At 43.7% G+C, this 144,179-nt stretch overlaps 1 protein-coding gene, 1 non-coding gene and 2 pseudogenes across 5 annotated transcripts; all 4 read left to right on the top strand.

The window, feature by feature from the left end:
* Nucleotides 1-12,173: 12,173 nt before the first annotated feature.
* On the top strand, nucleotides 12,174-12,280 carry LOC135277053 (U6 spliceosomal RNA). Its single transcript, XR_010344664.1, has one exon. It is a non-coding gene; the product is annotated as a U6 spliceosomal RNA (small nuclear RNA).
* A 1-nt stretch (nucleotide 12,281) lies between these two features.
* On the top strand, nucleotides 12,282-12,458 carry LOC110567721 (ATP synthase subunit ATP5MJ, mitochondrial-like; annotated as a pseudogene).
* A 29,014-nt stretch (nucleotides 12,459-41,472) lies between these two features.
* On the top strand, nucleotides 41,473-129,190 carry SAP130 (Sin3A associated protein 130). Of its 4 annotated transcripts, none has more exons than XM_012462312.2 (21): nucleotides 41,473-41,592; nucleotides 43,227-43,344; nucleotides 51,331-51,566; nucleotides 52,697-52,855; nucleotides 54,290-54,401; nucleotides 55,930-56,054; nucleotides 58,952-59,076; nucleotides 69,516-69,660; nucleotides 69,823-69,913; nucleotides 70,116-70,220; nucleotides 75,139-75,280; nucleotides 78,264-78,385; nucleotides 81,638-81,940; nucleotides 84,301-84,478; nucleotides 92,209-92,313; nucleotides 112,747-113,105; nucleotides 117,525-117,773; nucleotides 117,940-118,065; nucleotides 124,921-125,024; nucleotides 127,883-127,996; nucleotides 128,253-129,190. In XM_012462312.2, exons 2-21 carry the CDS (start codon nucleotides 43,233-43,235, stop codon nucleotides 128,409-128,411), a joined length of 3,171 nt encoding a protein of 1,056 aa, XP_012317735.1. In that variant the 5' UTR covers nucleotides 41,473-41,592; nucleotides 43,227-43,232; the 3' UTR covers nucleotides 128,412-129,190. The 4 variants fall into 4 exon arrangements, with proteins under 4 accessions (XP_012317735.1, XP_012317734.1, XP_012317733.1 ...); XM_012462311.2 differs by having other exon boundaries at nucleotides 69,513-69,660; nucleotides 84,304-84,478; XM_012462310.2 differs by having other exon boundaries at nucleotides 69,513-69,660.
* Nucleotides 100,121-101,303, top strand: LOC105724001 (bridging integrator 3-like; annotated as a pseudogene).
* Nucleotides 129,191-144,179: the final 14,989 nt, after the last annotated feature.

The following is a 144,179-nucleotide window of genomic DNA, read 5'->3' as shown; positions in this document are numbered from 1 at the left end:
AAGAAACAGCCCTGCCTTACGGAAGAATACCAATTATAAATGTAGAAGGGGCCAGGCGTGGTGGCTTACACCTATAATCCTAGCACTTTGGGAGGCCAAGATGGGTGGATCACCTAAGGTCAGGAGTTCAAGACCAGCCTGGCCAACATGGCAAAACCCTGTCTCTATTAAAAATACAAAAATTAGCCAGGTGTGGTGGTGCATGCCTGTCATCCCGGCTACTTGGGAGGCTGAGGCAGGAGAATTGCTTGAACTCAGGAGGTGGAGGTTGCAGTGAGCCAGGAAAAAAATGTAGAAAGAATAAGAGAAATGTAAAATAACCATCAGGCAAACAGTAAAGTAATAATTGTTCCAGGCAGGATTCACAATGCAGTGCTAAAATCAGTAGGCAAAACAGGATATTCCCATAAGCTCAAGTATCTCCCCCAAGACACTTGTTTCCCTAAGATAGTTCCTCAATTATAAAGTGGAAAAATCGTATTTTTTTTTAGAGACAGGGTCTCACTCTGTCACCCAGGCTAAAGTGCAATGGCACCTTGAACTCCTGGGCCCAAGAGATCCTCCCACCTCCATCTCCAGAGTAGCTGCACCACCATACCCAACTTTTCTTCTTTTTTTTGAGAGGGAGTCTCGCTCTATCACCTAGGCTGGAGTGCAGTGGTGCGATCTTGGCTTACTGCAACCTCCATCCTCTGGGTTCAAGTGATTCTCCTGCCTCAGCCTCCTGAATAACTGGGATTACAAGCATGTGCCACCACACACCACTAATTTTTATATTATTTAGTAGAGACAGAGTTTCACCATGTTGGTCAGGCTGGTCTCGAACTCCTGACCTTGTGATCTGCCTGCCTCGGCCTCCCAAAGTGCTGGGACTACAGGTGTGAGCCACTATACCCAACCAACTTTTGTTTTTTAGCGACAGGGGTCTTGCTATGTTGCACAGGCTGGTCTCGGACTGCTGGGCTTAAGTAATCCTCCCACCCAAGCCTCCCAAAGTGTTGAGATTACAGATGTAAGCCATTGTGCCTGGCAAAAAAAAAAAAAAAATAGTGATTTTTTACATTGGAAACACCCAACAGATACCATGTTACTGCAACCTCTGACTCCCTGGTTCAAGCAATTTTCCTGCCTCAGCCTTCCCAGTAGCTAAGATTGCAGGTATGTGCCACCATGCCCAGCTAATTTTTGTATTTTTAGTAGAGATGGGGTTTCACCATGTTGGCCAGGATGGTCTTGATCTCCTGACCTTGTGATTCACCTGCCTTACCCTCCCAAAGTTCTGGGATTACAGGCATGAGCCACCGTGCCCCACCTGCAGTTTAACTTTCAAATAAAAATGATAACAGCCCTTTCCCCAAACAAACCTCTTTCTTGCCTGGGGACCAGATGGTCTTTGTAGAACTAGCAAATTAGCCACAAGATTTGCAACTTCCTCAGGAGGCTGAGGTGAGAGGATCATTTGAGCCCAGGAGGTCAAGGCTGTAGTGAGCTGTGATTGTGCCACTGCACTCCAGCCTGGACAACAGAGTGAGACCCTGTCTCAAAAAAAAAAAAAAAGATTTGCAACGTTCTCAATTACTTCTGCAGAAAACATCACTATTCTAGAACCTAAGATTGGCCTTTGGGATGTCTTTTCAGGTTTTTCCATTTCTAAAGACCAATGGCTCTACCCAGACCCACCAACTACTGGTCCTGTGGCCGCACCCAGAAGTGGACTCTGAGCAGGAGGACCATTTTCCACACTCCTATGATTTCACCCCAAGCCAATCAGCAGCACCTATTCCCTAGTCACCTTCTCCTCCCCGCAAACTATAAAAAGAGCTCCAGTCTCCCATGGAGCCAGCTCTGTGTGAATTAAACTCTTTCTCTACTGCAATTCCCCTGTCTTGCTAAATCAGCTCTATCTGGGCAGCAGGCAAGGAGAACACACTGGGTGGTTGCAGAATCAGAGAGTAAAAGCAAGAAAAATGGTTGAACAGCAACAATTAGGAATATGCCACTAATCAAGGTTTACCCTGCAGAGAAATGCCATAGTATCAGGCAAGGTTAAAATTCCAAAGTTGACATGGATGGGTTTTGGAATATTTAAGGCAAGGTAAATTTGTTTTATTTATTTATTTTTGAAAGAGGGTCTAGCTCTGCCACCCAGGCTGGAGTGCAGTGGCATGATTATGGCTCGCTGTAGCCTCAACCTCCTGAAGCAATCCTCCTGCCTCAGCCACCTGAGTAGCTGGGATCACAGGTGTGCACCACCATGCCTGGCTATTTTTTTTTTTTTTTGGTAGAAATGAAGTCTCGTCATATTGCCCAGGTTTAAAAAAATGTAGTTTTTAGGCTGGGCATGGTGGCTCACACCTGTAATCCCAGCACTTTGTGGGGCCAGGGCAGGCCGAGGCAGGACCCTCTATATCACAGAGAGGGAGCCCAGAATTATACCCTGGATGTCTTTCTAAGATACATTCATGACTGAGGATGGGCGATAAACCTCATAAAAATCCAAAAGTTTGCCTAGTGTTGAAGTTTCTGGAGATTCTTTGACGCGGAGTATGTTGAGATATCCCCACTCAAATGAAAGGTGAGTTAATGCGTCTTGCATTCCTGCCACTTATGATGAGGCGCGGCATTTGGCGGGCCAGTGTGGATTCTGGAGGCAACGTTTTCAATTGAGTGTGTTTCCTGACCCATTTACTGACTAACCCATAACGTTTCGGTTTTGAATAAAGACTAGAGCACAAGGCAGCACTGCAGCTGACTCGGGTTTATTGCCAGCTGCTCTGCCACTTGCGCCTGATCCAGCAGATTCCACAGGTACCAGGGTATATCTGGCAGACGTGATGGAGCCTCTGAAAAAACCCAATCAAGAATGAAGGCTCAGACTTGTAGAGTTTGCTAGCAAAACCATGCCATCTTGGGAAGACAGCTAATCTTTTTTTGAGAAAGAGCTCGTGATTTATTCCTGAGCCCTGGTAGAGATCACAGAGAAACTTAGTTATCCTCTGACCTCAGTTGCTTATCATGATGTGAGTGTTATTGAATCCATGAAGCCAATAAGTTGATCATGCATATCAACAATTCAGCATCCAGTGGAAACTGTATATTTCAGATTATGCCTATGCGTGTTCCGAAGGCAGAAGGCAGGTGCATGAGCAAATGGCTTAGATTTCCTTGGTAGCTACTACTGCTGTACTGACACCTCCCTCTCAACCACACTATGAGTTCATGGGAAATTCCCTATTACCAATTGGTGGAGAAAGATTGGTTTCTTTCTCAGGCCTGGCTTATACACACTTCTTTTTATTCCCACCCATTCCAGTTACTTCTGCATGCTATAGTAGTAGGCTAGTACTGATTTTAAGGTATATTTGTTAATGCTAACCTTATAATTTGAGCTTTTTTTTTTTCTTTTTTTGAGACAGTCTTACTGTGTAGCCCAGGCTGCGATGCAATGGGGTGATCTTGGCCCACTGCAGCTTCCACCTCCTGGGCTCAAACAATTCTGCCTCAGCCCCCAAGTAGCTGGGACTACAAGTGTGTGCCACCATATCTGGCTAATGTTTTGTATTTTTATTTTTTTCATGGGGTGTGGACAAAGTCTTGTTCTGTCACCCGGGTTCTAGTGCAGTGGCGTGATCACAGCTCACTGCAATCTCCGCCTCTGAGTTCAAGCAATTCTTGTGCCTCAGCCTCCCAAGTAGCTGGGATTACAGATATATGCCACCATGCCCAGATAACTTATTTTTGTATTTTTAGTGGAGACGGGGTTTCACCATGTTGCCCAGGCTGGTCTTGAACTCCTGAGCTCAGGCAATCTGCCCACCTTGGCCTCCCAAAGTGTCAGGATTACAGGCGTGAGCCACCATGCCTAGCCTCAAATTGTTTTGTTTTTATTTATTTAGAGATGGCATCTCACTATGTTACCCAGGCTGGTCTTGAACTCATGGCCTCAAGTGATCCTCCAGCCTCAGCCTCCCAAGGAAACTGGGATTATAGCTTCAAGCCACTGAGCCCAGCTTTGTATTTTTGGTAGAGATGAGATTTCACTATGTTGCTCGGGCTGGTCTCAAACTCCTGGGTTCAAGCAGTCCTCCTGCTTCTGCCTCCCAAAGTGCTGGGATTACTGGCATGAGCCACTGAGCCTGGCCAGCTTTATTTTTAAGCTCTATTGGACTTGATAATTCAGTCTTTAGATGACTGTATATCAGAAGTGGACTGTAATTGAGCTAGAAAAGGAATGAACATCACCTAGAGAGAGATTAACAGCGATTAATAGGACTTGAGCTTTCTCCTTCTCAGGGAGAGAATGGCAGCATCTCTAATGGCACGACGGCTAGTAACAGGATGTTAGGCAGGACCTGGATGACGGGGTTACAGTTGTTTGTTGGCATATTAAATATAAGTAAATCAAAAATTCTCTATTGAGGGCAAGCACAGTGGCTCATGTCTATAATCCCAGCACTTTGGAAGGCCGAGCAGGAGGATCACTTGAGGCTAGGAGTTCGAGCCTGGCCAACACAGTGAAGCACCATCTCTGCTAAAAATACAATAATTAGCCAGGTGTGGTGGGCACACCTGTAGCCCCAGCTACTCAGGAGTCTGAGGCATGTGAATCCCTTGAGCCCAGGAGGCTGAGGTTGCAGTAAGCAGAGATTGCACCACTGAACTCCAGCCTGGGCAACAGAGTGAGACCCTGCCTCAAAAAAAAAAAATTATCTATTGGGTAACTGGGACTACAGTCACGTGCCACCAAGCCTGGCCAATTTTGTTTTTATTTTTTATAGAGATGAGGTCTCACTACATTGGTCAGCCTGGTCTTGAACTCTCGGACTCAAGAGATCCTCCTGCCTCGATCTCTGGAAGTACTGGGATTACAGGCATGAGCCACCACGCCCAGCCCATATGCTCAATTCAGTATTAGGTTGACATTATTTTCAATGGCGGATCAGAATGATGACTTAATTTAAAAAGATTAAGTTTCTTGCAGACTAGATTATGACATATAGCCGAAGATTTAACATAGACCTGAAGAAAGATGGTGAAGGTATGCCACTGTTCTTTCTAGGTGAAAACAAATAACACCTTACAGTTTTTCTTAATTGGTTTTTAGAAAAAAGGATTTGCAGCCGGGGATGGTGGCTCACCAATTGCTGAGTGCTCAATTCAGTATCCCAGCACTTTGGGAGGCTGAGGCAGGCAGATCACCTGAGGTCAGGAGTTCGAGACCAGCCTGACCAACATGGTGAAACCCTGTCTTCACTAAAAATACAAACAATGAGCCAGGCATGGTAGCTGGCACCTGTAACCCCAGCTACTTGGGAGGCTGAGGCATGAGAATCACTTGAACCCAGGAGGTGGAAATTGCAGTGAGCTGAGATTGCACCACTGCACTCCAGCCTGGGTGACAGAATGAGACCTTGTCTCCAATAAATAAATAAATAAAAATACAAAAATTAGCCGGGCACAGAGACACATGCCTGTAATCCCAGCTACTCAGGAGACTAAGGCAGGAGAATCTCTTGAACCCAGGACGTAGAGGTTGCAGTGATCCAAGATCGAGCCACTGCACTCTAGCCTGGGCAACAGAGCAAGACTCAGTCTCAAAAAAAAAAAAAAGAAAAAGAAAAAGAAAAAGGCATTTGCCAGGTCAATTGCTCTGAACCAGGTACTAAGGGGCATATTAATTTGCTCCAGTAAAGAGGTAACATTAGGCCCAGCACAGTGACTTATACCTATAAACTCAGTGCTTTGGGAAGCCAAGACAGGTGGGACCCTTGAGCCCAGGAGTTCAAGACCAGCCTAGGCAACATAGTGAGACCCTCATCTCCACAAAAAAAATAAAGTAAAAAATTAGTTGGGTTGGATAAGCAGCGGATGTGACAAAAGAAAAACTGATCAGGCCTGGTGGCTCACACCTGTAATGCCAGCACTTTGGAAGGCCTAGGCAGGCAGATCACCTGAGGTCAGGAGTTCGAGACCAGCCTGGCCAACAGGGTGAAACCCCATCTCTACTAAAAATAAAAAATTAGCCAGGCATAGTGGCTCATGCCCATAGTCCCAGCTATTAGGGAGGCTGAGGCGGAAGGATAGCTTGAACCCAGGAAGCGGAGGTTGCAGTGAGCTGAGATCCTGTCACTGCACTCCAGCCCGGGCAACAGAGTGATACTCTGTCTCGAAAAAGAAAAAAAATTACCTAGGCATAGTGACACACGCATGTAGTCGGCTACTCAGGAGGTTGAGGTGGGAGGATAGCTTGAGCCCAGGAGGTCGAAACTGCAGTGAGCCATGATTGTGCCACTGCACTCCAGCCTTGGTGACAGAGAGAGATCCTCAGCCTCCCAAAGTCCTGGCATTACAGGTTTAAGCCACCACACCAGGCCAGAGATCCGATCTTAAAAAAAAAAAAAAAAAAAGGCAACATTAGAAAATCAGATACAGGCAGGACGTGGTGACTCACGCTTGTAATCCCAGCACTTTGGAAGGCTGAGTCAGGCGGATCACCTGAGGTCAGGAGTTCGAGACCAGCCTGGCCAACAGGGTGAAACTCCGTCTGTACTAAAAATACAAAAATTAGCCAGGCGTGCTGACATGCGCCTGTAATCCCAGCTACTCGGGAGCCTGAGACAGGAGAATCACTTGAACCCAGGAGGCGGAGGTTGCAGTGAGCCAAGATTGCACCAATGCATTCCAGCCTGGGGTAGCAGAGCAAGACTCTGTCTCAAAAAAACAAAAAATCAGATACAATTGGAATTTAAGTTTACAATAATCCATTGTCCTCCTTCAAAATCACTTTTTTTCACAGAATAGGCAAATTAAGTGGGAATCACTAACTCCACATCTTTGTGCGCGTTTTCTTTTCTTTTTTTTTTTTTTTTGAGATGGATTTTCATTCTTCTTACCCAGGCTGGAGTGCAATGGTGCAATCCAGGCTCACTGCAACCTCCACTTCCCGGGTTCAAGTGATTCTCCTGCCTCAGCCTCCTGAGTGGCTGGGATTACAGGCACGTGCCACCATACCTGGCTAAGTTTTTTGTATTTTTAGTCAGATGGGGTTTTGCCAAGTGGTGAGATTATAGGAGTGAGCCACTGCACCCGGCCCTTTGTGTTATTTAATGGTGACATTCATCTCTGAAATTTCCCAAAAGATGCTATATTGTTTTTGAAGGGGTGTGGGAGCAATTTCAGGGCTTCCACTTGGCATTTCCCACCATAATAGCAGCTCTCATTCCATAGGTTAGAGAGCCAGTGTGGGTATTTTACCAGTTATTAAGTATAGAGAAAAAGTACAGAGTTCACAGACCACTAGACTTACCATGGGATGAACTTAGACAATAACTCCTTTATCATGACTCCAAAAGTCCCACTTTGACTAGTGTGGAGACACTGGTGACTCCATCTTGGACACTAATCTGCCATGTTGACTTCTGATCAACGCACATCCTGGGAATGCCTCCCGGATTTCCACTTTATTTACTGTCCTTAGTGTAAGAGCATGTCAACCTTGATGTTATCCAACAAATTACAGGCGATGACGCATATACTCTCCTTGGAAGGTTGCCTTCAACTGTCCTGCACATTTTTTTTTTTTTTTTGGAGACGGAGTCTCACTCTGTCACCCAGGCTGGAGTGCAGTGACATGATCTCGGCTCACTGCAACCTCCACCTCCTGGGTTCAAGCAATTCTCTTGCCTCAGCCTCCCAAGTAGCTGGGACTACAGGCACACGCCACCGTGTCCAGCTAATCTTTTTATTTTTTATTTTAGTAGAGACCAGTTTTCACCATGTTGACCAGGCTGGTCTTGAACTCCTGACTTCAGGTGATCCACCCACCCTTGGCCTCCCAAAGTGTTGGGATTACAGGCATGAGCCACCATGCCTGGCCTGGACTGTACATTTCTTTTCTTTTTTTTTTTTTTGGAGATGGAATCTCGCTCTGTTGCCCAGGCTGGAGTGCAGTGGCTTGATCTCGCCTCACTGCAACCTTCCAAGTAGCTGGGATTACAGGTGTTGGAAATAGATTTTAGGAAAACATGCTCAGTGCTGCAAAGAAAAATTAGCACTGAGACAAAGGATCTTTTAGCAATGCAATTTTTACTTCCTGGGCTGCATGCAGGAAGGGTATTCTCACTAGCCATCTTGCCACGAAAGTGCAAAGGGAAGACACACAAATGTATTCCTTACACATTTGGGGTCATCCTTACTGCTATGTCTGATCTCCATTGGCTAGAGACAAACCTCACAACCTAAACTAAAACCTGATTGGCTAAAAACTTAAAACTTTTCTAAACAGGTAAAAGCAATGGAGAACTGGGACGTGCCTGTGAGCACGTTCAGCACAGATACCTTGGTTAAAGTACAAGGACATAGAATGTACTATGTGCCTGTAAGCATGGCATGTCTAACAGCTACATAGGATAGGGCTTCACAAAGTTATTCGCACACTTATTCTTTAACAAGAAAGGAACTTTAAAAAGGAACTTTTCTACTTCCCACACAGGCATGCGCCACCATGCATGGCTAATTTTTGTATTTTTAGTAGAGACGGGATTTCACCATATTGGCCAGGGTGGTCTCGAACTCCTGACCTTTGGAAGGTTGAGGTCCTCCAAAGTGCTGGAATTACAGGCGTGAGCCACCATGACTGGCCTGGCCTGAACATTTATTTATTTATTTATTTATTATTTTTTGAGGCGGTATCTCGCTCTATCACCCAGGCTGGAGTGCAGTGGCTTGATCTCCACTCACTGCAACCTCCACCTCCTGGGTTCAAAGGATTCTTTTGTCTCAGCCTCCCAAGTAGCTGGGATTACAGGCACGCACCGCCACGTCTGGCTAATTATTGTATTTTTAGTAGAGATGGGGTTTCACCATATTGGCCAGGCTGGTTTCAAACTCTCGACTTTGTGATCTGCCCACTTCGGCCTCCCAAAGTGCTGGGATTACAGGCGTGAGCCACCGGGCCCGGTCTGTCTTGCACGTTTCCTGTAGAGCACATGTATCCTTTCCCTTAGGTCTGGAGAGTAACTGCAGAAATCTACCTGTCCTGCTGCCACCCACGCCTACACTTCTGCTCACGTGTTCCCCGATAAATCACCCTTGACCAACAAACTGGATTTGTCTTCCTTCTTGGCTTCTTGGCTCCTTCTGCATTTTGTGGGTCAATTTGCATACACAGCTGTTTCTTTTCTTTCTTTCTGAGACAGGTTCTTGTTCTGTCACCCAGGCTGAAGCATAATTGTACAATCACTGCTCACTGCAACTTCTCCCTCCCAGGCTCAAGTGATCTTCCTGCCTCAGCCTCCTGAGTAGCTGGGACTACAGGCACATGCCAGGTACTAATTTTTTTTTTTTTTTTTTTTTAGACAGAGTCTCGCTCTTTCGCCAGGCACCAGGCTGGAGTGCAGTGGCGCAATCTCAGCTCACCACAATCTCTGCCTCCCAGCTTCAAGCAATTCTCCTGCCTCGGCCTCCCAAGTAGCTGGGACTACAGGTGCGCACCACCACACCCAGCTAATCTTTGTATTTTAGTAGAGACAGGGTTTCACTGCCAGGTCCTAATTTTTTATTAGCCAGGTGCACCCAGCTGTTTTTTCTTTTTTTTTTTTTCAAGAGATGAGGTCTCATTATGTTGCCCAGACTGGTCTTGAACTTCTGGGCTCAAGCAGCCGTCCCACCTTGGCCTCCCACAATGCTGGAATGACAGGTGTGAGTCAACAGGCACAGCGCCTCTGGCCGTTTTAGAAAACAACTAGAATTCGGAGTTTTACAGTTCGGGAGGTCAGGAGTTTGAAATGGGTTGGCCGGTTGCATTATTTTCGGAGCCTCTAGGGCAGAGTCTGTTTTCTTGCTGTTTCCAGCTTCTAGAGGTTGTTTGCATCGCTTGGATCGCGGCCCCACATGCTCCAGTCTCTCCTTTGTCCTCACACGTCCTTCTCTCTCTCTAACCTTTCTGACTCCCTCGCATGAGGACCTCTGCAATCATGTTGGCTCCACATGGATAATCCAGGATAATCTCCTCATCTAAGATTCTTAGCTTAATGACATATGCCAAGCCACCTATTCCCAGTTTCTACTCAGGGATTAGGAAGTTGACTACATTTTGAGGAATATTATTCAGCCAACCACATACAGATTCCTCGGGAGATAGCATTAATTAAGAGTCAGCATCCAGGCTGGGTGTGGTGGCTCAGGCTCGTAATCCCAGCACTTTGGGAGGCCAAGGTGGGCAGATCACCTGAGGTCAGGAGTTTGAGACCAGCCTGGCCAACATGGTGAAACTCCATCTTTAAAAAAAAACAGAGAGAGAGAGAGAGAGAGACAGCATCCAGCAATCCCTGACGATTCTGGGTATTTTCCTTTCTACATCCACAGTCACTATAGTAAATGGCCACAGATCCCCCGTGGCAAGGCAAGGAGGAAGAGCGTCATTTGTCTGTGTGGCCATGCTGCAGGCTCGTTCCTCCCAGGCTTTTCTTCCCCTTTATTCGAGCAGCTGTAGGTCTATAAACTGGCTCAGGTGTGAGAATCGGATGAGGGATAATGACCCTACCACGCAATGGTTGAAATCAAGTCTGGGGACTCCATAATTATAACATCTGCACTTATTAGGCCAGCTGCGGTGGCTCACGCCTGTAATCTAAGCCTTCTAGGAGGCCAAGTTGGGAGGCTCGCTTGAGCTCAAGAGCTAGAGACCAGCCTGGGCAACACAGCAAAACCCTGTCTCTACCGAAAAAATAGAAAAATTCGCTGAGCGTGGCAGCACATGCCTATAGTTCCACATGCTCTGAGGGCTGAGGCGGGAGGATGGCTTGAGGCCCAGGAGGCAGAGGTTCCGAGATCATGCTACTGCACTCCAGCCTGGGTGACAGAGCGCGACTCTGTATGGGGCGGCAGGGAGAACATTTGTACTTATTAATATCAAGTAGGGCCAGGCATGGTGGCTTATACCTGTGATCCCAGCCCTTTGGGAGGCTGAGGCAGGAGTGTCACCTGAGGTCAGGAGTTCGAGACCAGCCTGGCCAACATGATGAAACCCCGTCTCTACTAAAAATACAAAAATTAGCCAGGTGTGGTGGCGCGCCCCTATAGTCCCAGCTACTTGGGAGGCTGAGACAGGAGAGTCGCTTGAACCCAGGAGGCAGATGTTGCAATGGGCCGAGATCAAGCCACTGCACTCCATACAGAGCAAGACTACGCCTCAAAAAAAACAATAATCAAGTAAGACTTTAGTGCAGTTCCCATATGTTTTATACCTAGGGACATCGCATCAGTGAGACGTTAGGGAGAGTATCTTGAGCAAAGCCATTCTGATTACTGTCCTTCTGTGCCTATTGTTCACTACCATAATGCTGACCCGATTTCTTTTTTTTTTTTTTTGTGGCTAGTCAAGTGAAACAGTGGGAGTGGAGAAGGAACAAAGAAATCTGTAACTGGCTGTGATCTACTGGCCGTAAACACCACTGCACTCAGACCAGCAAGAGGACCCTGTTTCTAACGGGGTTCGGCCTGTACTTGGCCTCTGACACTCTGGAAACTAACTAGTAGCAGTCAAAACCACAGTTGTCTTTGTGTGTGTGTGTGTGTGTGTGTGCGTGCGTGCGCGCGTGTGTGTTTGAGACAGGGTCTTGGTCTGTCACCCAGGCTGGAGTGCAGTGATCATAGTTCAATGCAGCCTCAAACTCTTGGGCTCAAGTGATCCTCCTATCTCAGCCTTCCAAGTAGATGGAACTACAGGCATGTGCCACCATGTCAAGCCAATTTTTTCTTTTTTTAGAGATGAGGTTTTGCTATGCTGCTCAGGCTGGTCTTGATCTTCTGAGCTCAAGCCATCCACTTACCTTGGCCTCCCAAAGTGCTGAAATCACAGGCATGAGCCACTGTGCCTGGCCGGGAGCTCCTTCTTTACACTGTCAGGTACCAGGGCTCTGCCTTTTGGAGTGATTTCAGCCACCAAGTCATCAATGGTAATGTGTTCCAGGCCTTTTTTAAAATTCCTTTTACAATTCCAGCCTCACTCAATTAATTTAGCTCTCAGCAACTCTCTGAGGTGTTTTCTTTCTGCAGTTTCTATCGGCTTTGGTTAATTGCTGCTCTCATCTCACACCCTTACCTTGCTAATCATACTCGTTGGCTGCCTGGAATTAGACCCTCATTCTAGTTACTTTTAAAGTATTGCTGGAGCGCTCGCTTCGGCGGCACATATACTAAAACTGGAACGATACAGAGAAGATTCGCACGGCCCCTGCGCAAGGATGACGTGCAAATTCGTGAAGCGTTCCATATTTTAGATGCTTCAAAGTATTATTAAAAATATGTGGATCCCCTTGAAGCCCTACTATACCTGAGTTTACCAGGAGATTTGGGTAGGAATGGGGCTGATGGGCTTCATTGTTTATAAACCCCAAACTGCCGATAAAAGAAATAAGGCTGCAAAAGCTGCAGCATCTGCTTGTGATCATCATTAACCAGCTTACTCGGAGACGTGTGAAGGAAAACGTCAGTCTGCCTGTAAATTTGAGCAAGCCGTGTTAGATGGGGTGCGTGGAACATCGCTGTACACTTGTATGAGTACTGTTTACTTCATGGCATGAATAAATGGATCTGTGAGATGCTCTGAAAAAAAAATAAAGTATTGTTGGAAACACATGCAGAACAGCATATATAATGTGCTACCATTTCTATAACAAAAGGGGACCATAGATAAATACACAGGTTTGCTTGTAAACACGTAGGCAGCCTTGGGAATGACACACAGGCACCGGTAAGGTCGGTTTCCTTCAGGGAGAAGTGAGAAAGCGGGAGACAGGAGTGAGGACTTTGCCATGTGCACACATTTATAATGTGTGAATGCATGGCCTAGTTTTTGTTTGTTTTTTTTTGGGACAGAGTCTCACTCTGTCACCCAGGCTGGAGTGCAGTGGTGTGATCTTGGCTCACCATGACCTCTGCCTCCCAAGGTTCAAGCGATTCTCCAGCCTCAGTCTCCCAAATAGCTGGGACTATAGGCACGGAATTATTTCTTTTAGTAGAGATCAGGTTTCACCATGTTGGCCAGACTGGTCTCAAATGCCTTACCTCAGGTGATCTGCCTGCCTTGGCCTCCCAAACTGTGCTGGGATTATAGGCATGAGCCACTATGCCCAGTCTTTTTTTTTTTTTTTTTTTAAAGATGGAGTCTCGCTCTGTCACCTAGGCTGGAGTGCAATGGCACAATCTTGGCTCACTGCAAACTCCATCCCCCAGGTTCAAGTGATTCTCCTTCCTTAGCCTTTCAAGTAACTGGGATTTCACCATGTTGGCCAGGCTGGTCTCGAACTCCTACCTCAGGTGATCCACCCGTTTGAGCCTACCAAAGTGCTGGGATTACAAGTGAGGGCCACTGTGCCCAGCCAAACTCTGGAGTCGTCATTAAGGGAGGGCGTGGGCACCGATGGTGAGGCCAGGTGAGCCTAAGCAGTCATGGATGAATGTTGCCAGTGGGCAGAGACTGGTGGAAAAACAGACCAGCCAGGGTAAATGAAGTAGGACGTGCTTGCACAAAGGATACCAAAGGACATCACTGCATTTAGGGATGCGGTCGAGACATGAGCCCGCTTCCTAGGACAGCTGTGATTTAAGCTCCTGGACCCCCATGCTGTGACAGCACGGAGCTGCTCCTCCTTCTCCTCCTCATTCTTGGAGATCCCTCTAGAGGCCAGAATGTGCCACTGACACGCGGGGAGTGCAGGGCCTGAGCTGCACAGGCTTGTCTCCGGGCTGACCTCTCCTACAAATGGGGTGTGTTGGTTGGAGATTTAAAAGTGATTCTTTGCCGCCACCCGAAGGTATCCTTCCGGTCTTATGGGAGGGTGGAATTCCTCCAAAAGTTGACCAGGTGCCAGAATGGGAGTGCTAAGGAAAACCGAGGGAGTGGCAAACCTAATTACTGTGAACTGGCAGACGGGCTTTGCAGGGATGCGCTGCGGGAGGTGGATATGTTCCATACGGCCACTGACGGGGTTAAGTGAGCAACAGAAGTGTGGGCCTCTTCAACCCAGAAGGCCACATGTGGCACTATAAATGCAGGTCATCAGCCAGGTGCCAAAATATGAAATGATGTGGTCAGGGAAGCCACAAAAGTAGGGCCAACCCCTCAGGAGGCAGAAACAGGTCCACGGGACGTGGAACTGCGGGAATTCCCATTCTGTACCGCTGACGCTATTAGCTGTTTTTCTTTTCTTTCTCTTTCTTTATTTCTTCTTCTTTTCTTTTTTTTTTTTTTTTTGTTTATTTGTTTGTTTGGAGACAGGGTCTCACTCTCACTCTATCCTGCAAGCTGGAGTGCAGTGGCGCAATCTTGGCTCACTACAACCTCTGCCTCCTGGATTCAAGCAATTCTCCTGCCTCAGCCTCCCAAGTAGCTGGGATTACATGCACTCACCACCACACCTGGCTGATTTTTTTGTGTACTTTTTTTTTGTTAGAGACAGGGCTTCACCATGTTGGCCAGGCTGGTTTCGAACTCCTGACTTCAAGTGATCTGCCCACGTTGGCCTCCCAAATTGTTCAGATTACAGGCGTGAGCCACTGCACCCGGCCTGATGCTACTAACTCTTTCTAAGGGCAATCAGCTTCTTGGATAGCCTTGTGGCCCTGGGTGGCTGACATACCTTCTGACTGGTGTATGGCAGTCCCGAAGTCACGGCACTGTGGGTCGTTGCCCGGACCAGGTGTCAGAGCAGGACCACCACCCTTGAGCTGCACTGCCGGAACAGAGGTGGTAAATGAAGAGGCAGCCTTAGAAAGACGAGAAGTCAATTTAGGACCAAAGAAGTCCTCGGTTAAAACAGACTGGTCAGAAGGAGAGCCCTGGTAGTCGCCAAACGGTTGGAGGCTGAAAGAAACAGGCAAGACAAGGCTCAGGGTGAAGCACAGAGGCACGTCCTGAGTCTCTAAGAATACAGCCGTAGAGATGCCCCTAACCTTTTATTTGGCAGCAAATAAATATATTTATTAATAAAAAGGTTATTTGCTGCCAAATAAATAAATATTTGACAGTCTAAAGAAGCCCAGTCATCTTTCTCAGGAAAATGTCCTTGGCCGGGCGCAGTGGCTTATGCCTGTAATCCCAGCACTTTGGGAGGCCAAGGCAGGTGGATCACAAGGTCAGGAGTTCGAGATCAGCCTGGCCAATATGGTGAAACCATGTCTCTATTAAAAATACAAAAATTAGCTGGATGTGGTGGCATGTGCCTATAGTCCTAGCTACTTGGGAAGTTGAGGCAGGAGAATTGCTTAAACCAGGGAGGCAGAGGTTGCAGTGAGCTGAGACTATACCACTGCACTCCAGCCTGGGTGATGGAGCAAGACTCTGTCTCGAAAAAAGAAAAGAAAAGAAAAGAAAAATGTCCTCAAGTGTGTAAGATAAAATACATAGGGCCCCAAAAAGAACAAATTACATACACAAATGGCTATCATAAAAACGTGTGAAAACAAATCTGGGCCAGGCACGGTAGCTCATGCCTATAATCCCAGCACTTTGGGAGGCCGAGGTGGTAGATCATCTGAGCCCAGGAGTTCAAGTTCAGTCTGGGCAACATGGTGAGTCCCTATCTCTAAAAAATTTTTTAAATTAGCCGAGCACAGTGGTTCACACCTGTAATCCCAGCACTTTGGGAGGCCAACACGGGAAGATCACCTGAGGTCAGGAGTTTGAGACCAGCCTGGCCAACATGGTGAAACCCCATCTCTATTAAAATACGAAACTAGCCAGGCGTGGTGGTGGAAACCTGTAATCCTACCTACCCGGGAGGCTGAGATAGGAAAATGACTTGAACCCAGGATGTAGAGGGGGCGGTGAGCTGAGATCACACCATTGCACTCCAGCCTGGGAGACGAGAGTAACACTCCATCTTAAAAATATATATATATAGCTGGATGTGGTGGTGCACACCTGTAGACCCAGCTACTTGGAAGGCTGAGGCAGGAGGATTGCTTGAGGGGCGGTGGGCGGGGGGGTTGGAGGTTGCAGTAAGCCAAGATTGCCTCACCGCATTCCAGCCTGGGTGGCAGAGAGAGCCCTTGTCTGAAATAGAAGGGAAGGGAAGGGGAGGGGAGGGGAGGGGAGCGGAGGGGAGGGGAGCGTGGTGGCAGACGCCTTCAATCTCAGCTGTTCAGGAGGCTGAGGCAGTAGAATTGCTTGAACCTGAGAAGCAGTGGTTGCAGTTAGCCGAGATTGTGCCACTGCACTGCACTCCAGCCCCGGCAACAGAGTGAGACTCCGTCTAAAAAAAAAAAAAAAAAACCGGAAAAGAAGGACAGAAAGAAAAGAGAGGAAAGGATAGGAAAAGGAGAGGAGAAAGGAAGTAAAAGAAATACAAGGCCGGGCGCAGTGGCTCACGCCTGTAATCCCAGCACTTTGGGAGGCCAAGGCGGGTGGATCACTAGGTCAAGAGATCGAGACCATCCTGGCCAACATGGTGAAACCCTGTCTCTACTAAAAAAACACAAAAAATTAGCCAGTGTGGTGACACATGCCTACAATCCCAGCTCCTCGGGAGGCTGAGGCAGGAGAATTGCTTGAACCAGGAGGCGGAGGTTGCGGTGAGCCGAGTTTGCACCGTTGCACTCCAGCCTGGGCAACAAGAGCGAAACTCCGTCTCAAAAAAAAAAAAAAAGAAATACAAATCTGTGCATAGTAACACCTGTGCTTCTTTATCAATGTATTAAGGAGCAACTTCTATCAGTAAATCTAATAACCAATATCCCTTCAATATAGGAATGGTTGTGATTTGTATTTTGACGTAGAGTTTGTGATTTGAAAATATATGTAATTTCTATTGATGAGAAAATTACAGGTACTGCTAATATTACCAGTATCTGTTCTTGTGTTTATAATGCAAGGAAATGGCAATTTTCAGAGACATTAATGAAAGTTAATATGTACACTTTTCCCATCCAAGTTCACAGAACCTCTAGATTCTGTCTCCAGACTCATCCACTTTAGAACAGGGCTCTAGAGTCTTTTACCTACAGAAGCCAACGCCATAGACGCCATTTCTTTTTCTTAGTCCTCTCCTGGGAAATGTGGGACCAGGGTTTCTCTAGGTTTGCCTTGTGGAAGGTTCTACCTCACCTGTCTTGCTTCAGAATGAGAGGCAAAACCTTTCCTTTCTTCTAGCTCAATATTTTTCAAACATTTTGACCTACACCCCATAATAAGAAGTGCACCTTGGCTGGGCGTGGTGGCTCATGCCTGTAATCCCAGCATTTTGGGAGGCTGAGGTGGGCAGATTATTTGGGTCAGGAGTTCAAGACCAGTCTGGCCAACATAGTGAAACCCTGTTACTGCTAAAAATACAGAAATTAGCCAGATGTGGTGGCACATGCTTGTAGTCCCAGCTACTTGCGAGGCTGAGGCAGAAGAATTGCTTGAACCCGGGAGCCAGAGCTTGCAGTGAGCCAAGATTGTGCCACTGCACTCCAGCCTGGGTGACACAGTGAGACTCTATCTCAAAAAAAAAAAAAAAAGAGAGAGAGAAAGAAGAAAAGAAATGCATTTTGTATTGACACCAGGTACACATACTCACAACTGAAACTGTAATTTCAGAAAAGAATATTCTGCGCCATGCAGCACATTAATTTGCTAGGGTTGTCATAACAACATACCCTAGACTAGTGGGCTTAGCAAAGATTTGTTTTCTCACAGTTCTACAGGGTGGAAGTTCAAGAGCAAGGTCTCAGCAGAGGTGGTTTCTTCTCCGGCCTCTCTCCCTGTGGTGGCCGCCTCCTCGCTGTGCGCTCACGTGATCTTTCCTCCATGCAGGTGCACGCTCCTGGAGTTGCTCTGTGTGCAAACTTCCTCTTCCTATAAAGACACCAGTCAGATTCAATCAGGGCCTGCCCCAGTGACCGCATTTTAACCTAATCACCTAAAAGCTCTGCCTCCAAATACGGATGTATTCTGACATCCTGGGGCTAGGACTTCAATGTATGAATTTAGGGGGAATATCATCCTGCCCATAATATAAGGTAAGGAGAAACAACTGTATTTACATAAAAATATTCTTTGCTTTTTTGTTTTGTTTTGTTTTTTTGAGATGGAGTCTTGCTGTTACCCAGGCTGGAGTGCCGCCGTGGCGTGATGTCGGCTCACTACACCCTCCGCCTCCCGGAATCAAGCAATTCTTCTGTCTCAGCCTTCAATATAGTTGGGGTTACAGGCACCCACCACCATGCCCGACTAATTTTTTTTTGTATTTTTAGTAGAGACGGGGTTTCACCATATTGGCCAGGCTGGTCTTGAACTCCTGACCTCAAGTGATCTGCTTGCCTTGGCCTCCCAAAGTGCTGGGATTACATACATGAGACACTGTGTCTGGCCAAAATATTTTTTTTTTTTTTTGAGACAGAGTCTCACTCTGTCGTCCAGGCTGGAGTGCAGTGGTGCAATGGCACAACCCCAGGCTGGGCTGCAGTGGCTCAATCTTGGGTCACTGCAATCTCCGCCTCACAGGTTTAAGCGATTCTCCTGCCTCAGCTTCTGGAGCAGTGGGGATTATAGGTGTATGCTACCACGCTTGGCTTATTTTTTGTATTTTAGTAGAGACGAGGTTTCACCTTGTTGCCCAGGCTGGTGTTGAACTCCTGAGCTCAGGCGATCTGCCCGCCTCAGCCTCCCGAAGTGCTAGGATTACAGACATGAGCTACCACACCTGGCCCAAAATATTCTTTAACTACAACAGTGTCTTAGTCCGTTTGGGCCACAATAACAGAATACCATAGACCGGGTGGCTTACAACAGACTTAAAAAAACAAAACAAAACAAAAAACAGGCAGGTTCTTGGCTGGGCCATCGCCTCTCACCTGTAATCCCAGCACTTTGGGAGGCCAAGGTGAGTGGATTGCTTGAGGTCGGGAGTTTGGAGTTGAAGACTAGTCTTGCCAACATGGCGAAATCCCATCTCTACAAAAATTACAAAAAAATTAGCTGGGCTGATGGCATGTGCCTGTAGTCCCAGCTACTCGGTAGGCTAAGGTGGGAGGGTCACTTGAATCTGGGATGTTGAGGCTGTGGTGAGCTGTGATGTTGCCACTGCATTCAAGCCTTGGCAATAGAGTGAGACCCTGTCTCAAAAAACAAAGAGACAGGCTTTCTCTACATTGCCTAGGCTGGAGTACAGTGGCTATTCATAGGCATGACCGTAACACACTGCCGCCTGGAGCTCCTGGACTCCTGTCCCAGCAGTAGCTGGGACTACAGGTGCACGCCACCACACATGGCTAACAACAGACATACAAAAATTAGCCCGGTGTGGTGGCACTTGCTTGTAGTCCCAGCTGCTTGGAAGGCTGAGGACTCAGTTCTGGCAGCTGGAAGTCCGGGATCACGGTGTCAGCAAATGCAGTGTCTTCTGAGGGTGCTGTTCCTGGTTCGCAAATGCCTCAAATGGTAGAGAGAGAGATGGATCATTTCTCTTACGACTCTTTTATAAGGGAACTAATCCCATAAAAAGGGCTCTGCACTCATGACCTCATTATCTCCCAAAGGCCCCCCGCCTCGAATCCCATCACGTTGGGGACATAGGAATGTGGGGAGACACACAGCCATTCAGTGCATACCAAACAGGCAAACAGATCCACTCTCTTCCATTCGGAAAAAAATTTTCTTGTATATTTGATAGTTATATAAAATATATATATTTTGTAGTTAATATTAGTGTACATATTACACATTTCCTATATATATTTTAATGACTGTGTCTGCTTCTTGATAAATTCGATGCAGCCTGAAGCACATGGGACACTACACTGTGCACAGGAGCCAGGACTCGCTTTTGGCTTCGATCAGGTCAGGGTTGACTTGGTATCTGGCACTGAAGGTCACAGGAAAGTGATAATAGTGACACTACAATCTTTCTCTTGATAGTTACATTTTTTTATCTTAATGTTTCATAATCATTCTTCAATGTAAATAAGAAATCAACTTGTTCTTCGGGCTCTGCATTTAATTCAATTATTCAATTATCAACACAGGAATACTTTATCTCAATATTTTTCTTTAATGTTTCAAATTTTTCTGTGGAACAGCCAGAGCAAAACTTGAAGTAAGACAGATAATGTGAGATGTAATAATACCTCCCGTTTTGTTTATTCAACCTATCTTCATTGTAACATTTTCTTCATATTGTAGCTAAGGCAATTATCTATTTTTTTTTAACTTACTGTAACAGAAATGTCCTTTGAGCTCTTAAATATCCTGAATGTGCCAAAATTGTGCTTCCCAGCCTGGTGTGGCGTGTCGCAATGGTGCACTCCTATGGTCCCAGATACTAGGGAGGCTGAGGCAGAAGAATCGCTTGAACCCAGCAGGCTGAGGCTGCAGTGACCCGAGACGGTGCTGGAGTGCAGTGGCGCCATCTCGGATAACTGCAGCCTGGGCAACAGAGTGACATACTGTCTCAAAAAAAAAAAAAAAAAGAGATCTCTCTAAAATATATGTATTTTTAAATTCAACGGTCTTCCTAATTGATAGGATCCATCTTTTGGCCCCTGATTGTTAGAGTTTCCCATGGTATACTTATTCCAATAGTGACTCAATTCAATAAGCTTCTCCATGGAAAAACTAGAGGTAGTTTTCCTGGCTTAGAATAAGTTTTTACCATGTAAATTAGGTGTTTCCTAAAGATGGCATCAAAGAGGCAGTCCTGATGATCCAACCTCCCACCTCAAGAAATTCATTCCCAGGAACAGGCTAAGATGGCAAAAGACTTGTTGCCGTAGAAGCTTAAGGATGTCGCTTGTGCACACAATACCTATAGTATCCCACAAATTTGTGGAGGGCCACCAGTCACTGACCCGTTAATCTATGACACCCAGTAGGTTCTCCTGGGCTTGGACTTCCCCAGGACTAACCAGGAAATAAGAGTTGAGATGACAAGGCCGGGCGCGGTGGCTCACACCTATAATCCGAGCACTTTGGGAGGCTGAGGCAGGTGGATCACGAGGTCAAGAGATCAAGACCATCCTGGCCAACATGGTGAAACCTCATCTCTACTAAAAAATACGAAAATTAGCTGGGCGTGGTGGCGCACGCCTGTAGCCCCAGCTACTCAGGAGGCTGAGGCAGGAGAATCGCTTGAACCCAGGGGGCGGAGATTATAGTGAGCCAAGATTGTGTCACTGCAGTCCAGCCTGGTGCCTGTCGACAGAGCAAGACTCTGTCTCAAAGAAAAAGAGTTGAGATGACAAAAGACCCTTACGGATTGGAACAAAGGGTGTGCTGGTTAAAATCTTACATGTCTTCAGGTTGTCAGCCATTTTTAGATTCGCCACCTGACATGCCCAAAAATTACACCTTTCAGATGGTGGAGAGCAGGAGAGAGTGCTCCCACTTGGTCACAAGTCAAATTCTCAAGGACCTAAAACAAGATGAGACTTTTGATCTTGGGGACCAAAAACAAAGGTTGTCTAAATAGATAGATGCTAGAGTGGTCAGAACAGCAAAACTGACCAGTGTGCAGAGCCAACTGGGACAATGGGCTTACAGGAGTTTTGGGCCCACTGAATACACAATTTATGTTTGGGAGGATAGAGGAATAGTCACCTATGCCTTCCTCTAGCTCAGTGAAATCTGCATTTTTATATAAGATAAACATAGGACAGAGAAAGCCATCAGATACGCATTTGTCTCAGGTGAGCAGAGGGATGACTTTGAGTTCTGTCCTTTGTCCCGTACTATGAAGATAAGCTATCAATTTACATTGCCGGTGTGAAATTCAACAAAACTTGGATAAAGATCTTGGGGCCTACAAGAAAGTTCCTTCTGGGCCAGTTGTGAGGGCGGTATATAGCTCTTCACTTTTGTAGCCGTCTTACTTAGGAACCAATTGGGAGGCAGGTTTGCATGACCCAGTTTTCAGCTTGACTTTTACCTTTGGCTTAGTAAGTTTGGGGGCCCAAGATTTATTTTCCTTCCACACATTAATCAACATTTTGGAGAGTGAAAAGAGAAAACACAGTGATTTTTACTGTCCTCTAAAACAGAGCTACAGATACAGAGGCCAGGGAGCCTAGCTGGTAAGAATTTCTCACCCTTTTGCTGGCTTGGTGGGTCCTGGGTTCCTTTGACTGTGGCCTCCAGAAGAGCGGAGCAGATTTGGTATCCTACGCACAGCACCAAAACCGAACAAGCAAAGGGAAAACTTGCCCCTCACCCTCTGAAGGTTCACTAAAAATCAACTGAAAAGAGGTAGATTGCTAGGAGAAAACATACACAGATTTATTAAAGTGACCAGGAGAGAATCACAGAGATTATCCCTTCCCCCCAGTAGGGTACAGAAGCTCACATACCCTTTCTCACAGGGGAAGGAGGACACGGCAATGCAGACAATTCTTTTGAAGGACAGTGAATGATGATTAGGGAGAATGAATGCACGAGGGAGATGAAAATTAACTTGCAAATGTTTCTATCTGGAATTTGAATGAGCCTCAGAGGTATGTATTATCGTGTGCAAAAGTCCATCAAGGTACAGGTTGGTGCGAAAGTAATTGCAGTTTTGGACCACGAATTTTAAATCATTATAACTTACGCTCAAACACATCTTTATGAATCAGAATAGGAACCATTATAATCAACACATTTTTGTCAATGAGAAATAAGTTGGTTTATTCTTGTAGCATCAAAATCCATACTTAAGGATTCCACAAGTTCTTGGAAAGCATTTTCTGCATCCTGGCTGGTTGCGGAAGCATTTTCCCTGCAAAAAGTTGTCGAGATGCTTGAAGAAGTGGTAGTCAGTTGGCAAGAGGTCGGGGGAATGTGGCAGATGAGACAAAACTTTGAAGCCCAATGTGTTCGACTTTTGAAGCGCTGGTTGTGTGCTGTGTGGTCGGGCATCGTCATGGAGAGTTGGCATCTTCTGTTGATCAGTGCGGGATGCAGGCATTGCAGTTCTCGGTGCACCTCATCAGTTTGCTGGGCGTATTTCTCAGACGTAATGGTTTCACTGGGATTCAGAAAGCTGTAATGAATCAAAAAATAATAGATCTTGGGCTGGGGTTGGATCATGGTGGATGGGAGGCAGGACTAGATTCAGCTCTGGACAGAGTAGCATGCAGAGGCTTGCATTGTGAATTTTAGATCCAGACCCACGGCAAGAACAGACCAGCGATTTTGAGAGGACCCAGAGGCCCTCTGAAGGAAGTGGACTGTTCCTGTAGGACCCAGGAGACACTTCAAATACTGTGAGTGCCCCAACCACGGAGGCTAGAAAGCAAGGCCCTCCTCTCCCAAACACACACCCTCACTGGAGAAGCTGAAGGTCTGTTTGCAGGAGACGTTCCCAACTTTATCTGGAGCTGAGTCAAGTTAGAGAGCCAAGCCGAGTGAAACACAGGGGTAGAGGAAGCAGCAGAAAGGCCCTGGGAGCTTGCTGGGTCCCCTAGCAGGCCATTCCTGCCTGGCGCCACAGGGATCCATCAGGAGGGTGGCCAGAGGAGCAGGGGGTAAAACTCCACAGGGAGAAGGAAATCTCTAGGTGAACTTTTTAACAATTTGAACTGGGCAAGAAGCCTCCTGGCCAGAACCGGGTAGGTAGGGCGTGAATCTGACTTGCAGACCACAGGTAGGGGAAGAACTAAAGCCCTTTTCTTTCGCAGCTGGGAGGTGGGAAGCCATGGGCAAGTTTTCAAGCCCACCTCACCCTCCACCTGGAAACAGACTTGGGGCTATTGCGGAGGGGTGGGGAGGCATGGTGGAAGTGAGACCTTTCGGTTTGCATGGGAGCTGGGTGAAGCCTGTAACTGCCGGCTTTCCCCCACTTCCCTGACTACTTGCATGGCTCAACAAAGGCAGTCACAATCCTTCTAGGTACCCAATTCCAGTGGCCTGGGAACCTCACCACCACCCCCTATAGCAGCTGCACCAAGACCCGCCCAAGGAGAGTCTGAGCTCAGACGTGCTTAGCCTTGCCCCCACCTGATGGTCCTTCCCTACCTACCCTGATGGCAGAAGACAAAGGGCATGTAATCTTGGGAGTTCTAGGGTCCTGCCTACCACAGGTCCCTCTCCACACTACTACAGCTGATGCTTTCTGGAAAGCACCACCTCCTGGCAGGAGGCCAAGCAGCACAAAAATAGAGCATTAAATCACCAAAGCAAGGACCCTTACAAGTCCACTGCACTCCCTGGCCACCTCCACCAGAACAGGTGCTGGTATCCATGACTGAGAGACCCATAGACCGTTCACATCATAGGATTCTGTGCAGACAACCCCAGTACCAGCCCAGAGCCAGGAAGACTTGCTGGGTGGCTAGACCCAGAAGAGAGACAACAATCACTGCAGTTCAGCTCATAGGAAGCCACATCCACAGGAAAAAGGGGCGAGTACTACATCAAGGGAACACCCTGTGGGGCAAAAGAATCTGAACAACAGCTTTCAGTCCGAGAACTTCCCTCTGATAGAGCCCACCCAAATGAGAAGGAACCAGAAAACCAACCCTGGTAATACGATAAAACGAGGTTCGTCAACACCCCCCCCAAAATCACACTAGTTCACCAGCTGTGCATTCAAACCAAGAAGATGTCCCCAAATTACCTGAAAAAGAATTCAGAAGGTTCGTTATTAAGCTAATCAGGGGCGACCAGAGAATGGCGAAGCCCAATGCAAGGAAATCTAAAAAATGACACAAGAAGTGAAGGGAGAGATATTCGATGAAATAGACAGCTTAAAGAAAAAACAATCAATCAAAAATTCAGGAACCTTTGGACACGCTTTTAGAAATGCAAATGCTCTGGAAAGTCTTAGCAACAGAATTGAACAAGTAGAAGAAAGAAATTCAGAGCTCAAAGACAAGGTCTCCGAATTAACCCAATCAAACAAAGACAAAGAAAAAAGAGTAAGAAAACATGAACAAAGCCTCCAAGAAGTCTGGGATTGTGTTAAATGACCAAACTTAAGAAAAGTTGGTGTTCTTGAGGAAGGAGACAATTCTGAAAGCTTGGAAAACATATTTGGGGGAATAATAGAGGGAAACTTCCTCTGCCTTGCTAGAGACCTAGACATCCAAATACAGGAAGCACAAAGAAGACCTGGGAAATTCATTACAAAAAGATCTTCGCCTAGGCACATTGTCATCAGGTTATCCAAAGTTGAGAAGAAGGAAAGAATCTTAAGAGCTATGAGACAGAAGCACCAGGTAAACTGTAAATGAAAACCTATCAGATTAACTGTAGATTTCTCAGCAGAAATCCTACAAGCTAGAAGGGGTTGGGGCCGTATCTTCAGCCTCCTCAAACAAAACAACTATCATCCAAGAATTTTGTATCCAGTGAAACTAAGCATCATATATGAAGGAAAGATACAGTTGTTTTCAGACAAACAAATACTGAGAGAATTCGCCATTACCAAGCCAGCACCATAAGAACTGCTAAAAAAAAAAAAGCTCTAAATCTTGAAACAAATCCTGGAAACACATCAAAACAGAATCTCTTTAAAGCATACATCACACAGGACCTATAAAACAAAAATATAAGTTAAAAAACAAAAACAAAAACAAAAAACAAAACAAAGTATGCAGGCAACAAAGAGCATGATAAATGCAATGGTATCTCACATTTCAATATTAACATTGAATGTAAATGGCCTAAATGCTTTGCTTAAATGATACAGATGGCCAGGCACAGTGGCTCACACCTGTAATCCCAGCACTTTGGGAGGCCGAGGTGGGTGGATCACCTGAGGTCGGGAGTTCGAGACTAGCCTGACAAACATGGTGAAATCCCACCTCTAAAAATAAATAAATAAATAAATAAATAAATATGCAATACAAAAGATAAATGAAATAAAAAGCTGGTTCTTTGAAAAGACAAATAAAATTGATAGACCAATAGTAAGATTAACCAAGAAAAGAAGAGAGAAAATCCAAATAACCTCACTAAGAAACGAAATAGGAGATATTACAACTGACACCACTGAAATACAAAAGATTATTCAAGGTTACTACAAACACCTTTATGACATAAACTAGAAAACCTAGAAGAGATGGAGAAATTCCTGGAAAAATGCAACCCTCCTGGCCAGGCGTGGTGGCTCATGCCTGTAATCCCAGTACTTTGGGAGGCTGAGGCAGGCGGATCACCTGAGGTCGGGAGTTCAAGACCAGCCTGACCAACATGGAGAATCCATGTCTCTACTAAAAATACAAAATTTGCCGGAAGAGGTGGCGCATGCCTGTAATCCCAGCTACTTGAGAGGCTGAGGCAGGAGAAACTCTTGAAACTGGGAGGCAGAGGTTGTGGTGAGCCGAGATTGTGCAATTGCACTCCAGGCTGGGCAACAAGAACAAAACTCTGTCTTAAAAAAACAAAACAAAGCAAAACAAAATACAACCCTCCTAGCTTAAACCAGGAAGAATTAGATACCCTGAACAGACCAATAACAAGCAGCAAGATTGAAACAGTAATTTAAAAATTACAACAAAAAAAGTCCAGGACCAGATGGATTCACAGCAGAATTCTGCCAGACATTCAAAGAGGAATTGGTACCAATCCTTTGGACACTATTACACAAGATAGAGAAAGAAGGAAGCCTCCCTAATTCATTCTATGAAGCCAAAACCAGGAAAGGACACAACCAATAAAAGAAAACTGAAGACCAATATCCTTGATGAACGTAGATGCTAAAATCCTTAACAAAAAACTAGCTAACCGAATCCAACAACATATCACAAAGATAATCCGCCATGATCAAGTGGGTTTCATGCCAGGGATGCAGGGATGGGTTAACATATTCAAGTCAATAAATGTGTTACAAAGCATTGGCAACAAAAGCCAAAATAGACAAATGGGACCTAATCAAACTCCACAGCTTCTGCACAGCAAAAGAAACAGTCAATAGAGTGAATCGGCAACCAACAGAATGGGAAAAAATTTTTGCAGCCTACCCATCTGACAAAGGGCTGATATCCAGAATTTACAACGAGCTAAAAAAGATTTACAAGAAAAAAACAAACAAGCCCATTCAAAAGTGGGCGAAGGACATGAACAGATACTTTACAAAAGAAGACATACATGAGGCCAACAAGCATATGAAAAAATGCTCATCATCACTGGCCATTAGAGAAATGCAAATCAAAACTACATTGAGATACCATCTCACACCAGTTAGAATGGCAATCATTAAAAAATCTGGAGACAACAGATGCTGGAGAGGATGTGGAGAAATAGGAACACTTTTACACTGTTGGTGGGAGTGTAAATTAGTTCAACCATTGTGGAAAACAGTGTGGCGATTCCTCAAGGACCTAGAAATAGAAATTCCATTTGACCCAGCAATCCCATTACTGGGCATATATCCAAAGGATTATAAATCGTTCTACTATAAGGACACATGCACACGAATGTTCATTGCAGCACAGTTTACAATAGCAAAGACCTGGAACCAACCCAAATGCCCATCGATGATAGACTGGACAGGAAAAATGTGGCACATATACACCATGGAATATTATGCAGCCATTAAAAACGAGGAGTTCGCGTCCTTTGTAGGGACATGGATGAACCTGGAAACCATCATTCTCAGCAAACTGACACAAGAACACAAAATCAAACACCACATGTTCTCACTCATAGGCGGGTGTTGAACAAGGAGAACACATGGACACAGGGAGGGGAGCACTATACATGGGGGTCTGTTGTGGGGGAGTGGGGGGGACAGCGGGGGGGTGGGGAATTGGGGAGGGATAGCATGGGGAGAAATGCCAGATATGGGTGAAGGAGAGGAAGGCAGCAAATCACACTGCCACGTATGCACCTAAGCAACAACCTTGCATGCTTTTCACATGTACCCCAAAACCTAAAATGCAATAAAAAAAAAAAATAAATAAATAAAAATAAAAAAAAATAAAAAAATAAAAAAATAAAAAAAAATAAATGTGTTACGCCACATCGACAGAATTGAAAACAAAAACCACATGATTGTCACAATAGATGCTGAAAAAGCACTCAACAAAATCAGCATCCCTGTATGATTAAAACCCTCAGCAAAATCGGCATACAAGGCACATACATTAATGTAATAAAGGCCATCTGTGACAAACCCACAGGCAACATAATACAGAATGGGGAAAAGTTGGAAGCATTCCCTCTGAGAACGGAAACAAGGCAAGGATGCCCACTCTCAGCACTCCTCTTCAACGTAGTACTGGAAGTCCTAGCCAGAGCAATCAGACAAGAGAAAGAAATAAAGGGCATCTAAATCAGTAGAGAGGAAGTCAAACTGTCCCTGTTTGCTGACAATACAATCGTTTACCTTGAAAACCCTAAGGAGTTCTCCAGAAAGCTCCTAGACTGAGAAAAGAATTCAGCAAAATTTCCAGATACTAGGGTAATGTACACAAATCAGTAGCTCTTCTGTACACCAACAGTGACCTGGTGGAGAATCAAATCAAGAACTCAGCCCTTTTTACCATAGCTGCAGCCAAATACTGAGAGCCAACTGGTCTTCCACAAAGCAAACAAAACAAAAAGTGGGGAAAAGACACCCTTTTCAACAAATGGTGCTGGGATGATTGGCTAGTTCCATGTAGGAGAATGAAACAGGATCCTCATCTCTCACCTTACACAAAAATCAACTGAAGATGGATTAAGGGCTTCAACATAAAACCTGAACTATAAAAATCCCAGAAGATAATATTGGAAAAACCCTTCTAGACATTGGCTTAGGCAAGGATTTCATGACCAAAAAACCAAAAGCAAATGCAATAAAAACAACAATACATAGCTGGTACCTAATTAAACTAAAGAGCTCTTATGGCAGTCAGGAGGACTGCATAAAAGGAGCAGTCAGGAGAGTGAGCAGACAGCCCGGAGAGTGGGGGAAAGTCTTCACAATCTGTAAGTCGGGAGAGTGAGCAGACAGCCCGGAGAGTGGGGGAAAGTCTTCACAATCTGTAAGTCAGGAGAGTGAGCAGACAGCCCGGAGACTGGGGGAAAGTCTTCACAATCTGTAAGTCGGGAGAGTGAGCAGACAGCCCGGAGAGTGGGGGAAAGTCTTCACAATCTGTAAGTCAGGAGAGTGAGCAGACAGCCCGGAGAGTGGGGGAAAGTCTTCACAATCTGTAAGTCGGGAGAGTGAGCAGACAGCCCGGAGAGTGGGGGAAAGTCTTCACAATCTGTAAGTCAGGAGAGTGAGCAGACAGCCCGGAGACTGGGGGAAAGTCTTCACAATCTGTAAGTCGGGAGAGTGAGCAGACAGCCCGGAGAGTGGGGGAAAGTCTTCACAATCTGTAAGTCGGGAGAGTGAGCAGACAGCCCGGAGAGTGGGGGAAAGTCTTCACAATCTGTAAGTCGGGAGAGTGAGCAGACAGCCCGGAGAGTGGGGGAAAGTCTTCACAATCTGTAAGTCGGGAGAGTGAGCAGACAGCCCGGAGAGTGGGGGAAAGTCTTCACAATCTGTAAGTCGGGAGAGTGAGCAGACAGCCCGGAGAGTGGGGGAAAGTCTTCACAATCTGTAAGTCGGGAGAGTGAGCAGACAGCCCGGAGAGTGGGGGAAAGTCTTCACAATCTGTAAGTCGGGAGAGTGAGCAGACAGCCCGGAGAGTGGGGGAAAGTCTTCACAATCTGTAAGTCAGGAGAGTGAGCAGACAGCCCGGAGACTGGGGGAAAGTCTTCACAATCTGTAAGTCGGGAGAGTGAGCAGACAGCCCGGAGAGTGGGGGAAAGTCTTCACAATCTGTAAGTCGGGAGAGTGAGCAGACAGCCCGGAGAGTGGGGGAAAGTCTTCACAATCTGTAAGTCGGGAGAGTGAGCAGACAGCCCGGAGAGTGGGGGAAAGTCTTCACAATCTGTAAGTCGGGAGAGTGAGCAGACAGCCCGGAGAGTGGGGGAAAGTCTTCACAATCTGTAAGTCGGGAGAGTGAGCAGACAGCCCGGAGAGTGGGGGAAAGTCTTCACAATCTGTAAGTCGGGAGAGTGAGCAGACAGCCCGGAGAGTGGGGGAAAGTCTTCACAATCTGTAAGTCGGGAGAGTGAGCAGACAGCCCGGAGACTGGGGGAAAGTCTTCACAATCTGTAAGTCGGGAGAGTGAGCAGACAGCCCGGAGAGTGGGGGAAAGTCTTCACAATCTGTAAGTCGGGAGAGTGAGCAGACAGCCCGGAGAGTGGGGGAAAGTCTTCACAATCTGTAAGTCAGGAGAGTGAGCAGACAGCCCGGAGAGTGGGGGAAAGTCTTCACAATCTGTAAGTCAGGAGAGTGAGCAGACAGCCCGGAGAGTGGGGGAAAGTCTTCACAATCTGTAAGTCGGGAGAGTGAGCAGACAGCCCGGAGAGTGGGGGAAAGTCTTCACAATCTGTAAGTCGGGAGAGTGAGCAGACAGCCCGGAGAGTGGGGGAAAGTCTTCACAATCTGTAAGTCGGGAGAGTGAGCAGACAGCCCGGAGAGTGGGGGAAAGTCTTCACAATCTGTAAGTCAGGAGAGTGAGCAGACAGCCCGGAGAGTGGGGGAAAGTCTTCACAATCTGTAAGTCGGGAGAGTGAGCAGACAGCCCGGAGAGTGGGGGAAAGTCTTCACAATCTGTAAGTCGGGAGAGTGAGCAGACAGCCCGGAGAGTGGGGGAAAGTCTTCACAATCTGTAAGTCGGGAGAGTGAGCAGACAGCCCGGAGAGTGGGGGAAAGTCTTCACAATCTGTAAGTCGGGAGAGTGAGCAGACAGCCCGGAGAGTGGGGGAAAGTCTTCACAATCTGTAAGTCGGGAGAGTGAGCAGACAGCCCGGAGAGTGGGGGAAAGTCTTCACAATCTGTAAGTCGGGAGAGTGAGCAGACAGCCCGGAGAGTGGGGGAAAGTCTTCACAATCTGTAAGTCGGGAGAGTGAGCAGACAGCCCGGAGAGTGGGGGAAAGTCTTCACAATCTGTAAGTCGGGAGAGTGAGCAGACAGCCCGGAGAGTGGGGGAAAGTCTTCACAATCTGTAAGTCGGGAGAGTGAGCAGACAGCCCGGAGACTGGGGGAAAGTCTTCACAATCTGTAAGTCGGGAGAGTGAGCAGACAGCCCGGAGAGTGGGGGAAAGTCTTCACAATCTGTAAGTCGGGAGAGTGAGCAGACAGCCCGGAGAGTGGGGGAAAGTCTTCACAATCTGTAAGTCGGGAGAGTGAGCAGACAGCCCGGAGAGTGGGGGAAAGTCTTCACAATCTGTAAGTCGGGAGAGTGAGCAGACAGCCCGGAGAGTGGGGGAAAGTCTTCACAATCTGTAAGTCGGGAGAGTGAGCAGACAGCCCGGAGACTGGGGGAAAGTCTTCACAATCTGTAAGTCGGGAGAGTGAGCAGACAGCCCGGAGAGTGGGGGAAAGTCTTCACAATCTGTAAGTCGGGAGAGTGAGCAGACAGCCCGGAGAGTGGGGGAAAGTCTTCACAATCTGTAAGTCGGGAGAGTGAGCAGACAGCCCGGAGAGTGGGGGAAAGTCTTCACAATCTGTAAGTCAGGAGAGTGAGCAGACAGCCCGGAGAGTGGGGGAAAGTCTTCACAATCTGTAAGTCAGGAGAGTGAGCAGACAGCCCGGAGAGTGGGGGAAAGTCTTCACAATCTGTAAGTCAGGAGAGTGAGCAGACAGCCCGGAGAGTGGGGGAAAGTCTTCACAATCTGTAAGTCAGGAGAGTGAGCAGACAGCCCGGAGAGTGGGGGAAAGTCTTCACAATCTGTAAGTCAGGAGAGTGAGCAGACAGCCCGGAGACTGGGGGAAAGTCTTCACAATCTGTAAGTCAGGAGAGTGAGCAGACAGCCTGGAGAGTGGGGGAAAGTCTTCACAATCTGTAAGTCAGGAGAGTGAGCAGACAGCCCGGAGAGTGGGGGAAAGTCTTCACAATCTGTAAGTCAGGAGAGTGAGCAGACAGCCCGGAGAATGGGGGAAAGTCTTCACAATCTGTAAGTCAGGAGAGTGAGCAGACAGCCCGGAGACTGGGGGAAAGTCTTCACAATCTATACATCTGACAGAGGACCAATATCCAGAATCTACAACAAACTTAAACAAATCAGTAAGAAAAAAACAAAGAGTCCCATCAAAAAGTGGGCTAAGGCCATTAATAGACAATTCTCAAAGGAAGGTATACAAATGGCAAACAAACATATGAAAAAATGCCCAACATCAGTAATGATCAGGGAAATGCAAATCAAAACCACAGTGTACTGCAACCTCACTCCTGCAAGAATGACCGTAATCGAAAAATAAAAATAAAAAAACAGTAGACGGCGTGGATGTGGCGGTCAGGGAAGACTTCTACACGGCTAGTGGGAATGTAAACTAGTACAGCTGCTATGGAAAACACTGTGGACGTTCCTTAAAGAACAAAAAGAAAAACTCCCATTTGATCCAACAATCCCACTACTGGATTATTATTCAAAAGTCATTATTCAAAAAAGATACTTGCACACTCACGTTTATAGCAGCACAATTCACAATTGAAAAAATGGTGGAACCAACCCAAATGCCCCTCAGTCAATGAGTGAATAAGGAACTGTGGTATATATATATATATATATATTATATATATATATATATATACACATGATGGAATACTACTCACCCGTCAAAAGGAGTGAATTGACAGCATTTGCAATGACCTGGATGAGACTGGAGACTATTATTCTAAGTGAAGCAACTTGGGAATGGCAAAGCAAACGTTGTATGTTCTCACTGATGTGTGAGAGCTAAGCTATGAAGACACAAAGGCTTAAGAATAGTACAATGGACGTTGGGGACTTGCAGGGAAGAGAGGGAAGGGGGCAGGGATAAAAGACAACATACATGGTGCACTGTATATTGCTCAGGTGATGGGTGTACCAGGATCTCACAAATCACCACCAAATAACCTACTCATGTAACCTAATACCACATGTACCCCAATAACTTACAGGAAAAAAACAATAGTAAGTGATAACTGAAAAAAAAAAAGATGTTGGCATAGATGCGTTGAACAGGGAACACTTCTACACTGCTGGTGGGAATGTAAACCAGTATAACCACTACAGAAAACTGTGGAAATTCCTTAAAGAACTAAAAGTAGAACTACCACTTGATCCAGCAATCCCACTACTGGGTATCTACCCAGAGGAAAAGAAGTCATTATATGAAAAAGACACCTGCGCATACATGTTTATAGCAGCACAATTTGCAATTGCAAAAATGTGGAACCAACCCAAACACCCATCAATCAATGAGTAGATGAAGAAACTGTGGTATATATAGCCAGGCATGGTGGCTCACGCCTGTAATCCTAGCACTTAAGGAGTCTGAGGCAAGCGGATCACTTGAGGTCAGGAGTTCGAGACCAGCCTGGCCAACATGGTGAAGCCTCATCTCTGCTAAAAATACAAGAAGATACATTTGCCATCTATCTCTAAGGGTGACCACCTATGTAGACTCCATCTACAAAGTAAGAACCTTGATTTCAACAATCCCCAGTCTTAACCTAAACCGTCCTTTCCATTGATTCCAGGTCTTTTTTTTTTTTTTTTTTTTTTTTTAAATAAAGATGGGGTTTCACCATCATGGCCAGACTGGTCTTGAACTCCTGACCTCAGGTGATCCACCCACCTCGGCCTCCCAAAGTGCTCGGATTACAGGCGTGAGCCACCGTGCCTGGCCAATTCCGGGTCTTTAGATAATCACTTTTTTGAGGGAGTGGGTGTTGGAGGGAACAGGGTCTCGCTCTGTTGCCCAGGTTGGAGTACAGTAGCATGATCATAGCTCACTGAAGCCTCAATCTCCTGGGCTCCAGTGTTCCTCCCCATTCAGCCTCCTGAGTAGCTAGGACGGTAGGCATGCACCACCATGCCTGGCTAATTTTTTCTTTTTTTAGAGACAGGGTTTCACCATGTTGCCCAGCCTGGTCTCAATCTCTTAGGCTTTAGGGATCCTCCCAACTTGGCTTCCCAAAGTACTGGAATTACAGGCATATGCCAACATGCCTGACTAGATAATAACTTAACTCTTTCAACCAATTGCCTATCAGAAAATCTTTCAATCTGACTGAACACAGTGGTTCACGCCTGTAATCTCAGCACTTTGGGAGGCTGAGGCAGGTAGAACACTTGAGCCTAGGAGTTCAAGACCAGCCTAGGGAAGGTGGCAAAACCTTGTCTCTACTAAAAATACAATAACAACAAAAAATTAGCCAGATATGGTTACATATGCCTGTAGTCTCAGCTACTAGAGAGGTTGACATGGGAGGATCGCCTGAGCCTAGGAGACTGAGGTTGCAGTGAGCCATCATTGCACCACTGCACTCCAGCCTGGGCCACAGAGTAAGACCCTGTCTCAACAACAACAAAAAGAAAATCTTTGAATCTACCTATGACCTGTAAGCACCCCTTCCCCTACTTCGAGTTTTTCTGCCTTTCCAGACTGAACCAATGTATATATCACTTGTATTGATTGATGTCATCTGTCTCCCTAAAACCTATACAAGCGAGCTGTAACCTAATCACACTGGGCACGTGTTCTCAGGACTGCTTGAGACTGTGCCTCAAGCCGTGGTTACTCATATTTTGCTCAGAATAAAACTGTTTAAATATTTTACAGAATTTGGCTTTTTTTCTGAGACCAAGTCTCGCTCTATCACACGGTCACCACCTCGGCTCACTGCAACTTCTGCTGTCCAGGTTCAAGGTATTCTTGTGCCTCAGCCTCTCAAGTAGCTGGGGCTAGAGGCACATGCCACAACACCTGGATAATTTTTGTATTTTTAGTAGGGACGGGTTTTCACTATGTCAGCCAGACTGGTCTCAAACGCCTGGCCTCAAGTGATCTGCCAGCCTCAGCCTCCCAAAGTGTCAGGATTACAGGTGTGAGCCACTGCACCCAGTGAAGTTTGGCTTTTTTGGTCAACATAGGTACTGAGGTATATAAAAATATTATGGTAAGAAAACAAGCCAGGCACGGTGGCTCACGCCTGTAATCTCAGCATTTCAGGAGGCAGAGGTGGGAAGATTGATTGAGCATAGGAGTTCGAGACCAGACTGGGCAACATATCAAGACAACATCTCTACAAAAATACAAAAATTAGTCAGGTGTGGTGGCACATGCCTATAGTCCCAGCCACTTGGAGCCTGAGGCAGGAGGATCACCTGAGCTCAGCAGTGAGCCATGATCATGTCACTGCACTCCAGCCTGGGTAACAGAGTGAGACCCTGAAAAAAAAAAAGAAAGAAGAAAAGAAAGAAAGAAAGAGAGAGGGAAGGAAGGAGGGAGGGAGGAAGGAAGGGAGGGAGGGAGGGAAGGAGGGAGGGAAGGAGGGAGGGAGGAAGGAAGGGAGGGAGGGAAGGAGGGAAGGAAGGGAGGGAGGGAAGGAGGGAGGGAGGAAGGAAGGGAGGGAGGGAGGGAAGGAGGGAGGGAGGAAGGGAGGAAGGAAAGAAAAAAGAAAAGAAAAGGCAAAGAAATAACAAAGTATACTCAAATACCAAAAAGCTGTACGGCCATCTCTAGAGCAATCTGCCCCAGCCTATTGTGAGAGGAGGTCAGGTTCCTGGGAGACATGTGTCAGGGCAGGGCAAATGGTCTGGCCGGCCACCTAGGCATTTCCTATTCCACATCCAAAGGAGGTTGCAGTGACCCCTGAGTCTGTTTTTGAATGGCCTTCCTCCTGAAGGGGCTGGACTGCAACTTATAGCTTTGCTGCCCCCAGGCTAGAAGCAGCTAGGCTACAGGGAGTATTAGGCAATCTGCCACAAAATGCCTTGAAGAAGGAGCAGGGGGCAGACCTGATGTAAGTATCTGAACCTGGGGAAAGTGTCCACAGGGCTTCTATAGGGCTGCAGGGCCTCTGCGTCTTGGAATGGGTTCACATTCCAACTGTCGTGAGGACAATAAGTTGGCCACGGGGCCACCAAGAGTCAAAAGGGACCAGGCTGACCAGCTGAGAAAGACCCTGCAATCTGAAAGGCATGGGTGTGAGACCCAGCCCTGCTGCCTGTCTGGGCTGTGCCAAGTCTCCGTGCTGACTGACGTACCACTCACAGTGTGGCTGGTCCTCAACGTGGTGAGCTCTAGTAGCCCAGCCTTTCCTGCCTTCCTGGAAATCCCCAACCCCAGTCCTCCTGCCGTGCCTCTCTAGGCTTATCCCGGGCTCGATCCAATCACATAACAGCTAATGGGGCTTCTCCTGTCTGGCCTTCTCAGGAAAAGCTTTGCTTTTCATTTGCAGGTTCAGTCGATCCTGATGTCTCTAGGTAGCTGACCTGTTCCACCTAACCTGGACCCATGAATCCTACCTCAGTATCAACCTACATGGCAGGGTCTTCAAACATGGCTTCCCAAGACATGAAGTCTTGATGTGACCTGGTAGCTCTGAGAGAGAGTGTTTGTCCCAGTGTCAGACAGCTAACTAGTAGCAGAGTTGGAAGAGAAACCGGGTCCTGAATTCCCATGGGTCAATCAGACATAGAGTGTAAATATAGCAATGCCCCCTGCAAAGGTGCTCACACTCTAACTTCTGGATGGAATCTGTGGAGGTGTTACCTTCCATGGCAAAAAGGTATCTGCAGATGTCATGAAGGGTATGGACCTTGAGACAGGAAGACAATTCTGCATGATCAAGGTGGGCCCAGTTCGATCGCCAGTTCCTAAAAGCAGAAAACTTTTCCTGGCTGGATAAGAGAGATGAGATGGAAGAAAAAGGCTGTCTACAAGGAAGGTTCTACCCAAGGTAGGAGGAATGCAATTAGCCAACCTTCTCAATTTTCTCCAGAATTTGAAAATGATATAGAAAGAAGAATAGAAGGAGCTAAAGCTGAAAAGCCTGAGTCTCATGAGAGCCATAAAAAAGCTAAGCCATGCATTGGTTGAAGCCATAAGATGGAGAAGTGCTGTGTAGAGTTTCCAGGGACAACCAGCAGTCAGCAGCAGCCAACTCCATTATAATTTCATGAAACTAGTCATATATGCAGTCTGTCCTTGACCAAAACACTGCTACGGACCACATGGCTGTATCACTTAACATAGTACAGGAAGTGCCATCACACCACCTCTGCCATTTGCCACTGGTTAGTGGAAAGTCACAGGTCTCCCCCACACTCAAGGCAAAAGAATGATCCCTTTGCCTTGGTTCCTACATAAGGGTAGGACACTAGGAAGGGATCACGGGGCACCATCCTGGAGTCTTCTGCCACACATGGCATAGGTGCTGCTTGGGTGGGGACAGTGGTACAGAATGTGATACCAAGAGGAGAAAGACTCTGAGTTTGCCCAGGGTAATAAACAGGTGGAGGTTATAAAAATGATCAATATGGACAAGTTCAAAAGAAACACATCATTTATATATAGCTCATTTAGTATGTGTAGCTTAGCTGGAGATAAGTAAGGGTATGCTTATGGTACATGAGTGACCTAGGAGAAACTAGGCTTTCCCTGACTAGGAGATTGAGTCAAGGGAAATATTTGGACAGAGGGCAACTGCAGAGAGTCAGTATCATTAGACTGCTCATGCAATGACTGAGTGAGAACCATCTGGATCCAGTGGTAAAGAGGTCCACCAAAGTGTAATGACCTGGCTGACTCTGGGCACACTGCCTATGTGTTAGCTCTTCTCCACAAGGAGCAGTACTGTTCAGTAAAAACTTGCAGGCTACTGCCACCAGTTTGCCCTTGAATTCTAAACACACACACACACACACACACATTTAAAAAAGAGAAAAAAATTCAACAAAGTGTTGAATCACCCAATGGGTTCTTCCTATCCACTGTACAGACAAAACTAATGCACTGAGACCTTGGCATTGCAGCAGAGAAAGTGTTTAATTGACAGGAGGTCGGCAACATGGAAGACTAGAGTTATCACTCAAATCAGTCTCCCCAAAGGCTCAGAGCTTAGGGTTTTATGGACAATTTGGTGAGCAGGGGGATAGGGAATGAGTACTATGATTGGTTGGGGATGAAATCATCGGGGTGTGGAAAACAGTCCTCATGTGCTGAGTCTGCCTCTGGGTGGGGCCACAGGACCAGTGGAGCCATGAGTCATGAGTTCAGGTAGGATCAGTCTGAAAGATATCTTAAAAAAAAAAAAAAAAAAAAAAAAAATCTTTGCAACAGTGATGTTATCTGTAGGAGCAATTGGGGAAGTCATAAATCTGAGATCTCTGGCCACATGACTCCTGAGCAGTAAGGGATTATAGAAACCGAATACATTTTAGGAGAGTTCAAGCCCCTCTCATAATCCTATTCTTGTGGCCTTTCATTGGACTTACAAAGGTGGTTTGGGTCCCCAAGCAAGGAGGGGGTTAGTTTTAGAGACAGACTATTATCATCCTTGCTTTCAAGTTAAACTATAAACTAAATTCTGAAACTTCGCTTACTCTACACCCAGGAATAGCCAAAGATAGCTTGGAGGTCAGAAGTAAGATGGAGTCAACTACAGTAGATATCTCTCACTGTCATGATTTTGCAAAAGTGGTTTCAATCACTTCACCAAATCTCACGGACCATTCGCTGACATCTGACTGACTTCCACAGGACACTCTATATGGAGAACCTGTCAGCTTTGTTGGCAAAAAACAGTAGGTATTTGCTTTTCTCTAGAAAACCACCCAGCGGATATGATGCCTACTGTATCTCTGCTTAATCCATTCAAAATATCATGGGTGAACAACATTATTTTTTTTTCTTTTCTTTTGAAACAGTCTTACTCTGTCACCCAGGCTGGAGTGCAGTAGTACCATCTTGGCTCAATGCAACCTCCGCCTCCCAGGTTCAAACGATTCAGCCTCAACCTCCCATGTAGCTGGGATTACAGGCATGCCCCACCATGTTGGGCTAATTTTTATATTTTTAACAGAGATGGGGTTTCACCATATTGGGCAGGCTGGTCATGAACTCCTGCCCTCAAGTGTTCTGCTTGGGATTACAAGTGTGAGCCACCATGTCTGGCCAATTTTCAAGAACCTCAAATACTAATAAGCTCCCGAAACTGGCATAGGGCTTGCATACTTGAGGAGTGTGGAAGTGTCTTCTGCACACCAAGCTCAGTTGATAGGAGTTAACCCTAGTGATAAAAGATGGGTGAAACACTTTTTTTCTTTAAGTGTCCACTATGTGAAGGACTAGAGACACAGATGAATAAAGCCATAGCTACTGTCCCAAGTAACTCAGGTAAACTCCGATTTCAATCATATAGTAGCACTCATGTGTTTGTGATTTATATTTAGCAAACATTTATTGAATGCTTCCTGGATCTAAAACCCTGTTGACAGGAGATATAAAGACGAATAATTTCTCTCTCCACCTACTGCAGGAGGAATATGGGCAGACACAGATCGGTGCTGTAAGGGAGGTACTAATGAAGTGCTATGGAAGTATTCTAGTTGGTGGGGAAAGGAGAGGAATTGCAGGAAGGCTTCTTGAAGAAAGGAAAGGATTTTCTTTCCAGTTAGGCATTATAGAATTGGTAGAACTCTTCTAGATGATTGCTGAGCATCCTAACCTATTAGAACGCACTTCAGGCCCGAGCAAAATGCTGGAAGCCAAACTGTGCAGATAACTAGTAGAAACTGTTGTTGAGAGAGTATCTAGTTTTTGGAGAGGTAGGAGACACTAAATTATTAAGGCCTTTGGATATTGGGCATAGGGATTTGGAATATATTCTGAAGATACGGAAACATCGTGGATGGGAAGGCTAGATCCAGATTAGTGATTTAGAAAAAGAATTCTGGAGGACATATTGGGTGTAGGAAGAGATTTCGGGGGACAGCAGCACTGCTGCAATTCAGATAAGAAATAATGACAGCTTGAGCCGCAGCTATGGAAGCAATTGGAAAGGAGGCAGAGGTGCATACCAATGTAGCATTCTTTCCGTCTTCAGCTTCATATACGTTGAAGCTGAAGACAGAAAGGATGGTGATGCCAGTAAGTAAGCCCAGGTATCAAGAGGAGTACATAGGTAAGGCAAATCAATAAAGGTGTTCAATACATTAACTTTGAGGGGCTTGTAAGACTTCCGTGTCAACTGGCCCATCAGGTGGAACTACAGGTATACAACTCAGAGAGGTCACCACATAGGTAACATTTTCTTCTTTCTCTCTCTCTTTTTTCCTTTTCTCTCTCTCTCCTCTCTCTCTCTCTTTCTCTCCCTCCCCCCTCCCTCCCCCCCTCCCCCCCTCCCTCCCCCCCTCTCCCCTCCCTCCCCCCTCTCCCCGTCCCCCCCTCCCTCCCCCTCCCCCTCCCTCCCTCCCCCCTCCCCCCTCCCCCTCCCTCCTCCCTCCCCCCTCCCCTCCCTCCCCCCTCCCTCCTCCCTCCCCCCTCCCCCCTCCCCCCTCCCTCCCTCCTTCCCTACGCACCCAGCACCCAGCGTAACATTTTCAACTGGTCAGTAAGCTAAACAAGATGAGATCTAAGCGAGGACCACTGTGTTTGAAGTTGAGTAGGTGTTGGCAACTTTTGGGGAGCAGTCTGAGAAGAGTGGCAACTCCAACAGGGAAAAGGACTGCCTAGGCAGAGAGGAGGCTGAAGTGTCACAGCTGTCACTTTTTAGAAGTTTAAGAATGAAGGCAGGAAGGTGAAAAAGGAAAGTGGCTAGAAGGGGAGGAGTATCTGAGATTCATCCCTGGGCTACAGCCAGGAGCTACTCTCTTCAATCCAAGCAGTTGTCTTACACAACTGTGCATGACAGGAAGAGGAGGTTTGAGCCCCGTTTATTTCATAACTAATCACAAAGCTCCAGGCCTAAATGGCCATCTGGTAAGGGAAGAGGGGGCCTTAATCTCTCATCAAACGCAAATGTGGCCTCAAATATGGCTAAGACTTCTACAGGTGCATAAACTCCAACCCTGAACCCCAAACAAAATGACAAAATAAAACTGCCCCTTTCAAGTCCTTTATAATGCAGAAAGCGCGCGCAGGTGCGCCCGGGCCGCCCGGAGCCCTGCGTCCCGCCGGCCTGTTTGTTTCCACAGAGCTGCTTCCACAGAGCCGCGCCCGCGCCGCGCCTGGCAGCTCCCGCCACGCGTAGGCTGTGCGGATCCCGGCCCCCGGTGAAGACACCGAGTCCCACTCGCGGCGGAGGGAGGCGGGCACCGTCACGACACCCGGGCGGCCCGCGGCCCGCTCGGCCGCCGCAGTTGGCCTCCATTACCCTTTCCCGCGCCGCGCCGCCCCTCCCTGTGGGGAAAATGAAACCCAATGCCCTCAGGTTGAGGCACAGGGTGGCATCCACTGTCTTCTCACTCGGCCAAGAAAAAAGACAGAACTGACTTCAGACGGCAAAGGGGTGTGTTGCCCTGGCCGGGTCGCCTGCGGCCCCGCCCCGGCGCTCTCCACCTCCTTCGCGGCCCGCCCTCCTGGCCCCGTGACTACATTTCCCAGAGGACGCCGCGGCCCGGAGGGGCGGGCCGGGCCACTCTCCCGCTCACGACCACCAGCGATTGGCTGACTCGATAGGGGGCGGGGCCTGCGCCAGCCAGTAGATGGGAGGCTCGTTACGGCGGCGGAAGCAGCGGCGCTGGAGTGAGGGGTGGGGGGCAGAGTGCTAGCGCCCCGGCGGCGGCTGCGGGTCCGGAGCCTGAGGACGTCGGCCCCGCAGACAGAGAGCGCGCGGGAGCGAGCTCGAGGCGGTGCGGCGGCCACTCGGTGCAGCACCCAGGTAATGGCGGGACAGGCGCCCGGGAGTGAAGGGGAGGAGACGAGGGGGCGGGGCGGCCGAGCCGGGCTGCAGCGTCCGTCCCGTTGCGCGTCCCCGGGGAAGGGCAGAGGATCTTCGTTTCCTGCGGCTCGGACCCCGGCTCTTTCGCAAGCTGTGCACGGCGGTTGGGCCGGCGACAGGGGCTGGGTGTCTTGTGGCGAGGAAGGGAGAGGCACCGGGAGGGGTGGGCTGACCCGGGCGTGGGGGCGTGGCGTACGTGGGCCTTGGCGGGGAAGCAGAGCGACCAGGGGAGCGCGGGCGGGCGGGCGGCCCAAGGAGTTTGGCTCCTGAAGCAGTTTAAAGTGACTCTCCACATCCGGGCCCTGCGCCCGCCGCTTTCAGACCCCGGCCGAGGCGGGGCCTCCCCGCTCCCCGCCCCCCTCGCCGGGGGCTCCTGTCTTCCTCTGCCATTGGCTCAGCCTCGAGGGGTTTGGGCTGCCCTGGCTAGGCTCGCGCCTGATTGGCTGGCGGTCGGCGGGAGGGTGGGGCGGGCTCAGAACGAGCAGGTCGCTGTGGATTGGTCCTGAGCCTCCAGTGACGCGCCGGGCGTGAGGCCAATGGGCGGGCGGGGGAGGCAGGGGCAGGTTCGGGGGAAGAGGACTGCGAGCCGAGCGGCGGCCGGGTGGTGGGGTGAGTGGGGCCAGCGGGGCTGGACAGCGGCGGGCCCGGGCGTCGCCGCCGCGATCCCTCCCGACGCTCCCCGAGCGCAGCGTCGCCGCCGAGATGGGCCCTCCGCGGCACCCCCAGGCCGGCGAGATAGAAGCGGGCGGTGCGGGCGGCGGGCGGCGGCTACAGGTAAAGAGGCACGGTGCTCCTCTTGTCGTGGGGCTACCCAGATCGCTCGTCCGATCCCCCACCCCGGACACGGGGCTCTCACACTCTGAGGTGTCTGGAAACCGGCGTCCTCTGATCTCAGCGGGGGCTTCGCGGTGGGGTGGGGTTGCGGGCGAGTCAAGGGAGATCGGCGGAGCTTGGCTCCTGAGGCAAAAGTGGGGGGCGATTTTAGAGAAGATGGAGAAGATTTCGGGTCCTCTGGCTCTGTGGGGCGGGGGGAGGTCTATGAAAGATAAAGAAAAGGAAATCCGTAAATGGAGGCCTTTGAAGAAAAGCATTGGAGAATTCCTTTTGCATCAGGTCTGGATGTTAGATACCCGATCCTTTCTTAGGGCTGAGTATCTCCCTCCGAATGTTCCTATGACATACTAATCACGGTTCTGTTCACCTTGATGGGAGGCTTGAGTGTTTCAGAGACATGCCATTTTCCATAAAACTTTACAGAGAAATACACATATATTGTGGTAATACCTGTCCTGTGACTATTGTACAGGATTCAATGGTGATTTATTTAGCATATCAATCCACAAGTATTTATGGAGGGTCATAGTACCCGCCAGCGCCGTATAAACGATGTAGTTAAAAAAACTTAGGTAGTTTAGATAATGTCTGCATTTGTATTGATCTCAAGTTTTAAAATAAATGATGCAGAATTTGCTTTTCCAGGGGACTATCTCGTAGATACTAAAGATGCTTTAAGTTCTCAATATTGATTCAGATCTCAGAGTCTTGTAATAACCGTATAACTGTTTGTACTACAGGTGGAAATGAGTTCTCAACAGTTTCCTCGGTTAGGAGCCCCTTCCACTGGGCTGAGCCAGGCCCCGTCTCAGATTGCAAACAGTGGTTCTGCTGGATTGATAAACCCAGCTGCTACAGGTGAGATGTGTAATGTTCTAATGTATTTCTTCCTGCTTTAAGAATATTGCCATTTTTGTCACTTAAAAATTAACAGATTCTTTCTAGGATTTTAGTAAATTCTTGTTTATTGAATTTGAAGAAAGGGTATATTGCTATTCTGATTTAAACAAGGCTTTTTTTCTTCCTGTTTTAACCACTTCGTTCTAGAAGTACATGTACTAGAGTACACATGCAACTTATAGTAAAGCATGCCTGTAAGAACTATTTTTGAAGTGGATTAATGTATTCTTATTTAATTAATGTCTAGGGGTATAGCATTAGTGCTGTGAGGGAGCCCAGAGGTGTTTAAGGAACAGAACTTGCCTTTTACGAGTTTATTATCTAGGAAAAGAAATGGAAAACAAAGGATATATGGTTTTCCTATGGTATCTGTGGTGGATTGGTTCCAGGACCCACCTCAGATACCAGATTCCACAAGGCTCAACTCTGATGTAAAATGGTGTAATGTTTGCATATTACCTATACCTATCCTCCAGTATACTTTAAATCATCTCTAGATTTCTTGTTATACCCACTACAACACAAATTCTATATAAATAGTTGTTATACTGTATTGCTAAGGGAATAATGACAAGGGGAAAAGTCTGCATGTGTTTAGTACAGATGCAACCATGTTTTTTTTTCTCCCTGAATATTTTTTCTCCCCGAATCCAAAGTTGGTCGAATCCACATCAGGGAGCTCATGGATATAGTGGGCTGGTTGTGTCTACATAGATACAACTTAGTTTTTAGTCTTACGCCCTTTGAGTGGTATAAATCAGTGGTTCTCAGTGGCAGTGGTGTTTGGGAGGTGATTTTTCCTCCAGGGAATACTTGGCAATACCTAAAGATAGTTTGGTTGTCACAACTAGAATGCTGTTGGCATCTGATAGCTAGAGGCCAGGGATACTGCTAAACATCCTGCAAGGTAATGGGAAGCCCCCACAACAGAGAAGTATCCAGTCCAGGCAGCAGTGCTGCAGTTGAGGAATTTCTTCATATACTCTTTTTCTCTATGTATTAAGTAAAAATATGACATTGCAAAGTTAAACAAACTCTTTTCTATTCCTTTTTCTTCACCACTCGATTCTGGTGTTTCTTTTGGTAAATGATACTACTGTCTACTCAAACCAGTAGCTGAGGCTTTTTTTTTTTTTTGCAACAAGGTCTCTGTCACTCAAATGAGAGTACAGTGCCATAATCACAGCTCACTGCAGCCTCAATCCAGCTAGTTTTATTTTATTTTTAATTTTTTTTGAGACAGAGTGTCACTCTGTGGTCCAGGCTGGAGTGCAGTGGCATAATCTCAGCTCCCTGCAACCTCTGCCTCCCAGGTTTAAGCGATTCTCATGCCTCAGCCTCCAAGTAGCTGGGATTGCAAACATGCACCACCATGCCCAGCTAATTTTTTTTTTTTTGTATTTTTAGTAGAGACAGGGTTTCACCATGTTGGCTAGACTCATCTGGAACTCCTGACCTCGAGTGATCCGCCCTCTTTGGCCTTACAAAGTGCTGGGATTGCAGGCATGAGCCGCCGCACCCAGCCGCATGTTTAGCTAATTTTAAATTTTTTTTGTAAAGTGAGGATCTCACCATGTTGCTCAAGCTAGTCTCAAACTCCTGGACTCAAGCAATCCTGCCTTCTCAGCCTCCCAAAGTGTTAGGATCACAGATGTGAGCCACTGTGCTGGACAGAGGCATCTTTAATTGCTCTGTGTTTTCTTATGAACGGTGGTCCTTGTCTAATGTTTCAGCCTCATTTCCTATTATTTTGCCTTTCTCCCGCCAACTTAGGTTTTTTTTCCAATGGAGGTGGGGTCTTGCTATGTTGACCACACTTCTCTTGAACTCCTGGCCTCAGGGAATACTCCTACCTAGACCCCAAAATTCTGGGGTTACAGGCGTGAGCCACTTGTGTGGCTACCAACTTAGTTTCTGTTAGAAATTTATTTAAGTTCTCTTTAGACTTGAAATGATTTTAAGGTACTTTATGACTCCTGCTCGATGGTATCTACTCATATTTCTAAATAAATGATTAAAAAGTTCCCCATTTCATGATATTGGGACTTTGCACATTCTTTTCCTTTTGCCATAGTCTTCCTTCTTCCTTTCCTTATACTGACTCATTTGGCTAATCCCTGCTTCTTTCAAGTTTCAACTTAGATGTTACTTTCTCTAGAAGAAAATGACTCTCTAGAATAACAGAAGACTCTATCTTCCACAACAACTTAGGTGGAGGATCTAGAAATCGAACCAGACATATATAGCCAATTGATTTTTTATAAAAGTGCGTAAGTAATTCAGTAGGGAAATGAGTCTTTTCAGTAAGTAGTGATGGAAGACCACAACATCATTATGGGGGAATATAAAGGCTGGGCGCGCTGGCTTGTGCCTGTTATCCTAGGATAGCACCTTGGGAGGCCGAGGCAGGTGGATCACTTTGAGCTCAGGAGTTTGAGATTAGCCTGGGCAACATGGCAAAACCCCGTTTCTACAGAAAATACAAAAATTAGCCAGGGCCAGGCTAATTTCACAGTGGCTCATGCCTGTAATCCCAGCACTTTGGGAAGCAGAGGCAGGTAGATCACCTGAAGCCAGGAGTTTGAGACCAGCCTAGCCAACTTGGTGAAACCTCATCTCTACCAAAAATACAAAAATTAGCTGGGCATGGTGGTGGGTGTCTGTAATCCCAGCTACTTAGGAGGCCGAGGCAGTACAATCACTTGGGAGGCAGAGGTTGCAGTGAGCCGAGATTGTGCCACTGCACTTCAGCCTGGGCAACAGAGCTGAGACTTCGTCTCAACAACAAAAATATTAGCCGGGTGTGATGGCTTATGCCTATAGTACCAACCACTTGAGAGGCTGAAGTGGGAGGATCACTTGAGCCTGGGAAGCGGAGGTTGCAGTGACCTGAGATTGTACCACTGCACCCCAGCCTGGGTGACAGAGTGAGATCTTGTCTCCAGGAAAAAAATAAGAACTCATAACTCAGTAAAAAGACAAACCACCTGATTTTTTTTAAAACAAGAAAATATTTGAGTAGAGCTAGATGAGTGCCAAAGAAGCGCATGAAAAGATGTTCACCATTATTAATCCTCAGGGCAGTGCAAGTTAAAACCACTGTGAGAAACTACTGCACATCGAGTAGAAAGCCTAAATTACAAAGACTGAGAATACCAATTGTTAGTATGCTTGTGGGACAAATAGAACTCATACTTTATTGTTAGGAATACAAAATGGCCTAGCCACTTCAAGAAACAATTTGGCAATATCTTATTAAATATACACTTACCACATCACTGAGCAATCTCATTCCACAGGTATTTATCAAAGGTAAATGAAAATGTATGTTTATACAAGGACTTTACTCACATGTTCATAGAAGCTTTATTAATAATAGCCAAAACGGGGGAGAAGTCCAAATGTGTATCAGCTGGTGACTGGATAAGTAAATTGTAGTGTATCTATCCATGCAGTGGAATGCTACTTGGAAAAAAAAAAATGATCAGACTACCAATACTCACAACATTATGGATAAACCTTAGAAATATTACACTAAGGAGAGAATCCAGATACACAGGACTATAGACGATGTAATTCTATGATATGAAATTACAGAAAAGACTACGCCATAGTGACAGAAAGCACATGAGTGGTTTCTGGGGAATAGAGGTGGGAGGGAGGGAATTGACTACAAAGGGGTGTGAATGAACTTGTTGGAGTAACAGGAAATGATCTGTGTCATGATTGTGTTATACCACTATATACTTTTGTGAACATTTATCTAATGTTATACAAAGAGTTAGCGAATTTTATATGTAAATTGTACCTCAGTAAAGCTAATTGATTAAAATGGACGAAAGATAAACACGTGCTTCACTAAAGAAGATATATATGAATGGGCTGTGATCACATAAAAAGATGTTGAACATTACTAGTCATCACGGAGATGCTAAATAAAACTACAGTGAGACACGCACCACAACCCACTAGAATGGCTGTATATCAAACATGAGTAAGGAAGAGGAGCAGGTAGAACTCTTGTATACTGCTAATGGGAACAGACAGTGCTACAACTGCTTCGGAAAGTACTTTGGCACAGTTAAAGATGTACTTACCATTTTACCCAACCATTCTGCTCTTTGGTGTTACTGAGGATGTTCATAAAAATATTACTGAACTTTTCTTGTAAAACGTGATGTTACTCTATGTAATTTATTCCTCAGTAAAGAGGTTTTTATTTTTGAGACGGGATTTCGCTCTTGTTACCCAGGCTGAAGTGCAATGGCGCGATCTCAGCTCACTGCAACCTCCCCGACACCCCCACAGCCCCAGGTTCAAGTGATTCTCCTGCCTTAGCCTCCCTAATAGCTGGGATTACAGGTGCCTCCCACCACGCCCAACTAATTTTTTGTATCTTTAGTAGAGATGGGGTTTCACTATGTTGGTCAAGCTGGTCTCAAACTCCTGACCTCAGGTGAGGCAGCCACCTCAGCCTCCCAAAGTGCTGGGATTACAGGTGTGAGCCACCACGCCCGGCGATAAAGAGGTTTTAATCACCTGGGAGCAAAGTTAATATATAGCAGAAAAGAAAATGTACATCAGTCTTTTCATCCAGCACTTGTACTTTTAGAAATTTTTTTCCTGAAGAGATCACTAGACAAGGTTGTTGCTAAAAGCAAAAATTTGGAAATAACCTAAAAGACCATTAATGATACAGTGATTTTTAAAAGCTGTAGTATATCTATACAATAGAATCTCATTTTACCTTTTTTTTCTTTTTTTGAGAGGAGAGTCTTGCTCTTTCGCCCAGGCTGGAGTGCTATGGCACAATCTCGGCTCGCTGTAACCTCTGCCTCCCAAGTTCAAGCGATTCTTCCGCCTCAGCCGTCCGAGTAGGTGGGATTATAGGCACCAGCCATCATGCCTGGCTAATTTTTGTATTTTTGTAGAGACAGGGTTTCACCATGTTGGCCAGGCTAGGCTTGAACTCCTGCCCTCAGGTGATCTGCCTGCCTCAGCCTCCCAAAGTGCTGGAATAATAGGCGTGAGCCACTGCGCCTGGCTCCATTTTACCTTTAAAGAATGATGCAGTATTCTCTACTCGGTAGTTCCACTCCTAGGCATATATTGAGTAGAAGTCGTATATAGGTTCACCAAAAGACGTGTACAAGAATATTATTAGCATTATTCAAAATAGGAAAAAAATGAAAACTATTTAAAGTGTCTCTTAAGAGTAAAATGGATAATTTGTACATCACTCACATGTCGTACTATATACAGCATCGAGAATGAAAGAGCTACAGCTGTGTACACTAATGTGGATGAATTTCATACCTGTCAGTGAAAGAGGCAAAGCACAATTGAGTGTATTTGTTATGAGTCTGTTTATATAAAGTTCAAAAACAGACAGTACTTATCTATAGTGTTACAAGTTAGGAGATTGGTTTCCTTGGGTGGACAGTAACTAGAATAGGGCCAAACTGAGGTTCCCTGGGGGACTAATAATGTTTTCTGTCTTGAGCTGGGTGCTATTTACTTAGGTATATTCAGTTTATGAAATTCCAACTTTCATACGAAAGTGCACAACTAACATTTGTGTACTTACCTTTATGAAGATCATACTTTAAGGAAAAAAATTCAAATGAGTAAAAACCCACCCAAAATTTAAAAGAGGCAGGAACTGTTGCCAGAACTTTTAAGTGTTGGTGCCCTTGTGGGGTAAGCTTGGGGGCAACTTTACTTTCTTTATGGTATTTCAAATAATTTAAATTCTCTGCATAAGTAAATGCTCAGAAAAAAAGAATGTTAATATTATTTTGGAAAAATTATAGAAAAGTATGAGTTAATATTTTCACAAGCTCTTCCTTTATTATTTTATTATTCTCTGATTTTTTTACACTTAATTTTTTTTTTTTTTTATTTTGACACAGAGTCTTGCTTTTGTCCCCCAGGCTGGAGTGCAGTGGCAAGATCTCCCCACCTCCGCCTCCTGGGCTCAAGCAATTCTCATGCCTCAGCTTCCCGAGTATCTGGGATTACAGGTGTGCACCACCACACCTGGCTATTTTTTGTATTCTTAGTAGAGACAACATGGTTTCTCCATGTTACCCAGGCTGGCCTTGAACTCCTAGCCTCAATTGATCTCCCTGCCTTGGCCTGCCAAAGTGCTGGGATTACAGGTGTGAGCCACCGTACCCAGCTTCCCCTTAATTTTTAAATACTTAAGTATTTTAAATACTTAAGTATTTAAAAATTACTTAAGTATTTAAAAATTACTTAATTTAATTTTTAAATAAACCAGGTGCAGTGGCTCACACCTGTATTCACAGCACTTTGGGAGGCCAGAGGTGGGAGGAACACTTGATCTCAGGAGTTCAAGACCATACTGGGCAACATAGTAAAACTCCTGTCTTCATAAAAAAAATTAAATATTAGCCAGGCGTGGTGGCATGTGCCTGCAGTCTTAGCTGCCTGGGCAGCTGAAGCAGAGGACCACTTGAGTCCAGGAGTTTGAGGCTGTAGTGAGCTGATATTCTACCACTGTGTTCCAGCCTGGAAGACAGAGCACGACCCTGTCTCAAAAAAATAATTAAAAAGAAAAAATTTAAAATTTTTAAATAGATATGTCTTCTGGTAATCCAAAACTCCAAAAGAAAAAGAGCATACAGTGAAAAATATCTCTCCTCTTTCCCTCAGTTTTGAAAATTACATGTTCTTAAAGTTAGGAATTGTACTCAAAATATATATATTTTTTCTTTTTTTGAGACAGAGTCTCGCTCTGTTGCCCAGACTGGAGTACAGTGGCACAATCTCAGCTCACTGCAACCTCCATCTCTCCCAGGTTCAAGCGATTCTCCTGCATCCGCTTCCTGTGTAGCTTAGATTACAGGTGTGTACCACCACATCCGACTAATTTTTTTGTATTTTTAGTAGAGACAGCGTTTCACCATGTTGGTCAGGCTGGTCTGGAACTCCTGACCTCAAATGATCCGCCCGCCTTGGCTTCCTGAAGTTCTAGGATTACAAGTGTGAGCTGCCGTGCCCAGCCCTCTACCACCTTTTCTTTTTTTTTTTTTTGAAACAGAGTCTCACTGTTTCACCCAAGCTGGAGTGCAGGTAGCACAATCATGGCTTGGTTCACTGCAGCCTTGACCTCCCAAGGTTAAGTGATCTTTCTCCCTATGCCTCCAAAGTAGCTGGAATTACAGGTACGTGCCACCATGCCCATTTAATTTTTGAATATTTTACAGAGACGGAGTCTTGCTGTATTACCAAGGCTGGTCTTGAACTCGCGAGTTCAAGGGATCTGCCTGCCTTGGCCTCTCAAAGTGTTAGGATTGTAGGTGCAAGCCACTGCACCAGCCATACATTTAAAAATTTTTTTTTAGACCGAGTCTTCCTCTGTTGCCCAGGCTAGAGTACAGTGACGCAATCTTGGCTCACTGCAACCTCCGCCTTTTGAGCTCAGGCGATCCTCCCACCTCAGCCTCCTAAGTAGCTGGGATTACAAAAAAAGTGGGTTTTTGTGTTTTTTTTTTGTTTTTTTTTTGTTTTTTTGTATTTTTCGTAGAGATGGGGTTTTGTCATGTTGGCCAGCATAAAATATCTTTTTAATGTCAGGCTTCTATAACATTTTAAGAAGATGTTTTAAATGAAATCGTCATATCCTGTATTGTGCTTTTAACTATTTCAGCTCATTTTAGATAACTTTCAGTTAGTTTATTTGTAAGAGTGTGAAAGCTACAATATCCAGAATAAATTCTATATTACACAATTGTGGCTCTTGTGTCTATAGTCCATCAGGAGAATCCAGTACCCAAATTGGCCTTGTTAAGAAAACATCACAAGGAAATGGTCACTTTGTCAATCCTGAGATTTAACTTTAGGTGCCACTCTTGTCTGTGCTGCTGTCTTACATTGGGAGACTGTGACATACTGTCTCACTCTTAATGTCTTTACTAGTCAATGATGAATCTGGTCGAGATTCTGAAGTCAGTGCCAGGGAGCACATGAGTTCCAGCAGCTCCCTTCAGTCCCGGGAGGAGAAGCAAGAGCCTGTTGTGGTAAGGCCCTATCCACAGGTGCAGATGTTGTCCACACACCATGCTGTCGCATCAGCCACACCTGTTGCAGTGACAGCCCCGCCAGCACACCTGACGCCAGCAGTGCCACTTCCATTTTCGGAGGGACTCATGAAGGTAATGGAGAGGGTTAAAACTTCACACTGAACCAGAGTTAAAGACTGGCTAATGTTTGTAACAATTTGCACAAAATCTTAGGCTGTATCTTAGGATCATATTTCATTTTTTCTTTAGGGCCTATGAGTTCAGCTGTTCTTTGTAACCTAGACCTGATTTTCTGCAGTTCCTCTTCTTGTGCTGCTGAACAGTTGGCATCCCAGGATCTTTGCTGTTACCATTTTGCTATTGATACTATTCAACATACTGGCATGTTAAGTTAGATACAATCTTGGAGAAGGACCTTCTTTTTTTTTTAAGCCAGTCAGATTCAGCAGTGGGGGCTTAATGACTCTAATGTTTTTCGTTTTGTTTTTGAGACGGAGTCTTTCTCTGTCATCCAGGCTAGAGTGCAGTGATGTGATCTCGGCTCACTGTAACCTCCACCGCCTGGGTTCAAGTAGTTCTCCTGCCTCAGCCTCCCAAGTAGCTGGGATTGCAGGTAGGCGCCACCGCGCCCAGCTAATTTTTATATTTTTAGTAGAGACAGGGTTTCACCATGTTGGCCAGGCTGGTCTTGAACTCCTGGCCTCAAGTGATCTTCCCGCCTTGGCCTCCCAGAGTGCTGGGATTACAGGCGTGAGCCACTGTGTCCAGACGACACTAATGTTAATAAGTTATGATAACCCAGTACCATGGGGTCAACTGGAGTGGCACTCTTCTTTAAGGTTTGTTTTAATAACGGGTTAGTTTGGGGGTTTCTGAGAATTGCCTGTGCATTACCTTGGGGTTATGTTTCAGTTACTGGGAGTTTTGTTTAATCCACCCAAACTTGGGAGGCAGCATCATGTAGAAGAAAGGGTGTGGGCCGTGAGCCATGCAGCTCTGGGCTTTATTCCCAGTTCTACTTCTTAACTGTGTGCATGGCTTTGAATGAGTTAGTTAGCCTTGCTTTGTATGTTTCTTCATTTGTGAAATAGAAATGCTAGTACTTCAATGGAAGCACTGTGATGCGAATAGATAAAATGTATAAAGCTTGTAGCGTCTTTCCTGCCACTCTCCAGATTGGATTTGTGTACTCTTAATCGTGGATTGAAATGCATTACCAGTATGAGGCCATTTATATGTTTTGTGTGGTTTTCTCTTTGCAGCCACCCACGAAGCCCACCATGCCTAGCCGTCCCATTGCTCCTGCTCCACCTTCTACCCTGTCACTTCCCCCCAAGGTTCCAGGACAGGTTACCGTTACCATGGAGAGTAGCATCCCTCAAGCTTCAGCCATTCCTGTGGCAACAATCAGTGGACAACAGGTTTTTCTTCCTTTTAATTTGCTGATTTTCAAACTGAAATGCCAAACTGTTGATCATGATTTATTGAATGCTAGCAGTACATTAGGCACAGTAATAAAAAATTAAACAGTCACCAGTACCTGCAAGGGAAAATAGTAGGTTTGAGAGAGAAGGATAACTGTAGGGAGTAGAAGCCAGTATCCATAATCATCATTTAGCCAGAATTTATTTAGCAGCTACTATATGCTCGGCTCGACCCTCAGTGTGATATGTAAATCTAGGTAAAATAGTCTATGTCCTTGAGGAGTCTGGAGTCCGGTTTGTGTTTGGTTTTAGTGTCAAGAACAGCCTCCTGGGGGTAGTGGTGGGCAGTGCTTCTCTGTGGTTTCTCTGAGGAGCACAAATGTGCATCTCATGGGATACTGGTAGGTTACCTCAAGGCAGATCTCCAGTTGCAAACTTTTTTTTTTGAGACAGTCTCTCTCTATCACCCAGGCCGGAGTGCAATGGCACAATCTCGGCTCACTATAACCTCTACCTCCTGTGTTCAAGCAATTCCCTCGCCTCAGCCTCCCGAGTAGCTGGGATTACAGGTGTGCATCACTATGCCTGGCTAATTTTTGTATTTTAGTAGAGACAGGGTCTCCAACTCCTGACCTCAGGTGATCCACCTGCCTCGGCCTCTCAAGTGCTGGGATTATAGGCGTGAGCCACCGGACCCAGCCTTAGTTGCAAACATTTATTTTGAAGTCTCCTGTTTTAAGGTTTTTTTGTGAAATTTTGCAATCCTACTGTGCTGTGTACTTTTTATTAAATATTTTAAATTCCTTACCTGGGAAAAAAACTAAATCTAAAAACTTTCCCTTCACATTTTCAAGAAAAATTTATGTCCCAAAGAGGTGTACTGTGTTTTTTCCTTTTGTCATACTGCTGAGTACCGTCAGAAGTACTAGAACCCTTAGCTGAGAAGCACTGACCACTGTGGTTTGGGAGAATTTAAGGGACATTTCAGGGTTGAGCTGAAGAACTGGTAGGGGAGCACCTGTTGGATGCTAGCTGACATTTACTTAGCAACCACAAAGCTTAAAGAACGGATGGGTGCAGCAGTACGTAAAGGAAATAGTGAGAATGGGAAAAAATAAGCATTTGTCCAGGATAGAGAAAACAAGTGTGAAAGCTAATATTGCAGATGAGAGTTTCTAAAAGTAGGTATCAAAGTATGTTACCTGTTATTATTTGGGCCCGCAGCAGTTGTGGGGTCCTCATACTTCTCACATGCCTGTCATACAGTATAGCTTATAAAAGTAGCTCAAGCTAAATGTCCTTAGCCCTTTCCCTTGGGATACTCACTATCTAAAAGGAACAACCTGACCCACATTTGGAGGCAAGTGACCTCCTAGAGGCAATGGCTAAGACCAAACATGTGAAAATAACATTCTATCCTCTTTATTTCAGGGACATCCCAGTAACCTGCATCACATCATGACTACAAATGTACAGATGTCTATCATCCGCAGCAATGCTCCTGGGCCCCCTCTTCACATTGGAGCTTCTCATTTACCTCGAGGTAAAGGCTGTGGGTTTTGTTCAAACTCTCGAAATGCAGTAGCAGATATTTATTTGGTAAAATATATAACACAGAACGTATCTAGAGTCAGCTTGTTAAAGTTGCAGGACAATAGTCTGCAGAACCTGAACCAAGTAAATCTCTTTTATTTCAAAAGAAAAAAAGACTGGGCACTGTGGTTCATGCCTATAAACCCAACACTTTGGGAGGCTTAGGTGAGAGGTTCACTTGAGTCTGGAGTTTGAGACCAGCCTGGGCAACATGGCAAAACCCTGTCTCGACAAAAATATAAAAAATTAGCCAGGTGTGGTGGCATGCATCTGTAATCCCAGCTACTCAGGAGGCTTAGATGGGAGGATGGCTTGAGCCCCAAAGGCAGAGGTTGAAATGAGTTGGGATTGTGCCGCTGCACTGCAGCCTGGGTGACAGAGCAAGAACCTGTCTCAAGAAAAAGAAAAAAGCATTGCAAGACAGTAGAAATAAACTTGGAGCAATACATGTTTTTAGCATGGTATAATATGTGCTTATTATAGTTGCTTTACAGGTGTGTATACTTACGCAATTAAGATGTTTAATATGGTCTAAAATTGTCCTTTACATTGAGGAACTCCCCAAGCTATGGTAATCTCAACATAGTTTTTATTATTATTAGACTGCTCATAGTCCTCATTTTTAATAGTCACAAATATTAATACTGAATATTTTTAAAGTTCAATGATGATCTTTACTCAGTTTTTTCACTTATATAGCAATAAGATGATGATGATAATAATAATTTTTTGAGACAGGTCTTACTGTGTTACCCAAGCTGGTCTCAAACCTCTCAGGCACAAGTGATCTTACCCCTTTAGCCTCCTGAGTGGCTAGGACTACAAGTGTGAGCCACCATATTGGCTAAGATTAATTTATTTTTACCCTTAAGTTCTGTAAGGTAATAAATGAGTTTTGACTAGAAATTATTACCTTTTATTGGAGAGTGTAAAACAATTGGAGATTGTTGGCAAAATCAAGTTAGCAAACACAAGACCAGGTTTGCTTGGTTATATCATAACTCAGTGGTTCTCCAAATGTGGTTCACAGGCCCTTATGGGGGTCTACAGGGTCAAAACTGCAGGGTAGGATTAGGGTTAAGGTTAGAGTTCATAATGTGTCCCTTTCTCAATGTTGACATCTGTTCTAATGGAACAAACACAGTGGTAGGCGAAGTGCTCAAGCCCTTGTCAGAGCTGAGGCAGTGGCATCACACTGCTGTTTGCTGTGTGCTTTACCACTGTGTGCACTTGCAGTAACACAACAGAAACAGAAAGCCGCAGCTACTTTAACTTAAGATTGTCTTTGATGAGGCAATATAAATTGTTACTAAATCTCCTGAATACACATTTTCTTCATTTTCTCTGTGATTAAATGGGAAGTATACATGCCATACTTCAGCTCAGTACGGAAATGCTATCTGAATTTTAGGAATTATGTTGATGATTTTCCTGGGGAATATAACTAGAATAAATATAATAAATATTTTTTTTTTCAGGTGCAGCTGCTGCTGCCGTGATGTCCAGTTCTAAAGTAACCACAGTCCTGAGGCCGACCTCGCAGCTGCCAAATGCTGCTACCGCTCAGCCAGCAGTACAGCACATCATTCACCAACCAATCCAGGCATGTCAGAGCCTGGGGTGCATTAAGGGCCTCATTGGAATGATTCACTCTGCCAGGCACTGGGCACATCTTGACCTCAGGGACTTTCTATCTAGTTGCCAAGACATAGGGAAATTTGAAAGATGCATAGTGTCATGTGGCAGGCTGTAAGAACACAGAAGAGAGGTGGTGGGAAGGCCTCGTGTTGGAAAGGCTGTGCTAATGAGGATGCAGAGAGTGAAGAGGAAGTGAAGGGGAAAATGAACAGTGGCAAGGAAGGGAGTGATGGTTGTAGACAGCAAGTAGTAAAGGCCAGCTAGGATTGAGGGATTTTAATTTGGATAGCAGGGGTCTGTGGATTCCTGAAAGTTATGCATATATGTATGTTTGTTTCAAGAAAATAGTCCATGCCTTTCAGCTTTTTTTTAAGGAAATCTATGGCATCATTACTATTGAAGTGTAATGTATTTGCAGGAAATATAGTATCTGTAAATTGGGTTCTCTAGGATATGGAATATAAACTCTATACTGTATATAATACAGTAGCGAGAGCCACTGTGTTTTTTTTGAGACAGAGTCTCACTCTTGCCCAGGCTGAAGTGCAGTGGTGTGATACCAGCTCACTGCAACCTCTGCCTCCCGGGTTCAAGTGATTCTCCTGCTTTAGCCTCCCAAGTATTTGGGATTACAGGCTTGTGCCACTATGCCCAGCTAATTTTTGTATTTGTAGTAGAGACAGGGTTTTATCATGTTGGCCAGGCTGGTCTTGAACTTGTAACCTCAAGTCATCTGCCTGCCTCGGCCTCCTAAAGTGCTGGCATTACCGGTGTGAGCCACCATGGCTGGCCAAAGATCGTTTTTGTTTTTTTTTTTTTAACACAATGGCTCCGTGTATCATTGAAGTAATTGTTGTTGAATGATGAGATTAGGCCAGTGCAGTGGCTCACGCTTACAGTTCCAGCACTTTGGGAGGCTGAGGCAGATAGATTGCCTAGGCTTAAGAGTTCAAAACCACCCTGGGCAACATGGTGAAACCCCATCTCCACTAAAATGCAAAAACATTGGCCAGGCGTGATGGCGTGCGCCTGTAATCCCAGCTACTCAGGAGGCTGAGGTGGGAGAACCGCTTGAGCCCAAGAGGCAGAGGTTGCATTGAGCCAAGATTGTGCCACTGCACTCCAGCTTGGGGGAAAGAGTGAGACTCCGTCTCACACAATAGTAATAATAATCTAGCTGAATCACATACAGGAGGTCTGTCCCCTTAAGCACTTTCAGGGGACAGACAGATGTCTGAAACAACTGGATTTAAGATAATAAGGAAGAGTATTGATTATGACACTAGGTAGTATGTGTTTAGCCTACAGCTTTCAGGATAAAGTAAAAGACCTTGCTGGCCAAGAAAACACAGAGGAGTACTAGGCCTCCAGTAGTATACATGATATATATGAAGGGATACAGGAGGACGAGAACCAAAAGGGACCTCCTGAGTGAGGAAGCTGGTGCAGTAGCGCTGTTGTGAGACACGCAGCTGCACATGGTAGGAGCAGCAGGTAAAAGGGCTACAGATGAAAAGCAAGGATGAGGAATGGGTAGAGCTTGGTTTAGACGCAAGTTTCAAGGTTAAGAGTGAGGGAAGAATCATAACTCAGGTGATTTGAAGAATAACGGTGGATAAGTGGATGAAGCCCATGTGGAGCTTATTTTTCAGAGGAACATTCCACACGTAAATGTGATAAGGGCACTCTGTCCACATGAAAACATACAGAAAGCATGTGGGCACCCTGAACTGTTACCCAGAAAAGAATACTGTTACCCTGAGTTGGCCTTATACTCACAAACTTAGATGGCCTGAGAGATAGTAGGCCCTCTGTGGAAGGCGCTGGGTTGGATGGCAGTGTGAAACGTTTACACCAAGACCAACAACAGACCTGTGGCAACTCTAGATTGAAGGGTGAGATCCCGGTGGTACCAATAGCAGGGCAGAATTTTGACTCCAATCATATTTGCACAGGAGAGACTCGTGTACTGTTCAGTCAAAATGGGTTTTATTTTTTCAAAACACTTTTTAAAGTTATCTTAATAAGGGATATTTTTGATGATTCAGTTTTTTTTTTTTTTGAGATGGAGTTTTGCTCTTGTTGCCCAATGGCACGATCTCAGCTCACCGCTACCTCTGCCTCCTGGGTCAGCAATTCTCTCACCTCAGCCTCCTAAGTAGCTGGGATTAGAGGCATGCACCACCACGCCCAGCTAATATTTTGTATTTTTAGTAGAGATAGGGTTTCTCCATGTTGATCAGGCTGGTCACAAACTCCTGACCTCAGGCAATCCGCCCACCTCAGCCTCCCAAAGTGCTGGGATTACAGGCTTGAGCCACCATGCCCAGCCGGTCTTTTTTTTTTTTTTTAATTTAAATTTTTATTTTTATTTTTTGAGACAGAGTTTTCCTCTTGTTGCCCAAGCTGGAGTGCAATGGTGTGATCTCGGCTCACTGCAACCTCCGCCTTCCGGGTTCCAGCGATTTTCCTGCCTCAGCCTCCCAAGTAGCTGGGATCACGGGATTACAGGCACACACCACCATGCCTAGCTGATTTGTTTTTGTTGTTTTTAGTAGAAATGGGGTTTCACCATGTTAGCCAGGCTGGTCTCGAATTCCTGACCTCAGGTGATCCACCCGCCTCGGCCTCCCAAAGTGCTGGGATTATAGACGTGAGCCACCACGCCCAGCCTGTCTCTTGGGTCTTATAACAACCTGTCTGAAAAGAGAATTCCTTAATTGGAATGGTGAGAATTTATTTTTACTTGAACAGAAACATACTTATGTGTAGGCTCAAGTTTCAAATTACGCATTTAGTATTTGGCTTCCTATATTTCATTTTATTTTTGTTTTAAATGAACTGTTTTTTCTCTTTTGGTAGTCTCGGCCACCTGTGACCACCTCCAATGCCATCCCTCCTGCTGTGGTAGCGACTGTCTCAGCCACCAGAGCTCAGTCTCCAGTCATCACTACGACAGCAGCACATGCTACTGAGTCAGCACTTAGGTATACACGGGAGTATGATGTTTCAGCCTTCCTGCCATCCTCCTCCTTCACTCTTTTTTCCTTTATTCATTCATTTATGTGAATATTTATTGAGTGGCTTTTTTTTAAATGAGTTATATAGTGCTTTAAATCCTGGGGCTAAAGCTGTGAACAAAGAAATTCCTGCCCACACAGAGTTTGTGTTTTTAAGGGCTGGAGACGCAATAAATATGTGACTGTTTAGATGGTGAAAAATGCTTTGGAAAAAAATAAGGATAAAGGGAGTAATAGGGTGGGTGGTGCAGGGGATTTACCATTTCATATAATGTGGTCGAAGAGGGCTTTGTTGATAATACATTTGAGCAGAAAATAAGTGAGCTATATGGTTATCTGAGAGAATAGCAGTCTAGGCAGTGGGAACAGTAATTGCAAAGCCTCTGAGACAGAATTGTGTTTGCCATTTACAAGGAGCAGCAATTAGGCCAAGGCGGCAAGAGTTTAGGGGAAGTAGCAGGGTGTCCAGATCACATAGGCCCTTAGGAACCACGCTAAGAACATGGACTCGACTGGGGCATGATGGGAAACCTTAGCAGAGTTTTCAGCAGAGCAACATGATGATCTGCAGTTTCAGTTGGCTCAGCCTGGTTGCTAAGTAGAATAGGCTGTGGAGAGGTGAGGCAGAGATGTAGAAGGCCGGCATCTAGGAGAGATGAAGATGGATGTAGAAAGACATGGTTAGATCCTGGGTAAACTAATATTATTTTTTGGAGATAGGGTCTCGCTCTGTCACCCAGGCTGGAGTGCAGTGGCACAGTCATGACTCACTGCAGCTTCAAGCTCTCAGGCTCAAGTGATCCTTTTGCTTCAGCCTCCCAAGTAGCTGGAACTCCAATTGTGTGCCACCACGCCTAACTGATTTTTTTATTTTTTTGTAGAGACAGGCTCTCACTTTGTTGCCCAGGTTGGCTGCGAACTTCTGGACTCAAGCGATCCTCCTGTCTCCCTAAGTGCTGGGATTATAGGCATGAACTGCCACGCCTGGCCCTGGGTAGATTTTGAAGGATAGAGTCAAGGAGATTTCTGGCTGGTCCGATGATAGTGGGTTATCAGAACTTATTAACATTAGTGTCACTAAAGTTGGTATACAACCCCCCCCACTCCTAAATTTGACTGGCTTTAAAAAAAAAATGATTTCTGAGGAATCACTGGGGCATGGGGTGGAGGGTCTGAGGTGGTGTGAGAGGAGAAGTGGAGTCAGGATTATTTGCCAGTGCTAGTTGGTTTATATATCTAACAGGGTAGAGGAGAGTGGGAGGTTTGGGAGAGGAGTTTTATACTTTGATTTTAGGCATTTTAAGGTTGTGATGGCAAGATATAGTTGCTCATGCCTGTAATCTCAGCACTTTGGGAGGCTAAGGCAGGAGGATCACTTGAGTCCAGGAGTTTGAAACCAGCCTGGGCAACATAGGAAAATCCCATCTCTATAAAAAATAAAAAAGTAGCCAGACATGGTGGTGTGTACCTCTAGTCCCAGCTACACGGGAGACTGAGGTGGGAGGATCGCTTGAGCCCCAGAGGCTGAGACTACAGTGAGCTGTGATTGTGTCACTGCATTCCAGCTGGGGTGACAGAGTGAGACCTCATCTCCACCCCTGCCCCCCCGCCCAAAAAAGGAAAAGGATTTAGGCTGGTTGCAGTAGCTCATGCCTGTAACCCCAGTGTTTTTGGAAACCAGCGTGGGAAGATCGCTTGAGGCCAAGAGTTCAAGACCAGCCTCGGTAACATACCAAGATCCCATTTCTTAAAAAAAAAAAAAAAAAAGATAAGTGTGGTGGCATGTACCTATAGCTCTAGGTACTTGGAGCTGAAATGGGAGGATCATTTGAGCCCAGGAGTTTGAGATCACTATGAGGTATGATTGTGCCACTACTTTCTAGCCTGGGCAACGGGGCGAGATCCTGTCTCTAAAAAAAACAAAAAGAAACCATGATTTGCAGAGCCATACAGGGATAAAGTCTGGTTGATGAGGGATGATCTTAAAGGCTTTTTGTGAGTGACACAATCAGGGATGACATCATGGTGTTTTTCCTTATGATCTTTAAGTCATATTATGGGGAAGTTGGGGAGGGCAGTTGATTCTTGCCATTGGTATATGGAGGGAAGGGAGCCTTTGGCAGTAGCACAAACAAGAAGGGATTCACTGATTTAAAGCAAGAATAGTGGGCATGGAGAAAGGAACTGTTAGAAGCTAGCGGGGCACCACTAGGACCTGACTGTCAGCTGGAAGTAGTGCAGAATGGAAGGAAGAAAGAGGAATCGGAGATGCCTCTTTGGTTTCCTCCTTATTTGTCCTAGTAAATGAAAAGGAAAACAAGGGAGGGAAAGCAGGTTTTAGAAAAGCTTGAGCTTTGAGATGCTGAGTTTATCTGTGGAACAACCAAGTGGCTGTTGTCAGTGTGTGCTTGAAGAGACGTCTGTGCTGGAGATCATGAGTTTAGGAGTGATCAGTGCATGGGCCACGATGAAAGCCTCCGGTGTCTCTCCAAGGGTACTAGAGAGTGAGAAGAGGACCTAGAACAGAACTCTGAAGAAAATTATGTTTAAATGAACCAGTGCCTGGAACTTACCTTTAGCTATTAGCTCCATTATCTATTTGTGTGACATTAAGCAGGTTTTCAACTCCCCTGATCCTTTGTTCTCTCTTCCATAAATGGGATAGTTTACTCTGTGGCAGTTATTAATAAATACGTTGCCTGAGGTACAAAGAGACAAAACTACCCACATAAAATCGACTGCTTGTTGTTGCTCATTTTAACTTTATAAAAGTTAATATATTCAGATGGTATGAGGAAATTCACAAGGTGTAAATGGGTATAATCATCTCTATATATGGGGTCTTGGCTCCAGGAACCCCTGCAGATGCTGAAATCCAAGGATGCTCAAGTTCCTTCATATAAAGTAGCATAGTATTTGCATATAACCTACGCACCTCCTCCCATGTACTCTAAATCATCTCTGGCTTACTTACGGTGCCTAGTACGATGCCTACACGTCACTTCATTCATGTGGATTCAGTGTAGTACTTGGTGCTCAGCTAATTCAAGTTTTGCTTTTTGGAATTTGGGGGAATTGTTTTCCCCCTTGAATATTTTCAATCCATGCTTCACTGAATCCACAGATGTGGCACCTATGGACACTGAGGGACAACTGTATGATGGAAACTAGGGGTAGGCTTTTTATTTTTAATCATAGTGTCAAAGTATCTTTTCCATTGTGTTGAATGTTTTAATAAAAAACTGGATATTGAATTTTGTTGAATGCATTTTTAGCATGCACTCATATAACACTAGCAATATACTACAAGTAGTGAATTAAACAGACGAAAACCCTAATCAGATGATTTTTCTCTTTATATCTACAATTACAATAAATTCCTAACGTCTAACTTTTTTGAACTCTGCAGATAGAAATTTTCAGCAGACCAATTTCCATAGAAGAAATAGAAAAAAATTTTAAGCACTATCTCTCACAAAAGCACCAGGTCCAGCTGGTTTCATAGAATTCTTTTTTGAGATAAGGCTGGAGTGCAGTGGCTCGATCATGGCTGCAGCCTCGACCTTCCAGGCCCAAGTGATCCTCCTACCTCAACCTCCCAAAGCTGGGACTACAGGCACATGCCACCATGCCTGGCTAATGTTAAAAGAGGTTGCGGTGAGCCGAGATCGCGCCATTGCACTCCAGTCTGGGTAACAAGAGCGAAACTCCGTCTAAAAAATAAAAATAAATAAAATGTTTTGTAGAGACAGCGCCTCCCTCTTGCCCAGGCTGTTGTCAAACTCCTGGGCTCAAGCAATCCACCTGCCTCAGCCTCCTAAAGTGCTGGGATTATAGGTGTGAGCCACCATACCCAGCCTTGTTTTCATAGAATTCTACCAAACTTTCAAAGGGGCCAGATAAACCAGTGATAATGAAATTGGTTCAAGGTATAGAAAAAAAGTAAAATTCCAGAAAAATCTAAGTAATATCTTAATTTTTCTGCTGTAAATACATTTAATCTGTCAGTTCTTTGACCCTTTCTTTTCAGTCATTACTTGGTTAAATGAAGTTTATTTTCTATTACTTTCTTCAAAAAAGGTGTATCTTAAAGCACCAACATTTTGAAAATTTACTGCTGAGAATCATTTCCCATTTAAGGTTAGGCAATAGTTTGGCTGATTGAGTGTTTTTGTTGTTTCTATATTCTTTCCATGATTAGTCGATGGGTAGTTTTTCCCTGTCTTCTAGATCTGGATGTTACTGCACAGAGCCTGATTTTTTTTTTTAACCCCTTACAAAGGCCTTGGTCTTTTTGTCTCATTGCCTGATTATTTTTCATTGAATTTCAGCAAATTTAATAGCATGTATTTTGTAATGACCATTATTTTTGGTTTTGTTCTAAACATGGTGTGCCTTTTCAATCTGGAGCATAAAACTGTATTTATTGGCCAGGCCCAGTGGCTCATGCATATAATCCCAGCATTCTGGGAGGCTGAGGCAGGTGGATCACTTGAGGTCAGGAGTTTGAGACCAGCCTGGCCAACATGTTGAAACCCCATCTGTCAGCTGGGAGCAGGGCCGGATGCCTGTAATCCCAGCTATTCGGGAGGCTGAGGTGGGAGAATCACTTGAACCCGGGAGGTGGAGGTTGCAGTGAGCTGAGATCGCACCACTGCACTCCAGCTTGGGTGACAGAGTGAGACTCCATCTGTAAACAAAAACAAAAACACTATATTTATAAACATATTTATGAACAGTTTTTGTTATATCTTTTTTTTTTTTTTTTTTGAGACCAAGTCTTGCTCTGTCACCCAGGCTGGAGTGTAGTGGTGCGATCTCCACTCACTGCAACATCCGCCGCCTGCCACCCCCTTGCCCCGTCCTGCCATTTCCACCCTCCACCATTCAAGCGATCAAGCGATTCTCCCACCACAGCCTTCCAAGTAGCTGGGATTACAGGCACACACTACTACCCCCAGCTAATTTTTGTATGTTTAGTGGAGATAGGGTTTTGCCATGTTGGCCAGGTTGGTCTTGAAATCCTGACCTCAAGGTGATCTGCCTGCCCCAGCTGCCCAAAGTGTTTGGATTACAGGCATGAGCCACCATGCCTGTCCAGTTACATGTTTATGTATTCATTCTATTCCATTTTATGAGAGGAGCACCTAATTATGTGTTGAATCTTTTTGCACTATTATGTAATTTTTTTAACTGTCCCCTTTAATGTTGCTTTCATAGTCTTCTCCATCCTTGACTGATTTTCAGCATTGTCTCTCATGTTCCACTTCTAATTTTGCCTTCATTCCTGAAACTGCTGAGCAGTTGTCTTCTGTTTCTCTCTCGAGCCCTGCCCATATATTTTGTCTTCTTCTGTTATTCTCTCATCATTTCCAGTGAGCTCTTAACGTCTTTGCTTTGTGTTTTCATTTCATAGAAGCAGTTACTTCATTAAGTTTTTAAGTTCATGGTACAGTGTTCATCTGCCTAGTGAAAGCACTTCTAGTGTGTTTCCACCTTTTGTGTTTTAGCATCTTTCAATAGATCCTGTGTTGGTTCCTTTCTGAGTATTCATCTTTGATTGGATTGACTTTATTCTGGATCCCCTGTTTGTAATTGGTTCTTGTAGCCTGGACTAAATACCGAGTTTGGAGAAATTTTCCAAATGACTCAGTGTCCTGAGTTTGAATTTTGTTGGCCATTACTTTACTCCTGTCAGTGAAAATAGACCACTTAAAATGGCAAAGCCTCTCTTCCCTGGGTCCCCCTCACACTGTTCCCCACAGATGGGGCTTATCTCTATTTGTGTGATTCCTAGTTTAACCCTAGATCGATCCTTTGCTTTTTAACTCTTGAAACTGGTCCAGATACTGCTTCACTGCCAGCTCCACTGCCACTGTTACACAAACGATTTTGGTTTTCTCTGTCAATGTGTGTTCCTCATTTTGGAGCATTATACTTCATTGCTGGATTTTATCCCTAAAATTGTAGCCCCAGAAATTCTCTCTTCAGTCTGGGCATGGTAGCTCATGTCTGTAATTCTAGCACTTTGGGAGGCTGGGGCAGGAGGATTGTCTGAGCCCAGGAGTTCAAGAGCAGCCTGAGCAACACAGTGAGAACTTAGTGATACTCTTATCTCGCTCTCTCTCTTTTTTTTTTTTTAAAGTGGGGGAAAGAAAGAAATCCTCCCTTCCTTGGCTCCTGAGTTCCTGTTTGGTTATCCCTACCTTTGGCAGTTCTGCTGTCCTGTGGTTTGAGGTTTCAGATGTCTCCTAATTTTGCAAAAGGAGGGTACTGTATTTCTCTTTTTTGTTTTCCTTGCTATTTCCTTACTATTCTCTGAGAGGAAAAGGAAGAAATGCTACACTGGCAGTCTCTGCCTACAATACCATTGTCCTCCAAATAAGTCAGTCATGCAAGGACCCATCTGAACACTGGAGGATAATCACAAGCCCGGTTATAATTTAACCCCCATATTTTCTGTAGATATCACATCACTGAATTGGTGCTCTATCCGTGGAGTTGCCTTTCAGGTTATTAACAAAAAAAAAAACTGATCTGTGGGAGAAGCACACAGTTGAGTATCCCTAAACCAAAATCCATAATACGCCAAAATCTGAAACCTTTTGAGGACTGACATGACACTGAAAGGAAATGTTCACTGAAGCATTTCTGATTTTTGGATTAGGGATGCTGAGCCAGTAAGTATATAATTCTGAAATCTGAAACACTTCTCGTCCCAAATATTTTAGATAAAGTATACTCAACCTGTAATATGGTGATTAAGACAACAGAATAGGGAGCACTTTCTGAATGACCTTACTTAATCCCTCTGTTTTTGGTGTGTGTGGGTGGGTTCCTATGGAACTATAGACGTTAAATATTCAGAGTGGGTTTTTTTTGTTGTTGTCTTTTGTTTTTGACACAAGGTCTCACTTTGTCACCCAGGCTGAATCACATCTTGACGCACACCTATAGTCCCAGATACTCAGGAGGCTGAGGTGGGAGGACAGCTTGAACGCCAGAGGTCAAGGTTGCAGTGGCGCAATCACAGCTCATCCTTGACTTCTGGGGTTCAAGCTGTCCTCCCACCTCTGCAACCTTGACCTCTGGGGATCAAGCTGTCCTCCCACCTCAGCCTCCTGAGTATCTGGGACTATAGGTGTGCACCAGGATGGCTGCTTAATTGTTTTACTTTTCATAGAGACTGGGCCTTGCCATGTTGCTCAGGCTGGTCTCAAATTCCTGGGCTCAAGCAGTCCTCCTGCCTCAGCTCCCAGAGTGCTAGGGTTTATGGGCATGACCCACTGTACCCAGCCTCAAAATGTTGTTTCTTTTTTTTCTTTGAGATAGAGTCTTGCTCCGTCACCCAGGCTGGAGTGCAGTGGCATGATCTCAGCTCACTGCAATTTCCACCTCCTGGATTCAAGCGATTCTCCTGCTTTAGCCTCCCAAGTAGCTGGGATTACAGGTGTGCACCACCACGCCTGGCTTATTTTCTTTATTTTTGGTAGAGATGGGGTTTCACCATGTTGGCCAGGCTGGTCTTGAACTCCTGACCTCAGGCAGTCTGCCCACCTTGGCCTCCCAAAGTGTTGGGATTACAGGTGCGAGCCACCACGCCTGGCCCAAAATGTTTTAATCAAAGTCTCTTTCTTTTTCTCACAGTGCTCCAAATTGGGCTAATGAGACCCCCTTTGAGCTGGCTCAAGTGTCTTTTTTTTTTTTTTTTTTTTTTTTAACAGGGTGTCATCTGTCACCCAGGCTGGAATGCAGTGGCACAATCTCAGCTCACTGTAACCTCTCCCTCCTGGTCTCTCAAGGGATCCTCCTGCTTCGACCTCCCAAGTAGCTGAGACCACAGGTGTGTGCTACCATGCCCAGCTAATTTTTGTATTTTTAGTGGAGGTGGAATTTCACCATGTTGCCCAGGCCAGCCTTGAACTCCTGAACTCAAGCAATCTGCCTACCTTGGCCTCCCAAAGTGCTGGGATTAGAGGCATGAGCCATTACACCAGGCCTGGCCCAAGTTTCCTTTTGATGACTCCCGTTAGCCTTTTAGTACTTTACTTTCTGATACATGATGTCTCAGGCTTTCTCCTGTTTTTACTAGTTTTCAAATCAGCCAGTTCTCCTTGGTTCTTTTTAGTGGAGAGTAGTATTTATAACCCAAGTTCTGGGTGTTAGAGGTGTTCATTGTTTCTGGTGTGTCATTGCTTTTGGGCTTTTTCTGGGGACAGAGGTACTCAATACAGTAAAGATAGTCATGTCTTTCTGCTAATATTTTGCTCTTTGTTTATATTTATTCATTTATTTTTTGAGACAGAGTCTTGCTCTGTTGCCCAGGCTGGAGTGCAGTGGTGCAGGCTCAGCTTACTGCAACCTCTGCCTCCCAGGTTCAAGCGATTCTGTTCCCTCAGCATCCAGAGTAGATGGAACTACAGATGTGTACCACAGCACCCACCTAATTTTGTACTTTTAGTAGAGATGGGGTTTCACTATGTTGGCCAGGCTGGTCTTGAACTCCTGGCCTCAGGTGATCCGCCCACCTCAGCTTCCCAAAATGCTGGGATTACAGACATGAGCCACCACCTGTTTTAGAATCTTACATTAATTAAAAATTTTTGGCCGGGCGCAGTGGCTCACACCTGTAATCCCAACACCTTGGGAAGCCAAGGCAGTTGGATCACACGATCAAGAGATCGAGACCATCCTGGCCAACATGGTGAAACCCCGTCTTTACTAAAAATACAAAAGTTAGCTGGGTGTGGTGGCACGTGCCTGTAGTCCCAGCTACTTGGGAGGCCGAGGCAGGAGAATCCTGGAGAACCGCTTGAACCTGGGAGGTGGAGGTTGCAGTGAGCTGAGATCACACCACTGCACTCCAGCCTGGCAACAGAGTGAGACTCTGTCTCAAAAAAAACAAAAAAAAAAATTTTTTTTCACTCCTCCACTGGTAATGGATACATATTGGTATTTACAAATGAAATGTAACATTACACTTTTTTTTGTTTTTTGCTTTCTAAGATTTTACACTCATTCATTACTTTATGAAGGGGATGCAGTCTGAGAAATGAATAGGTAGTAGTTTTGACATGCAAACATCATAGAGTATACTTAACACAAACCTAGATGGTGTCGCCTACTACACACCGAGGCTATGGTGCTAAAATTATTGCTCCTAGTATGTGAACCTATACAGCCGTTACTGTACGGAATACCGTACACAGTTGTAACACTGTGGCATTTGTATATCTACATACAGAAAAGGTGCAGTAAAAATATAGTATAAAGTATTTTTTTTTTTTAAAAAGAAGCACCTGTATCATTTGTCTGTCATAAATTAACCTCTTGCTTTTTGTAGATTACTGCTAACAATAAGAATACTAAGTAACTAACTTCACAGCTCTTTTTGTCCTTGGGCTAGATCCCACTAATCAGAGTGGCAATGTGTTTGACTGTCACTTGAAGTGATTTTTTTGCATTTTATTTTATTGGAGGCAGAGTCTCACCCTGCGGCCCAGGCTGGACTGCAGTGGTGCAATCACAGCTCACTTTAGCCTCGGCCTCCCGGGCTCAAGCGGTCCTCCTGCTGGGATTACCAGTGTGAGCTGCCGCATGTGGCCTTCCCTCTGATTTGAATAGCCAACTTTGTTATATTGTCAAATTCTCTTGCCAGTGTTGCTATTTCAGTAGGTTGCTACCAATTAATTTGGCATCCTCTTGATTTCCCTTCCAATCCTGAGGCAGTCATAACTGTAACTTTTTATCATTTCAAGAGTGTTCTTACATTTGGTAAGGAATGATATAAAATTGGGAGGAAGGTCTGTGCTTCAAGGGTCATAGTTTAAGCTGCTGTTAATCAAAATTGTCTGTGATCTTTCTTGAGGAAATTTGTCAAAAACTTACAGCATAAAAATTTATAGTATATTTTCAGATTTATCCACAGAGTTAAGTGCAATTATTTTATTTTACTTTTTTATGTAGACAGGGTCTTACTCTCTTCCCCCAGGCTGGAGTGCAGTGGCACAGTCATAGCTCACTATAACCTTGACTTCCTGGGCACAAGCCCTTGATGCCCCCAAAAGCACTGTGACTATAGGTGTGAGCCACCACACCTGACCTGAGGTGCAATTATTATAATGATATTAATTTAAGTTTGTTATGGAGTATTGATTAACTATATCAAGGATACTGAGAACAACTCGTGGGTTAATTTATTCTGTTTGTGATACAAATTGATGCCTTTTAAAACGAGACAAACTCAGTGAGCCTTTCGCGTCATTGGTGTGGTTAAAGACCAAGTCTTGGTTTAACTCTGAACTTTATAGACCTATGAAAAAGTATAACTTGTATTACTGTAACTGAGCAAAAAATCGTAAATGACCTTGTCTGTCTGCATTGTGTCTTTGTTATCTTTTCAGTAGGCCAACTTTGTCTATCCAGCATCCACCATCTGCAGCAATTAGTATTCAGCGTCCCGCCCAGTCACGAGATGTCACAACAAGAATCACACTACCATCTCACCCTGCATTAGGGACTCCAAAACAGCAGCTTCATACCATGGCTCAGGTAAAACCACGGTGGAGAACCACCTGTGTACTACTTTGTTGGATAAAACCAAAAATGTGCAAAATGTGCAGAGGGCCTGGCAATACTGAAGGCATTGATTGTGTTTAGCCTGGATGCAGTGGATAACGTTCTTATAACTGTGTTGTGGGGTTTCCCTCACAGAAAACGATCTTCAGTACTGGCACACCAGTGGCTGCAGCCACAGTAGCACCTATTTTGGCAACCAACACCATTCCTTCAGCGACTACAGCTGGTAAGTCCATAACCCTGCTCTTCCTTCTATCAGGAAAAAAGGAGGCAAGAGTGGTAGGTTAATTTTTTATTTTTCACCTTCATTCAGAGAAAAACAATGGGCTAGAAAAATTCTCTTAACTTTTTCCAAGAGTTTTCCCAGGTTTTTGAGAATCTGTAACGTGCGCAGAGAAGTTATTGTGAAAGAATTTCCTTTATTTCAGGATCTGTGTCACACACGCAAGCTCCCACAAGTACCATTGTTACCATGACAGTACCCTCCCATTCCTCCCATGCGACTGCTGTGACCACCTCAAACATCCCAGTCGGTAAGTGGCATGCTGCCTTCAGACAGAAGCTTACTGGGAGTGGTGTAGCTCCTCTGACTCGGCCTTCATGTTGATGGCTAGTATTGATATTTACAATTGTTGATTTTCAAAGCAACATTGAATATGACTTCTAATATTATGTATCATACAGACTTGGCATTGATGGTAGGGGGAAAAGAGGGTAACAATTCTTGAGTACTCAAACTTTAACTGTAGTTTTGACTTCCTTTCTTATCAAACTGTACCTTTTATAAAAGATAAGCAGTACTGACATAGTTGGACAAGAACAACAAGAAAAGCAAAGATCTGGAATGAGGAAAACTTGTATACGTTGACAGATTGTTCAGGGAAGGTTTTTGAGTGACACAACAGTGGGAAGAACACTAAGGCTCAAGTGTGTTCCCCAGGTTTTCATCTGAGTGCTGCCCCCCAGTACTTCACGACCATCCTGGAATTTCTTCTAGGCTTTCTTTATTCTAAGTATATGTATACTTTGGATTTTAAAATAATTCCTGGAAAGTTTCTGGCAGTCCAACTTCAGTCATCAAGCTCAGGGATTTGCACACTTTCTAGAAACGTCTTAGGCTTTGCAGACCACGCAGACCACATAGGTGTGTGTCATCACCACTGTTCAACTCTGTCATGCAAGTAGCTGTGGACAGAATATAAATAGATGGGTGCAACTGTGTACCAATGAGACTCTGCTTATGGATGGAGAAATTTGATTTCTTCTTTTTTTAAGAGACAGGGTCTTGCTCTGTCATCCAGACTTGAGTATAATGGCATAGTCATAGCTTACTGTAACTGAGACTCAAGCTATCCTCCCGCCTCAGCTTCCCCATTAGCTGGGGCTGTAGGTACATGCCACCACACCTGGCTAATTTTTTAAAATTTTTTGTAGGCCAGCCATGGTGGCTCACACCTGTTATCCCAGCACTTTGGGAGGCCAAGACGGGGATCACTTGAGTCAGGAGTTCGAGACCAGTCTGACCAACATGGTGAAACCCTATCTCTACTAAAAAAAAAAAAATACAAAATAAAACTGGCCAGGTATGGCTGCATATATACCTTTGTATTGCCAGCTACTTGGGAGGCTGAGGCAGGAGAATCACTTGAATCTGAGAGGTGGAGGTCACAGTGAGCGAGATCGTGCCACTGCACTCCAGCCTGGGTAACAGTGAGACTTGGTCTCAAAAAAAAATGTGTGTATGTGTGTGTGTGTGTAGACAAGGTCTTGCTGTGTTGCCCAAACTACTCTCAAACTGCTGGTTTCAAGGAGTCCTTCCACCCTTAGCCTCTCAGAGTGCTGGGATTATAGGCATGAGCCACCGATTCTGGCCTGAATTTCATATTGTTTTTATGAGTCACAATACAGTCTTTTGATCTTTTTGCCCTCAGCCATTTAAAAGTGTTAACTCATTCTTTGCTCATGAGACAGCAGGCTGGATTGACCTGTAGACCGTAGGTTGCCGACACCTATGCAGGGGCCTGTTATCTCACTGCCATAGCATCCAAAGCAGGGACTCTGGCCTCCTAGGAAGAACACAGCTTTCATTAGCCCACCAGCTATAGGCTTCATTAATCATTTCTAGTATTGCTTCTGCCTTGCTTTTATAGCGAAGAGCATGTCATCTTACTGTTCTCTACTCTCAAAAGATATAGGACAGCTGCCATATTTTTAACATAGTGTCCACTTGGAGATAAGACTGTTTTTTTGTGAAGAGGACACCCTGACATACTGGTGACTGGACATAATGTGTGGATTCCTGTCCCTTGAGCAAACTTTGAAGCCTCATTTCTGGAATACTGGTAGTACCCAGGAAGTCCCTATTCCTGTTCTAGGTGACCAGCGTACACCAGCCTTAAATAGGTGCTCAGCTTCACTGAAGTCTTCTAGCACAGAGGGTGCTGCTACTGTGTCTTTCCTGCATTGCTGCTCACTATGACTTGCCATTAGAGACCAAATTTTTCCCATAACCTTCTGAATTTAATTTATATTTGTGAAAAGAAGTTTGTTTTATATGTATTTAGCATTAACACACTTTTGTTGAAAAGGTAGTGAATTGTCCATATTGCCATTTCAGCCCATTTCCTTACTCTGCCTGTGTCATCAGCTCTCCTGAGTGCTATCACAGCAGAGCCACACCCAGACACTTAAAGTTTGTCAAGTCAGGAGCCTCATTTGGATATTTGTATCTATTTTTTTTTTTTAATTGCATTTTAGGTTTTGGGGTACATGTGAAAAACATGCAAGGTTGTTGCATAGGTGCATACGTGGCTGTGATTTGCTGCCTTCCTCCCCTTCACCTATATCTGGCATTTCTCCCCATGCTATCCCTCCCCAACTCCCCACCCCCCCGCTGTCCCCCCCACTCCCCCACAACAGACCCCAGTGTATAGTGCTCCCCTCCCTGTGTCCATGTGTTCTCATTGTTCAACACACGCCTATGAGTGAGAACATGTTGTGTTTGATTTTGTGTTCTTGTGTCAGTTTGCTGAGAATGATGGTCTGTGATAGAAAGTCAGACCAATAAAGAGGGGCCATTGTGGCCCAGAGGTACTGTCTAGCTTCCTCTTGACCCTTAACCATGAAGAAGTTTTTAGAGATTGGTTCTTGTGAATGTCCCTCTATCTTCCTAAGATATCCCACCTTGGAAGTAGACTCACTAAAAAGTACTAGCAGACATACATGCTTGTATTCCTACATTCCATGGGGTTTATGCTGTCATTTTGTTTTTTTTCTTTTATGCTAACCCCAATATTTCTGTATTATAATAGGATCTCTCTTAAGAAAAGTAGCTCAGTTGAGAAGGGAAACCTGATACAACCCTAGATACCTGATTTTCAAGTTGGGAAGCAGAACATATATATCAGAATCACCTAAATGGCTCTTTCCAAGTGAGCTTTCCCTCTCCAGGTGATGTTAAATCTGAATTCAGCTATTAGGAATATGTTGGCTCAGAGAAAAAGAGCCTGATAAATCACAAGTATAAGGTTTTTGTCTCTATTCCAATAGAATACCAGTCTTATTTTCTCCATGTTCTGGTCAACATGTGACCATGTTCTCAGAATTATAGAAAGCAAAATCTGATGATCACATTATTCAGAAAATAGGGATAAGTTTTGGAGATAGAATTATGACAGACTTAATGTTTTCTGCACTGTATGTCCCTTGGTTTTTATTTGATTATTGAGAATGTATGGGGTTTTGTTTTTGTTTTTGTTTTCGTTTTTGTTTTTTTTTTGAGACGAAGTCTTGCTCTGTGTCTCAGGCTGGAGTACAGTGGTGTGATCTCAGCTCACCGCAACCTCCGCCTCCCAGGTTCAAGCGATTCTCCTGCCTCACCCTCCTGAGTAGCTGAGATCACAGTTGTGCACCACCATGCCCGGCTGATTTTTGTCTTTTTAATAGAGACAGGGTTTCACCATGTTGGCCAGGCTGGTCTTGAACTCCTGACCTCAGGTGATCTACCAGCCTCGGCCTCCCAAAGTGTGGGGATTACAGGCATGAGCCACTGCACCCGGCCTGTATGGCATTTTAAATTAGAAAACAAGTAGATTTAAACTGATGGCCAAGGGGTGGGGTGTGTCTGACCACCAACAATTGGTTAGCTACCCTGTCATATGGCAGCTTTATTCCTATTGGAAGCATCATTTTCTCCTGCCTTTTATGGGCCTCAGTGAAAAAGCAAGGCTTAGTTGCTCCCTACTCACCACCCTTATTGCTTACTTCACTGATGGAAAACCTATCATGCCAGCTTCTCTCTGCGTTGGCCAATAGATGCAATCTTCAGTGGTCAGATGGGCATCTCTGCTATCATCCTGCAAAAACTCCAGCTGCTTCCCATAGGAGCTGGCTGGGCATCACAGTGGGTCTGTGCAGCTTACCTTTGATGTTAAATGCTCTGAATTTAGGGTAATATATTGGTATCCTCCTAGTCTAGTCTCTGTTGTTAATGTGCCTCTCACTGGTGTAACGTGGGTTTTTACACAGATGGAAGCTGTCCCTCTGTATTTCTGGTAAGATAGAAAAAAGTAAGAAAGAAAAGATCACAGCTTTTCTTTCTGAAGTCCTAGGCATACTGTTAATAAATAGGTCTATAAAGAATAGTGTTAAGTGTATTCTAGTTCAGCTATACCTTCCATACAAAATTGGATTGCAAATTTTAAAGGAGTACACATTTGGAGCCTCAGATTGAATTTGAAAACTCTGTAATCATTGATTTTGATTTTGCTCTAAAGTATTACATAAAATCGCAGGACATTCAAAGGACCTTAGAAATTATTAAGTGATCTAAAGAAGGCTTCTTTATAGGTAAAGAAACAGACTTGGGAATTAAATTGGTCTTCTCATTGCTAATTAGCTATGTTTTATAATTATCTGTGGACCTAGAGTAGAATCTAAGTTTTTTTCCATTTTTTAACCCAAAATTTTGTTTGTTTATTAACTTTGAAACAGAATCTCAGTCTGTGACTGAGGCTGGAGTATAGTGGTACAGTCAAGGCTCACTATAGCCTTGAACTCCTGAACTCAAGTGATCTTCCCACCTCAGCCTCCCACAGTGCTAAGATTATAGGTGTGAACCACCGTGCCTGGCCTATTTACTTTTTAAACAATTTACTCCTTTTAAAAACAGGTCATTAAAAATCCAGATGAGGAGAAAAGAGCCTGGTCACTGCTATCTTTGTATAAGTATTAATGTTGAACCTTGCTTTAATAACTATAGGAATATATCAGTGAATGATAGGGTTGAAATAATTCTGTTGAACTTTATGTGCTTATTTTTCATTTTTTGTTTTGATTAAAAATCCAGGCTTATTTTGTTTCCTTTCATAAGATTGCTGCTAGCCAAGAATGTTTTGGTATGCCAAAAAAGAAGTGTAGAGTGGTCATGGAATTGGCTTTTACTGTTTGCAGCCAAGGTGGTGCCCCAGCAGATCACACACACTTCTCCTCGGATCCAGCCTGACTACCCTGCCGAAAGGAGCAGCCTGATTCCCATCTCCGGACATCGGGCCTCTCCCAATCCTGTGGCCATGGAAACACGAAGTGACAACAGGTAGGAGGCCGTGTGTTGGTTATTCTGCCTCACTGTGTCATTAATCATCCTGCTTTATCAGCATAAAACAAATAACCCACAGATATGGCCTGTATTTATTACTCATGTTTTCAGATTTTCCCCCGAAAATTACACTTCATATAATTCCTTTTTTATGTGTGATTTTTTTCAAACCAGTCTCGGTGGATGTTCTAGTATTCATATTTTTGGTTTTGTGTGTTTAATATTTTTTGGCCATTTTGAGAGCAAAGGTTGCAGCATTGTGACCATTTATCCATAAGTACCTCGATTTGTAGCACAGAAGAGTAAAAACATTCTCTGACATCACCTCGGTACAGCTATCTGAAAGGAGTCCGAGCTCTCCCTTCTCTTTTATTCATGGATGTTTTTGAAGAGTGTGGAGAGGCCGGGTGTTTTGGGGAATTTGATGCTGTCACATTGTTTCCTCATGGTTACATTCAGGTTATACCAGGTAAGCAGTGTGTTCTTCCCATTCCATCAGAGAGCCATGCTGTCTGTTTTTCCTGTATTGATTATGTTAACATTGTTTACTTAGTGAAGGTGATGTTTGCTGGTTTTTTCTACTGGAAAAGCATGTTTTTCTCCTTTGTAAACAATCAATCTGTATGGAAAAATCTGAGTATAAATATCCTGTTCTCCAGTAAATATTCATTCAATAGTTGCAGACCTATTATTAATTTCTGGCTGAATCGAAAGTTACAAAATAGTGAGTTTTTCTGTCTAATGCATTGTCTACGTGTGTTAGCTGGTATTCTGATGTAAAGAAACTCTCATATCCACCCCTGTTTATTTATTATGTTGAGTATTTTATTGTTTTTTAATTGGCTCAGTCTTGTAGATTTGCTTTTATTCATTATTAGAATCCATTGCTGTCATCTATTTTGGTACTCAGATGATCTCAGTTGGTCCTTGGGGGCTCTTTCTGTCTACTTCTGTGGATTTTGCCACATCCCCTCCATTCTAGCCTTTCCTTATTTTCCATCATGAGATATTCCAGATTCCTATTGAACTTTATCCATCTGGGCCCTGAAGTCTGCTGTTCCTCCAAGGAGCCCTTTTGTCATTTACAAACCAAGATCTGGGTATTAACCCTGCTTGTTGCCATGATTTGTCATTCTAGGCCATTTGAGCAGGCAGAGGTAGGAAGTAAATAATATTTTAAGAACATTTGAGTTCATGCTGATACCTCTAATTCAACTCCATAGCTTCCCCCATTCCATGTTTGTATCTGCCTCTCCCATAAAGCACCCTATACAGTGTATACAAAGTAATTTCAAAATCAGATTATTGTTAAGTGTTCTAATTTGATCATTTGTGTCTAGGAATGCTTACAGATTTTAATACATTGATATTATGTCCATCTACCTTGTTGAATACTTCTGTTAGCTCTATAAATGTTTATAGATTCTCTAAATGTTTATAAATTGTCTATGTACATGTTTATTTTGCCTACAAGTAAGGACAGTTTTGGGGGAAGACAAAGGGGTCTTAACATTTTCATTTGTTTCTTTGTTTTGTTTTTGAGACAGGGTCTTGCTCTGTTGCCCAGGCTAGAGTGCAGTGGCACCATCATAACTCAGTGCAGCCTTGACTGACTTCTGGGCTCAAATGATTCTCCCACCCCAGCCTCTCGAGTAGCTGGGACTACAGGCACATGCCATCATGCCTGGCTAAGTTTTTTAAATTTTTTTGTAGAGATGAGGTCTCACTCTGTTGCCCAGGCTATAGTGCAATGGTGCAGTCTCAGCTCACTGCATTCTCTGCCTCCCAGATTCAAGCAATTCTTGTGCCTCTGCCTCCTGAATAACAGGGATTACAGGTGTGTGCCACCATAGCTGGCTAGTTTTTGTATTTGTCATAGAGACAGGGTTTCACCATGTTGGCCAGACTGGTCTTGAACTTCTGACCTTAAGTGATCTGCCTGCCTCAGCCTCCCAAAGTGCTCAGGCTGGTCTTAAACTCCTGGGCTCCAGTGATTTGCCCACCTCAGTCTCCCAAACTGCTGGGATTACAGGCATGAGCCACTGTACCTGGCCTACTTCATATTTTCTTAGGTATTTATATCATGAATAGCTATTGAATGCTATCAAATATTTTTATCTTTTATATTTTAAATTATTGTTTTTAAATTTATCAAAAACGTGAATAGACATTCTCATGTTGAAGCATTTCTCTTTGTGTGATAAACTTTATTCAATCGTGATGTATTTAACTTGTATATGGTTCTTAATTCAGTTTTATATAGGATTTTTTTTGTCGTTGTGAATTAGATTTGTTTATACTCTTTCTTTTATCATATTCTCCTGTTCTAATATTAGTATCAAGGCTATATGAAGCTGAAAAAATAAACTAGGAACCAGGTACAGTGGCACATGCCTGTGGTCCCAGAATTTAGGCAGCTGAGGCTGGAGGCTTGATTGAGCCTAGGAGTTCAAGGTTGTAGTGTGCCATGATTGCACTGGTGAATAACCACTACACTCCAGCCTGGGCACATAGTAATACCCCGTCTCTAAAATAATAAAAATAAGTTGGATCTCATTTCTTCTTTTCATTGTTTCCAAAGCAGTTCGAATGAAATTGGGATTATTAGTTTTATGTATTTTTAATAAAATTGGCCAGTAAATCAATCTGAGTTTAGTGTAGTTTATGAGGAGTTGAGCAGAGAAGATTTGATTATTGAGTTTTTGTGAATTGTTTTTCAGACTTATTCTCAAAAATCACCCAGAGAATATTATCTATGTTTTTACATTTATTGATATAGGTATTTATAGTATCCACTTTTTTTTTTTTTAATTTTGCATTCTTGGTGTGTGTCCTGTGATGTAAGAGTTGTTTGGGACACCATTTAGGTGAAGCTCATTTGACAGTTCTGAAGGATAGAAAGAGGATCTGGGGGATAGGATCATTTGAAGGTAAAGAAGAAAATGACCATTTTGTTTGCTATCATCTGTTCTATCTCTAGACCGTCTGTTCCTGTTCAATTCCAATACTTTTTGCCAACTTATCCCCCTTCTGCATACCCACTGGCGGCACACACCTACACCCCAATCACCAGTTCTGTGTCCACTATCCGACAGTATCCAGGTATGAGCCCTGCTTTTAAGATGCCTTTTCACATTTTAATTTTTGCCAACAATGACGTAGAAATTGATTACGATTATTTCTATATGAGAATAATTATTTCAGCTTCTGCTTTCAGATTCAGTTAAAATGTGAAGCTTTAAGATCTTAAATCATCATCTTTATGGTCTATAAAAGGTTGTTACTCATTAGCGATATTTGCATAGTACTATGCCACCCTGAGGATAATCATGTTAACAATTTTTGTTATGCCTTAAAATGATAGTAGTTACAATGAATAGAGTAGTACTTTTATAGACTTTCCATTATTTTATGTAAATATTGGTTGTATTTTTTTTTAATTTATAAAGGTTTATTTATAAAAACTTTTAGGTTCAATGACACTTGTGCAGGTTTGTTATATAGATAAATTGCATATCACAGAGATTTGGTATACCGGCTATATATATATTTTTAGTCTAGTTATGCTCTCTTCTCACCATCATGATGTGTAAACAGTGTTCTTTTTGCTAATCCAGGAAAAACAATCCTTAAATGTCAGAGTCTGTGAAATCTTTTCCTGTGAGACCCTCAAGTCACTCTGGGCATCAGAAAGCCTATTGCCAGCCAGGTGCAGTGGCTCATGCCTATGATCCCAGCACTTTGGGAGGCTGAGGCAGGCGGATCACTTGAGGTTAGGAGTTCAAGACCAGCCTGGTCAACATGGTGAAACCCCCACTCTACTAAAAAAAAAAAAGAAAAAAAAGAAAAAATTAGCCAGGCGTGGTGGTGGGCACCTGTAGTCCCACTACTCAGGAAGCTGAAGCAGGAGAATCGGTTGAACCTGGGAGGTAGAGGCTGCTTTAAGCTGCAATCGTGACACTACACTCCAGTCTAGGTGACAGAGTGAGACTGTCTCAATAAAAAAAAACCTTATTGACTGGGGCTGGGCACCATGGCTGATGCTCCCAGCACTTTGGGAGGCCATGGTGGGCAGATCACTTGAGCCCAGAAGTTCAAGACTATCCTAGGCAATATAGGGAGACCCCATCTCTAGAAAAAGTTAAAAAGTTAGCTGGGCATGGCTGAGGTGGGAGGATTGAGCCATGATGGCACTACTGCACTCTAGCCTAGGTAACAAGGTGAGAGCCTATCTTTAAAAAAAAAAAAAGAAAGAAAGAAAAAGGATTATTGTTGCCTGGATTGTGTGCATTGCCCTCCTGCTACACGGCGCTGTATGGCAGCTACCAGCACGTGTGGCCACAGAGCACTTGAAGTAGGTTAAGCGTACATGTAAAACTCAATTGTTAATTTCATTTAATTTCGAGAAATTTCAAATATATTTGGACAACTTAGCAATGTAAAACTACTTTTTCAGTTGTAGGCTTTATGAAATCAAAATACAGATTAAGCATTTCTGATAAAAATTCAGTATCTGAATTTAGATGTACTCAAAGAGTAAAATATACCCTAGATTTTGAAGACATAGTATGGAAAAGAGAATGTAAAATATCTTGTTAAGAATTTTTAGGCTAGGTACTGTGGCTCATGCCTGTAATCCTAACACTTTGGGAGGCTGAGGAGGAAGGATCACTTGAGCCCAGGAGTTTGACATCAAGCTAGATGAGACCTAATCTCTACCAAAAATAAAAAATTGGCCAGGCATGGTGGTGCATGCCTATCGTCCCAGCTGCTTGGGAGGCTGAGACAGAAGGATTGCTTGACCCCACGAGGTTGAGGATACAGTAAGCCATGTCGTTTATGCCACTGCACTCCAGTCTAGGCAAGAAAGTGAGACCCTTGTCTCAGAAAAAAAAAGTTTATTAATAACACATTGAAATGGTAATATTTTCAATATATTAAATAAAATATGTGCTCACAATTAATTTGACCTGTTTCTTTTTTCTTTTTTTTTTTTTTTTGAGATGGAGTTTCACTCTGTTGCCCAGGCTGGAGTGCAGTTGTATGGTCTTGGCTCACTGCAACCTCCACCTCCCAGCTTTAAGCAATTCTTTTGTTTCAGTGTCCCAAGTAGCCGGGACTGCAGGTGCGTGCCACCACATTCAGCTAATTTTTGTATTTTTAGTAGAGATGGAGTTTCACCCTGTTGACCAGGCTGGTTTTGAACTACTGCTCTCAAATGATCGCCTGCCTTGGACCCCGAAAGTGCTGGGATTACAGTCATGAGCCACTGCACCTTTTTTTTTTGAGACAGTCTTTCTCTGTCGCCCAGGCTGGGGTGCAGTAGTGTGATCATAGCTCACTGCCTCAAATTCCTGAGTTCAAGGGATCTTCACATCTCAACCTCCTGAGTAGCTGGAACCACAGGCACATGCTATGATGCTAGGCTAATTCTTTAATTTTTTATAGAGATGGGGTCTTGCCATGTTGCCTAGGCTGGTCTCGAACTCCTGGGTTTAAGCATTCCTCATACCTCAGTGTCCCAAAGTGTTGGGATCACAGGCACGAAACACCACATCGGGCTCTTTTTACTTTTTTATTGTAGCCACTGGAAAATTTAAAGTTGCATAAGTGACCTAATATGCCATTGAACAGTCCTGGTCTAAAATTTCAAACATTGTAGGATATTTGATTATTTACGGAAAAGGTATCTTACAAGTATAAGGTATTTAAATAGCTTTGAAAACAAGTTCCTACTTTTTTGGATTGTTTTGATGACTAAGCAAAAAGTTCTCTTTATTTTCTTTCCACAGATAGTGAGAAATTCCTCCTTTTTTGTTGCTTTTTGTGAATGCTCTTGTCTCTTTTTGTTTGTTTGTTTGTTTGTTTTGATATATACAGTAGATGGGGTATTTGCCTTGTAGAACACAGGACACTTACTTGTTCTTTTTCTGGCAGATACATGCCATTTGACATTCATACTACCATATTTCAGAACTGCCTGTTATAGTGGCCCTATCAATGAAAGCAGAGGTTCTTGACCTGGGACCTCAGGGTTTATTTCTGACGTTTTATATTAATTATTTAGCATGGTTGCCTGGCTAATATTTGCAATTCAATAGCTGATTGCCTTTTTTCTTGTTTTAATCATATTTCTAATAATCTGTAGAAAGACAACATCATATTGGTAGGAAGTGAAAGGAAATAGCTATCCCAAGTATATCAAGTTTCAAGTAACAGTGTTGTTTTTTCAAACCACGGATTTAGATATTATACAGTAGAATAAATCTGTTTTTATTTTGGTGTTTCTCACTTTATGTAGACTGCTTGGAATGAGGCTAACCTTCTTATAGTCACCTTTTGCATCATTTTTAGTTTCAGCTCAGGCTCCAAACTCTGCCATCACAGCTCAGACTGGTGTGGGGGTAGCGTCTACGGTCCACCTAAACCCCATGCAGTTGATGACAGTAGATGCATCGCATGCTCGACATATTCAAGGGATCCAGCCAGCGCCCATCAGTACCCAGGGCATCCAGCCAGCCCCCATCGGGACCCCAGGGATACAGCCTGCACCACTTGGCACACAGGGAATTCACTCAGCAACCCCAATCAACACACAAGGGCTTCAGCCTGCACCAATGGGTACTCAGCAGCCTCAGCCTGAAGGAAAGACTTCAGGTAATTTTAAATTTTTGCATAGCAGATGGTTTAGAAGAAAGAGATACATTTGAATTTAAATCCTTTTTCTGCCACTAGCTTTGTGGTCTTGTAATTTCTCTAGGCCTTCATTTTTTCTGTGTATTAATAATATGAGTTGCTTAGAACTTACAGTTTCAGGGTCACTGTAAATGTTAGAAATAATATAGATGAATAGCCTAGTATTCATTTGCACATAGTGAGAAGTGTTATCTTTATTAAAAGCTCCTAGGTGAGGGAAAAAAATTCACCTTGTAAGTAGCGTTATTGAAAATTTTCTTCAGAGTTGTACATAAAGCTATAAAATCTTATGCTGTTGTTAGCTAATATTATGAATGCTTAAAAAGAAACACTAGTGGACTAGCATTTTGAAAAATGGAATAAGTCACTGTATTTAGATTTTTTTGAGACAGAGTCTTACTCTGTCACCCAGGCTAGAGTGCAGTGGTGTGATCTTGGCTCACTGCACTCAAGTGATCCTCCTGGACTCAAGTGACCCTCCCACCTCAACCACCCGAATAACTGGGACTGTAGGTGCAAGCTACCACGCCTGGTTAATTTTTGTATTTTAAATAGAGACAGAGTTTTGCCATATTGCCCAGGCTGATCTCAAACTCCTGGGCTCAAGCAATCTACACACCTTGGCCACCCAAAGTGCTGGGATTACAAGCATGAGCCATCACACCAGCCAGGTTATTTTTCTTTTTTCAGCTGAATTTAAAATTCCATGTACTTGGATTATTATTAATTAGCCATTTCTCTGATATAGTTTTAAAAAGATGGCTGTTTCTCAGCCAAGGTGCTGATCTTTTTTTAGACAAGGTCTCACTTGCTCTGTTGCCCAGCTGGAGTACAGTGGTACAGTCATGGCTCACTGTAGCCTTGACCTTTGGGGCTCAAGCAGTCCTTACGCCTCAGGCGCCCACATAACAAGGACTACAAGTACATGCCACCATTCCTGGCTAATTATTTTATATTTTTTGTAGAAACAGGATATTGCTTGTTGCCCAGGCTGGTCTCAAACTCCAGAGCTCAAGCTATCCTATCTTCCAGTCTCATCCTCCCAAAGTGCTGTGATTACAGGCATGAGCCACTGCGCTGGGCTGGAGCTATGAATTTTAATTGTTCTGTAGACCTTGAATTGAACTATTTAATCAAAATCTCTCAGATGTTTTATTTTGACATGACTGATAGAGATGTAGTTTACCCATAATGACCCACCTGATAGAATGGTGTGCTACATCTAAGGGCCGCTAGAAAACTCATGGTATTAAGTTGACTCCTATGAAATCGCCATATGTGTAGGTCAAAAACTGTCAAACATGGATATTTTTTTATTATGATCTCATGCTCACCAGTATCGATGCTAATAAGTGTATAGTTAAAATATCTGTTAGTTGAATGTATTTCTAAAGATAGATTGGGGATGGCACCATTATTAGGGGTTGAGAGATACTGATATTTTACAAAAACTGAATGAGTTTATTTCTTGAAATATACTTTAGAGCATACTGTCAGGCTAGTAGATGATGTTTTCTGTTTGTGGCTCTTTTACTAAGCCTTTCCTGTTAGTTTTCTTATCTCTAAAATGGGGATTACAATGATGATAAGAATATGAGTAAAGAATGTAAAGTAATTAGTAGAGTGAGAGACTGTACTTAAGCTGTATACTTTGTTCACCTTATCTCATTTATTAGTAATTAGGAAATGATTATAGAGCAAAGAAAAAATAATGGTATGGTCCAGGTACAGTGGCTCACACCAGTAATCCCAGCACTTTGGGAGGCTGAAATGGGTGGATCACTTGAGGTCAGAAATTTGAGACCAGCCTGGCCAACATGGTGAAACCCCATCTCTACTGAAAATACAAAAATTATCCAGGTGTGGTGGTGCACGCCTGTAATCCCAGCTACTCGGTTGGTTAAGGCAGGAGAATTGCTTGAACCTGGGAGGCAGAGGTTGCAGTGAGCTGAGATGATTGTACCACTGCACTCCAGCCTGGGTAACAGAGCAAGACTCTCTAAAAAATAAAAGGAGAAAAAATAATGGTGTGGATCACACCACTGCACTTTATTAGCCTGGGCAAAAGAGCAAGACTCTGTCTCAAAAAAGAAAAAATAATAGTATGGATCATGTATCAGTAGACTTGGCAACTATTCCCACTTGGCTATCTGCTCTTTGTCAGATGAAGTGCTCCTGTCCCTTATCAATTTGAAATTGGACAGTTAGAACATGGATACCCAATTCTAGTAGTCTCATCATTTGTACCTATTTTTTCTGCAGCATTTGTTTCTGCTGTTTCCCTCTTTTCAATGTTCTTTCCTGTTGCCTCTCTCCTCTAGCAGTGGTGCTGGCAGATGGAGCCACAATTGTGGCCAACCCCATTAGCAATCCATTCAGCGCTGCTCCAGCAGCAACAACCGTGGTGCAGACCCACAGCCAGAGCGCTAGCACCAGCGCTCCCGCCCAGGGCTCATCGCCACGGCCAAGCATACTCCGGAAGAAACCTGCCACAGATGGGTGAGTAGACCTAGTAGTGCCAAATGACACCTCTGCTTCTGGATATAATTGGTATACATCATAGGCACTCATATCTAATGCTAGTATCAAACTCATCTCTCACTTTCTAGGACAGGATTATTCAGTAGAGCCTTACCCAGCTTAGACTGCCAGATCTTACAAATCCTGGAGTCAGTGGGGTGTTAGTTTGTAAGCATCTGTTGCATACTGTTTAAATTCTCTCTAGTTCTGGAAGTTCAATCATAGAACCTTTAAAATAGCTTATAATTAACTCTTGGGCTTGTGTAGGTAGTTACATTAACTCATACATATACTTCATTCAGCATGAATCATTGCTGTTTAAATGGGAAAAGTTCCCTTGTCCCCCTCAAAGGGCATGCAACAGTGGGAGTGTCTTGCTTCTTCATTGCCCTGCTGCTCAAACCTCTAGGGTGAGCATATAGACGGGCAGGCTTTGGGGCTCCAACCCCACAGCAGTATCTAGGGTGAATGTTTACGTAGAAGCCCCAGTGGGTGTGTGTTACAGAGTGCTCTTTTAGTTTAGCCGTCCATAGGCCGCTTGCATTAACCAGTTCAATTAGACCCCTGCCTTACGGCAAGGACAGAGGACTTTCTGTGTCCCAGCGTTCTTGCCATGGTTTACTGGAAGAATGGGATCACACGTGGGCTTGGAGAATGAGTGCAAGGTTTTATTGAGTAAAAGTAGCTCTAGCAGATGGGGGAGCCAGAAGGGAGATGATTTTTCCCTGGAGTTGGGCCAGGCGGCCCAGGCTCTCCTCCAACTGCCCTGGCCAAACTCTGCGTCATTCTGCCAGCTGGTGGCCTGCCAGTTAGTGGCCTGCCGGTTGGTGGCATGCCGGTGTGTGTCATATGCTTTTGCACCGGCATGCTCCCCTCGATGTCCTCTTGCCATTCAGCTACTTGTGTCTTCTTTTGCCAATGTGTTCCTCTTGATGTCCAGCCACTTGTGTGCCTGCCTGCAAGGGTCTTAGAGGTTTTTATAGGCACAGGATGGGGGTGTGGCAGGCCAGGGTGGTCTTGGAAAATGCAACATTTGGGCGGGAAAACAAAAATGCCTATCCTTACCTAGATCCTTGGGCACAGGCCAAGGGTCGAGCCCTCACCAGGGACCCGCCCCTCCCTTCCCAGCACTTCCTGCTCCTCTTCCTTGTCACTGTGGGCAAGCAATTTCTGAAGTGCAGTAAGGCTCATATTTAGTAGCAGATAGTGTTTTGTGTTGCATGTAAGCTTCTCAGTTGGTGGATCATAGGCTGGAAGGTATGTGTTGTGCTGTTCAGCTTAACCATTCTGAAGGTGAAAGATGAACGGTCATGTTTCAGAGAGCGGAGTTTCTGTGGCTCAGCTGAGCTAATAGCATCAATATCAAAATACTAAAGCAAGTACAAACTTAGATTACTGGGACTAGGGTCTGTGCAGGGTTTTCATTTGCACTGAGCTGCACATAGACCAGAGTCCCTATCTATCTTTGCTTATTAGGAATACTTGGTATTTTTTAAAGTATAAGTCAGTCTGTGACAAAGTTACCTTATTAGTAAAAACACAAGGCAAAGCCTGTGGTTAAGATTACAGATGGATTATACATATCTAAATTTCTCACTCTCATAACCCTATATAACTTTTTTTCAAAAGAGTTGTGAACACACAAGGATGGGGAAAACGGGAGAGGACAGAGTAGCAACTGAGTACTGAAGCTGGGAAGCAGACTATCTTGCAATGGTGTCCTGGCTGTGAGAACGCTAAATATGAAGCTTGCATAGGGGAAAGTTGGGAGCCATCCTCGTTTAAAATTTTTGGAAAATCTTCAAAAGAACCAACAACAGGCAGATCCTGGGGGTGAGGGAAGGGGCTATCTCTTCTAAGGAGGATCAGTTAAAACCTTTGTGTTTGAGAAGTATTAAAGTTAGAGCCCAGAATCCCATTTTCTACCTACGCCATGTGGTGTACTGTTCCTTCCTGCCTTTAGCAGGAGCCTGCAAGTTCAAACTCTGCAGGTGGTCCACTAGGATCACCCAGCACTGTGGAGGTCATGAGAATTTTACCAGAAAGAGATTGTGACTGACCATGTGTGTATGGAACCCTGAACACTTCCCAGTCCACTCCCTGCTTTTAGCTGATAGAACTCTGGCAGATGAACTTGATTCTAGATAGAAAATGAGAAGAGGACTCTACTTTCCTCTGGGGAGTCTATCCAGCCCAAGGGGAAGCTCTAAAGATACTGACACTAGGGCTTCCCTAAGGACAGGATTAGATTACCCTACAGTGAACCTCATGCCCTTCCAAAGCTCAGAGCTCCCAACCAGCATTTCAGTCCCTCCCCTGCACCCCCACTCTTAATCATGAACATATAACCAGTGATAGGCAGATATCTGAGGGGACCTCTAATGATGAAAGACAGAAACCACAATAAATACATGCCCAGTGCACCTTGGAAGATGTAAAAGCTAGGCAGGGAGAATAAAACACAAAACAAATGAACAAGGTAAGCAAGAACTATCCGTGATGCCTTCAGAAAGACTAAAGAAAAAGTTGCATTCATGTAACAGTAACACAGTGCTATGTAAAAAGAACATGCAGAGGAGAAAAGAACTGGTCCTGAAATGAGACAGCAGAAATTGAAGTAGAAGAATTGGAAGATAAAGTTGAAGAAATATCAAACATGGAACAAAAAGACAAGAAAATTAGAGAAAAGGACTGGAGAAAATTTAAAATGACAAGAAAAAGAACCAGTTCAGGAAATCGAGCCTCCAGGTAATGGGTTTCAGCAAGAGAGATCAGGGAAAATGAGTAAGGATCATTACAAAGTAATGAAAATTACCAAAACTGAAAGAAATGAGTTTCCTAATTACAGAAGTGCTCTGCACAATATTCAATGGATACAGTTAAACTCAGGCCAGTATTTTGAAATTTTACAACACTGGAGACAAAAAGATGTTCCTGCTTCTCCCATACTTCCTCCCAAAGACCCTTGTACTATGCCCTCTGTAATTCACAGTCATCATGTGACACTGCAGTCCCCACCCCAGTGCCCTTGTCTTTACTTTATCCACACCTTCTTGCTTTAAACCTGGCTCTTCCTCAGGGACTCAACTTGTCCTGCAGAAGTGGTCCCTGCCTCTCTTCCACATCCCTACTGTGATTCAGCCTGGAGGTAGGCTAGATGTCCTTGTCATGCCTCAGCTGCCATTTTCAGATCATTTCTCCTCAAAAGTACTTGATTTGTATTTAAATTTCATAAAATTTACAGTTGAAACAGTAGATTTTTAAATAGCCAAGTTATTCCAGATAATAAAACATTTCTCAATAACTGGATCGAGTATCCATTGTAAAATTCAAATTAATTAAAATGAAATGACATTAAATATTTTGTTCCCGAGTTGCGTTTCATGTGCTCGGTAGCACCATATGGCTTTGAGCAGGGCAGATCCAGAGGCTCAGAGAGTCAAGTTAGATTTTGTGGGTGTATCTGTATGCCTTTTGGAAGGACATGATGCCTGGCACTTTTTAGTGATGGTAGCCCCCTGTCTTCACCTTTAAGGATCAGAAATGATCTTCCAGCTCCCTGGCCCATCAGGTGCTTGAACACTTCTCCTGCCTCCACCCTCCCGACTAGTGTGGGCATTTAGCGCATAAGCTCAGTAAGCCTTCCTAACCTTGTCTCTGTGCTCCCATGCCCCTAGCCCACCTTCTTTGTTCCCAGCTCCCTCCCAGCGGAACTCCAGCTCCAGAGGGGACCCCCAGCAGCCTGCAGTCCATTGATCCACCTTTTCATGTTCCTCACTTCCTCTCATGGTCTCTTTCTCTGTTCTTCCTGATTCAGAGTCTGTGGTCACTTGCAGTCATTTCCTTACCCCCCTTCCCCACTTCGCTTTGTCAAAATCAGACTTAAATCCAACTTTCTGCTTCGTTTGTGCTGGCACGTGTACAGCAGATTGTGGCAGGGAAAGCCACCTTGCCAGCTGGTCTTGCTTAGCCTCACAGACGCACTAGGATCTTACAGCAGACCATCAGAGTATCCTCTCCTACACCCCTCCAGATAACCGTTTTACGTTTCCTTTTCTCAAAACTCCCAGGCCTCTTCTATCTTCACTGTTAGTCAACAGACTTGCTCCTTTTTTGAGAAAAAGAAAACAATCAAAAGACAACTTCCACAGTCTGCAGCTATCACATCTAGAATACTTACAGTGGCAGTACCCTGTGTCCTGCCTCCTGTCTGTTCCTCTAGACAAGCTCTCTGGGCTCCTCTCCAAAGCCTTGTCTCCTTTCTTTCCTATTCAGGAATGATGCTCTAGTTCTTCCTCCCCCTCAAAGCTTCAGCTTTTTCTTGTTAGTAGATCATTCACATAAACAGTATAAAAACACGCTGTCATTTCTTCTGTCTACAATATCCTTCTGCTCAGCTCACTTTGCTCTACCATCTACCACCCTAAATTTTTTTTTCTCTAATTTGTAAAAACAAATTGTGTTTGCTGTGTCCAGGTCTTCTGTCAGTCTCCTTTTCAGCATTTTTATTGAAGTATATAAAAAATGTCACAGATGTGGATGTATAGTCTCAAAATAAGATAAACAGTAGCCAACCACAATATAGGTCAAGAAACAATGTTACCTACATCTTTTCCCAAAGGTAGTTAACCAGTGGATAGATAGAATCATATATTATGCATTTTTTGTGTGTGAGTCTGACTTTCATAACTTGGTTTTATGTAATTCATCTGCGTTATTGCATGTGATTGTACTTTTTTTTTTTTTTTTTTTTTTGAAATGGGGTCTCATTCTGCCCAGGTTGGAGTATAGTGGCATGCTCACAGATTACTGCAGCATTTACCTCCCCAGGCTCAGGTGATCCTCCCACCTCAGTTTTTGTATTTTTAATAGAGATGGGATTTCACCATGTTGCCTTAGCTGGTCTTGAACTCCTGAGCTCAAGCATTCCTCCCAGTTCAGCCTCCCAAAGTGCTAGAATTACAGACGTGAGCACCTGGCCTTGATTATAATTTTTTTATTGCTGTGTAAAATACCATATATAACAGTACCATGGTTTGTTTATCCGTGTTTTGGGTTGCTTCCATGTTTTGCCTGTAATGGTATCGTGAACATTTTTGTACATGACTTTTGATTCATGCATGAGTACATTTCTGTTAAATACTGAGGGATTTGCTATGTCATAGGGTGTGCTTATTTTAAACTTTCTTAGGTTTGGTTTTCTGCGTGGTTTTACCCATATACACTCTCACCAGGAGTAATTGTTTCACCAGGAGTAATCATTATTTCGTCCTCACCAACACCTCAGCACTTGTTCTGGGCAGTCTGTGAGTTTGGTCATTCTGTTGGTTTATAGTGATGTTTCTCATTAGGTTCTATCTTTTTTTAAATATGTTTTTGGTTTGGTTAATTTTTGGCCAGTGTGGGCGGCAAGTAGGGTGGCAGTAGCGCAGTTGATCTTCCTTTCTAACTTTTATCCTTATTTTTAAACATGAGAAAATTTTGTGGCCGGGTGCAGTGGCTCAACCTGTAATGTCAGCACTTTGGGAGGCCGAGGCGGAGTGATCATCTGAGGTTAGGAGATCGAGACTGGCCTGGCCAACATGGTGAAACCCCGTCTTTACTAAAAACACAAAAATTAGCTAGGGTGTGGTGTCAGGTTCCTGTAATCCCAGCTACTTGGGAGACAGGTGGGAGAATCACTTGAGCTGGGATCGTGCCACTGCACTCTAGCCAGGGCAACAGAGTGAGACTCTGTCTCAAAAAAAGAAAAAATTTGAATATTTGCCTGTCACCAAACTTCAGTTCTCAGCTTATTAGCTCTTGGCCAATTTTGCTTCACCTATATGCTTAGCTACCCACTCCTATCATATTTTGAAGCAATTCCTAGATACCATGTCATTTCATTTGTATGTATTTCAGCATGTTCCTATGGAGAGATACATAACATTAAAAAACCAGTAAACTCTTAATATCAAATAGCCAGTCATTGTTTAGGTTTCCAGTGGTCTGAAATGTCACACAATTTGTTTTTTTTTTGTTTTTGAGACAGTCTCTCGCTGTTCGTGGACTGGAGTGCAGTGGCGTAATCTTGCCTCACTGCAACCTCCGCCTCCCCGGTTCAAGCAATTCTCTTGCCTCAGCCTCCCGAGTAGCTGGGATTATAGGTGTGAGCCACCACACCCGGCCATTTTCTTATAATATTTAAAATAATATTTATTTGAAAAAATTATTTATTTGATTTATTGGATATTACTTATTCTGATAAGATGCATACATTGTAATTAGTTAATATGACTTTTAAAGTCATTTTATTATCGAGATTTCCTCTCTCTCTTTTCCTGCAGCTTATTTGTTGAAGAAACTTGGTCTTCTGGACCACACTCCCTCTGGATTTTGTCAATGGCATCCCAATGTATTCATTTCCTAGGGCTTCTATGAGAAACTACCATAAATCTTCTGGCTTAAGGCAACAGACATGTATTATCTTATAGTTCCAGTAGCTAGAAATCTGAAATGAAGACGTCATCAGGGTCGGTTCCTCCTGGAGGTTCTCAGGAGACTCTCCTCGTGCTGGCTGCCAGTGGCTGCTGTTGACCCTTGTGTTCCTTGGCTTGCAGGCACAGCACCCCAATCTCTGCCTCTGTCACCACATGGACTTGCCCTGGTACCTGTGTCTCAAATCTCCCTTCCCTTTCTGTTACTAGGATACTTGTCACTGGATCTTAAACTCTACATCCAGAGCTCTACATCCAAATGTAATCAAGGATCTCTTATTTTGAGATCCTTAATTACATTTGCAAAGGCTGTTTTTTCAAGTGAGGTTGCGTTCACAATGACTGAAGATTGGGACTTACATATATCTTCTTAAAGAACTTAGTTCAACTGACTGCATGTAATTTCACTTGTTCTATCCTCCACATTTTCTTTAAGTTGTTGCTTGACTCTAAAGGTTTGGTCTGATTTTTCTATCTTTTTATTGCTTCTGTGGCAAGACTACTTCATAATTTGGTGATTGAGTCTCCTACCAGAAGACACATGATGTCCGATGTTCACCCTTTGTGAGATGTTAGTGACTCTGATGATCAGTACCCAGATCCATTAGTGATTAAGTGTTGCAAAGTGGTATATTCTTGTCTAGTTATTTTCTCTCAAACCCACTCTCAACTGCTGTTTGTTCCTACCACCCTACCAAAACTGAACATGTCAAGATTGCTCATATCTTCATAGTGCTAACCTGATGGTTAATTCTCTGTCAGAGCCTTACATGGCCTCTCTGCTGCACAACACAATAGATCTCCGACTCTTCTTGGATTAGGTTTTTTCACTTGGCTTCCAAGTCTTTATAAACACCACAGTTGTAATAATGATTGTGAACACTTAATATGGGTTTTATTGTTAATAACATTAAGTAGAAAGGACATGTGGCATGCTAGAAGCTGTGGCTAAAAGAGTCCTAATGGCTTCTTCCTGGAGGGAGCCTAACAGGAAATGAGCAGGAATGAGGAAGGGACCTGCTCTTTTTTTTTTTTTTTTAAGATTTTTGGTACTATTTGGCTTTTTTTGGTAATGTATCTGTGGTATCTGAGAAAATAAAAATCCATTTTAAAAATACTTACGGTAGAGCTTTTATTTCGTCCTAGGTTTGTCTGGCAAATGTATATCTTGTATTTTTTATCCTTTAATGCCCTTGGACTGCCATTTTCCAGGTTTTCTCTTGTCTCTTTCAGAATGGCAGTTCGGAAAACCCTCATTCCTCCCCAGCCTCCTGATGTTGCTAGTCCTCGAGTGGAAAGCTCTATGCGGAGTACATCCGGATCACCTAGGCCTGCAGGGTGAGCACCCAAGTGTTCTTACCACTCTTGCTTTTAACCACACATCGCTGCAGTCGGGAGAGTCTAATAAGCGTGAGTGACTTACTGTTGCTGTGTTATGTTGCCCAGGCTAGAGTGCAGTGGCTATTCTCAGCCGCCATCAGAGAAAATCAGAACACCGACAGCTTCAAACTCCTGGGCTTGAGTGATTTGCCTCAACCTCTTGAGTAGCTGGGATTATAGGTGTGTGCCACCACTCCCAACTTACATGGACTTTGTAGTGGCATGATCTGAACGTGTTTTTCAACCTCCCTGATTCCCATTGCCTGATTTATAAAGTGGGTATTCTTATAACATCTACCTCATAGAAGTTTTGTGTATTTAAACAAAATGATACATTTAAAACACTTTGTGTATGCCTTACAGCAAACACTCAGTTGCTATGGCATTCAAAAATGACATCGTGAAGGTATTTATTTTTGTTTTTTCTGTTTTTGAGACAAAATCTTGCTCTGTTGCCCAGCCTGGAGTGCAGTGGCATGATCTCAGCTCACTGCAACCTCTGCCTTTCATGTTCAAGTGATTGTCCTGCCTCAACCTCCAGAGTAGCTGGGATTACAGGCATGTGCCACCATGCCCCTTTGTTTTGGTTGTTTGTTTGTTTGTTTGTTTGTTTTGTATTTTTAGTAGGGACAGAATTTTGCCATGTTGGCCAGGCTGGTCTCAAACTCCTGACCTCAGGTGATTTGCCTGCCTAAGCCTCCCAAAGTGCTAGGATTACAAGCATAAGCCACCATGCCTGGCCTTATGACAATATTTAATGCCTGCTTTTTCTTTGTTCTTTCTCTTCTTAATTCTACAAGTAATATTATATTGGAAAAAGTAATTAGATAATATAAAAATACTTAATGTATAAAGTGAAAATTATTGTCTCATTGTCCACCCACGTTGCCAATCCCATTTCCTAAAATAAGGTTGACTGGTGACAGTTCTGGGGTTTTGTTTGTTTTTTCCTGTAGACTTCCTCTGTGGTCAAGATAACAGTTCTGATAAGTATCTTTACATGTCGATTGATAGATTTTGTTTGTTTTTTTGTTTTTTGAGAAGGAGTCTCACTCTTTTGCCAGGCTGGAGTGCAGTGACATAATCTCAGCTCACTGCAACCTCCACCTCTGGGTTCAAGCGATTCTCCTGCCTCAGCCTCCTGAGTAGCTGGGACTACAGGGCATGCAACCACGCCAGCTAATTTGTATATTTTTAGTAGAGACGGTTTCACTATGTTGGCCAGGATGGTGTCAACCTCTTGACCTCTTGATTCTCCTGGCTCAGCCTCCTAGAGTGTTGGGATTATAGGCGTGAGCCACCTCGCTTGGCCCCAATTGATAGATTCTTAAAAGAGATCTTACTGATTATATTGTTTTATGTTTTGCACTTATTACTTATATCAGTAAGAGTTTACCATGTTAGTATATTTAGATCTACTTCTTTATAAAACTGCATTTGAGAAAAAAAAATTATGAATGCCTTGTTTGTGCCAGGTATTATTTTAGGATGTGGGGATATAGAGTAGTCACAAAAATAGATGTAGTGTATCCGTTCCCTTCCAGTTTACTTTCTAGTGGATATGAAGAAATAATAAATGTAGGAAGAAAGAGAGACAGTGTAAAGGGAATAAAAAGTAATGAGAGGAAGAGTTGATGATTTACAGAAAAAGACTTCTCTGAGAAGAGCATGAAGGAATAAGCCATTTGCTCCTTGATGCTGGAATGTGTCAGGCAGAGGAAAGAAGAACCAAGCCTTTCATAAGGGAACTTAGACTTGTCACTTTGCACATTAGTGCAGTAACATAAAAATGACCATATAAAATGAAGCTGCAAAATGATCTTGGTAGTCAATGGAAAGGTTACAGTTATTCTGCGACTCTTAAAAACTTTTGTGAAAATCCTAAAAACTTTCTTTCTGTAGGTTGTAATATATGGGAAAATGAAAAAAATAATGAAACGAATATTTACTTAATACAGTATCATTTAAAGCATTAGAGACACAAGAGTGGTTGGAAGAGTGCTTGCCTTTTTCTCATTGTCTAACTTAAAGTACAGAGGGAGAATTCCTCTAAGCCTTGACAAATTGTCACACTCTAAGTTGAGGTCTACTTCCACGGTTTTACCCTCTGCCCTTCAGTGTTGTGGAACATCTCCAAGACTTCGTTAAATGTGAAGGTTTTTTTTGCCAGTGTGACTTTCGAGACCTCTTCATCCTTTTCCTCAAAACCACTAGGCCTTCACTTCTTCTTGTACTCTGGGTACACACTTCATAGCACCATCTCTCTCTGTGATGGCAGTTTGCTGATTCACTCAACACTATTCATAGGCATATTGACTTCTGAAGTGCTGAAACCAGCCTTCACTGGCAGTAATTCGTTTCCCTAATTACCATTTTCTTTCAGTGTGGCAACCAACACTTCAGCTTTGAATGATTGTAATCTTTTTTTGGTTATTACTATCTTCAATCCAAAATAGAAATAAACAATAAACACTATTTGTGTCGTAAGTGGCTTTCCTGGTGCAGTTTCAACTGAAAGATGATGTTAAAGCTACTTGACCTTCCTTTTTCTATTCGCTGGACTTTTTCAGTGTGGTCCGTTCCACAGCTTTTTACAAGTCTAGGTCTTAGTCTTTCTTGTCTTTGCTGGACCGTTTTGAAATCTTCAAATCACAAACTATTTCACTTCTGGCTTTACCCCTTTTTGGTCTTTTGTTGCATTTCGTCTTCATTGCCTCATTCTCAGTCTTCCATTTTCTTAAAATTTCACATTGGTTTATCACTAGGAAGCCAGAGCAACACAACTACATGCTTCGTTGTCTTCATGATCTGTTTATGCAGATGATGTTCAGTGACTGATCATTACCAGATTTCAAAAGAAGTGATGTGATTAGTTACCGATCATGATGTGCATCTGTTAGTTACATGGTGATATGGGGACTGTAGAGCTAGCTGCATGACCATGGGGATAATTCTGAGAGATGCATCAGTAGGCAATTGCATTGTTGTATGAACATCATAAGAGTGTCCTTGTACAAACCTAGATGGGATGGCCTACTGCATACCTAGACTATATGGTACAATCTATTGCTCCTAGGCTAAAAACTTGTACAGGACTTTACTGAATACTGTAGGCAGTGGTAACACAGTGGTTCATATTTGTGTATCTAAACATAGAAAAGAAACTGTTAAAATACAATATTATAATCTTATAGGACCACTGTTGCGTGTGTGGTCACTTGTTCACTGAAGCATCCTTGTGTACTGTATGACTCTTTCTGATTTTTACATGTGTGAGCTTCATGCTCAGTGAGGACTGCCTTATATTAGGAATCACAGGACCAGCAAGGAAGACTAGCCCAGAACAAGAGGGGAGCATTGTACAAGATGGCTTAGAGATGACCTGGAGAGCTGGATTATTAGGTCTTCTATTCAGAAACCTTTGGATTTTATTCTAAGACGGAGGGCATTGGAGGTTAAGGCATAGGAGTGACATGATATGACTTATTTTAAAAGAATTATTCTGGCTACTGTGCTGAGAATAAATTGCAGCAGGGCAAGGGTGGAAGCAGGAAGACCAAGTGAGAGCTGATAAAACCTTTAAGTGACTTAAAGCTGCATGGGGGGTGTGGGGGTGTGTTTTTGTTTGTTTGTTTTTAATGAAATAGAGTCTCACTCTGTCACCCAGGCAAGAATGCAGTGGGGTGATCTCAGCTCACTGCAACCTCAACCTCCCAGGCTTAAGCAGTCCTCCTGCCTCAGCCTCCTAAGTAGCTAGGACTACTTAGGAGCCACCATACCCAGCTCATTTTTGTATTTTTTTGTTGAGATAGGGTTTCACCATGTTGCCCAGGCTGTTGTGGAACTCCTAGGCTCAAGCGGTATTCCCACCTCAGTCTCACAAAGTGCTGGTATTACAGGCATGAGCAGCACACCTTGCCCATACGTCTTAACAAGTGTTTGGATTCTGGATATGATTTGAAGGTACAGCTAACAAAATTTTCTGATTGAATGGAGAGAAAGAGAGAACTCAAGGCTAGCTCCCATGTTTTACCTGAGCATTCTAAAATGAGGAAAGCTATGAGAATAGCAGGGAACAAATCAGGTTAGTTTCAGTCATTTTACTTTTGCAACATCTAGGTGGTTAGACACCCAAGTGGAGATGTCAAATAGATAGAAAATTCTAAAGTAATACAACTCTAGAATTGAAGATAGAAGTCCATGCTGGTGATAGAGATTTGGGAATCGTAAGCAGATATATGTTCTTGAGAGTCATGAGAGTAGAAGTTAGTATAAATAGAGAACAGAAGTGGTGCAAAGGCCATGCTTGAGGACATAGCATCTTTAGAGGTCAAGAAAATGAAAAACCAGAAAAAGTGACTGTTTCCCTATACTGTGTGATATTCTGAGGTGTGTTGGTGCCGTAATTAGTCCTCAGCTAAGGAACACTTGGGGCTTTTGTTTACTTGTTTTATGTTTGGAGACAGTCTTGCCCAGTCACTCAGGCTGGAATAGCGTGATCATAGCTCACTGCGGCCTTGAACTACTGGGCACAAGGATCCTCCCACTTTAGCCTCCTGAGCAGTTGGGACTACAGGGTAGGCATCATTATGCCCAGCTAATTTTTTTTTTTTTTTTTTTTTTTTTAAGACAGAGTTTTGCTCTGTCGCCCTGGCTAGAGTGCATTGGCATGATCTAGGCTCACTGCAACTTCTGCCTCCTGGGTTCAACCAATTCTTCTGCCTCAGCCTCCCAAGTAGCTGGGATTACAGGTGCCCGTCACCACGCCCAGCTAATTTTTTGTATTTTTAATAGAGGCAGGGTTTCCCAATGTTGGTCAGGCTGGTCTCAAACTCCTGACCTCAGGTGATCCACCTCAGCCTTCCAAAGTGCTGGGATTACAGGCGTGAGCCACCACGCCCAGCCGTTTTTTTGTTTGTTTGTTTGTTTTGAGACAGTCTCACTGTTGCCCAAGCTGGAGTACACTGGCACCATCTTGTCTCATGGCAACTTCTACCTCCCAGGCTCAGGTGATTCTCTTGCCTCAGCCTCCCAAGTAACTGAGATTAAAGGCACCCACCACCATGCCCAGCTAATTTTTGTGTTTTTAGTAGAAACAGGGTTTCACTATGTTAGCCAAGCAGGTCTCAAACTCCTGACCTCAAGTCATCCACCCACCTCGGCCTCCCAAAGTGCTGGCATTATCGGCATGAGCCACCATGCCCGGCCTGCTCAGCTAATTTTCATACTATTTTTTGTAGAGATTGGAGTCTCACTGTGCTGCCCAGGCTGGTCTTGAACTCCTGGCTTCAACTGATCTTCCCACTTTGGCCTCCCAAAATGTTGGGACTACAGGCATGAGCCACTGCACCTGGCCTGTTTTTGTTTTTGTTTTTTTCAAAACAAAGTCTTATATGGACTTAGTTTTCCAGTGTTGCTCCTGAAGGTGAAGAGCATTCCATGAAGTACAAAAGTCTTCCTGTGAGCAACAGCACATGCAGAAATAGGGTGAGCAGGGCCTATTATTTTTTAGAATCTTTCTTGGATTTGGTGTGCTTCTGAGAAGTTGCGGAGGTAGAGCCCACACAGGCACTCAGACTGGCCTTATTTGCAGTAGTCAGTCTGTGGCACCTGAAAGAAGAGAGCATTTGGATTGTGAAGAAATAACTAGCTGGGAGAATGAACTCACCTGCCCACACCCAAGTAAAAGGAATCTCATATTAATGGCTATTTTAGAAATAGCCCAACTCCATTCACTGATGAGTAACAGAAAAGGATTAATACGAAGGTAATTAAATTAAAATGTAGGAAAGGAGCAACAAAGTATACTAATCTGTTCCCTAAGACACTGACCAAAAAATGTTGACGGGACAAATGAAATTTATAATGAAACATACCACCATAGATTTAAACAGCATAACAAAATAACTGTCTCTGTGAAGGAAAACACGAAGATCAGATACAAAAGACTCCTGGAGTAAATGGCAAAACATAAAGCCAGGACACAGGAGTTGACAGGACTCAACAGAGAACTAATGAAGACACTACAGAAGTAACATAAAATTAAAACTACACAAGACGGTATTGGCTATAGAAGATAGAAATGAAAAAGTGAATAAAATAAAAGAGAAAGAAAGATAGTTATGTGTGGTGGCGCATACCTGTAATCCCAGTACCTTAGGAGGCTGAGGTCAGCAGATGGCTGGAGCCCAGGAGTTCGAGACCAGCCTGGGCAATATGGCAAAACCCCAGCTCTACAAAAAATATATAAGTTGGCCAGATGTGGTGATGTGGGCCTGTAGTCCCAGCTACACAGGAGGCTGAGGCAGGAGGATTGCTTAAGCCTGCCAGGTTAAGTTTGCAGTGAGCTGTGTTCATGTCACTCCACTCCAGCCTGGGTGACAGAATAAGAACCTGTCTAAAAAAAAAATTTTTTTTAAAAGAGAGAAACAAAGATAAAAGAAAAACCATGCAGAACATACTAAGAGAGAAGTAAGATCAAGCATGCATCATAATACATGTCAGTGGCTTCATTGTGGGTTAAATTGTGTCCCCAAAAGTCATGTTGAAGTCTTAACTCCCAGTTCCTCGGAATGCAGCCTTATTTGGAAATAGGGTCATTGCAGATATAGTTAGTCAAGGTGAAGCCCTACTGGAGTAGGGGGAATTCTCAATTCAATATGACTGGTATTCTTTTTTTTTTGGAGACAGGATCTTGCTCTGTTACCCAAGCTGGAGTATAGTGAGTGGTGTGATCTGGGCTCAAGTGATCCTCCCACCTCAGCCTCCTAAGTACCTGAGACTCCAAGCATACATCACCATGCCCAGCTAATTAAAAAAAATTTTTTTAGTAGAGACGAGATCTTGCTATATGGCCCCAGCCTGGTCTCGAACTCCTGGCTTCAAGAGATCCTCTTGCCTTAGCCTCCGAAAGTGCTGGGATTATAGGCGTGAGCCACCATACCTGACCCATGACTAGTATTCTTAGAAAAAGAGGAAATTAGGACACAGACATATACAATATTATGTGAACATGAAGGTAGAGATTGGGAAGGTGCCGAGGAATAAGAAAGATTTCCAGCAAAGCCACCAGAAGCTGGGAGAGGAGGCACGGAATAGTCTGTCCTTCACAGCCCACAGAAAGAACCAGCCCTGATGATGCTTTGATCTCAGACACCTGGCCTCCAGAACCGTGAGACGGGCTGCTTCAGCTGAAGCCACACGGTTCGTGATGGTTTGTTGTAGTAGCTCAGGCCTTAACTCGCCTGATTCCAGATTGCATTACAAAGCAGAACCCACCTCTGCCTTGTATACAGAGGCGCACCAAACACAAAGTGATTCAGGAAAGTCGAAATGAAATATTAAGTAAAGGCATGCAGAACTTGACTTGTACTAACTCAAAAGAGTAGATTGATACAGTATCAGGAATTTTATGAGGCAGGCATTAAATACAGCCATTGAAAAAATTATATTACTGTGTAGAAACTCATAATTAAAATAAATATAGTAAATACTTAAAACCCAGCACTTGATAATTATTCAGCTACATTTCACCCTTCCCGTGGAATAATTATATAGAATGGTGTGCTGTTTCATGTTCCCCCCTGCACCCCACCCCACTCCACCCTGAGTGATTTAGCATTGGCAGCTTGAAATTGGCCCTGGTTAGAGCACTTGTTCCACAGAAATCATCAATAGCACTTTGTTTACTGTTTTGTTGATCATCTAAGCAGAGATTGATAATCTTTTTCAGTAAGGGAAAATATAGATAGTAAGTTATTTTAGGTTTTGTGAGTCGCGTAGTCTCTATCATGAGTCCTCACGTCAGTGCGGCTGTGCTGAAAGACTTATCTACAAAACTAATGTTGGGAGAGGAACGAGTTGTGGCTGAGGACCCCGGCGGCAGGTCCAGGTTTGGGACCATGAGCTGGATTCCTTTTAAGATTGGGCAGCCCAAAAAACAGATTGTGCCCAAAACAGTGGAGAGAGACTTCGAAAGGGGGTATGGGAAACTCCAGCAGTGAGTGTCAACCCCAGAGGGATGAGTCTGGAAGAGCAGACCCGAAGGCTGCAGAAAGACATGAAGAAGAGCACCGACACTGACCTGGATACTGACTGAGAACCCGCGTGTGCCAGGCACTCTCAGCGTTAGAGAGTCAACAGCAAGGCAGGTTAGGAGCTTACGTTCTAGGAGGAAGACCGACCTGCAAGAGATCCAAGAGGGTGGATATAATCACACATCATGGCGAGCGCTGTCAAGAAAAATCAGGAGCTCCTAAGCCTCAGCCAGTTACTGATGTGTAAACATACACCTTTCTTACCAAGCAAGGAAGACATTCCTTCCCTGGGAGCTGCCACCACCACCATCATGCCCTGCCATGTCAAAATCTGCTGTGAAGATATCCTTGGACTTACTCTCCAATCCCCTCTGTGAGCAAGACCAGGACCTTCTGAACATGGTGACAACCCTGGACACCGCCATGAAGCGGATGGATGCCTTCAACCAGGAAAAGCTGAACCAGATCTGGAAGACTGATTGAGCCCTTAAAAAAGTTCGGCAGCATCTTTCCCAGCCTCAACATGGCTGTGAAGCGGCGGGAACAGGCCTTGCAGGACTACAGGAGGCTGCAGGCCAAGGTTAAGAAGTACAAGGAAAAGAAGACGGGGCCAGTGCTGACCAAGCTCCACCAGGCGCGAGAGGAGCTGCGGCCTGTGCAGGAGGACTTTGAAGCCAAGAACGGGCAGCTGCTGGAGGAGATGCCGCGCTTCTATGGCAGCCGCCTCGACTACTTCCAGCCCAGCTTCAAGTCTCTCATCTGAGCGCAGGTGGTGTACTACTCGGAAATGCACAAGACCTTTGGAGACCTGACCCAGCAGCTTGACCAGCCAGGCCACTCGGACAAGCAGCAGGAATGGGAGAATGAGGCCAAACTCAGCTCTGGGCCCTCTCCATTGTGGCTGATGACTGAAAACCCATCACTCTCGGAGGACTCCTATGACACTCTCAAGGGTTCATTCTTGCCCTTCTCAGGGCTAGGGTCCCACTCTTCCCACAGGCTGGGGACAGAGGTGGCCCTGGTTCACTTGCCTGTCCTTTCCAATGAGTGAATCTTCCTGAGCCCAGCACCAGGAGCCCTAGGCAGGCCACCATCTCCCCACTCACAGCCCCAGCAGGTAAGCAGTGTAGACAAACCTTTGGGGCTTTTTTATTTGGAGAACCGTCCACCATACATCCTGGCTCATGGCCTGAAAAAGCTGCAGCCCTTCCAAGGGCATGGCCTTCATTGACTCATTTGGGAGTCTTAGCCCTGCATGCATGGTGGGGAGCAAATCTACCTCCGAAGGACCCATCCTGGGGAGCCCACTGGCCCCTCGTTGCCTTTTCTTTTTTCTGGGAGAGGCCCTGAGCCCTGCCTGAAAGAGCTGGTCCTCCAGCCCTGGCAGGCCCTCAGCCAGCTTCCCAGAAAGACAAAAGCTACCCTCGTGGCTTTGGGACCCAAGTCCCGAGTAGCTGGGGTTCCCAAGGTAACTGCAAATTGTTACCTCGGGAACTCAAACTGTCAGTGGAACTGTCCCACCACACAGAGTGTCCCATGTTAATTCATAGGCCTCAAAGCAAGAACATTGGGTTTATTTTTTCAAGTAAAGTTTTCAATGAAAAAAAAAACAACTGATGTTGGGCTGGGGTATAGATTGTCAACACCTGATCTAGACATAAGAAAGTAATGGAGAAAACGTTAGTCATACAGAACTTGAAGGTGCTTGTCAGGTCATGCGTGGTGGCTCATGCCTACAATTTCAGGACTTTGGAGGGCTGAGGCAGGCAGATTACTTGAGGTCAGGAGTTTGAGACTGGCCTGGCCAACAGACAGAACCTTGTCTGTACTAAAAATACAAAAATTGGCGTGGTGGTGCACCTGTTGTCCCAGCTACGTGGGAGGTGGGAGAATTGCTTGAGCCCAGGAGGCGGATCTCTGCAGTGAGCCGAGATCACGCCACCACACTCCAGCCTGGGTGACAGAGTGAGACCCCATCTTTTTTTTGTGTTTGAGAGAGTTTCGCTCTTGTCACCCAGGCTGGAGTGCAGTAGTGTGATCTCTGTTCACTGCAACCTCCACCTCCCGGGACCCTGTCTTTAAAAAAAAAGAAAGACTGGGCACGGTGGCTCACACCTGTAATCTCAGCACTTTGGGAGGCCGAGGTGGGTGGGTCACCTGAGGCCAGGAGTTTGAGACCAGCCTGGCTAACATGACAAAACCCTGTCTGTACTAAAAATACAAAAAAATTGCCAGATATGGTGGTAGTTGCCTGTAATCCCAGCTACTAGGAGGCTAAGGCAGGAGAATCACTTGAACCCCGGGAGGCAGAGGCTGCAGTGAGCCAAGATGGCGCCATAGCACTCCAGCCTGGGCAACAAGAGTAAAACTCCATCTCAAAAGAAAAAAAATCACTTTAAGGAAGTGTTCTGCATATATTCAAAACCATTATCTGACTCAGGGAAGAAGTGTCACATGTCATTGTGAATTTTCCCATTTTCCTTCTCATATCATACTTGGGAAAGATTCTTTGTGTGGGTTCAGTCTTTCTAATTTTTTGAAATTTGAATTTTGACCTAACATATGATCTACCCCAGAGAATGTCCCATGTGCCCTTGAGAAGAATGTGCAGTCTGCTGTTGTTGGGTGGAGTATTCGATATGTCTGTTAGGTCTAGTTTGTTTAGTGTTCAAGTCCTCTTGTGTCCTTGCTGAGTTTCTGTCTGGATGTTCCACCTGTTATTGAAAGTGGGGTACTGAAATCTCCAGCTATTCTCGTTGTCCTCTCTGTTTCTCCCTTTAATTCTGTCAGTGTCTCCTTCCTATATTCTGTCATACGGGGCTCCGTTCTTTGATGTGTGAAGATTTATAATTGCTGTATCTTTCTCTCTTTATTGTGGTATGAACATTTAACATGAAATCTGCCCTGGTAGGGAGAAATTTAAATGTATATTATTGTTCAGTGTAGGCACAGTGTCACACAGCAGAGCTCTAGAACTTCTTCATTTTGCTTAACTGAAACATTATGCCCTTTGATTATTTCTCCCACCCCTTTGGTCTTCTCTCTCTTTTTTTTTTTTTTTGAGACAGAGTCTCGCTCTGTCGCCAGGCTGGAGTGCAATGGCGCCATCTCGGCTCACTGCAACCTCCGCCTCCTGGGTTCAAGCGATTGTCCTGCCTCAGCTTTCGGAGTAGCTGGGATTACAGGTACGCACCACCAAGCCCAGCTAATTTTTGTATTTTCAGTAGAGACGGGGTTTCACCATGTTGGCCAGGATGATCTCAATCTCCTGACCTTGTGATCCGCCTGCCTTAACCTCCCAAAGTGCTGGGATTACAGGTGTGAGCCACCACGCCCGGCCTGGTCTTCTCGATGAATTTTTTTATTAATATATAGTCTGTCTTTTGTCTTTTGTTTTGATTTAACATCCATTTTCTCTAATACTGATACAGGCCCCCAGCTTTCTTTCAGTTACCATTTTTATGAAATATCTTTTTCCATCCTTTCACATTTTGTTTGTTAATGAAGTTAAGTTGGTATCAATGCAAACTACGTTGGTATGAATTTAGACTGTTGATTGTAATCCCATGGAAATCAATGTTAAAATACCACTGAAAAAAGATAATGTCATCTGATGACTCAAATCACACACACAAATATTTTTTCAAATGATTTATCAAGCAAAGGGAAACAAATTGAAATCTTACCAGAAAAGGTGGAATTCAGCTTAAATGCAAAACACAGAGAGTCCTTTATAATGCTGAAGAATATAATTTACAGTGAAGTTTTAACAGTTAAGAATATCCGTGTACCAAATAATATAGCATCAAGACTCATAAAGCAGAATTTATAAGAAGTGTGAGGAGGGTTTCAAAGAGCAGCTTAGAAGCAAAAGGCTTTAATTCACGTTTTTCAGGCCTCATCAGTTCTAGCAGACAACAAATAAATAGGATATGATAATAAGGGGAAATAGATACTATTAAATTTTGTGTGTTAATTATACGTTTTTTTCCCTCTCTCTCTCTTTTTGAGACAGTCTTGCTCTGTCTCCCAGGCTGGAGTGCAGTGGCATGATCTCAGCTCACTATAACCTTCACCTCCCTGGTTCAGGCAATTCTCATGCCTTAGCCTCCTGAGTGTCTGGGATTACAGGCATCTGCCACTGTGCCCAGCTAATTTTTGTATTTTTAGTAGAGACAGGGTTTTGCCATGTTGACTAGGCTGGTCTGAAACTCCTGAGCGATCCGCTCACCTCGGCTTCCCAAAGTGCTGGGATTACAGGCGTGCACCACCGTGCCTGCCTTCCCCTCCTCATTTGTTCGTTCGTTCATTGATTCATTTATTGAGACAAACTCTTACTGTATGTTACCCAAGCTGGAGTGCAGTGGCACAGTCATGGCTTGGCTCACTGCAGCCTTGACCCCCTCTGCAGGCTTAAGTGATCCTCCCAGCTCTGCCTCCAAGGTAACTGGGACTACTTGGGTTAGTGTTAGTCTGGGTTTTTTTGTTTGTTTTTTTTTTTTAAGACAGAGTTTCATCATGTTGGTCAGGCTGGTCTTGAACTCCCGACCTCAGGTGATCCACCCGCCTTGGCCTCCAAAGTGCTTGGATTACAGGTGTGAGCCACCATGCCTGGCCATTCTGGGTTTTTTTGTTTGTTGTGTTTTGTTTTGTTTTGTTTGAGATGGAGTCTTACTCTATTGCCAGACTAGAGTGTAGTGGCACAAGGCACAATCTTGGCTCACTGCAACCTGTGCTTCCGAGGTTTAATCGATTATCCTGCCTCAGCATCCCAAGTAGCTGGCGCTACAGATGCGTGCCACCACACCTAGCTAATTTTTTTGTATTTTTAGAAGAGACAGGGTTTTACCATGTTGGTCAGGATGGTCTCGATCTCCTGACCTTGTGATTGGCCCACCTCAACCTTCCAAAGTGCTGGGATTACAGGTGTGAGCTACCGTACCCGGCCTGTTTTGTTTTGTTTTTAGATAGTCTCATTCTGTCACCCAGGCTGGAGTGCAGTGGCAGGTTCTCGGCTTACTGCAACCTCCACCTTCCGGGTTCACGTGATTCTCATGTCTCAGGCTCTTGAGTAGCTGGAATCACAGACATGTGCCACGAAACCCACTAATTTTTGTATTTTTAGTAGAGATGGGATTTCACCATGTTGGCCAGGCTGGTCTTGAACTCCTGATCCACCCACCTCAGCCTCCCAAAGTGCTGGGATTACAGGCGTGAGCCGCCGCGCCCGCCTAAATTTACTTATTTTTTAGACAAGGTCTCACTGTGTCACCCAGGCTGCAGTGCAGTAGTGTGACCAGTTCACTGAATCCTTGAACTCCTCAGATCAGGTAATTGTCCTGCCTCAGGCTCCTGAGTAGGAGACTACAGGCACATACCACTATGCCCAGCTCTCAAAAAACATTTTTAAATGGGTTAAAAGGGCATTCTGTTTTCTCCTTTCATTCCTGTTTCTAGTTTCCCTGCCAACACTAACCCAATCAAGATAAACCATAAAAAAAATTCAAAAGGAGTTTATTACATTGAACTTACTTAGTTCTGTGCAAATAACAAAAGAAAAAAACATGGATACATTTATTTTTAATCTTAGAACAGGAAGGATATTTTCTATTATGTATTAGTCTGTTTTCATGCTGCTCATAAAGACGTACCTAAGACTGGGCAGTTTACAAAGGAAAGAGATTTGATGGAGAACTCACAATTTCATGTGGCTGGGGAGGCCTCACACTCATGGCCTAAGGCAAGGAGGAGCAAGTCACATCTTACGTGGATGGTGACAGGCAAAGAGATTGTGCAAGAAAACTCCCATTTTTAAAACTATCAGATCTTGTGAGACTTAGTCACGATCACAAGAACAGCATAAGAAAGACCTGCCCCTGTGATTCAGTCATCTCCCACCGGGTCCCTCTCATAATACACGGAGATCATGGGAGCTACAAGATGAGATTTGGGTGGGTACACAGAGCCAAATCATATCACATTATGACTCAAAATTCAGAATCTATAAAAAGAAAGTATTGGGAAATTTGACTCAGGGCTGGGTACAGTGGCTGACACCTATAATCTCAGCAATTTGGGAGGCCAAGGTGGGCGGATTGCTTCTAACCCAGGAGTTCGAGACTAGCTTGGGCAACATGGTGAAACTCCATCTCTACAAAAGATACAAAAATTAGCCAGGCATGGTGGCAAACATGTGTGGTCCTGGCTACTCAGGAGCCTTAAGTGGGAGGATTGCTTGAGTCTGGGAGGTTGAGGCTACAGTGAGCCAGGATCATGCCACTGTACTCCAGCTTGGGTGACAGAGTGAGACCTTGTCTTTAAAAAGAGAGAGAAATTTAACTCAGTAAAAATTATTTTAAAAACAAACTACATTTGTCAAGAAACCACTTAATAAGCAAAGTGGAAGACAAATGATGAATTGGGAAGACACATTTTCAACTCATATCACAGTCTAACAGCTAATCTTTGTAGTATATAAATAACTGCCAGAAGTGAAGAATAAGTCAGTCAGTCCAGCAGAAAAATGGGCAGCCTTTTTGAACAATTAATTCACAGGTAAAGAAGTACCAGTGGTCCTTAACATGTGAAATGATGCTCAATTAATTTTTCTTTTTTGAGACGCAGTCTCGCCATCTTGCCCAGGCTGGAGTGCAGTGGTGCGATATCAGCTCACTGCAACCTCTACCTCCTGGGTTCAAGCGATTCTTCTGTCTCAGCCTCCCAAGTAGCTGGGACTACAGGCGCACTACCATGCCCGGCTAATTTTTGTATTTTTAGTATTGACGGGGTTTCACCATGTTGGCCAGGCTGGTCTCGAACTCCTGACCTCGTGATCTGCCTCAGCCTCCCAAAGTAATCCTGGGATTACAGGCATGAGCCACTGCTGCCCGGCCTTCAGCTTCTTTATATCAAGAGATGAGCAAACTGAGAGCACACTGAGACACTATCATTTACCTTTCATACTGGGAAAATGCCAGGAGTTTGAAATATGCTGTTGGAAAAGCTGTGGATAATTGGGTGCTTTTATTCTTGGTGAGAGTGTAAATTGTTATAACCCTTATGGAAAGGTAACTCGGCAATACTTGCCAAAATTACAGAGGCATTTTTCTTTCCCAGGTATGTGTGGTAATTTATTATTCAGATACACTAGCACACGTATCAGATGAAAGAGGTGTCAATGTGCTGAGAGCTAACACACCAGAGTTGGAAGGGCTCTGTTGAAAGATCTCAGCTGGCTTGCTGCTTCCTGGGCAGCTCCACTCTGAAATGTAGCTCTCCTGAGCAGTCAGCACTAGTGCTCAGAAACACCTCCTCCCACCCTGTAGTTCTCATGCCACCCTCACGTTCCCCAAATTCCTTAGTGTAGAGAAGCAAGGAAATGTCATACATTGGGAAGTCTGGCTCTGACAGCATGTGGTTCATCCACTGTGGCTGGGCATTGCATTTTTTGGTAGGATGTGTGCATTCCACTCATCTTCTGCCTCCAAATACTCCCAGTTAAATTTGTAGTTTTTTTAGTCCATTGAATGTTGTTATCTGTATTGGTCTTTGCACTCTACCACGAATAGGGGACTGGGTAAATAAAATATGGTTATAAGTCAAAGACACAACCCAAATGAATCAGTAAAACAAGGTATGAGGTATATGCTATGACACTTTTGAAATAAGCAGGGAGATTGGGTAAGAAAATAACATTTGAGCTAGGTGCAGTGGCTTACACCTATAATCCTAGCACTTTAGGAGGCCAAGATGGGAAGATCACTTGAGCTAAGGAGTTCGAGACCAGCCTGGGCAACATAGCAAGACCTTGTCTCTACTAAAGTTGAAAAAAAAAAATTAGCCAGGCATGGTAGTACACTACACCCCTGTAGTCTCAGCTGCTAGAGAGGTTGGGAGGTGGAGGCAGGTGGATCACTTGAGCCCAGGAGTTTGAGACTAGCCTGGACAGCATGACAAAACACTAACTCTACAAAAAATACAAAAACTAGTTGGATGTTGTGGTGCACACCTGTGGTCCCAGCTACTGGGAGGCTGAGGTGGGAGGATTGTTTGAGTCTGGTAGGTCGAGACTGCAGTGAGTTCTGATCATGCCACTATACTCCAGCCTGGGCGACAGAGCCAGACTCTGTCTCCAAAAAAAAGAAAAGAAAAAAACATTTATATTTGCTTATGTCTACATACATAAATACTATAAGGGCATACAAAAAATTAATTGTATTTCACTGATTGTGAGAAACAAGGTTTTAAAACCATAGCATCTCTAAAATCAATATATTAGTTAAAACTGATGACATCTTAATATTCTAGAATTTAGTTATTGCATTTTTAAGTATACACAAAATAATGGTTCATTTTATAACTGTTGCCATCTTAGAGTCAATGGAATGCTGAGATATAGTGGTATTGTATGGAAGGTAATAGTGGATGGGTTAGAAGAACAGAGCTTTCTCGATATATCATTTGAAACACGTAAATGCATTACTAATTCAAAGCAAAAAAACTTTTAAGGAGCTGGGTGTGGTGGCGCATGCCTGTAGTCCCAGCTACTCGGGAGGCTGAGGTAGGAGGATTGCTTGAGCCCAGGAGTTCTGAGCTGTAGTGCACCATGCCAGTTGGGTGTCCACACTAAGTTCAAAATCAATATGGTGACCTTCCGGGAGCGGGGGGACCACCAGGTTGCTTAAGGAGGGGTGAACTGGTCCAGGTCAGAAATGGAGCAGGTCAAAACTACCGTGCTGATCAGTAGTGGGATCGCACCTGTGAATAGCCACTGCACTGTAGCCTGGGCAACATAGTGAGACCCCGTCTCTAAAAATAAATAAGTAAATAATAAAATAACAAAACTTATAAGGAAAATAAAATATTGGAAAATATAAAACATTTAAAAAGTAAATCTAATAGTTGTCAATATAAATGAATTTAATTTTTTTAAGTCATTTAGTACTATAAGGCTTATGTTTGTGTAGGTTTTTCTAGGTATCACTAGTTCATCTTCAGATGCTCCACCAAACCTGCAGAACTGCTCTAAATGAGGCAACCCTATCAGATCTCTGTCATTTGTGCTTTTTCTTGGTCATATTCCTACTTGAAGCCTTGCTTCTGCCTGCCCCAGTCTGTATCAGTCCCTGTCTGGACTTGGTGCCCAGCTGTTGTTCCTGGTGCCTCCTTTCTCCGCCAGGCGCTGAATTCCCTTCACCTTGTCACCTGGAGCCTGTATGCTTCCTTTTTCTTGATTTACCCCCTTGATTTGTAAGAGCACCTCTTCAGCAGTAGTGAAAGAATGCCCAAGATACCAGTTTTTTATACTTTGCATATCAGAAAACATCTTTAGCCTATCCACGCTCTTCAGTCTATTTTCTCTATATTGTTCAGATTAGGTTAATTATACTGATCTGTCGTCAGCTTCATTGTTTCTAAGGCAAATGCGATGGCTCTCACCTGTGTAGTCCCAGCTACTCAGGAAGCTGAGGAGGGAGGATCATTTGAGGTCGAGAGTTGAAGGCTGTGGTGCTCAATGATCATGCCTATGTGTAGCCACTGCAGTCAAGCCTCACCAACACAGCAAGACCATCTTATTTCAGTTATTATATTTTTCATTTCTTTAATTTCCATTTGGTTCCAAAGTTTTTATCACTTTGATTTTTTTTACTAACATATTTCTATTTTTTTCATTCATTTCAAGTGAATTTGTAATTGTGTATTGACATGTATTTCTGATATCTGCTTCAAAGTCCTTGTCAGGTAATTCCTTCATCATTCATCTTGTCTTATCAAGTTGTGATTTTCCTGTTTCTTGATAAGATGAGTGATTTTTTGTTTGGAATTGGACATTTTAAGTGTTAAATTACAAGACTGGATTTATGTATAGGTTGTACTTTAGCAGACCTCCTCTCAAATTACCCCAGCAGGGAAGAAGGGGCATTGCCTTGTTACTACCAGGTGAGCAATGAAGGCCAGGTTCCTGGTTGGCCTCTGATGATACCGCATGAGTAGTGAGATGGGAGGAGATTGAGGCCCCTCATTACAATCTGGCTGGGGAAGTCTAGGCTCTCCTCAGCCTTGGCCAGGGCTGCAGTTGTTTCTTTGGTGTTTCACTGGAGTAGAGCAATTATTGTCTACAGGATTTTCATCATGCTAAGCCACCCTTTTTTCTTGGTTCTTGGGCTAGAGAGAGAAGGCTTTTCTTGGGACTCTGTTTTTTGGTCTCTACTCTTTGGCATTTCCAGGTTATCAGCTTCTCCAGCACCCTGTCTGGGACACACAAGGCAAAAAGCAAATCCAGGGAGGTGACTACCATGCCATTCCTGGGGTCCTGAGTTCCCTAGACAATGTGCCTTTTTCTCCTCACTTTCCAGCAGCTTGTTGTGCTTGCTTTATATATAACACTCACGATTTTTAGCTATACTTTGTGGGAGGAATAGGAAAAAGTATGTCTACTCCATCATTCCTGAAACACAACTCCTACCCTCACATTTAAATGTTAGGATGGCAGGCAGAATTTTAGATGGGAAATCATTGCTCTTTAAAAATACTAGCCGGCAGGGCCGGGTGCGGTGGCTCACGCCTGTGATCCCACCCAGCACTTTGGGAGGCCGAGGCGGGTGGATCATGAGGTCAAGAGATCGAGACCATCCTGGTCCATGGTGAAACCCCGTCTCTACTAAAAATACGAAAAATCAGATGGGCATGGTGGCGTGTGCCTGTAATCCCAGCTACTCAGGAGGCTGAGGCAGGAGAATTGCCTGAACCCAGGAGGCGGAGGTTGCGGTGAGCCGAGATGGCGTCATTGCACTCCAGCCTGGGTAACAAGAGCGAAACTCCATCTCAAAAAAAAAAAAAAAAAAAAAAATTTTTTTAAGAGATGGAGTCTTACTATTTTGCCCAGGCTGAGTCTCAATCCCTGGCCTCGCGTGACCCTTCTGCCTTACTTAGCTTCCCAAACTGCTGGGAATTTATAGGCATGAGCCACCAGGCCCAACTCAATGGTTTCATTTCTACAGGTTAAAAATCCCAAGTATACAATTACTTATCTGAGAATATAGGAGTAAAAACCAAAGAGTTTTTGTCTTCTCTCACTCAACAACAACACAGAAACTTCTGTGACCTTTGATTAGTATGAAATGGGGGAGGATTTCTCCCTGACAACCAACCAGTCAGTTTTGCAGAAGACACCAGGTAGGTGTCCTGCAATTCAATTATGATACATGGAGATAATGTCAGATCTCATGGGTTGAAAGCTCAGTCCCACAAGACTGCACCCAACTTTCAATGCCAAATGCAAGCCCCAGGTGGTTTTACTTGTTCTTCTGACCAGCCAGGTCCCATGCATAAGTTTGATTAATTTGCTAGAACAGCACACAGAACTCAGGAAAACACTTTACTTACATTAACCTATGTATCATAAAGGCTATTACAGAGGATGCAGATGACCAGCCAAATGGAACAGACGCATAAAGCGTGGGAGAAGGGATGTGAAGCTTCCATGGCCTCTCCAGGCACGCACGCCCTCCGGGAACCTTCACATGCTTAGCTATCCCAGAAGCTCCTGAACCCAGGCTTTTCGGGTTTTTATGAAAATTCCATTTACGTAGGAATGGTTGATTAGGCATTGGCCATTGGTAATCAGCTCAGCTTCAATCCCTCTCAATTACAACTGTAGTAAAAAAAGAAAAATAACAACTCCAAAGACAACATATATATTATAGAATTCTGGGAGAAAAGGTACATAAATATTATGAAAATTGGTTGTGCTATGACAATATGACTTTGAGTGAGTTATTTAATGTGTTATTTTCTTAGTTAATTTTATTACTGCTTATAAAAACTTGGGTGGGAGCAGGGCATATAGTATATTTTTAAAACTGATTTCCATTTAAAATTGCTTTGTTAAACTTTTAGAGTCAAGAAATAGAGTATTAGAGCTGGGCATGGTGGCTCACATCTGTAATCCCAGCACTTTGAGAGGCCGAGGTGGGTGGATCACTTAAGCTCAGGAGTTGGAGATCAGCCTGGGCAACATAGTAAAACCCCATCTCCATGAAAAAAAAATCACACATAAAAATTAGCCTGGGTGATGGCACGCACCTGTAGTCCCAGCTACTCAAGAGACTGAGGTGGGAGTATCCCTTGAGCCTGGAAGACGGAGGTTGCAGTGAGCCAAAATCACACCACTGCACTCCAGCCTGGGTAACAGAGTGAGACCCTGTCTCCAAATTTTTTAAAAATTAAAAAAAAAGAAATAGAGTATCAATTGTACAGTGTGCTGGACAGAAATAATTGGACAAATAACCATCCTCTGAGATGTTGTGGATGAAGGCAGCTTATTTGCTACGTGTGCTTTTCTTTTGTGTTTTAGTGCCAAACCCAAGTCTGAAATCCACGTGTCTATGGCCACTCCCGTCACTGTGTCCATGGAGACTGTATCCAATCAAAATAATGATCAGCCTACCATTGCCGTCCCTCCAACTGCCCAGCAGCCCCCACCGACCATTCCAAGTATGATTGCAGCAGCCAGTCCCCCGTCACAACCAGCCGTTGCCCTTTCAACCATTCCTGGAGCAGTCCCCATCACTCCACCCATCACCACCATTGCAGCTGCACCACCTCCATCAGCCACTGTGGGTGGCAGTCTCTCTTCTGTCTTGGGCCCTCCTGTACCTGAAATTAAAGTGAAAGAAGAAGTAGAACCAATGGATATCATGAGGCCAGTTTCTGGTAAGTCTGTCAATAGAATACTCTCCATTGGCAGTTGCCTCTTCCCCTTCCCTAATTCTCCTCCAGCATCCAGATTCTCCTGTGACCCTCAGCCAAGACTCTTGATGCTCATTCTAGATGTTGCTTATCATTAGTTTTTGATAAGTAGAAGAAAGCAATAAACTCATTGTGAAAACTAAAACTACTTTTCTTCCCTTTTGTAGTTAAGTTTAATTTCTGACCAAAATCAGGAAAGAAATTAATATTTCCCCATGGATATCCTTTAGTATAGTTTTCTTTGCATGCATTAAGAAAATGCTCCTATGTAAAAGGGGTTACAATATGGTTATAGCTATGTACTATTTATTTACAACTTATTCCCTGCCAAGTTTCATTGCCTTGTTATACAATCAAGTAAGATTTATGTTGCTGAAAAACCTATATTTGATTAGAAAAATCTTAAAACAATTCATTTCTCCCTTTGCCACATCATCTTAACTCTAAACTTCCGGTTTGAGAAAGTCAAGTCACTTTAGAGGTTTTCTTCTTTTTTTTTCCTTTTAAATAATTCATTGTGGAATTTTTTTTCCTACAAAAATAATATTCAGTATACAAACTGTGTGACGTATAAACAAATCCAAAGGAGAAAGCAAGTTATTTGTGCTTTGCTACCCAGTATTACCTGCCATTTCAGTGAGAAGACCTCCATTTCTGTCTCATGTTGTTTGCCCAGTAGAGGTGTGATTGTGCTGTGTCTGTAGTTTTTTTTTTTTAATCTACTGTTTATTTACTTATCTATTTATTCTGCCATGAAATCTCTTTCTGTGGGTATATTTAGCCTTGGCACTTTGTTTGAAAGATACCATGAGTAATCCAGAAGGGGATATTAAACATCCTCAGTTATGCTACTCATGTGCTTTTTTTGGCTGATTCCCTTTACCTCTCTGTGCAAGAAAACTACCTGTAATCCTGCCTCAACCTATAGGGGTTTACTCCAGGAATTGTTCTAGGCATTGACGATGCAACTCTGTGTAAGACACATGCAGCTTTATCCTCTTAGATCTTACATTCTAGTGAGGGAGACAAGCAGCAAAAAGACGACTAAATTATATATGTATGTATGTATGTGTGTATATGTATGTATGTGTGTATATGTAATATATGTATGTGTGTATGTATGTATGTGTATATATGTGTGTGTATGCATGTATGTGTATATGTATGTATATGTGTGTATGTATGTGTGTATATATGTATGCATGTATATGCATGTATGTTTGTATGTGTGAATGTGTGTGTATGTATATGTATGTATATGTGTGTGTGTGTGTTTGTATGCATATGTGTATATGTATGTTTGGGTGATAAATGCTATGGAGAAACAAAGCAGGGAAGAAATGTAAGGGAAAGTTGTAGCCAGGGCTGGAATTTTTTTAAGGGTTTTAGGTAAAAGCTTCATTGAGGAAGTGACCATTGAGTAGAGACATTAAATAAATGAAGTTGCTGGCCATGAGGAAACCCGGTAAAAGAGTATTCCAGGCCAGAGAGCAGTGAGTGCAAAAATCTTGAGATAGGAGCGTGCATGATGTGCTCAAAATATAGCAAAGAACCAAAGGTTGCTGGAGCTAAGTAAAAAGGGGAGTGGCAGGCAGCAGGGTCTGAGAAGTAGGACCATGGTTGAGCGGGGCCCACAGGCTATTGTAAAGGCTTTGGCTTTGCTGGGATTGGCAGGGAGCTGTTTGAGCAGAGCAGGGAGTGTGAGCAGAGCAGTGCCAAGCGCTCACTTAGGACTGAAGATAAACACTCTGGCTGCTGGGGAAAGAACAGACTCTGGGAGCAGGGATAGAATCAGGGAGCCTTGTCAAGCAGCTGTTGCATTAATTACAAGGAACAATGAAGGCTCATCCAGGGTTAGGTGGAAGTGGTATGAGGTGGTAGGATTCTGGATATGTTTATAAGGTAGAGCTAAGAGTGTTTAATGATTGGGTGTTGAGTGTGAGAAAACGGTATCTGGGACAACTTTCAAGGTTTTTGTCTTTAGCAACTGGAAGCCATAGAGTTGCCATTGGCTGAATTAGGAAAGCCTGCAGGAGGACCTTGTTTTGTAGGGAAAGATTAGGAGTTTAGTTTTTGACAGGGTAAGTTTTAGACGTCAAGTAAATAGTTGGATCTATGTGGCTGACTTTTGGAATAGAAAATGAAGTTGCAGATATAAATTTGGGAGTTGTCATTATATATATAAATTGTGTTTAAAGTCATGAGCATGGATGAGTGGTTCATATCACCTAGGGAATGAATGTTGATAAAAACAGAAGCAGTCCATGATCTAGTTTTAGGACAGTGCACGATCATGAGGTGGGAGGGGAGGTGAGGCCAGCAAAGGAGACTGAACGGAGGGAACCACAGGGTAGGAATGTAACTTACAATATGTTGTGTCCTGGAAGTTTCGAGGACAAAAATATTTCGGGGAGGAGGGAAGGATCAGGTGGATCACATGCTCTCTAGAGATCAAGGAAGATGAGGTCTGAGCAGTGACCTTTGGATTTGGCAAATGGAGGTCACAGAGTTCTCGAGAAGAGCAATTTTTGTGTAATGATGGGGTAAAAGCGTGATTGGGAGCAAGTTAAGGAGAAAGCTGGGAGAGATAGAGACATTACGTATAAACAGCACTTTAGAGGCATTTGTTCTAAAGGAAGAGAAAAAAGGTATTTAAAGTGACATGATGTCAAGAAGATTTTTTTTTTCTTAGAGTTTTGCTCTTTCGCCCAGGCTGGAGTGCAGTGGTGTGATCTCAGCTCATTGCAGCCTCCTCCTTCCGGTTTCAAGCGATTCTCCTGCCTCAGCCTCCCGAGTAGCTGGTTTTACAGGCACCCGCCACCAAACCCAGCTCATTTTTTAATTTTTAGTAGAGACGGTTTCACCATGTTGGCCAGGCTGGTCTCAAACTCCTGACCTCATGATCCGCCTGCCTCAGCCTCCCAGAGTGCTGGGATTATAGGTGTGAGCCAGCACTCCTGGTCAAGAAGACTTTTTTAAGATGGGATGGATTAGAGTTTTGCATGTTAATGGGAATGATCTAGTAGAGTAAGAAGAATTGGTGATGCAGGTGAAAGTTGTGAATTCCTGGAGCAATGTTTGAGGAGGTGAGAGTGGGTGAGATTTGTGTGTACCTGAAGAGGTTGACCTTTGCTAAAAGCATGGAGAGGAGACTATAGGGACACAGTGGAGGTGAAGAGATGAGGTGGTGGGACTTGATGGATATTTTCTTGTGACTGCATCTATCTTTTTCAGTAAAATAGCAAGTAAGGCCATCTACTGAGAGTACAGATGGTGGAGGAGGTATCTAGTGTTTGAGGGAGGAGAAGGTGTGAAGTAGTCATCGTGAGAGAGACTGGTCTTAGCACATAGGATAGGGTTGTCCAAGTGAGGCCAGTAAGCATGACACTGTGTCTGTCTCTGGCGACATTCAGTTGCATAGGTGCAGACTAGTTGGAGAATAGGGTTTAACCTCTTGTGCTTTTGCTAAGTGAGCACAGTAAAGCAAGAAAAGGAAGGGACAACGAAGGAAGAAAAGGAATACAGTGATTACAGGGTTAAAACCTGGTGATGAGGGAGGAGAGACATGAGAGGGATGGGTGACTGCAGGAACATGGTTGATTGAACAGGTAGGCTTAAGTATTTGAGGCTGAGTACTGAGGGTAGGAACTGGAAAGAGAGTTGGATTTACCTATGAAGTTGGATGCTAGAAATTGAGATTGAGTGTGAGGCAGTTTGCAGTCAACAGTGACAAGAAAGTTTAGGGTATGCCTATTGGGAGTGGCCAGCAGAGTGGGTAGAGGAGAATAGGGCAAGTGCATGGTAGTGAAAATAAGAGTTAAGGTGAGCCTTTAACATGATATTTAAGTTCGTAGATGTGTGATTCATACAAGTTCAAGCAAATGTTTATATCCTCGCAATGGATGCTTTTTATCTGGAGGTAGCACACTGTGCTAAGTGGGAGTGTGAGCTCTGACACCAGACTGCCTCAGTCAGCTCCCAGCTTGCCCACTTCATACTTGTGTGACTTGTGCCACATTTTCACATCTGTGAATTGAAGGATGGTAATAATGCCTACTTATTCACATGATTGTTACACTTCTATTTCCATCTTATATGACCACACCTGTAATGGAGGCTAGGAAGTACATTCTTTTAGCTAAATATCATTGTGTCCTTGTCAAAGGGAGGTGCTGGAACTAAGGAAGATAAGGATATGGGCTATTAGGGAGGAGTTTGCTGCTTCTGCCACAGAGTGCTTAGCACAGTGCCAGGCACATAGGAAGACTCAATAACATTGGCTCTCTGTGTTGTCCACTTAATCATTGTCTTTGCTGGAGGTAAGTAAAGCTTTCTGTTATGCTTGAGTTCTTACAGATGTGTGTGCTCCTTTTCCTATGACAGCAGTTCCTCCACTGGCTACCAACACTGTGTCTCCATCTCTTACATTGCTGGCAAACAACCTGTCCATGCCGACAAGTGACCTACCACCTGGTGCCTCCCCAAGGAAAAAGCCTCGAAAGCAACAGCACGTGATCTCAACAGAAGAAGGTGACATGATGGAGACAAACAGCACTGATGACGAGAAGTCCACTGCCAAGAGTCTTCTGGTGAAGGCTGAGAAGCGCAAGTCTCCTCCCAAGGAGTATATTGGTAATGGTCACAGGCTGACTTGTCTTATGACGCTTCCCAATAAAGTCAGAGTCCAACCCAGAGGCTCACTACATAGTCAGCTTCACTTATACCTCACTTACTGGAATTGAACTTTGGGGATTGTTGACAATGTTAATAAGTTGTTTAATGTCTTCTCTTTTAATAGATGAGGAAGGTGTGAGGTATGTCCCAGTGCGTCCAAGACCCCCCATTACTTTGCTTCGACACTATCGGAACCCCTGGAAAGCTGCTTACCACCACTTTCAGAGATACAGTGACGTCCGGGTCAAAGGTCAGTTTCCCCAGAAACATTCGGTATTAATGCATGAAATTGGTATAACACTTAGCTGTGTTGTAATTACACTAAGAAAGAAAAACAGAACCATGGTTTTCTAGTTTCAAAAAAACCGTACATTTTTGTTAAAACATCTTGAGACTTTAATGTTTAAGTATATCCTGTAGAATATAAAACTTAGAAAATTACCCTTTGCCCTAGAAAGCTGTGTGTATTTATTGGAATTGCAGTTTAATGGTTAAGTGACAGCCTTGATTTTTGTAAAATCTATATGTTAACAGCTCCATAAGTACTGATGGAGGATGCCTGTGTCTTCCAGAGTCACTGTGGAAGAGCTGTACTGGATTACTGTGTAACACAGTTCTTAGTCCACAGTAGTTCCTAGGATGCCAAAATATACGTGCATTGTAAGCATTTCTGCCAAAAGATCTTTTGTTTAACATATATACGAAGCTCTTGGAGCGGTCTAGGGCAAGCCCTCAATAAATGTTTTGTTGTTGTTGTGGAATCTGAGAATAACCTTTTAATAAACCCACATATGATTGAAAATGGCTGATAGTACTTTGCAGATACCTGCAAATATTTCTACTGATGGACTTTAAGTGCCATTAATCTCAAATATATGTACCAAGAAATGAGTTTCTAGATAATTAGTCACAGTTCCCATTCTCTTACTTGAATTCCATTTGGAAACTGCTCTAAGGGTTTTCTTGAAGTTTCAAAATGAATCCAACTTGGATGGAGTACTGACTAATTAAGCAGAGGTGGAGATGCTAGTGGTTCAGTCTCTGAATGGAAGTAGAGAGGCGGCTACATTTCCCAGCTTTTCTTCCTCACAAGCGTACTCTGAGGTTTGAAAAGAAAGTAAGATTTCCAGAGGTCAGGGAGTGTTGCCTTTTAGTGGAAATAGAATATGAACCACTGAACATCTCTTCATGCCGCAAGAATTCCGTAGAAAAAATATTTAGGAATTTGCCTGGTAGCATTTTAAGCCACACTACAAGAGTCTTAATGCTTATTGGGACTTGCTCTTCAAAAACTATCTCAAGAAAGATAACTTGACAGCTGAAAGGTTTATGATCCCTAAATCTTCTATTTCAGTATATTCTTACTAACCTCCTTTACACACTGACTCTTGACTATGAAACTTTAGTGCAGCTATTTTCCCTAAGCTATGAAATACATATAGATTATATGTATAAATACATCAAGGTAGACTAAAACTCACAGGAGCTGGGCACAGTGACTCACACCTATAATCCCAGCACTTTGGGAGGCCGAGGTAGGCAGATCACTTGAAGCCAGAAGTTCAAAACCAGCCTGGCCAACATGGTAAAACCCTGTCTACTAAAAATACAAAAAAATTATCCAGGCATGATGGTGGGCGCTTGTAATCTCAACTACTCAGGAGGCTGAGGCAGGAGAATCTCTTGAACCCAGGAGGCAGAGGTTGCAGTGAGCTGACATCACGCCACCACATGTCAGTGTAGGCTGCAGAGTGAGACCGTATCTCAAAAAAAAAAAAAAGAAAGAAAAGAGAAACAGAAAAGAAGTACAGAAAGCAATAGTAATGTGGCAGACCTAAGCCTTAACATATTAGGTACTGTCATAAATGTAAATAGTCTAAACGTACCAATTAAACACAGATTGGCAGAAATAATGAAAAAACACAATCCAACTATGTACTGTGTACAAGAAACTCACTTTGAATACAGCAGCATAGGTAGGTTGACAGTAAAAGGCTAGAAAAATACACACAGGCCAGGCACGGTGGCGCACGGTGGCTCACGCCTGTAATCCCAGCACTTTGGGAGGACAAGGTGGGTGGATCACCTGAAGTCAGGAGTTTGAGACCAGCCTGGCCAACATGGTGAAACCCCAGCCCTATTAAAAATACAAAACTTAGCTGGCAGTGGAGTCACACACCTGTAGTTTCAGCTGTCCAGGAGGCTGAGGCAGGAGCATCACTCCAACCCAGGAAGTGGAGGTTTGCAGTGAGCTGAGGTCTCACCACTGCTCTCCAGCCTAGGGAACAGAGCAAGACTCCATCTCAAAAAATGAAAAAAAAAGAAAAATATATAAAATACAAAAATTAATTTACAAAAGAGCAGGAGTGGCTATATTAATGTCACATAAAGTAAACTCCTGAGGAAAGAAAATTGCTGGAGGCACAGAGGGATATTACATACTGATAAGATAATCAGCTGACCAGGTAATAATCCATTTTTCTGCAGTGTCTTTTAAAATATAGGCAAGGACATTCCAAATTTATTTTATGCGGCCAATATTTTCATGCTATCAAAACCAGAGTGTACAAATATAGAAAACGACACATCATTAGTCCTCATGAATATAGATGTAAAAATGCATTAATAAAATATTAGCAAATCAATTCCAACAGTATATACCTTGACCTAGTAGAATTTATTCTTGCTGTACAAAGCTTGTTCAACATTTGAAAACCAAAGTAATTCACCCTATCAACTGGCCTTGTTAATTTCCTAGGGTTGCCATAAAAAAGTACTGTGAACTGGGTGGCATAAAACAGTACAAATTATTCTCTCGTGGTTCTGGGGTCGTCTAGAATAAAGGTCTAGTAGGGTCATGCTCACTCTGAAAGCATTAGAAGAGAATCCTTCCTTGCCTCTTTGGTTTCTTGTGATTGCCAGCAATCTTTGGTGTTCCCCAGCTTGCACCTGCACCACTACAGTCTCTGCCTCCATCTTCAAATGGCATTCTTCTCTGTCTCTCCTATCCTCCTTTCTCTCTCTCTCCTTCTCTCCCCTTCCTTTTCTCAGTCTCCCTTCTTTATTTTTCTCTCTCCCTTCCTCCTTTTAAGGACACCAGTCATTGGATTTACAGCTCACCTTAATCCAATATAACTTCTTAACCAAATTACATAACATTTTCATTATTATTATTATTTTTGCGATGGAGTCTTGCTGTGTCCCCTAGGACACAGAGTGTCCTAGACGCACGGAGTGCAGTGGTGCGATCTCAGATCACTGCAACCTCTGTCTCCCAGATTCAAATGACTCTCCTGCTTCAGCCTCCTGAGTAGCTGTGATTACAGACATTCACCCTCCACCCAGCTACTTTTTTGTGTTTTTAGTAGAGACAAGATTTCACCATGTTGGCCAGGCTGGTCTCAAACTCCTGAACTCAAGTGATCCACCCGCCTTGGCCTCCCAAAATGCTGACATTGCAGGTGTGAGCCACTGCACTCGGCCTACATTACATTCTAATATAGTTATAGTCACAGGTATCAAGGAACTTCAATATATCTTTTGGGGGGAAACCATTCAACCCACAACAAAAGCTAAAGAAGAAAAATCACATGATTATAACAATCAATATAGAAAACGACAAAATTCAACACCTTTTCATGATAAAAATGTTCAAAAACAGAAAAGAGGGGTTCTTACAGGATTTGATAAAGTCTGCAGAAAACCATCTAACATTATACTTAATAGTAAAAGACTGAATTCCACCTGAGATAGGCAAAAAGACAAGGATGTCCTGTCTCACCACTCCCACTCAACATAGTATCAGATTTGGCTACACAATAAGGCAAGATAAAGATACGAAAGTAACACAGATGGGAATGAAATAAATGAAATTGTCCCCATTTGCAGATGCCTCATGGTCCAAATAGAAAATGTCAAGGATTCTCCCAAAAATACTCCTGGAACTAGTAAATGAATTCAGTAAGGTCACAGAATACAATGTCAGCACAAAAATCAATCATTTTTCTAAAAACAAAACAGAGATTTACAAGTAACAAAAATTATTTTTCTAAATTCTTGGAATGAGCTTCTGGAAGCTGATGTTAAAAGTATAGATTATTCATCGTTGCTCCTCCAAAATGATACACTTAGGCATAAATCTAGCAAACCGTGTACAAGATTCATTTCTTGAAAACTTAAAATGCTGGCTGGGCATGATGGCTCAAATCCCAGCTCTTTAGGAGGCCGAAGCAGGCAGGTCACTTGAGGTCAGGAGTTCAAGATCAGCCTGGCCAACATGGTGAAACCCTGTCTCCACTAAAAATACAAAAAAATTAGCCAGGCGTGGTGGCGGGTGCCTGTAATCCCAACCACTTGGGAGGCTGAGGCAGGAGAATCGCTTGAGCCTGGGAGGTGGAGGTTGCAGTGAGCCAAGATTGCACCACTGCACTCTAGCCTGGGTGATGAAGTGAGACGCTATCTCAGAAAAAAAAAAAGCTACAAATAAGTGGAGAGACATAAAATATTTGTGGATTAGAAAACACATATTAAAGATGTCAGTTCTTTCCAGATACTGATTATAGATTTAATACACTTCCTACCAAAATCATATCAAGGTTTTTTTGTTCATTTGTTTGAGAGAGAGTCTCACTCTGTCACCCAGGCTGGAGTGAAATGGCACAATCTCTGCTCACTGCAACTTCTGCCTTCCAGGTTCAAGTGATTCTCCTGCCTCAGCTTCCTGAGTAGCTGGGACTACTACACCTGGCTAATTTTTGTATTTTTAGTAGAGTTGGGGTTTCACCATGTTGGCCAGGGTGGTCTCAAATTTCTGACCTTAAGTGATCTGCCCGCCTCAGCCTCCCAAAGTGCTAGGATTACAGGCATGAGCCACCATGCCCAGCCCATAGCAAGGTTTTTTTTTTGACATAGAAAAGCTTATTCTGGTTCCTGTGCCTCTCCATATGAAGTTTAGAATAAGCTTCTCTATGTCTTAAAAAAAAACCTTGTAGTTCCTTCAGCTTCTTCAGTGTGCGGGTTATTTTCAATAAATTTGCTAAGTGTTGAGCCATTTTTTTTTTAAATATTTGTCTTCGTCTTCACTCTTCTCTTGCGGTATGCCCGTCACACATGGAGGTTTTCTTAATGGTGCCCCACATTTCTCTGCAGCACTATTCATTTTTCTCTATTCTTTCTCAGTTCTTTGGCTTTCATAATCTCCATAGATCTATCTTGAAGGTGGCTCATTCTTGTACCGGTGCAAAGCAGTTGTTGAGCCCCTCTAGTGATTTGTATATTTCAGCTATTGTACCTTTCAACTCCAGAATTTTTACTTGGTTCTTTTTTGTTATTTCTCTTCTCTATTAGTGTTCTCTATTTCACGTGTCAGACATCTCACCTTCCCTTACTTCTTCAGTCTTGCTTTCTCTTAGGGCTGTGAACATGTTTATGATGGGATTTTGAGATCTTTTTCTGTTGAACATGACATAGTCATTCTCACAGGCACTTTCTGTTGCCTGCTTTGTTTTCATGAGTATGGGTTGTACTTTCCTGTTTCTTTGCAAGCCTTTGAATTTTTTGTTGGAAACTGGACTTTAATGTAGATAATGTATTGAAGCAGCTGAGACTGGTCTCCCTACTGTTGGGCTTCCAGTTGTTATTTGCTTGTCTGTTTGCTCAGTGACTGACTGGATGAATTTATCGATATCTAGCCGCTTCAACCCCCATTTGCACATGCATGTTCTGCTTCTGGTGTTGCTGCTCAGGGAGGCTCACCTTTGCGCATGCCCACAGTCACCCTATGATGACAGTGGCTTTGGTGGGCTCTCTCCTTCACTCTTTTTTTTTGAGACAGTGTACCGCTGTGTTGCACAGGCTAGAGTGCAGTGGCATGATAATGACTAACCACAGCCTCAACCTCCTGGGCTCAAGCGATCCTCCCACCTCCACCTCCCAAATGTCTGGGTGCATGCCACCATGCCCAGCTAATTTTTGTATTTTTTGTAGAGATGGGGTTTTACCATGTTGCCCAGGATGGTCTCAAACTCCTGGGCTCAGACAGTCTTTCCCCACTCCCACCCCCAAGTCGGCCTCCCAAGTGCTAGGATTGCAGGCATGAGCCACCACACTGTCTCCTCCACTCTTTCCCTCACCTTACCCAGCTGATAAAGCCACTAATTGCTGCCTGTTTTCTCAACGCTGCCCTGGAGCACAAGTTCCTCTATAAAACGAATTCAGTCAAATTGTAGTTTCCTGGGCAGAATAGTTTCTGATGTCAGTGTTCCATATTTGTTCTGCCCTCAGAAAGGCTCCTCCAGCTCTCTTATACTTTGTTCTTTCCTTCAAACCAGCCTGCACATAGTCTAGGCTATATCTTCATTAGTTCCACAAATCTCCCCCAAGTTCCCTTCACCATAGCCTCCACTATTCTTGGGAGCACCTTTAGGTCTGAACTTCTTCACACTCTTGCAAATGGACTCAGTTGCTTCAGGAAGAAATTAAAAGGTATCTGTTTTACAGCCCACTTCTTCTGGCAAAATGTTTGAGCCAGGGCATTAGAGACGGAGGAGGCCCTGGCTTGGCATGTGGCAAACTTTTCTCTGAGTGACAGCCCTGCTTTAGGAGGTAGCACTTAGTGGAGGGGAAGGAGGGGAGTAAGCAGCCTGGAGTCCTCTTGGCTTGCCTCCCCCCTAAATGAAACCACTATCTCAAGTAAAGAAGTTCTTATGGCCAGGTGCAGTAGCTCATGCCTGTAATCTCAATAGTCTGCGAAGCCAAGGCAGGCAAATTGCTTGAGCCAGGAGTTCAAGACCAACCTGGGCACATAGGAAGACCCCATCTCTACAAAAAATACAAACATGAGCCCAGCATGGTGGTGTGTACCTGTAGTCTCAGCTACTTGGGAGGCTGAAGTGGGAGAATTGCTTGAGCCTGGGAGGCAGAGGTTGTGGTGAACCAAGATTGTACCACTGCTCTTCAGCCTAGGTGACAGAGCCAGACACTATCTCAAAAAAAAAATAATAAACCTAAATTCTTGTTAAAATAATGACATTTAGGCTGCTTGAACACAAACCATTTATCTTTTTAAACACTGAAATATACTTGTTTTTATTTTTTATGGTTCCAGAGGAGAAGAAAGCTATGCTGCAGGAAATAGCTAATCAGAAAGGAGTATCCTGTCGTGCTCAAGGCTGGAAAGTCCACCTCTGTGCTGCCCAGTTACTACAGCTGGTAAGTGGAGTTCTAGCAGTTGTTCATCATGCTGAAGAGAGGAGACACTGGAGATAGCTGAGTTCATAGAACTTTTTAAAAGTAACTCTGAAGCATTCCCAGCTAACATGGGTAATGGTAGAATTTTTACGTGTGCTATGTAATATAATCACTGTGTCAGTTACGTGTGATTATAATTGAAATGTATCTGAGTTCTGGTATCCAGATCCAAAATATATGGAACAACCATGATATAAGACCTAAATTTAAGATTCAGTGGTATGTGCTGTTGTGACATCTGAAATAGGGGGACCCTCAAACAGCCTAACCATGAGGCCCTCCTCCCCACTCTGCTCCCTCAGATGAAGTCTCATAGGCAAATAATCCTTATACCACACAGAGACCAGGCACACAATTCCTGCTCCTCACTGAGTAGTGGGCTCCAGTTCCCTGCCAGCTTCCAGTATTCCAATATTACTCAGATAAGCCAGTCACACACATCATCATTCAGAGACCAGGGCATACCTCTCCCTCTCTCCTGTTCCTTTTTTTTTTTTTTTTTTTTTTGTTGTTGTTGTTGTTGTTGTTGTCATTGTCGACCAGGCTGGAGTGCAGAGGCATGATCATGGACTACAGCCATGATTGCCCTGCTGGGCTTAAATAATCCTCTCACCTCAGCCTCCCAAATAGCTGGAGCTACAGATGTGAGCCACTGCACCCACTGATTTTTAAAAATTTTTTGTAGAGACAGGGTCTCACTATGTTGCCCAGGCTGTACTGTGTCTTCATTTTTAACAGACAAGTTAAAAAAGTTAAATTTTTTTTTTAATAGAAAAAACAGGGCCAGGTTCAGTGGCTCAGGCACGTGATCCCAGTACTTAGGGAGGTTGAGGCAAGAGGATTGCTTGATCCCAGAAGTTCAAGGCCAGCCTGGGCAACATAGTGGGACCCTGTCTCTACAAAAAAAAAAATTTTTTTTTCATTAGCCAAGTGTAGTGGTGCACACTTGTAGTCCCAGCTACCTGGAAGGCTGAGGTAGGAGGATCTCTTGAGCCCATAAGACAGAGGCTGCCCTTAGCCATGATTGTGCCACTGCACTCCATCCTGGATGACAGAATAAGACACTGTCTCAAAAATAAAAAAGGAAGAAAAAGTTTATAAAATAAAGATATAAAGAAAGAAAATATTTTTCATAACCGTCCAACAGTGTCCAAAGTTGTTCAACAATGTGTCTTTTAAGCTAAGTTTTATTGCAAAAGAGTCAAAAAGTTTAAAACAATTTAGAAGTTTATGAAGTAAAAAATTAGAGTGTGCTAAAGTTAATTTGTTATTGAACAAATGAGGAATATTTTTAGAAATTTAGTGTAGCCTAAGACACAGTGTTTATAAAGCCTACAGTATTTGTACGGTGAGGTCTTGGATCTTCACATTCACTCACTCCTCACCCACTGACTCATCCAGAGCAACTTAACAGTGTTGGTAAGCTCCATTCGTAATAAGTGCTCCGTATAGGAATACCATTCTTCATCTGTCATGCCATACTTTTACTGTTATCTTTTCTATATATAGATGAATTTAGATACACAAATACTTAACATAAATACATCAATTTCCCACACCATTCATTGCAGTAACGTGGTGTACGTGTTTGTAACTGGGAGCGGTGGGCTCTGTCATATAGCCTAGGTATGTGGTGTGATGTTCACACAAAAACTAAATTGCCTGAAGACACATTTCTCAGAACACATCTCTGTCATGAAGTAGTGCATGACTATATTTGTGACTCATAAACTGTTAATCTTATCTGTCCAGTGTTGGATCTTAGGCCATTTCTATAACCCTAGGGCAAGAATCCCTCCTTCAGCAGCTGGGTGAAGAGGAGGCAACAACCTCATGAAGTTGTTCCTTCTTCGCCTGTAATCCCAGAACTGTGGGAGGCCGAGGTGGGCAGATCACCTGAGGTCAGGAGTTTGACACCAGCCTGACCAACATGGAGAAACCCCTTCTCTACTAAAAATGCAGAATTAGCCAGGCGTGGTGGCTTGCACCTGTAATCCCAGCTACACGGGAGGCTGAGGAAGGGGAATCACTTGAACCAGGGAGGCAGAGGTTGCAGTGAGCTAAGATCTTACCATTGCACTCCACCCTGGGCAAAAAGAGTAAAACTCCATCTCAAAAATAAGTTTTTCCTTCTTTTCAGTAGCAGTGATCTGAAGAACATTGTTGTCAGTATCTAAAAAATGTAGTGCCTTGGCTATTTTGACTTAGCAAAAATCATTTCTGTGAAACTTGGAGACTTGTTTTTCAGAAGAATTGTGGATTTGAGGCAGTATTCAAAAGTTATCCTTGAAGGTAGACTCTCAACTATGGCAAATTGTAATGTAAATCTTTGTTGATCAGTTTTCTTTACTGTTTTTATTTTATTTATTTCAGTAGAGATTTGCTCTTGTTGCCAAGGCTGAAGTGCAATGATGCGATCTCGGCTCACTACAACCTCCACCTCCTGAGTTCAAGCGAACCTGCCTCAGCCTCCCAAGTAGCTGGGATTACAGGCATGCACCATCACGCCCAGCTAATTTTTTGTATTTTTAGTAGAGATGGGGTTTCACCGTTTTGGTCAGGTTGGTCTTGAACTCCTGACCTCAAGTAATCCACCTGCCTTGGCCTCCCAAAGTGCTGGGATTACAGGTGTGAGCCACTGTGCCCAGCCCCTTTACTGTTTTTAAACCTTAGTATCTTAGTCCTTAAGAGAAAGGACGTTGTCACCCAGACAGCTCTTAAACAGTTTACAAAAGTGATTCAAGGTGGGTTCATTTGCCTGGGGTTGACATAGAAAAATATCTCTGAGGTCATGATATCATCCCTTTTGTGTGTTGCAGACGAATCTTGAACATGATGTCTATGAAAGACTTACCAACCTACAGGAAGGGATTATCCCAAAGAAAAAAGCAGCAACTGATGATGATCTCCACCGAATAAATGAACTGATACAGGTTTGAATGAGCCCCTTCCCTTCTGATCATCCACTTTATGAAGTTGCTTTCTATAAAGCCCTACTTCTTCCGTTTCCCCCTGTGTCCCTCATATCTTCAGTAAAAACATGTGCTTCAGCCTGCACTACTGAGAAACAAGAAGACATTTTCTCTCTGTGGAAGCCTCAACATAGCCTCTGCCCAAAGGCAAGCAGTTTTTTGAAAGCTGTACTATCCTCATGGTCACTGATTAATGATGTAATGTCTTCTGTTTCAGGGAAATATGCAGAGATGTAAACTTGTGATGGATCAAATCAGTGAAGCCAGAGACTCCATGCTTAAGGTTTTAGATCATAAAGACCGCGTCCTGAAGCTTCTTAACAAGAATGGGACTGTCAAAAAAGTGTCAAAATTGAAGCGAAAGGAAAAAGCATAGACCCAGAAGGATCGGGAGATTGGAAGCAGAATTTATGAAGATTGATGGTGGGGGTGGGGGGAGGGTTTTGGTTATTTCCAAAGTGGAACATTGAAACGAAGTGTTCCTTCGTTCACATGTGAAAGCAGAGGGACCCATGGCATCCAGTGGCATGAAAGGATCAGAGCTGACTGGACACAGTGAGCCACCTTCTTGCGTTCGGGTGCACCCCTGTTAAATCTGCTCCATGTCCTAAGTGACTTTGGATGCGTCAGTGTCCACCAGTTGGAAGCAATGACAAGGATGGCTGGCTGGTGTTTTTCAGCCGTCCGGTTTATAGACTGTATTTATATAGTGGATTCTTGCAGGCCCCATACTGAGCCTGGACTGAAAGCATCCACTCGGGCCATCTGTTATCTCTCTACACTGAAAATGAAACCTCTTCCACCCACCCCATTTGGTTCTTCTGCCTGACCTTCAAATGCCCATGTTGGCCTTTTACAGCAGTGCCATGGCACCAAGCGAGCTGCCACATCTCACACTCTAAAGGGTTTGAACTATTATTTCTTGTCATTTTTTAAAAGAACCATTCCCGTGTGAAATTGTTACATCGTCTGTCTTGCGTGTGTCAGAATTGGGTTTTTGTGGAGGTTCAGAGCAGGCAACAGCGTTAAGTTGCTCTCAGATCCTTGTTCTGAAGTACAATCTTGATTATCTGTACTTCTGTAGCTGGTGTGATGCTGTTAATTGTATGTACCACACATCTCCAGACGTTAATAAAGGACTCAGAGGTTTTTGTACATGCGCAGTTTGCATCTTCTTGTAAAGTGAATCAGTGCCACACTGACCTTCACTGAAACGTTTACTGTGCTTTGGTTTCTCACATATTGTTGGGAGCCTACTTCGTTCGTTGAAGTTTTGCTGTTCACATAGAGTTCGACTTATCAGGGTAGTTTGAATATGCTACAGTGGTAAAATCTGTTGGATTTTAGCTACCTTAAATATGATCCTGTATTGTGGCTCTCTGCGGATATGTAATTGGAAATTGCTTCAATTATAAGGCTGTTAAGGCTGCAGTACTGGAGGCGGCGCTTTTGGGCAGCTGGATCCTATCCATAGGTTGCTCTTCCTCTGAACTAACCTGAGTAGAAAGGTAGCTCAGATTGGCTTCCTGTGGGCACAGGACCAGCCATCTCTGGCCTCCATGTGACAGACCAGGAAAGATTTTTCTCAAATGCTGCTGCCTCTGCGGACAAGACATGACCACTCTCCCTTAGGACACATGCTTTCAGCTACCAGGTTGGAGCTAGATCTCTTCTTTGTTTGACCTGAACAGATGGGCAGTGTTCCATTTCTGCCCTTGCCCTTGGGACCAATGCCATGGCTCACCTGAGACAGCCTTCCTCATAGTGGAATGGTAAGCGGTCATCTGTAGGATTGGGGAAAAGAGAAGCAAAGCAGACTTTTGGCCTTCCTGCAGTTAGGCCACCCTGGCCTGCAGAGCCTAGGCTAAAGACAGCCTGGGTGTAATCGAGGCTGTGTGACTGGAGTATTTCATGAAAATATGGAGAACACTTTAAAGGGTTTTACCAGTTGTTCACTAGGCGCCAATCTAGTGTGACTCCTGGAATAGTGTTCCTTTGCTGGAGTTTCTCATCAGTGCACATGTTGCCTTAGTGATCACATGTGGTCTTCGGCTGGAGCAGGACAGGATTCAGATATGTGGGATTCTGTATTACAGAACTGTCTCTGTGGGTTGTTTTTTGAGAAAGGATCTCACTCTTGTCACCCAGGTTGGAATGCAGTGGCTCAATCATAGCTCACTGCAGCCTCCAACTCCTGGGCTCAAGCGATTTTCCTGCCTCAGTCTCGAGTATCTGGGACTACCAGTGTTTGCCACCATACTGAGCTAATTCTTTTTTTTTTTTTTTTTTTTCAGACGGAGTCTCGCTCTGTTGCCAGGCTGGAGTGCAGTGGTGTGATCTCAGCTAAACTACAACCTCTGCCTCCCAGGCTCAAGCAATTCCCCCGCCTCAGCCTCCCGTGTATCTAGGACTACAGGCACTCACCACCGTGCCCAGCTAATTTGTATTTTAGTAGAGATGGGGTTTCACCATGTTGGCCAGGATGGTCTCAATCTCTTGACCTCGTGATCCACCCGCCTCAGCCTCCTGAAGCGTCTGGATTACAGGTGTGAGCCACCATGCCCAACCTAATTTTTTCCTTTTTTTTTTTTAAGAGATGAGATCTCACTGTGTTTCTCAGGCTAGAGATTACTTTTTCAAAGAAAGCTTGTCAGTACAAACCTCGAAGTCAGTGCAGGTTAGAAAACAGTATTTTCAGGATTTCTTCCCCTTATGAGGACAATGCAATCAGAAGTTAGAAGAGGCAGAGGGGATGATTCTTGCCTACAAATAATGGTTTTTTAATATAGTTGTATTGGCTGGGTGCAGTGGCTAACACCTGTAATCCCAGCACTTTGGGAGGCCAAGGCAGGCAGATCACTTGAACTCAGGAGTTTTGAGACCAGCCTGCCCAAAGTGGTGAAACCTTGTCTCTACTAAAAAATAAAGATTAGGACGGTGTGGTGGCACATGCCTATAGTCCCAGCTACTCAGGAGGCTGAGGCAGGGAATCACTTCAACGTGGTAGGCGGAGGCTGCAGTGAACCAAGATTACACCACTGCACTCCAGCCTGGGTGACAGAGTAAGACCCTGTCTAAAAACAAAAATACAGTTTTATTAAAGAGGAATAGTGACTCACACCTATAATCTCAACACTTTGGAAGGCCGAAGCAGGAAGATCTCTTGAGCCCAGGGGTTCGAGACCAGCCTAGGCAACTGCCAGATCCAATCATAGCCCTCCACTGCCCCACTAACTTTTTTTTCAATAATCATTTTTATTGTATAAATACAGAGAAGAATGCCCAAATCCTAATAAGATTTGTCAAAATCTTGTTTTGACAAATATATACACCCATAGCCAACACCCAAATAAAGATCCGTGATGTTTCTATAACCCCAAAGGAGCAGCTTTTTGTAGTCAGTAACTCTGCCTCACCCTGCCCCCCACAAAAAACGGTAAACACTGATCTACCACCTGTTAACAGTAGTTTTGTCTGTTCTTTTAACTTCATATAAATAGATTCATACAGTACACACTTGTTTGTGTCTGGCTCCTTTTGCTCAACATAAATTGAGCTTCATCCATTTGTCATGAATATCAGTATGTTGGTTTCTCCTGCTGAGAGGTATTCTGTGTGAGTATGCAACAGTCCGTCCACTTCCCTGTTGAAGGACTGCGGTTCGCTTTCCATTTTTGGCTATTACGAATAAAGCTGCTATAAACATTTGTGTGCAGGTTTGTGTGTAAATAACTTTTCAGATCAGTTGGGTAAAAACCTAGGAGTGTGATTGCTGGGTTGTAAGGTGAGAAACTATTTCGTTTTGTAAGGAATTGCCAAACTGTCCTCTAATACGGCTGTATCATTTCACATTGCAACCAGCAATGAATGAGAGTTCCTGGATATGGTGGTGTCAGTGTATTTTGGATTTTAGTCTTTCTAATAGGTGTGTAGTGGTATTTCATTTTCATTTGCAATTCCTTGGTGATACATATGTTGAGCATTTTCTTATGTTCATTTGCCTTCTTTAGTATCCTCTCAGGTGAAATATCCATGTCTTCACCTTTTTATTTTTCTCTGAGACGGAGCCAGGCTGGAGTGCAGTGGCTTGATCTTGGCTCACTGCAACCTCTGCCTCCTAGGTTCAAGCAATTCTCCTGCCTCAGCCTCCCAAATAGCTGGGACTACAGGCACACGTCACCATGGCCAGCTAATTTTTTTGTATTTTTAGTAGAGATGGGGTTTCACCACGTTGGTCAGGATGGTCTCGATCTCCTGACCTCGTGATCTGCCCACCTTGGCCTCCCAAAGTGCTGGGATTACAGGCCTGAGCCACCACGCCTGGCCTTTTTTTCTAAAATTGAGACAGGGTCTCGTTCTGCTGCCCAGACTGGAGTGCAGTAGCGTGATCGCAGGTCACTGTAACCTCAACCTCCCAGGCTCAAGCAATCCTCACACCTCAGTTTCTCGAGCAGCTGAGACCAGGCATGTGCCACCACACCCAGCTGATTTTTGTATTTTTTGTAGAGATGGGTTCTCATGTTGCCCAAGCTGATCTCAAACTTATGGGCTCAAGGAATCTCCTACCTCAGCCTCTCAGCCTCCCAAAGCGCTAGGCTTGTGGCAGTATGCCTGGCCAGTAGTACCTTTTGAAGAGCAGATGTTTTTAATTTTAATAAAGTACAACTTTTTAATTTTTTTTCATGAATTGTGCTTTGGACATTATAGCTAAAGATACTGTTAAACCCAAGGCACCTAGATTTTTTCCTGTTTTTTATGAATTTTATAGTTTTGTGTTTTACATTTAGGTTTATGACCCATTTTGAGTTGATTTTTATGAAAGATGTAAGGTCAAGGTTTTTTTTGTTTTTGTTATTGAGACCGGGTCTCACTTTCTCACCCAGGCTGGAGTGCAGTGGCATGATCGTGGTTCACTGCAGCCTCAATCTCCTGGACCCAAGCCATCCTCCCACCTCAGCCTCCAAAGTGGCGCATGCCACCATGACCAGCCAATTTTTGTATTTTTTGTAAAGATGGCGTTTCACCGTGTCATCCAGGCTGGTCCTGAACTCCTAAGCTCAAACAATCCGTCCTCTGCCTCCCAAAGTGTTGAGATTACAGGTGTGAGCCACTGCGCCCAGCCAGGGTTTTTGTGTTTTGTTTTGTCTTATGAACACCCAGCTGTGTTCCAGCACCAGTGAATTGCCTTTGCTCCCTTGTCAGAGAGCAACTGACTATATTTGTTGGATTTCCTCTTCTGTTCCACTGATCCACTTTCTTGATGAATAGCACTCTGTTTTGATGAGTGTAGTTTTATAGTAAGTCCTAAAGTTGGGCAGTGTCAGCTCTTCATCTTCGTTCTTCATTCTTGTTTTGGCTATTAGGGTCTTTTGTCTTTTCCTATAAATTATAGACTCTGTTGATATCTACAAAATAGTTTGCTGAGACTTTGATTAGCATTATGTAGACTTTGTAGATCAAGTTGGAAATGATTGATGACAGTGTTGTGTGTTCTAACTCACAAATATGAACTATCCCTTTATATTTTTGATTTCTTTTACTAGAGTTTTGTAGTTTTCCTCATGTTATATCCTATACATATTTCATTAAGATTTGTAAGTGTTTAGCCAGGCTCAGTGGCTCACGCCTGTAATCCCAGCACTTTGGAAGGCTGAGGTGGGCGGATCACCTGAGGTCGGGAGTTCAAGACCAGCCTGACCAACATGAAGAAACCCCGTCTCTACTAAAAATCAAAAATAGCTAGGTGTGGTGGCGCACACCTATAATCCCAACTATTTGGGAGGCTGAGGCAGGAGAATCGCTTGAACCTCAGAGGCGGAGGTTGCAGTGAGCCAAGATTGTGCCATTACACTTCAGCCTGGGCAAAAACAGTGAAACTGCATCTCAAAAAAGAAAAAAAAAGATTTGTAAGTGCTTGATTTTTTGGTACTATCGTAAATGGCGCTGTTTTTAATTTCACAATCCAGCTGCTCCCTGGTGGCTGTAGAAAAAGCCGTTGGCGTTTCTCCGTTACTAACCTTGGGTACTACGTGCTGCAATATTTGCGGAAGTTTGTTTTTTGTTGTTGCTGCTTTGTCTGGGTGGGCTTTACTGCCAGTTCCTAGAGATTTTCTACAGAATCCATCATTCCTTCTGTGAACACAGTTTTATTTCTCCTTTTCCTATCTGTATAACCTGTATTTCCTTTTCCTGTCAGTACATTAGCTAGGACTTCCAGAAAGGTATTGAATAGGAATGAAGAGAGGCAACATTCTCCCCTCCTTCCCAATCCTAGGAGTAAGGTGACCAGTTTCTCACTATTCACTATGATGTTAGCTGTAGGGTTTTTGTAGATTTATCAAGTTGAGGAAGCTCCCATCTATTCCTCCTTTGCTAAGAGTTTTCAATCATTGAATAGATGGTAGATTTTGTCCGTGCTTTTTTACATTAACTGATAGGATCATATAAATTTTCCTTTTAGACTGTCGACATAGTAGATTACGTTAATTGAATTTTCATTGTTGATACAGCCAGTCCAACCCCAGCATACCTGAAATAAATCCCATTTGGTTGTGATGTGCAATTCTTTTTATACATTGTTAGATTCAGTTTGCCAATGTTTTGTTGTATATATGTGTAGGGAGTTCATGAGCCCCACACATTGGGTGCCAGAACGCAGGGATTCATGAGCCCCACATTGGGCACCAGAATGTAGGGAACCAGCCCTACATCATCCATGGGTGCCCTGAGTTCGGTGGCGACAAAGGAATGAGAAAAAGACAGATTAAGAGAGACAGTGGGACCAGGGGGCCATCACTAATTACTTTGGAGGAAACAGTGAAGGCCCCGAGCTCTGATTATCCACACTATTGATTACAATCACTTTGATCTATAGGGTAGGGGTGGAGTAATGGTGGGGAGTGGGTGACATGATGGTGGAGTGAATCAGTGAATTGGAACTGGTGTGTCATTGTAAGGACTGATAACAGTGGCAGTTTGGGAGTTTCACAAAACAAGAACATTTGGTTATCTTTGACTTATTATCTATGTGCGGCAGATGGAATGTGGACCTTACAAAGAGCCTACAAGTCTGGCTACATCATAGTGCTACGAAGGGGTTTTACATCCTTGAGCACAATGTTTATGGTAACAGAGCCGAGGTCACCCTGCACCAGAACGTGAGGCATAGAGAGGCCTTCCTCCTCAGGGGCCTCCTGCATATGAGTTTATATGTTACTCATAACCAATTTATGTAGGCATCTGTAAGTCCTTTCTCCTTTGCTGCTTTTCCCAACATATATGTTCATGAAAGTTAGTGGTTTGTGGTTTTCTTTTTTACTTTATCTTTGCATGGTTTTGGCATCAGAGTAATACTAGTCTCTTACAATGAGTGAAGAAGTGTTCTTTCTGCTTCTGTTTCCCAGAGGAGATCATAGACAATTGGTATTTCTTCCTGAAATGTTCAATAAAATTCAGCACTGAAAATATTTAGACCTGCCATTTTCTTTTTTGGAAGATTATTAATTGTTGATTCAATTTAAAATAGACATAGGCATAGTCAGATTGTCTATTTCTCCTTATGTGAGTTTTACTAGTTTCTGTCTTTTAAGGAATTGGGTCATTTCATCTAAATTATGAGATTTTTGGGCATGGAGTTGTTCATAGGATTCCTTTATCATCCTTGTCACAGCCATGCAATCATTAGTGATAACGCTTTGTCATATCATTGTTTAAAATGACTTATTGAGGTGTTACAATTTACATTCCATACAGTTCACCTACTTGAAGTATACAATTCAGTGGCTTTTACCATATTCACGGAGTTGGGCATCTATCACAATAATCAGTTTGAGAACATTTTTGTTGGGGAAGGGTTGGGGGGATCCCTCTACCTCCAGCGCGTGGTCCCGGCCCACTCCACCCATTTAAAAAAAAAAAATTTGTTGCCCCAAAAACAAATCCTCCAGCCTGTAACTATTACCCTCATTTTGGTGTTTAATGTGAGTTAATTTTTGCACGTGGTGTGACATAAAGGGTCCCACTTGATTTTCTTAATGCTACAGATCTGGCTGACCACTTGTCCCAATACCATCTGTTGAAAACGATTCTCCATTGAAGTGTCTTGACAGTTTTTCAAAGATCAATAAGCTGTATATGTAAAGATTTATTTATGGACTCTCAGTTCTATTCCATTGCTCTATATATGTGATGGCCACTACCCCACCGTTTCACTTATTGTAACATTGTAGTAAGTTTTGAAATTGGGAAGTGTGAGTTCTCCATTTTGTTAGTCTTTTTTAAGGTTGAGCTGGCTGTTCTGGGGCCCTTAAATTTCCATGTGAATTTAGGATCAGGCTGTCAACTTCTGCAAATAAGTCATCTAGGATTTTGATATGGTTTATGTTGAATCTGTTGAGCAGTTTGGGAAATTTTGCCATCTTAGTATTACGACTCCTGATTCATAAACATGGTATGTCCTTTCATTTATTTAGTACTACTTTAATTTCTTTCATTTAAAGTATTCAGAGTATAAATTCTTCATTTGCTAAACCTATTTCTAAGGACTTTATTGTTTTTGATGCTATTGTAAATTGAATTGTTTTCTTAATTTCATATTAGTTATACTCATTGGTACTACCATACCAATGAGTATACAATAGAAATATGATTGATTTTTTTTTTTAATTTTTGGCTGGGCACAGTGGCTCATGCCTGTAATCCCAGCACCTTGGGAGGCTGAGACAGGTGGATCATGAGTCACAATTCATATAGCATACAATTTACCTATTTAAGTATATAGTTCAAAGATTGTTGATACATTAAATTGCTAATTTTTAAAACTATTAAAATATATGTAACATAAAATTTGCTATTTTAAGTGTACAGCTTAGTGGCAATCATGATACAGTGTTACGCCACTAGAATTGTACAATATGTGTTCTTTGGTGTTAGGCTTATGTCACGTAGCACGTGGTTTTCAAGGTCCATCCACGTCGTAGCATGCACCAGGACTTCATTTCTTTTTAAATCTGAATAACATTCCATTGTAAGTGTATATCACATTTTTATTCATTTATGTGTTGATAGATACCTGGTTGTTTCTACCTTTTGGCTGTTGTAAGGAATACTGGAGTGAACACTGGTATACAAGTGTCTGTTTAAGTGGCTAATTCCTTTGGATCTATATTGGTGAATGGAATTGCTGTATCACATGATAATTCTGTGTATAGCCACTAAACTATTTTTTATAGTTGCTGTACCATTTTATATTATTTTTTATTTGTATTTGTATTTATTTATTTTTGAGATAGAGTTTCACTCTTGTTGCCCTGACTGGAGTGCAGTGGAGCCATCGCAACTCACTGCAATCTCCACCTCCCAGGTTCAAGCAATTCTCCTGCCTCAGCCTCCCAAGTAGCTGGGATTACAGGCATGCACCACCACACCTGGCTAATTTTTTTTTATTTTTATTTTTTGTATTTTTAGTAGAGACGGGTTTCACCATGTTGGCCAGGCTGGTTTTGAACTCCTGACCTCGGGTGATCCACCCACCTCAGCCTCTCAAAACACTGGGATTACAGGCATGAGCCACCGTATCCAGCCTATTTTTATTTTTTGAGATAGTCTCTGTCATTCAGGCTTGAGTACAGCGTTAGAATCACTGCAGTCTCAAGTGATCTTCCCAACTCAGCCTCCCAAGTAGCTGGGACTACAGGCACGTGCCACCACACCCAGCTAATTTTTGTATTTTTTTGTGAAGACAGGGTTTTGCCATGTTACCCAGGCTGGACTCAAGCTCCTGCATTCAGGCGATCACCTGCCTCAACCTCCCAAAATGCTGGGATTACAGGCATGCACCACTGCACCCAGCCCCATTTTACGTTCTTAAGTATCCTATTTGAAGCTATTGTAAATGGAATTGTTTTTAAAATTTGCTTTCAGGCCGGGTGCAAGGGCTCACGCCTGTAATCCCAACACTTTGGGAGGCCAAGGCGGGTGGATCACCTGAGGTCAGGAATTTGAGAGCAGCCTAGCCAACATGGCAAAACCCCATCACTACTAAAAGTACAAAAATTAGCTGGGTGTGGTGGTGCACACCTATAATCCCAGCTATTTAGGAGGCTGAGGCAGGAGAATCACTTGAACCTGAGAGGTGGAGGTTGCCGTGAACTGAGATTATGCCATTGCACTCCAGCCTGGGCAAAAGAGCAAGACTCTGTCTCAAAAAATAAAATAAATAAAATTTGCTTTCAGATTATTTGTTGCAAAAGTATAAAAATACAACTGATTTTTGGGAGTTAAGTTGTATCCTGCAGGTTTGCTAAATTTTAAAATTATCTCTAATGGTTTTTGTGGAGTCGTTAGGTTTTTCTACAAATAAGATTGTCAAGAAAAGATTCTGTCATTTGCATACAGTGGTAACTTTGTTTTCTAATTTAGATGCATTTTCTTTCTCGTTTTCTTTATTATTATTATTATTATTTTGCCTAATTGTTCTTAGGACATCCACTACTGCATTGAATAGAAGAGGTGAAAGTGGGCTGGGTGTGGTGGCTCATGCCTGTAATCCCAGCACTTTGGGAGGCTGAGGTGGGTAGATCACTGAAGTCAGGAGTTTGAGACCAGCCTGGCCAAGATGGCAAAACCCTGTCTCTACAGAAATACAAAAATTAGCTGGGCGTGGTGGCACTTACCTGTAATCCCGGCTACTGGGGAGTCTGAGGCAAGAGAATCACTTGAATCCAGGAGGTGGAGGTTACAGTGAGTAGAAATCGCACCACTGAACTCCAGCCTGGACGGCAGAGTGAGAGTCTGTAAGACAAGAGGTGAAAGTAGGCACTGTTGCTTTGATCCTGACCTTAGAGGGAAAGCTTTCAGTCTTTCACCATTGATTATTATGTTAGTTGTAAGTTTTTCTCATGTGGCCTTTGTCATGTTTAGGAAGTTTCTTCTTATTCCTGGTTTATTGACTATTTTTATGATAAAAGGAGGTTAAATTTTTTCAAATGCTTTTTCTGCATCAATTGAGATGATTATATAGTTTTTAAAATTTTTTTACTTGTTTTAATCATCTAGCTTAAAATGTCATCATCATATAGTTTTATTCTTTCTCTTAATATGACATATTACATTAATTTTAGTATGTTGAACCATCCTTGCTTTCCAAGGATAAATACTACTCGGTCATGGCGTATAATCCTTTTTACATGCCACGGAATTTAATTTACTAGTATTTCATTGAACATTTTTTATGTATACTCATAAAGGATATTGGTCTATATTTCCTTGCACTTTTGTCTAATTTGAGCATCAGGGTAATACTGGCCTTATAGGGTGATACAGAAAGGGTTCCTTTTTCCCTAGTGTGTTGGAAGTGTTTATGAGTAATTGTTGCAGAATTGTTGGTAGAATTTATCAGAGAAGCCATTTGGCTGTATTTCTTTGTTGAGAGGTTTTTTGTTATTGATTCAATTTCCTTAATAGTTCTAGGTCTACAGTCACGTATCCCTCAGTGACAGGGATACATTCTGAGAAATGTGTTGTTAGGCCATTTCATTGTCGTGTAAACATCACAGGTTGTACTTATGCCAACCTAGGCTATATGGCATAAACTATTGCTCCTAGGCTATAAACCTGTGAGCATGTCACTGTATTGAATACTGTAGGCAGTGGTAACAAAATGGTATTTGTGTATCTAAGCATATCTAAACATAGGAAAGGTACGGTAAAAAAGTGACGTGAAAGAATTTAAAAACGGTACTCATATATACGCACTTGCCATGAATGGAGCTTGCAGAACTAGAAATTGCTTTGGGTGAGTGAATGTGAAGGCCTGGGACATTACTGTACACTACTGTAGGCTTTATAAACACTGTACACTAAACTAATTTATGAATTTTTTCTGACCAGACACAGTGGCTCATGCCTGAAATCCCAGCATTTTGGGAGATAAGGCTCTGTCACCTAGGCTGGAGTGCAGTGGCGCGATATCAGCTCACTGCAACCTCTGCCTCCCAGGTTCAAGCGTTTCTCCTGCCTCAGCCTCCTGAGTAGCTGGGATTACAGGCGTGCACCACCATGCCCAGCTAATTTTTTTGTATCTTTAGTAGAAACGGGGTTTTACCATGTTGGCCAGGCTGGTCTCAAACTCCTGACCTCCGTGATCTACCTGCCTCGGTCTCCCAAAGCGTTGGGATTTCAGGCATGAGCCACTTCGACCAGACAGTGTTATTATGTTTTTATTCATCTCAGAATACTTTTTAATTTCCCTTGTGATTTCTTCTTTTACCCACTGGTTAAGACTTTAATTTCCACACATCTGTGAATTTTCTTGTTTTCCTTGTGTAATCATTTCCAGTTTCATTCCATTGTGACTGGAAAAGATGCTGTGTTTACTAGTAGTCTTTCTCTCTCTCTCTTTTTTTTTCTTGAAACAGTTTGTCACCAAGGCTAGAGTACAGTGGCATAATTGCAGCTCACTGCAACCTCTGCCTTCAGGATTAAAGCAAAATCATGCCTCAGCCTCTCAAGTAGCTGGGATTACAAGTGTGTGCCACCACGCCTGACTGATTTTTGTGTTTTTAGTACAGACAGGGTTTCACCATGTTGGTCAGGCTGGTCTTGAACTCCTGGCCTCAAATAATCCACCCACCTTGACCTTCCAAAGTGCTGGGATTACAAGCATGAGCCACCACTCCTGGCTTGATGTTAGTCTTTTTAAATGTATTGAGATTTGTTTTATGACTTAACACATGGTTTATGCTGGAGAATGTTCCATATACACTGGAGAATAATGTGTATTCTGCTGTTGCTCACTGGTCTCTGTATGTCTTTAGCTCAAACTGTTCATGGTATCGTTCAGTTTCCTGATTTCCTTATTGATGTCTGTTGTATCTATTAGAGCAGGATATTGAAGCAGGATGTCTATTATCGAAGCATTGTTTCTGTCTTCAGTTCTATCCGTCTTTGCTCTGTACATTTGGGGGCTGTATTATTAGTTATAAATATGTTTATAAGTGTTATATCTTTTTGCTGTAGTGAACATTATATCAATATGAAATGTCCCTTCTCTCTTGAAACCATTTTTAATCTGGAGTCAATTTTGTTTAGCAATGACAGTCACTCTGGCTCTCTTCTGGTTATTTGCATGGAATATCATTTTCCATCCTTTCATTTTCAGCCTCTTTGTTTTTTTATATATAAAATAAGTATCTTGTGGACAGCATATAGGTTTTTTTTTTTTTTTTTTTTTGAGATGGAGTCTTGCTCTGTCGCCCAGACTGGAGTGCAGTGACATGGTCTCAGCTCACTGTAACCTCCGCCTCCTGGTTTCCAGTGATTCTGCTGCCTTGGCCACCTGAGTAGCTGGGACTACAGGCACCCACCACCAGGCCTGGCTAATTTTGTTTTTTGTTTTTGAGACAGACTCGTTCTGTCACCCAGGCCAGAGTGCAGTGGCGCAATCTCAGCTCGCTGCAACCTCTGCCTCCCGGGTTCAAGCGTTTCTCCTGCCTCAGCCTCCCAAGTGCTGGGACTACAGGCATGCGCCACCACGCCCAGCTAATTTTGTATTTTTAGTAGAGACGGGTTTTTGCCATGTTGGCCAGGTTGGTCTTGAACTCCTGACCTTAGGTAATCTGCCCACCTTGGCCTCCCAAAGTGCTGGGATTATAGGCATGAGCTACCGGGCCTAACCTGTTTTTTTATGTTTCTTTTTTTTATTGATACATAATAATTGCATATTTATGGGATGCATGTAGTATTAGGGTACACATAACTAATATGTGATGATCAAATCAGGATATTTTGGATATCCATCACCTTCAACATTTGTGTTGGGAACATTTCAAATCTTTTAGTTATCTTTGAAATGTACAGTATATAATTAACTATAGCCACTGTACTGTGCTATCGAACACAAGAACTTATTCCTTCTATCTAACTGAATGTTCGTACCCATTAACCAACCTCTCTTCATCCCCTCATTCTCTGCCTTCCTTTCTTTTTCTTTTTTTTTTTTTTGAGACAGGGTCTCCCTTTTGTCACCCAGGCTGGAGTGCAGTGACGCAATCACAGCTCACTGAAGCCTCAACCTCCCGGGCTCGAGCTATCCTCCCACCTCAGTCTCCTGAGGAGCTGGAACTTTAGGCATCTCTTAACACAACTGGCTAATTTTTAAAATTATTTTACAGACAGGATCCCACTATGTTGCTCAGTCTAGTGTCAAATTTCTGGGATCAAGCAATCCTCTCCCCTCAGCCTTCCAAAGTGCTGGGAGTACAAATGCAAACCACCACACCTGCCCCCCCAATTCTATGTCTTTTAATAGGAGAGTTTAGTCAACTTGCATTGAAAGTGATTACTGATAACGAAGGATTTACCTCTGTTATTCAGCGATTTCTTTCTGTGTGCATCTTTTAGTTTTGTGTCTTAATTTCTCCATTACTACCTTTTCTTGTAGTTAGTTGATTTTTTATAATATACCATTTTGATTCCCTTCTTCTTTACTTTTCTGTATATTTTTAGAGTTATTTTCTTAGCAGTTACCTTGGGTATTTCAGTTAAGATCCTAAACTTACGACAATATACTTTGAATAATACCAAGTTAGTTTCAATAACATACATTAAATGGGAGGCCATTGGTTTGTACTGAGCTCCTGAACCAGACCCCAGTAGACCAAAATAAAATGGAGTCACTCATGCTAAAATGTCATGTCACCAAACTGAAACTGATTTATCTTGACATTCTAGGAAATCAGGAGAGGGAAAGATCATAACCAAATCTGCAAACAAGCCAGTTTCAGCCAGCTTGCTGAGGAAGTCCCCTTTGCTTTAACTGTTACAACGAAAATACCTTGGAGTAACCTGATGCTGACCAGTCTGCCTTCGGTTTTCTATTTCTGCCTTCTTCAGCCCTTTTTCTACCTATAAAGCCAATCTCTTCTGCTCAGCTTGTCAGAGGACCTTAACTAAATTTTTAGAGTAAATGCTGCCCTTATTCATGAATTGCTAATAAAAGCCAATTGGATCATTTAAAATAACAAAATTATTTGCAGTTTTGGCTTTTGACAGTTCTGATGACCTATGAAGCAACCTGAAGGAGATTTCTGATGGCCCTTGAGGTCCCTAAGGAGCACAGGCAGGGGACCACTGCCTCCTGCCGGGTCTTTTTCACTGAGCCCTGGGGTCACGAGTAGGTCCCTCTCAGGTCTGGGCTGCTTCGTATCCAAGGTCTATTTGTGCTGCGAGAGAACACATGAGCTTTAAATACGGATAGGGTTTGAATCTATGTCCTCACCAAATCTCATGTGGAATTGTAATCCCCAGTGCTGGAGGTGGGGCCTTGTGGGAGGTGATTGGATCATGGGGTAGATTTCTCAGGAGTGCTTTAGCACCTTCCTGTCTTGGTGCTGTTCTTACGGTGAGTGAGTTATCATGGGCTCTGGTTGTTTAAAGGTGTGTGGCACATCCCCCTTCTTCCCGCTCCTGCCGTGTAAGACATGCCTGCTCCCTGTTCACCTTCCGCCATGATTGTAAGCTTCCTGAGGCCCCCCCGGAAGCCAAGCAGATGCCAGCATCATGCTTCCTGAACAGCCTGAAGAACTGCAAGCCAATTAAACTTTTCTTTATAAATTACCCAGTCTCAAATATTTCTTTTATTATTATTATTGTTTTTGGAGACAGAGTCTCTCTCTGTCACCCAGGTTGGAATGCAGTGGTGCAATCTTGGCTCACTGCAATCTCCACCTCCTGGGTTCAAGCGATTCTTGTGCCTCAGCCTCCCAAGTAGCTGTGATTATGGGCAGGCGCCATCACACCTGCCTAGTTTTTGAGATTTTTTTGGAGAGAGAGGGTTTCACCATGTTGGCCAGGCTGGTCTTGAACTCCTGACTTCAAGTGATCCACCCACCTCGGCCTCCCAAAGTGCTGGAATTACAGGCGGGAATTGTAATTCCACGCCTGGTCAGATATTTCTTTATAGCAATGCAAGAATGGACAATGCAGGTACCAAGGATTCATTGGTGCTCTGAGAGGAAAAATGTCCTTTGGGGGTTTACGGTGACCAAGGGGTCACTGACGAGTGCCAATGTTTAAAGGTAGCTGGAGGCGGCTGCAGTGAGTGATAATTGCTACTGGCTGGTGATTCTAGTTTTCAGAAGTTTGC

This window comes from Aotus nancymaae, unplaced genomic scaffold (genome assembly GCF_030222135.1).
Source record: "Aotus nancymaae isolate 86718 unplaced genomic scaffold, 86718_ANA_hifiasm-v0.15.2.pri h1tg000029l, whole genome shotgun sequence".
Lineage (NCBI taxonomy): Eukaryota > Metazoa > Chordata > Mammalia > Primates > Aotidae > Aotus > Aotus nancymaae.
The sequence above is the reverse complement of the archived record's forward strand: the minus strand, read 5'-3'. Positions and strand labels throughout refer to the sequence as shown.

What these genes read in the sequence shown, in the direction of transcription:
- SAP130 (XM_012462310.2), top strand. Translation starts at nt 43,233, where the DNA reads ATGAGTTCTCAACAGTTTCCTCGGTTAGGAGCCCCTTCCACTGGGCTG. An exon ending in CACCTCAAACATCCCAGTCG is followed by an intron (nt 70,221 to 75,138) that starts GTAAGTGGCATG and finishes TACTGTTTGCAG; the next exon opens with CCAAGGTGGTGCCCCAGCAG. An exon ending in GCCTGAAGGAAAGACTTCAG is followed by an intron (nt 81,941 to 84,300) that starts GTAATTTTAAAT and finishes TCTCTCCTCTAG; the next exon opens with CAGTGGTGCTGGCAGATGGA.